General features: G+C 41.8%; 3 protein-coding genes across 14 annotated transcripts; 2 read left to right on the top strand and 1 right to left on the bottom strand.

Moving 5' to 3' along the window:
- The first annotated feature begins 23,586 nt into the window (after positions 1 to 23,586).
- eomesa (eomesodermin homolog a) lies at positions 23,587 to 28,329 on the top strand. 2 transcript variants are annotated; one of them, XM_047604144.1, is made up of 7 exons: positions 23,587 to 25,015; positions 25,455 to 25,609; positions 26,261 to 26,382; positions 26,625 to 26,783; positions 26,948 to 27,009; positions 27,158 to 27,876; positions 28,006 to 28,329. In XM_047604144.1, the coding sequence occupies exons 1-7, from the start codon at positions 24,306 to 24,308 to the stop codon at positions 28,017 to 28,019; spliced, it is 1,941 nt and encodes a 646-aa protein (XP_047460100.1). In that variant the 5' UTR covers positions 23,587 to 24,305; the 3' UTR covers positions 28,020 to 28,329. The 2 variants fall into 2 exon arrangements, with proteins under 2 accessions (XP_047460100.1, XP_047460099.1); XM_047604143.1 differs by having other exon boundaries at positions 23,588 to 25,015; positions 27,158 to 28,329.
- A 6,961-nt stretch (positions 28,330 to 35,290) lies between these two features.
- LOC125019391 (sodium bicarbonate cotransporter 3-like) lies at positions 35,291 to 70,869 on the top strand. 10 transcript variants are annotated; one of them, XM_047604135.1, is made up of 26 exons: positions 35,291 to 35,445; positions 46,129 to 46,210; positions 47,003 to 47,152; positions 48,929 to 49,067; positions 49,737 to 49,897; positions 50,026 to 50,175; positions 51,240 to 51,617; positions 55,077 to 55,192; positions 55,954 to 56,111; positions 56,653 to 56,740; positions 56,887 to 57,033; positions 57,382 to 57,488; positions 58,703 to 58,877; positions 59,737 to 59,870; positions 59,992 to 60,237; positions 61,060 to 61,165; positions 61,374 to 61,535; positions 61,983 to 62,096; positions 63,094 to 63,255; positions 63,942 to 64,193; positions 64,348 to 64,416; positions 64,673 to 64,846; positions 65,196 to 65,333; positions 65,859 to 65,959; positions 66,867 to 66,983; positions 68,652 to 70,869. In XM_047604135.1, the coding sequence occupies exons 1-26, from the start codon at positions 35,377 to 35,379 to the stop codon at positions 68,731 to 68,733; spliced, it is 3,777 nt and encodes a 1,258-aa protein (XP_047460091.1). In that variant the 5' UTR covers positions 35,291 to 35,376; the 3' UTR covers positions 68,734 to 70,869. The 10 variants fall into 10 exon arrangements, with proteins under 10 accessions (XP_047460091.1, XP_047460090.1, XP_047460098.1 ...); XM_047604134.1 differs by having other exon boundaries at positions 50,026 to 50,214; positions 55,077 to 55,156; XM_047604142.1 differs by lacking the exon at positions 66,867 to 66,983 and adding an exon at positions 66,330 to 66,378 and having other exon boundaries at positions 50,026 to 50,214; positions 55,077 to 55,156.
- Positions 70,870 to 73,012: 2,143 nt separating this feature from the next.
- On the bottom strand, positions 73,013 to 80,788 carry LOC125020451 (homocysteine-responsive endoplasmic reticulum-resident ubiquitin-like domain member 2 protein). 2 transcript variants are annotated; one of them, XM_047605790.1, is made up of 9 exons: positions 80,657 to 80,788; positions 79,972 to 80,241; positions 78,908 to 78,985; positions 77,328 to 77,441; positions 77,031 to 77,155; positions 76,060 to 76,173; positions 75,671 to 75,958; positions 74,865 to 74,979; positions 73,013 to 73,748 (listed from the first exon to the last, which is right to left on the bottom strand). In XM_047605790.1, exons 2-9 carry the CDS (start codon positions 80,116 to 80,118, stop codon positions 73,581 to 73,583), a joined length of 1,149 nt encoding a protein of 382 aa, XP_047461746.1. In that variant the 5' UTR covers positions 80,119 to 80,241; positions 80,657 to 80,788; the 3' UTR covers positions 73,013 to 73,580. The 2 variants fall into 2 exon arrangements, with proteins under 2 accessions (XP_047461746.1, XP_047461747.1); XM_047605791.1 differs by having other exon boundaries at positions 79,972 to 80,244; positions 80,661 to 80,713.
- Between the last annotated feature and the right edge of the window lie 63,391 nt (positions 80,789 to 144,179).

Raw genomic sequence — 144,179 nt, 5'->3', positions numbered from 1 at the left:
CCAGGGATCAATCCTGGGCCCTTTACTATTTTTAATCTACATAAATGATTTGGCTATGTCATGTACTAACCTTCTCCCAGTATTGTTCGCGGATGACACAAACCTCAATGCGTCTCATGAGGATTTCAATGCTCTAATTAGAATTGTTAATGATGAACTAGCTACTTTAGCGGAATGGTTTCAATTAAACAAGCTAGCCCTCAGTGTGCAAAAAAAGCAACTTCATGGATATATATAATATCCCACTCAAGCAGATATGCTCCGTCCACACCCCTCTTTAAAAAATATAAATGACTAACTATTGGCAAAGTACATGTGTATCAGACATGATTATTCGTACATACGATTTTTATTATAGGAAACGAGATCTTCCAGACACCTTTTAGAATTTATTCATCTCTCCCTCAGATTTATATATACATAACAAACGAGACACAGTAACAACAGTCTACTCTTACCACCAGTTCAATATTACCTTCACAGGTCCTAAGGTATGGAATGAATTAAATCCACCACTGAGATCTATGTCCTCTCATACTGCCTTTAAAAAGCATCTGAAAAAATATCTGTTATCTACCTGAACCCTCTCTCTTCCTTTTTTGATAGATGTTGGTGATTTTTTTCACCCTTCCTGCTGGTGATCAAAGTAACTTCACTTTCATTGCTTCTCTGTCTTTTGGAATCATATGTAGGGTTTTTTTATTTAGCCTATATATGTATTCTGTATGCCTAGGTGTGGAACTCTGTACAAGCCTGTAAAGGCTTCATTCCCACCTTGCGCAGATGTGTTACATAAACCAATAAACTAAACTTAAACTACCATCTTTGGCCACATAGACACATGCAATATACGTAGACACTTGCTTTCAGTTTATCTCCAGTTATGTGCTTTGTGAACAGCAAAGGGAGCACATTGCACTGTAGCTTTGGCCCTTTAAATAGAGAACCTTGCAACACACTGAGGTCCAGACAGTATGACTTGCACATGTGCATTATTTTAAGCCATGTGTTAAACGTCTGTGCAATACAAACTCATACTTACGTAAATGAAAGCGTCGGTGAAGCTTGGTGCAGTAAAAGCACGGCTGCATTATATCTGTGTGTCGATGTGTTTTGCATCAATGAGCGCCGACCACAAAAGAGCAGCGTGGATTGACAGCGTAGTGGGGCTGGCCTCTGGCCGACAGTGACCTTTGACAAGTCTCTGTCACTTCTCACCTCTGCAAGACAAGCTCTTGTCATACCAATGCACACAACATCACATGCTACCCACCCCTCCCCCCCGGTCCTACCGTCTCTTCAATTAAAAGCTTAATGGATGTTTTAGCACTCTGCCACTCTGATGACAGCATCCTAATCTGCCACTGTTGGATCACTGAGAAGCTGAAGGAAAGAAGGGAAAGGAGGAGGGAGAGGAGGAGGAGGGGTGAAGATGGCTTACAGGTTAGGAGGGGGGCACTGACAATATAATCATGGTGAGACACTGCAGCGTGAGGATTTTTTTTTGTATATTTTTTTCTATTTTCACACGAGGCAGACCCAAAGGGGTGGTCCTGGTGAGGGCATCTAGCCGGAGAGCCTAGTCTCACCTCACTGACATGGAAGCCACCCTGGCTGTCACTTTGCATCTCTGACGCCTAGAGAGGGAGACCATGACCAGCCTGACAGGGGCAGCGGAAGGTGAGGACCCAAAATGCTTGAGACACACTTGGCTCAGAGCCAAACTCCGCTCCTCCTTCAATTTCAACTGCGCCCCCCCCCTCATTCTTTCTGCTCCCCCCCCCTCTCCCTGTTCCTCCTGACACCTCGCAGTGTCTATGTGAACTTTTATACTTTATGATCTTTCTAACCTTTACATCAAAATCTGAAAGGATCCGAAAGAGCGATTACTTCGTATTCTGGGACCTAATCAGGATTTTTGACACCGTGACGAGAGAAAGCTTGATTAACGTTTGTGCCCAGAGGAAAAAAAAAAAAAAGTACAACCAGAGCTTCGTTTCGTGATCACGGTGGCAATTTAAAACTGCGACGTATCTCAGAGTGAAACCCAATGTAACAAGAGTGCATAATGGGCGACACATGACTTATCAGAAATCACATGAAAAAGCATAAACCTAGGTTACACTGCAGTAAAAAAAAAAAAAAAATTTTGAGCAACCCCCCAGGACTAACAGATGAGACGGTGACTAATGTTTTGATACCATGTGGGCGTTGTGAAGCGAACAAGGGATTCCACGGCCCCTGTTGAACAATCCGAAAGCTGTGGGTGCATCAGCACAGTGTTTCTGTGGTTTGTTTGGTTTGTAGTTTCTATTGTCTTCTGAATCAAACCCTGGACTGATCACTTTTTTTTTTCTTTATCCGTTGTCTAACCATAGAATATGTTGTACTGAAAAGATAAAATTATTAAATAAATAAACTGCAGTATTATAATGACCTGTTGAGAATTTTTTTTGTGCCCTGCCTGACCTAAAGCAGGAAATACGATGGCATAAAACCACCAGTCAGTGCCTTTCAGATGAATAATCTGAAATTTACTATTTTTTGAATTTGCAGAATTCTCCCTCAGATTTCCGTCCCCTTTCATTTCAGTTTTGATTACTCCCAAAGAAAGAGGCACAAACTGCTACATTTTCAGTTGTGGTTTTATGAGTGAGGGCCCCCCACGGTATAATAGTGCTGGTGGCATACTAATAGCAAGAACTACGTACTTGTTCCAGTCATTCAATTAACGGTAACAACGGGACGAGCTCTGATTTTTAGAGGGTTGAACGCATAGTTTTCAATATTGTGCCTCCAACTTTTTTTCTGCATCGTGTTAGGTTTGCCAGCCTCAGTCAAGTTCATTGTTACTTTCTTCCGTTTTTTTTCTGCTTTAAAACAATTATTTGTTGTTTGCGTTTCTTAAAAAAAAATGAAAAAAAAAAATAGCATTGCGGTTCATAACTTTCAACTCATTTCGGCCTGATTCAGTATTTGTGACATATGTACCAGCTTTGATTTGCGTAATATGACTAAAACTTAGTCATAGTACCATCGGCTGTGCCGTTACCTCAACGGTTGCAGAAACTAGTGAGTGGGAAACAGGAAACCAATAATAATTTAGTAAATTCTTCCGATGTTTTGTTGAGCCGTCCGGCCACCTGATCTGAACTAAGGATGGCAGGACTTCTTCCGTTGCTCCCGTCAGATAAAAGATTTCTTTCTAAAGCAACAAGACTAAACTTCAGCGTGGTGGACTGAAGCGGAATTAAAGCGTGAAAATAATAGTAATAATTAGTATTATTTGCGCATATAACATTGGCCCCAAGACACTGTGGCGGAGTGGTGGAGTTGTCCCCTCTCTTGCCCGTCCACGTGTCCACCGACACTTCCACACTTTACTGCACTCATTCATACGTCCGCACCCCTCCCCTCCCCTCGCCTCCCTGGTCCCGTCACTCCGCGGCGCACAGCTGAACTTGTGCCCCCCTGCCTTCTTGATGACCTCCCTGGTAGAGTGCCGTGAACCCACCGCTGCCCCCTCCATCCCTCCATCCACTAGCCCCCTCCTCCTCCTCCTCCTCTTCCTACTCCCCCCCACCTTGTTCCAGCTCTTTCAGGCAGATTGCTGATCCCGCCTGGCCGCCCCTTGCCGTCTCACAGAAGTGCGAAAATAAGATGGCATTGGATCTATTAACACATTGGGCTGAGTGTTAGTGAGGGGAGGGTGGTGGTGGTGGTGGCGGTGGTGGTGAGGGGGGGGGGGGGGGGGGGGGGGGGGGGGGCCAGCCGAGACCACTTTCTCCCAAGGTCCACCGACCGCCATTCTGGCTCTGCTCTGGCCGGGGGCAAGGTGGAAGGTTGTGGAGTGTCGGGAGAGGGGGTGTAGTCTGTAGGCAATTAGCGATATCTGAGAGCTATCGAAAGGGGGCTAACGAAGAGGCGGCAGTGGGGCTCGAGTGCACGGGGCATGCTGATACTTGTCCCCTTGATATTTCACCTGTTCATCCACAGCTCGCCGATTGATGGATTGATCAGAGCGACGATTGATTGGTACCTGTCGAGGCTTGCGTGGCCTCGATGACACTCTCAAAAAAACGGCTCCAGTGTTGTTAACGTTTGTAATAAAAAGTGTGATACTGTGACATTCATTTCTGGTTAGACTGCGCACAGGTTGTGTGTGTGTGCGAGTGTGTGTGTGTGTGAGGGTCTGTTCGCGAGCGTGCGCCTCGCACACATGTGCGCGCGAGTACGCATGTGCGCAAAAAAAAAAAAAAAAAAAAAAATCCTCCCAATCAGTCAGCATATTTTCTATTCATGAAGGTAAAACATAAACTGCCACATAAACTGCCATTTCTCAGATAACCTTGTTCCAATGTTATGATGACTTTACATGTGCTCGCATCCACAGGATTTCACTCCTGAACTTGTTGGCACGGCGAGATGTAATGTGTGTCTCTCTTTCGAGTGTCTCTACCTCGGTGCGATTACACGCCCACAGATCTACCAGCTCCATCTCAACAGCAACAAAAAAAAAAAAAAAAAAAAAAAAAAATATTAAATAAATAAATAAACCTCACAACTTTTTGTCACACTTCAATCACATAACATTACCCGACCGCATGTTAGGAATTAATAGACGGTGTTTGCTGCTATTTATTTGATTTTTTTCCTCTTTCCCTCCTCAGCAAACGATGAATGAACGCGATCCGCTTCGAACGGAGGCGAGACACGCGCGTTAAAACGCGCTTTCCGCACGCCGTCCTCCCGACGTCCTTTCTATAACTTGAGCATCACTATGTGCAACATTTATTGCCTCTTCTGTTCCTCGTCCTGGCAGCGGAGGCGAATTCCACCGTCGCCCCTCTGCTGTACAGCATGTGGCCCTCCTTCAGAGGGGCTGGTTACCAAGCAGATTAGACGAGATATTTACAGGTGTGAAAAGATGCATTTTTCTAATACAGTGTGAAATTCTTCTGTTAAGTGCGCTCCTTCCAATAAGCCTGTTCACAATGGGACGAGAGGAAGGGAGAGGGAGAGAGAATCCAAGACGCGAGTTGTCTTGTTTTTTGGCTCTGTATTTTAAAAGGAGCTGAGGCGTAGCTGAGCGCAAGTCTTAAGAAAAAAGTGATAAAATATACAGTGAGAAAAGCTTTCAAAGTGTCGGGAAATTAAAGCGGAGTGCAGCAGCAGGGCGGGGGATGCGGGTGGTGGTGGTGGTGGTGTTGGGGGGAGAGGAGGGGAGTGGGGGGAGGAGTGGGGGGGGTTGTCGGTGGGTGGTTGGTAGAGCAGTGATCAAGATGACTGCAATCTGCTTATCTGACTCCAGAGAGGAGCCGTCTTCCGTGGCCTCTCAGACTTCTCCCGCGTTCGTGACATCACGTCGTCTGGATAGTGAATCGCAGGTTAATAACCGCCTCTGAGCTTAGCAGGCAACGCGCGGTTCGTCCGACACAATCTGCAACTTTTTTCTTTTTTTTTTTAACGGTTAGCGAAAAGGAAGTCTTCGATTTTTTTGGCGCCTCGTTTGGCCCTGCAACTCTTACCTTCTGAAATGAAATTTTTTAAAAAAAAAAAAGGAGGAGGAGTAGGAGGAGGCCCAAAACACAAGCAGAAGGGAAGAGGATGGGAGGCTGGAGGAGTTGGGTTTGAATCCTGGGTGAAGGCAGCAGAGTTGGGTGGAAGAGGGTGGAGACGTGTGGGGGTGTGGGAGTGTTGTGACCACACGCCCTCACCCGTAGAGCGGTGGCTCGGAGCCCAGACGAGGCTGCGCCGGGTCTGCCCGCCTCGCCGCGGAGAGAGGGGGCATTCTGTACAGGAGTCAGGAACAGCAGCGCGGGGATCAAAGTGTCGCGGTGCCAACTCTCCACCCTGTGAAAAACAAACAAATTATCCTATCTGGTAAATTCCTATGACCGGCATTTACATTAATGAGTCTCAAGGTGGGTGGGTGGCGGGGGGGACGTTACCCGAATGGAAAGGGTTGAAATTAGTGACACGAAATCACGTATTAAACAGCAAACGGCAAAACCAGTTTGCATTTTTTTTTAAAATCTCGCTTTGTTTTTTTTTTTTTACATCCAAAAACACCTTGTTCTCGTCTCCGTTTCCTACCAACAACTGTGAGATTTTCCTAAAAACCAGAGTGCACTGGAGCTCGGGCTTCTTTTGATGCCTTGCTAAATAAATCTCTGGCTCCTCTTTTATCCATTTCTGCCAGCTGTATTAGCAGTTTGCGCGACCGGCAGGCCCCTCTCCCACCATTTCAAACGGTGACACACGGCTTGGCGGGCAGTGCTGTGGGGCAGAAAGACCCCCCTAATTAATGGAGGCAATCTTGCAGCTTTCAAGCAGCCTTACATTGCTTTCAATGAAAGGATTAACGCAGTGCATTAAGATGTATTTAACCTCCAGCACTAGCTCTGTTTCAATAAGTATTAAACAGGCCATTAAATGGAGTGGGACGGCGGGGCGGTGGGGGTGTGGGTGGGGCGCTCGGTTAAAGCAGACAAAGGCCAGAATGTGGAGTGGAGGGTGGATACGAGGACAGGGTACGCCGTTTGCATTTAGCATCTGTCTAAACGGTGAGCTGAAACATAAAGAGGAACGGCATCGGGAAGCTTGCAGACACGTAGACGCACGTTGCGTAAGGCGAGTCGGAAGCACGAAAGAATTCTAAAAACATATATCCTTAATCCGCGCGTCGCTTCTTTCTGTGGAAGCCGTACTTCGCTCCCTGCGTTTAGCTCGCGTGGTGAGGTGACATTGTTTTCAAAAAAGATGTATGCAGCCTCCCCACACTGGAAACCGGAGCCAGAAATCTCAGAAATCTATTTTCTAAGTTGTTGATTTTACAAAACAATCAACCGCCACCGTGTAAAGCCGTGCCAGATCCCCTGCTGAACAATGTTGGTATTGTTCACTTGGAGGAGAAAACTGGCGTGGGCTGCTGCATTTATCAATATTCCCTTTCTCGTTTCGCCCACCACTTGTTTGTCATGGCATGGCGAAGGCCCATTTTGGGCCCAGCAGGTTGTCCTATGCGCATGGCATCACCTAAAATTAGTTCAAGTCAGCGGTGGCCTTTTTTTGCAGCTTTTCCACTGCGGATGTTTGCGGATCGCAAAAAAAAAAAACAACAAAAAAAAACAGCTTTGTATCACTTCATGTTTGTGACGAGTCGTGTGGGGGAAAAAAAAGAAGAGATATAAGTTTTATGGTTTTTCTTTAAGCACCTTTTACATAAATTGTCATAAAGTCAATCACCTTATAGGGCATATGTGCAGACGTCAGATCAGAACCGAACTGTTAAACCCCACAACATAACACACATGACAGCCATGTCATGCACTAAAGTGTTAATTAGTTTTCGTATTTTTCTGCCTCCTCCCCGTCTATGTTCATCAGGAGCATATTGAGAGTGACTGGCCTCAGTAGTTAAATGCATTTCCTATCGCATGTCATTAGCCCCCTCCTACCGCAGGACGTGATGGAACAGCTTTTCTCAGGTTGTCTTCCATTGAGATGATTAGCCTGAAACTGCATTTCAGAAGTGTTTGTCAGGGTGACTGGCATGCCGCAGCGAACCTGAGTAACAGATGGATTTGCTCACGGAAGAACCGGGGGTGATCGTGGTGCGCTTTAAATGAGCAACCTTTAGTCCGCACTTTCCTAAAAATAAAAACAGCATTTATGGGGGCCTGCAGGTGTTCGTTATGGTGCCTTGTCTGAAGTTGGGGAAAAATGAGAATAACGACCAGCAGAATTTCAGAGGGTTACGACTGAACAAACACTGATTGGATTCCTCAGACTCCTTTTAAATGTCCAGTATGGTCGCTTTTTTTTTTTTTTTTTGTGCTGGTGAAAGAAAGAAAATAATAGGAACTTGTATAGCACATTCAAAGTTACTTTAAAAATGACTAATAGGTAGAGGAAATTCCAAAAGAAGGAATTACACTGCACCATCACCCAGTTGTGCTGTCACACATATTTCTTCCTAGAAGCAATGTCATCCAAAAAAGTCCCTAAGACCTCCAGTAATTACCTTTGTACTACGCATAAAAAGTCATTCCACAAGACAAGAAAAAAAACATTACCATTATAGAACAGACAGCTCACGTGCTACATGCTGTGTACTGCAGATACGTATAGTCTGTATAAAACCAGGCTGCAGCTCAGCACCATCAATAGCATAGTTGTACTACCACAGTAGAAAATAAATAAATAAATAAAAGCAGTATTTCTCTGAGGCCTTGTGTGTGTGCTGCAGCTAGAGATCTAATAACTTTCACACGAAATTCACTAACAAATTCTTTCTTTCTTTCCTTTTTCTTTTGGTGAAGTGGAGGTTATTTGACCGCTGTTGAGAGGATTTGGACTGTTCCTCTGCTAGCGTTAGCGGATGCCTTTTCAGATGAGTGTGCATCGCAGTAGTACTTTTCTCGGACTGACTTACATGTTTCAGGACTGTCTTATACAGTCAATTATTTTGCATTATTGTGCATGCACAGTAGTTCATCTTTATTAAAGTATTTCCACATACTTGATGAAGTTCGCTGCAATGACCCACTGAGCTCCAGGCCTGGGCGTATCGCTCTAAATAACAATATCAATCGACTTTATTTTCCATTGTGTTTCTGTTGTTTACACTGTTGTATTTATATTTTTGTTACATTGTTCCTTTTATCTTACTTTACACTTATTACCTCTTTTCTGAAACAACTGTGTGAAGTAAAAGGGCAATTATTTAATTTGCATACTGTAAAATTGTTTTATATTGTAATTAGTTAATGGAAACAGATTTATTTGGCTCAAATATTTATCCTGTGTTGTACGGTAATCATAATCAACTAACTAAAGGCAACGTTACGAAGTTATTCAATGATCATGATCAGGGGTCGGCAACCCTCAACACTCAAAGAGCCATTTGGATCCGTTTCCCACAGAAAAGAAAACACTGGGAGCCTCAAAACCCCTTTGACATCTAAAATGAAGATAACACTGCATATATCGTTTTTACCTCTATGCTAGGCCTATGGTATGTTGTATTTATGAAATGAAATAACTGCTACAGAGAAAACAAAATTTCATTTATGTAACATAACAGGGATTTATCCATGGTTGGCTTACCTGGGGTCGAAAAGTCCAATAAATAGCGGGCTGGACCTGCCGGCGGGTGTCGCACGTCGGCAGTTGTGACGTATATTTTGAGCGACAAAAAATTAAATACATTTTATTTTAATGTTAAAAGATCACCGTCAATTCAAATTTAGAATTATGTTTAAAAAACTAACGCACTAAAATAAAAATACATACTATACAAATACGGCTTTGATCAGTGTCCTTGCTCCGCACCGCTCGCCACAGAGAGCCGCAACAGAGGAACGAAAGAGCCGCATGCGGCTCCGGAAGCGTGATTTGCCGATCCCTGATCATGACATTTCAAGTAAAAAGTATCGGTATCGACTTCGGCGATACAATCCCTGTATTTACCTTGTATCGGATCGATACCAAAATTCCACCTACTGAGCTCCTCACCGTGCTGTTATTATCACGTGATCAGTGATGATGCTTAAGCGTCATGACACATAGCAGCGAGCCTACTAGTCGACCCCTAGCAAAAGAAACACTGTGTACTCTACGTGCAGTCATAAATTGTTTTTTTTCGTCACCATAAGAAAGACTCTACCTAGAATTTGTCAAGCAATTTTTTATATGTTATGTTTATTGTCTGATCAGATATTTGCTGCTCAGGTTGTCATTTATATTTTTGACATTTATAAATGCAACTCATTTCAGCTAGCTTTATCCTCGATAGGAATGGGAACGTTATTACATTCTCCTGAAGGTGTTTGTTCTCATTTAATGCAACTAGTAGTTAATTCATTAAATTAGAAGGATGCATGATAAGTCCAGTCATGGGTTCCTCAAAGAAGGAGCACTGCATTCACAACTGTGACATCTTTATACATATTTATATATATAGTGGCATGTCCACATGTCAGGAGCCATGAAAGTGTTTTTGGACTTAAAGTGGTTTTCAGAGGCACTTCAGAATGAGTATATTCAGGCTTTAATGGAGTTGGCTGGGAATGTGCCAAGACCAGCAAATACCACTCCTGCTGTGTTCTTTGCACCCCGGTCGCAGCTCTCAGAGGTATTCCCAGCCTGTTGAGCCTGTGAGGGAAAGAGCGAGGACCGAATGAGAGGAGAAGGAGGAGAGAGAGAGAACATATGATACGGGCGAGAGAGAGCGGGTAAGAGAAAGAGAGGGGAGGGGGAATGGAAGTGTAAAACAAAGAGATGAGTGATGAGGTGAGACACACCTTGTATGTTGCCCGCTGCAGCTTTAGCCCTTAGGTTTGATTTTTTTTTTTTTTTTTTTTTTAGCTCCTCTCTGCTGTTTCTCTCCTTCCCTGAGAACTGTCATTAAGTCATATGATAGTGTAAAGTGTAAAAAACCAAGTGACCCACACAGCCAGAGTGCCAACTATGTGTTTGTGTGTCTGTGTTTGTGTGGAAAGGGCCTCTTCTTCTGGTCACACGTGCATTAATAATGCCTGACACATTTGTGACATGATAATCGTCTGTGTTTTTTTTTTTTCTGTTATTACCTGCATTTCGATGGCACTTTTTCCCTATACATTGAATCTAAATTTTGTGCGGCCACGATTCCTCACTGGCTTCCTGACAGCGAACACCGGTAATAGTGATCCTGCCAAGACAGAGGTACTGCTAGCAAGAACTGAACCTTGCCGTTGGTGGCGGTGTGTGATAATTTATCCCAATCATGTGTGATATGCAGCACACATTTACCATATATACCATACTATATATATATATAGATAGATATATACTTGTTAACCAGCTTGCTATATCCATTTATTTATCCCTGGTTGTGGCTTAATGGCGACCATATTTACAAACCACACATAAATCAGAAGAGATGTAGTTAGAGATGAAGTTAGAGATATAATTAGTGCAACACTATTCACTGGAAACCATCAGCCATATCAGGAATTCTCCATTATTTTACATTACATTAGCAGTCAAAAGTTTGGGCACACTTTCTCATTGAATGACAACGGTAGTGCACATTTTCTGCCAATGTATCCCTGGATGAAATCAAATAACTCACCTTAAAGTACTACATTTGGAAATTATACACTCCATCACAAAGTTTTATGAACTCCGACAAAGCTTCCTGGCTTCCCATTGTGTCACTGTGCTGAACTGTAACAAAGTTGAAATGGCCCAAGCCAAGACTGGAGGCCTCAGCTGTGGCTGAGTGGAGCCAACGCATGGTGAAGGCCTTTGCTGGGGTGACAAGAGCAGGGTGCAGGGAGCCAGTGCATGTTAGCTAGCTAGAACGTTTGGTAAAAGTGCAGACAGCTTGGGAGGTGCTAATGAATGCCGGGCATTGCTAACTGTACTGTACCCAGGCTCCGGGCGCAGCCTGGCAGCCTCCTGTCCCTCCTGCCCGTGCAAAATGTGAAAGATCAACCGGTTGGAGGGAGCAGACGGGAGCAAAAACACACAATCACTCGAGCGCGCACACACTCGTTCGTCTGCACGCACACACGCAGAAAAAAAGTGTGTAGCATCCCTATGCATACACACGTATAGACGCGCACAGGCTCACACAGACAAACGCGCTCACACTCCGACACAAGCACACTCAGGCCTGGCTCACTATGGTATCACATCATGAGGGCTCCAGCCAGGCCAAGCCATGAGGCCTCAGCTGAGATGATTCAAGGCTCCCCGCTGGGTCCACACTCAATCAGCCAGGTGGAGCTCCACAGCAGAATGACAGCAGAACTCCAACACTCCGAGCTAAGCCGCTAAATGAGGAAATAAATTTGGGCTCATGAAATTATATGAGGGGAATATATTTAAGTTATAAGGAAAAGTTAATTTTCTGTTTTGCAGTTTGCTAGCATCAGATACACATTTCTTTTTTTTAGTTTCTCAAATAAATAGTAATATAAATTGTTCTTGTAAACATTGTTACTTCATTAAATTCTCTTTTTAAAGTCAGACTAAACATTCACCACACAAAAATAACAAATGACCTTGAATTCCTTATTAATTAAAGTAGCTGAAGGTGTCTGGATGATCTTGAATCACCATAATTTCCCCCCCAACTTCTTTGCAAATGAAACTGAATGTTTGTGAAAGAGCTGCAATTTTTCTTTTTCTTTTTTTTTTTTTTTGCTTGTTTGTCTTAAACTATTAGAATTTGTACAATGAAAATTAAGCGACAGAATACTTTTATTAACTTTAAAAATGCAACAGAAACAAACAGAAACAGAAACCATTACACTAAACACGGGTTCAAACAAGAGGCTAAAAATGGTGTCTACAGTTTATTTAATTACATCATCGTTGTTTCGGCAAATTATGACCTCACCTGTGTGATAACAGCTGGGTTGAACAGATTTTTGAGGTTCCATCCTGTTGTTATTTTTTTATTTATTTTTTTAAGTTTAAAGTGAAAAGCGTCGTGAGTTATGTGTCAAGTACGTTACGTGGTTACCCGCCTCCGAAAGGGATCACGGGGTGAGAGCTGTGAACTCTTATTAACAATACATCCTGATAATGGAGAGATCAGCAGCTCAAATATGTAAGTACATGCTGAGTCTTTTCCTTGTTCTAACAACCTGTCAGGAAGGCACGCTACACGTTGCCTCTGTGAATAATACCCAGCTGTATAAGATGAATCACATTTACCATTTTCTACTAATGAATATTCATTTTTTAATGTTTTGCATATGGCTTATCTAAATAGAAATGTCGGAGGAATTTCAAAATCGCAGTTATGATCTATATCCTGCCATCTGTAGTGCCTCTTCATACAAATGGATGGACCGATTTTTTATTTTTTTTTTTCAAAACTTCTTATTCAGCGTGAAAAGAAAAGCACACATTGTACAAGCAGCTCTGAATATGTATATAAACCCCCTCTAAAGCAGGTCATTGAATTTATTATGTTGTAAATGTTTTTGCATTAGCAAGTTTTAATATTCCACTCCCACCTGACTTTCAGGTACAAAATGTAATGCCTCCGATATTCTTCGCCGACTTTCTTCTTCACAGTAACAGGCATCCTTGAGTAAGTTGAGTCTCATTAAATGCTCTTTGTGAGTTGTCTGGAGATGTATCTATTCATTAGCTTCAAAAGGGTGTCATGTGTATGAATTATGCTAACAGGATCTAATTAGCAGATGCAAATGAGGTTAGTCAAAATTGTACTGAAAAGACAGAAGAAAAGCTCCATGGGATAGTTGGAGCTCGACAGCTCACCAACCGCCCCCACGCTGGGCACCAAATGTGATGGTTCGCCCCTGCTGCTGCTCTATACAGGAGACAGGACCGAACCATAAACACAGAAATGGGGAGGCCAGCTGTTCAGAGGTGTTCTCCTCAAAATCTGTTTCCAAATTTTTAATTGCAGTAGAAAGCTAGCTCCGCAATTGCTAAACGGTTCGTGCGCGTTCACTTAACATCGTGCCACTTCTCTTGACGAGTGTCCACTCACGCAGGCCCCGCTTAGAGCCAAAAGTTAGCCCCCGGCTCCTCACACCTCCCCTCCTCCCGTAGACGCAGAGCGAGGCGCACATGCATCCCCCTCCCCGTCCCACAAGAAACAAGTTACACAACCAGCTGATGGAACTCCAGAATCCGGCGTGAAGAGGACTCACTAATAGCAGCCGCCTACAAGCTCCTGCCATTCTGACATCAGTGGCCCCAGACTGTGGAGAAGCTGGCAGGACTTGGGGAGCATGCCTTCTGGCCTCGGCAGGGAGGGAGGCCAGCAGGCTGTAACATTACACACACAACACACACGCAAACACTCACACACTTCGTCCTGCAGTGGGAGTCATTACTAGATGACTTCCACGCAGGGTTAAAGGTGGGAGGTATCAACTAGTGACCCCGTCTGTGGTTGGAGTCAGAGCGCTACAAAGAATAGAGCATGGAGCGTTGACGTGGAGAATGTCAAACTGGGACGGGCTTCAGCTCAGGTTTTTATAAACAGGTTTGTTTAAATTATAGTACGTTATTTTATTCATCTAATATTAGATAAAGACAGATGGCAAGCAGCAGGCTCTTAAGATATACACAAGTGAAGGGTTCCCTGGTGGCCAAAGGTGCAAACACCAGCAACAACCCCAGTTTTTCTAATTTCATACTTTATTTACAGCTGGCATGGTAATAAAATCCCTAAAATGCCCAAGACATTTGCACTAATTCAGGGTGGCAGTGTTATTTCAGATTTAGCTTAATGCTTCGCGCTTTAACTTACTGTATCCCAATGATTGGAAGTCTGCCCATTTTCTGTACAACAAACTTTAACTATATATAATCTGATAAGGGTAGTATGTCCTGGGAAATTCTCTTCTAATGTCTCTGGTGACACTCGTTGCACAATAAACTTTCAGTGCTGCAGACTTCTGCGTAAAGCTCACAGGGCAGTAAGTGTTGTTGTCTTCTTTACTGCCACTAGCAAACAAGGGGCCAACCAATAAGTCAAACCGGCTGTCACACATTTAACTGACAGATAACATGTTATGCAAAATGTCTGAACTGAAGGGAGAATGTTGGCTATTAGATAAGATGTCCGATACGATGCGATACGATGCGATCCAATACGATACGATACGATACGATACGATACGATACGATACGATATGATACGATACGATACGATACGGTACGGTACGATATGATACGATACGATACAATACGGTAATCCTTTAATTTATCCACACATAGAATTAAGGACAGTACACACAAGACAAGAAGTAAATGTTAAATAAATACAAAAAAGAGTAAATTAAGTATAAGTAGTTCTACATATGTGGTCTACTGGGATCAGGCTTCAAGTGGATCAAGTGATCACAAGGTTATTATGTGCAAATATTCTCCTACTGTACATATTATGAAAGATTTTCACTGATCAGGGCAGTCTGGTCTGACTGAGGTGGTGTAGTTCTGTTTATACGAGTGTCTAACCATAAAATGAAAAAATAAAAATGAAGCTATTGCTGCTGTCACGTTGTCATGGTTTATCAGGAAAGGTGAAATATGTGCTGCCGTGCTGGAGACGTGGCCTGGGGATTAGAGTAGCAGCTAAGAGAAGACACTGAGGCCACATGTTCCATCGCTCTATGTCCACATCGTTGCCCACTCCCCCTGTTGATCTGATGAAATGATAATGGGAAAGCAAAAGGACTTTTAGCCTCAAATGACACTGATAATTTCAAATAAGACTAAAATTCTGCAAATATTTATGAAAAGATCTGCCATCATGATATATTTAAAAGACGAGGCTTGGCGCACTCAAAGTACTGAAAGTGAGAGTGGATGCACATCATAAGCAACATATAGGTAAAAATGTGAATAATTAGCAAATCATTATAGCAGAGTTTATTTGTTTTCTTTACCTTAATTCTAGGTTCTATTAGCAGGACGTCGGCCTTCCTCATAGCGCACGACATTAACACTAGAAGTATCTGATAAATCTGAAATCCACCTGCTACTGCACTGGTCTGCTACATTTTGGACGTTAAGGTACATAACCCTGTTGGTTCATTTGAGTTAGATTCAGTTAAATCCAGTTGAGAAAGTGAAAGAGAAAATGACTTCACGAGGGTGGGGGACTCACCCACTCACATCCTCTGCTGCTCCGGGTGAGTCACTGCCAGCCACCGCTAACCACACAGGTGAAATAAACCATAGTTCATCCCTGACACATACACCATTCGCTTAGATAAGATACATAAATTAAAAATGTTAAAGTTCATGTTTTTGACACTGATTTGTCCCAATATCTATTTCTTCACTAAATCCCTTTGATATTATGTCCTTTTTCAAAGTTTGTTTATGCAGTAACAAGAAGGCTGTTTAATGGTGTGCATTACAACCGTGGTTATTTTTTCCACGGTGATGAGCCCCCCTCCCCCTTCCCAATATATCTGATGTTTGACAGTTAGAAGCTCTGTAGGCACACGGTAGAACCAAAAAGCCTAACAATAAACATAATTAATTGCAGTTTCACAAAGCATGAAAATAATCCAAAATCATTTCTCTTCTTTGTTCATTTTGACTGCAGCAGATCCCCTGTCTTCACACCTCCCACATTGGTTTAACGTGTTGCATTGTCCCCCACACAGCTATTCACATACACACACACACACGCGCAGACCCACACACACGCACAAAAACACACAAACACACACACAAGTCAGAGCAGGAACGCATAGAAACCCACTCACACACCCCCAGTCACTCACACTTTAGATACGAAGACCACATCAGCCTGGGGCTCCCCTTTTGTTTGCCACTGCAGTGGAGGTGTGACTGCTCCTTGTGCTGGTGAGGAGGTGGGGGACATTCCTTAAACAGGGGTGGAAGATATTAGCCCCAGCGCGTCCTCCTCTGCCTTATTTTGAATCAAGGGTCCCTGTCTTTGGGGATCCCCTCGTCAGGGTCATCGTTTGAGTGATTCCCTGCACCGTCATGATCAGATGTCTGGTTAATCACCTCGGATCATCGTCTAACAACTCCAGTCAATGAGACAATAAAGCTACAGAAAAAAGGTCTTGAGCATAAATTTTGACTTTATTTACAATTAAACAAATTGGTAGCTGGTAGCAGCAGAGGCCTAGCTTAGCTTAGTTTCGCTTAATTTAGCTTAGCTTAGCTTAGCAGCAGAAATTTAGGCTATTGGAGAAAGCTATCCTGACTCAGGACTAAATGCATACAAAAGTTACAGTTTCTGGCACTAGTTCCAACTCCTTCTTTAGTTTTTAGTTGATTAAACAAATTAAATGTATCCCTGTGAATTTAGGAGCTGGATTTTCTGTTCCCCTACATAATTCTGCTTGTTGCCAGTTTTAATGCTGAGCTAAGCTTCGCGCATAAGCTACTGCATCTATGTGCATGTTTTCAGTACAGAAATGAATAAATTTCCTCGTCTACCTGGCAGTAAGAAAACAAACGAATGCATATGCCAAAATGTCAAGCTATTAGATATCAAACTTAAATATTACACATTTCCTTATGTCTTAAACCTTTTTTTCAGGTCATGGGCCCCTAAACTGACTGAGAGATTAAGTTAAGGACCCACTACTTACTATATGTGTCTAGTGCTATTTATGAATATACATTATTATTATAATTATCATAGATAGATAGATAGATAGATAGATAGATAGATAGATAGATAGATAGATAGATAGATAGGTTTCTGTTGCTTGAAAATGAATGGCAGGTGATGGTTGTTGGAGTCCTCCAGTCACCATTCATTACAGCATGCACATGTATGCCCATGAAAAGAAAGAGCTCCAAAGAAGTCAGACATTTCTACAGGCTCCGTTTACTCAACAGACACCAGATTTTTTGAAAATGAAGTCTGGACCATTAACGCTGGGGACGGGTCCAGCCTGTCTCGGCTGGTCTGTTCTATCAAGGTCTACAACCATCAGATGAACCTCGAAACAAGCTCTCCCCGTCAGACAGAATGTTTGGTCCATGTGTCTAGACCTCCACCGTATCTGACCCGCCAGCACAGAAGGACACACAAACACTCGACAGACGATCATAAGGAACAAATACAGGCAGGCTCCTTCCCACCACCATGTGACTTGGATATGCATGCTCACTGCTGTTCATAATTTCTTATCATTGACACCCACCCCTCCACATCCTCATATACACTTGTCAAATATGACACCTCTACCCACAAGGAGGAGACCAGGTTCTCGGTCCTCTTCTCGAAAACCTGACTAAACTAACCCTAGTCATTTTTTTTTTTTTTTTTTGCTAACCACACGAGTGGGCCTTCCATCTCGTGGCGGCTGCCTTGGTCTCTAGTTCGCAGGCAGGGAGGCCTTTTGCTTTCGTCCTTTGCATCTCCCCCTGCTCTCCTGTCAGAGAAGGAGATCAGTCCATGGACCACTTCCATGCTATGTGGGAGTCCCTGCTGTTTCAGTGGCTGCCAGGCAGGCAGCCTCTTCCCTCTCTCTTCGGAGCGCTTGGCTCCGTCGCGACGGGAGCCCATCTGATGTGGTCCCCCCATCTGACTAGCAGCTCTCTTCCCCAGGCCCAGACGGCTGGAGGGACGGAGCAGACGAGCGGGGCCGCAGATTGTTGTAGACCATTTACATGTAAATACAGAGACCAGGCCTGGGTCTGGGTTCAATATTGAAGGTGTCCGCTGCACTGGGGTCCCTCTGTGTGTGCATATATGAGCGTGTGTGCATACGCGCGGGCACGCGTATACGGTTGTGTGTGTGTTTCCATGTATGTGCATGGCATGATCCAGTACATCTAAATTATACAGCTGCCAAATTGCTGCAAATGTTTTAATACAAGACCATTCTGTGGTCTCTAATTATATCTAATGGCTGCTGGATGCATTTCTCCACAGCAAAAATGGGAGCGTTTGCAGTGAATAATTTGGCATTTCATCAATTAGTTTGTATAATAAAGCAACGCAGCAGTAAAAAAGGAGAGACGACGCTGACTTTAACGTGCTCGGCGTTCATATGAGTTGGCCTGAAACGGCAATTGTGCGATGGTTTTTGTTTTTCCGAAAGGCTGAAGACACTGAGGCAACATTCCCGCTTCGCTGTGGGGTCAACCTTAAACCATTATTCATGTCTAAATAACCACCCTCCCACTAGCATATGCCCCTGGTTGGTAGACAGTAAGTCAGTTAGGGCTTTCCTCTGTGTCGCTCTAGAAGCTTTCATACCGGGAGAGAGAAGTGTTAAAACTCTACATTCCCACTTCTGACTCACTGATTTAACCACATTGAGGCAGGAGCAACAGCAGAATACTCCTGTGGTGTAAATCTGTTTGTGTTCCCCGTCCAAAAAAAAAAAAAAAAAAAGAGAGAGAGAGAGGGAGAGAAAAAAAAGGCAAGACAAGAAAAAAAAAATACAGGGTCCTCTTGAAATGCAATTTCTGAGTCAGGGTTAGCGATGTGATAAAAGCCCAGCTTGTTTGGCAGTAATAGTGCTATGGGAAGAACCAGGGGTGAGCCGGGTAGGGTTGCTGCGCCTTGGTGGCCGCGGCCTGGTTGGTTGACGAGCCCGAGCGTGGGACAGTCCCTCCCCCCTCCCCCCGCCCCGGCTCTCCTCCGGGCAAGAGGGTATTGCTGTTAGAGACGGCGTGTTATCTTGGAGGCTTAATGCCGAGTCGATACAACTCCACCACCCTCCCTTACACCTCACGTTCCAGGGAACACATATATCCAGTCTACGCTGTCAAACTTTTAGCACCTGCTGGTTTGCTTTGGTCCCTCATGTCAATTCCTCTGGTGTTTCGGGAGGATGGGCTCGGAGAAGTGGGTCAGCAAAGGTTGACGCTAAAACGGGGGGGATGAAGGGTGAGACTCGGGCCAGCGGACCGGTCTCCACTTCTGGCCGCGCTGCTGGCTGCGTGTTCCACCCATGACGAGACGGCGGGCGAAAGTGAAAGAGCGGATGTGTCAAATTCAGTTCGGCAGCTTGTAGTCGTGTCGCTCTAGGAGGTGATTAGTTAATTACTCCGTGTTTGGAAAAGGAAAACTCCAAAGAAAGAAAGATTTTATAAACATTTTTGGACTCTTTCTGGTAGATTTTGAGATATCTCACTTTGTAGGCAGCTTCAGAACCTCTACAAATACGCTGATGTGATTTTATGTGAGGGACAAGATTGTAAAAAAACTCACATATGGAGATTCCTAAAACTCGACCTGCTCCCGTAATTGTACCTGCGGCTTTTCCCACAGGCCCCGGGTGACACTTTCTATAATGCAGTAATCCAAAAATCATGTTATCATGCCTTGGGGAATCAAATACAGCAGAGCAGCTTCAATCCTATTTCCTTGAATGCAACCGGTACACCTCATTCTTCCAGGATTCGTCTTAACACAGTGGATTATCAGTGCCCCCTGAAAACCTGTGCACCGCCAAAGTATCGGGCTCACATATCCCCAGATACATTTCTGCAGTAATCCACCAATCCTTCTGCGGGCCAGGCGCGCAAAAACAGGCGAACGCACACATACACGCGTGCATGCAGCGGCATGCTGACATCGAGACTTATCTGTTGATATGACGCAAAGCAGCATCCAGTGGTTTTATGCAATCTGCCGTGTTTTTTAATGTATTTTGACGAATTCCGATGCGCCGCGCCCGCGGAGAGAACTCCCGCGGGTCTCGCTCACTGACTGACTGGTTGCAGATGGAGAAAATTCCCATTTCGGGATAATTTGCTCTGCTGGAATGACATGTGAAATAGCCGCCGTGACATCAAGCATGAACGTACTTTACATATTCAATCCGATGTTCTTTGAGTACAGGCATCATTCCGTACAAATAAATGTTTCTCGGTCTTAAGGGGGGAAACCTCGTGCTGCTTAAATCACGATGGAAATGGCGGAGACAAGGGAATAAAGAAAGGACAAAGTAATTGATGAAAGCAATATGCAACTGGGAGGAAATTCATGAAGCTGTCACCTTTGTATCTTTGAAGACAGCAGCATGTCTGTAACATAAGCTGTCCTTGCGTAAAGACTACCGCTTTGATTAAATGTTAGCCATCCCCGCGCACTGGAAAATATACTGGGGGACATCTTTGATAAACTTGTGAAATAAATTCTTTCCAATAAAAATGTTCTTGAGGATGATGATTTGCGGAGGAGCGCAGCGCTGGCATGGTGCACATTGCACTCGGTTCTGTTCCCAGCACCCCTCCCTCCAGGGGTCTCAGTGGCGAGGATCTCTAATGAGACTTGCGTTATTAATCCTTGCAATGGGGTACATGAATTCACTCCCGAGCAAAGGCTTCAGCAGCCACCTCGGCCCATAAAACCTGGAATGTATTCCTTTCATGTGCTCTGTTGATGATCTATTCTGACAACAATATGGTAAGACTTCCCTTCCCCTGTCGCGCGGGCCCTGGCCCGGGGCCAAAGAGGGTCATCTCAGACACACTTGGACTTTTATAGGTGGTCAAGAAACATGCTGACAGGTCACAAGTGGGAGCTCCTTTATGAGTAGGGCCTACACATCCACCTCATTTGGAATTAGTTTATTTATAGGCGGCCTATAAATCATGTTTATTTTGTTTTCTAGTTTTCAAATGGCAAGCGAGTCTTCGGGGTCGCTTGGGACGTTTCAGGCCGCGGGCCGTTAAAACTCCTAACATTACAGTTGTTTTACCAGGATTCTCTCTCTTTCTCTCAGTGGGCTTGCAATCATAAGGCCGTAAAGCGCAATGATCAGCTGTGAAAGAATAATCCATACGAAGGGGAGTTGCACGCATCTTTCTGGCAGACTGTAAAGGATCGGGAGCGTGCAGGTGCCACAGGAACAATTTTTCCGCGGAAAAAAAACAGAGCTCCGCTTAACACCATTAACCAGTGATTTGCTGATCGAGCAAGGCCCCTTTAAATAAGGGAAGCTATACGAAGGGATCGCACTAATGAGGCGTTGACAGCTCAGGTGTGAAACGCTCGACTTCGGCTGGAATACAAATGCAGCTCCCTTTGAACTATAGGTGTGCTCACTGAGCTAGAATGAGCCCGTAGCGACGTCGAGTCAAGAGAAAAGGAGAAAGATTCCTTCAAAATGAAATACACCTCTCTGTGTTTCTGTTTCCTAACTTTCTTTTCTTTTTTTTTTTAAATATTGCCTTTTATCTCCCAACAATAAAATCATTTGGGATTCGTAGGAAAATAGGGGTCTGCAACTGCTCCTCATCTTTATTTCGCCAAAATGGAATTACAGTAACCCTATTTGACAAAAAAAATCCCTCAGCTTCACTGGCATCATTTTACATGTTTCTCAGAGGAATTGCATTTGTTGCAAAGCGCAGACATAAAAAAAAAAGAAAAAAAAGGGAAGTGATTGGTGAAAATCAGGATTTAGTTATGCTGTAGATAAGTGAGATCCTCTGTTGGGAAACAGGTCACCGCAAATAATAGAAGGGCCTCAGAATAATTTGGAGAAGAAAAAAGAAAAAGAAAAAAAATAGGCTATGTCAGTTGTCAAATGTCTGGTGTTTAAGTGTCCTTGCAGCAGTCTGGGAAGGGTCTCGGTTTTGATTGACAGACCGCGTGCTGTATGCATGTATGCTCTGGTCCCCTGATGGCCCGATCTCCAGCATCTCTGTCCCATTTATGACACCAGCCAATCTGCCTCCAGCCGAGATTCTCCCTCAGCTTTTCACAGATTTGTATCCCCATTTTCCCCAAATTCATCTCACCCCCTTTACCCTCCCTCCCCCAACACCCTCCCCCCTCCCAAGCCCCTCCAGCTTTCTTTAAGACTCACACGTGCACGAACTGCCCACACACAAGCACGGGCGCGCACACACACACGCACACACAGATGCAAACACAGAGTTGAGTTGAAGATGATGTAAAGTGAGAAACGAGTGGAAAAAGTGAGAGCTAACGGCCTGCTGTGTGCTGATCCCTTACAGTGTTAAGTTACTTTAATATAAGCGGCGACGGGGACGTTACCCAGTGTCCCGGTCGGTCACTAGAGAGCGCTGTCTGCTCGTCACCGCCGAGGAAGCCCTTTAACATTGGGCCTGGATGCACTGCAGCGATTGTTGCGCGACATGTTTCTCTGATTGTGTCTGGTTTCGGCAGCTTTTGATCTCTCTCTCTCTTGCTTTTTCGCAGGCATCATACGCTATATATTCAGATGCTGGGTTTTGCTTTGTGTTCGTTCGAAATTAACACCTCGCAAATGATAATCATATCGCTTCTTCTTCTTCTTTTTATTTTTTTTAATTTAGTCGTGCCTCCGTCGATGTTCTGCAGGTATGCGTGCAGAGTTTTGCAAAGCAGTGCGTTCTTCCTCTATATCTGACAACTGTAGCGTCCCTTTATTTAATTTGTAAGCTAAAATCAAACTGAAATGTCACATGCATGTATAAATAAAAGAAAAAAAATATTTATAGTTGGCTTTCAGGAATCTCTTTGCCTATCAAATAAGAATATAAGAATATTATATAGCATTTATATCCTATATTGTATATTATATACCTTCTAACAGCTTTCATTTTTATTTTATTTTTATGGTAAATTAAAATAGATTAAGAGATCTGAACTGTTTAGGATTTTATTGTAATCTCTCAGAAATAAATCATGTTTGTGTTATTTCCCAATTGCTCAAAAATGGAACGTTAATTTTTAAATTGTAAGAAAGAAAAAAAACTGATAAAAGAAACAAAAATATTAGCTGTTTTTATTATTATTTTTTGTTTGTTTGTGCTGCAAAGGGACTGGAAATGACACGATCGCAATAGAAACCAACTTTTTAGTTTTTTTAATTGAGAAAAAAACGTGGGAGAAAAAAAGAAGTAACTGTCTAACTAATTTTACGTTTATCTTTACGATCTGTGGGTTTGTTTTTTTAATCAACGCGAGACTCAAGAGGCCATGGAGTCCAATTATAGGAAATAAGGTGCACGTGTGATTTTTATTTCTTTATGCGTTCGCGCCGACGAGCTGGTCTTCGTGTGTGCAGTTATTCTTTTTCTTTTCTTTTCTTTTTTTTTTTTGTTGGGAGGATAAGTCTTGTGAGGTGAGAGCGTGCACGCTACAAGGCTACATATGAATGCGTATTTTGGTGCTGCTGTTGCTGTTGCTGTTGCTCGGTGGCTTGAAACCGAAGCGCAAAAAAGATTAGATGTGATTGTGCGTGCGCCATGAGAATTGCAGAACTTGTGAAACGCGACCACTTTTGATCATTTCCTGTTTAAAGTGCGAGGGAAATGTAAAGAATTTCTTCGTGTTGCTTTGGAATGTGATTCGTTTATTTTCTACAACAAGTTTCAAGTTAATTTAGTTTTTTCTTTTTTGGACAGAAGACATTAACTTATGGATGTAAACCGAGTGGCGATATTACCACGTTCGTCAAATCCACGTGTGGTATAAAAAAATAAAAAAAACAACAACCTTTCTCTCCGTATTATTACCACCACATACTTTTTAATTGAATTAGACTCTTGCGGTTATTGGCTGTGGAGAGGGCTGGTACCCCTGTGTTCTTCTTCAAAAGCTCCTCCCCCAAACGCTTACAATCTGCTGTGTGTGTGGAGCACTCGATCTTATAAGAGCCGTTGAACATCTCATGTCCAGCCCATAATCTGATCTGAAAATCTGTAGATGAGGACAAGGTTTTAACCTCCCATCATTCGTAAAGGAGGGAGGCTGCAGAGACAGAGACAACCCGGGCGCCGGTGGCAGCTCCTTAGCTGAGATTCACTCTCTGGACTCTTGAATTTCCTATTTATTGCACGATCTGAAAACAATGCAGTTAGAGAACATTCTTCCCAGCGCTAGCATCAATTTACCCAAGACCTTTTACAATCTGTCCTCGACGGACAGTGCCAACAACAGCCCGAGGCCGGCGTCGCAGCTCGACTACCAAGAAGTTGACCGGACGGAATCAGAGTCTAGCAGCGCGCCTAAGAAATATCTGAGCGGGGTGGGAAACGGGATGCTCGGAGAAGGAGAGGGGGACACTTTCACTAAAGCCGGGCCCGATGGGAGGAAAGGCTCCCCGGTGCTGGGCGAGGACGAGTTGACGAGCGGTCGGCGGTACAACATAGACGAACTTGGCTCTGACAGATACTTCATCTCGTCGTCCCAGGCGAGTTCCGACATGGCAAACCCCTGTTCCCTCTTTCCATACGCAGGACAGACCGGCTCGGTGTACACCGGGTCGAGCGGCACCAGGTATCCGGCTTCACTACATTACGGATCCGTCCTGCCTCCCACGGGCTTCTCCTCGTCCTCCGTGTGCTCCGGTCGGAGTCAGTTTAGCAGCGGAGGGTACCAGTTCAGCCAGGGCCCGGGCTGTTTGTACCCCTCCTATCCCGGGACTGGGACGGGTATCGGCTCCATGTCTTTGCCGGGGTCTGTCGCCGGAGCCAGAGCGCAGGTCTATCTGTGCAACCGACCCCTCTGGCTGAAATTTCATCGGCACCAGACTGAGATGATCATCACCAAACAGGGCAGGTAAGCAAATGCTGCCAGAGCTACTAAAAGGACCGATTTACATTTACGGAATGCTTAAAATTAAATTCATCTTTACATCTGCGTGTAGCTATTATCTATTTTTATTATTATTATTATTATTTCAAGATAGGCCTACGAATGAATCGGAAATATTTACGCATGAGTAAAAATTTACGAATGCGAGCCACATATTTCTTCGGGGCTTGAGAAGTTTAAATTACAAGTTTTCGTTTTGGATAATTTTAAAATTTACAATTTCACTGCAGAATAATTACGACGCCGATGACATTTAAATGTATTTGCAATTTAATGTTGATGAAGCATTCAGTCCAAGTTGATATTTAAATGCATCCATCGTGGACATTTTATTCTTGCGGTTTATATACTTTTACGCACAACTAATTAGTTCTTTCCGTTTTTCCCTTTCCCTCCCCTCCAGACGGATGTTCCCATTCCTCAGTTTCAACATCACTGGACTCAACCTCACGGCCCATTACAATGTCTTTGTAGAAATTGTTTTGGCTGACCCGAATCACTGGCGCTTTCAGGGCGGCAAGTGGGTCACTTGTGGAAAAGCAGACAATAATATGCAAGGTGAGTTTCAGAATTAACAAAGTCACCTTTGGCACCGATAGATGTGTCTTAATGCTTACATTAATCGAAAAAGAAAGAGGTTGTGTTTGGAAAGAAAAAAAAAGCTTCTGGGCTAAAACAGTCAGCTGTGAATCTATTCATATTTTTTGTTATTTCCAAACTAATAATTTAAAATTCTTCAGTCATTAGTAAATTATTTCTTTTTGACATGTTGCAGTTGTCTTATTTTATTTGAATGCAGTAATGGTTAAAAAAAAAATGTCAGGTCACCTCGGGAGCCAGCTAAAGTGTGAAATTACTGCTTAAATGTGTGTTTGAAATGACTGCGACGCTAAAGAGGAACAGCTCACATTTGACATTTTAAATATTATAAGCAAAATAAAGGGACATTTGTTAGATTTGTTTTCATTATATTATAATTGAAAGGGTATTTTAAAAAAAACTCTTGAACCACTATGAGATAAAAAAAAATAAAACAGAAAGAAACTTAAAATCAAATCAGTCATATTTTGTTTTTAATTAGTTAATTTATTTCTGAGCTGACATGATTAGAAGAATAATCTCTCTTGGACACGGTTTTATTATGTGCACATTTTTGCTTTCGTCTTTTTTTGTTTGTCACATCACTAATCTGACTCATTTTAATTTTAGGAAACAAAATGTACGTTCACCCTGAATCTCCAAACACTGGTGCTCACTGGATGAGGCAAGAGATCTCTTTCGGCAAATTGAAGCTGACCAACAATAAAGGGGCCAACAACAACAACACACAGGTTGGACACTGATTCTTGACGTGTTTTGTGTATGAATGGGCCAGTTTTTCCAACACTGCTTCATCAACCTGTTCAGTATATTTTTAAGCATTCATCCGAATATAAGGACCCAGAATACTTGCTTTAATTTCAACATTCGTCAACAATTTCCCATTTTAGCTGAGTGAGATAAGGCATGCAGCTGATGGCATGCAGTTTGACGTGTGCAGCCTTGTGCTTACCGACCATTTCCTGTTCTTCAGATGATAGTCTTGCAGTCGCTTCACAAATACCAACCACGGTTGCACATCGTGGAGGTGACAGAAGATGGAGTGGAGGACATGAGCAACGAGTCCAGAACTCAGACGTTCACCTTCCCAGAGAACCAGTTTATTGCCGTCACAGCTTATCAGAACACAGATGTAAGCTTTTTTTTTTATTATTTGTCCCTGTTGCATTTAGAATATTTGCATTTTAAGTTCAGGTTAACACGCATATTTAAATTTTATGTATCATTTCAGAGATAAGGCTTGTATTTAGATGCACCACATTCATTTGACTTTTTTTTTTTGTTTGTTTGTTTCAGATCACACAGCTGAAGATTGATCACAACCCATTTGCAAAAGGCTTCCGGGATAACTATGACTCGTAAGTGTCTTGCACTTTAAACAGTGTGAATGCGGCTTTTTCCTTTTTCCTGTGGCTAACTTTTTTTTTTTTTTTTGATGTTGTTGCATGCATGTGTTAGGCTTGGAGTTTAACATTTTCTTTTTTTTTTTTTCTTTTTCTTGAACAGAATGTACACGGCCCCAGAGAGCGACAGGCTGACCCCGTCCCCTACAGACTCCCCACGCTCCACTCAAATCGTGCCCGGGGCCCGATACGCCATGCAGCCTTTCTTTCAGGACCAGTTTGTCAACAACCTGCCTCAGAACCGATTCTACACAGGCGAGCGGGCCGTACCCCAGACCAACAGCCTCCTCTCCCCTCAGAGCGAGGACGCCAGCGCGGCTGCCTCTGCCCAGCGCTGGTTCGTCCCGCCAGTCCAGCAGCCGGGCTCCAACAAGCTGGACCTGTCATACGAGAACGACTATTCCACCAGCAGCCTGCTGTCGTACGGCATCAAACCCCTGTCCCTGCAGACGTCCCACGCCCTCGGCTACTACCCAGACTCGGCCTTCGCTTCCATGGCCGCGGGCTGGGGCACTAGAAGCTCTTACCAGCGCAAAATGACCACGGGCCTGCCCTGGTCCCCTCGCCCGAGCCCCCCAGCGTTCCCCGAGGACCAGCTGGGGGCCACTAAAGAAAAGCTGGCTGAGGAGAACGCGCCGCCGGCCTCAACTTGGATCGAGACGTCCCACTCACTGAAATCAGTGGACTCTTCTGATTCTGGTGTGTACTCCATGGTGTGCAAGAGACGCAGGATGTCCCCCGGGGCCTCAAGCACAGAGAACTCCCCAACCATCAAGTGTGAGGACTTGACAACGGAGGAGTACAACAAGGACAACCCAAAAGGCATGGGTTATTATGCATTCTACACAAGCCCCTAAGACTGTATTTATTTAAGCTAAATATAAATTCTTTTCTTTTATTATTGAGTGCTCTCCATTCCTTGTTAATGTCTTTTTTCTCTTTTCTCTAAAGGTGCCAAAGCTTAGTGTTCCCCCCAAGCAAGCTGCACAAGGTTATTTTCCCAGGCCAGCCCCTCTCACATACCTGAGCAGAAACATGCATAGTGATTGTTGTTTTTGACAAAAAAAAAAGAAAGAAAGCATGTCCCATTTAATTCCTTTTTATTTTTTAAAACTTTTTTTTTTCATTTTAACAAATGGGATTTTCTCCCCTCCCCCTGCGTATTTAAGTCCTTTTTGTTGTACAGTATTCGTGCACTTTAGAATGTGATGTATCTTGTACAAATTGTCTTCATGGAGGTGTTATTAAATGGATAATAAAACAGCTTTTCATAAAGCATTGTCCAAATGTCTTTCTGAGAATATTTCGTTTTGTATGTTTGTGTCATGTTAAGCCGGGCCAGTGGCAGTTCTTAGATGATGTTCAGCTGTGAATAAAACTGTAGAAAGGGATTTTACACTGGCAGAAAATGCAGGAAATAAAACAGTCGTTGCATTAGAGCCGTATCCTAAAGTCATTTGTTCTTAAGAGGTGAATAATAACTCTATTTTATTGCTTGTAGTGGAGGTGGTGAACTTTGGCCTTTAAAATAAATGGCCGTGTGTGGAGTGTTTTCAGCAGATATAAAGTATAAATTCCACCTTGCATCTAAATAAGATGCCTTTTATTTTATTTGCATTTTATTAGAGCTGTTATTATTTACACTGTTATTATGCAATGTGAACTTAAAATTAGGAGGAATACATATGACCATTCATTAAACTATGGCTGCTTTAAAACTCTCGGTCCGTCCCGCTAATAATTTTTTCATAATCATTTATATAGTGTCAAAATACACAGTATCATAGCAATAGCATAAAATAAAGAGGACATGGGGAGACGTGGTGTCAAAGCTGCTTTAAGAGTGTACTAAGAAAGCATTTTCATGTTGTTCGTTAAGTAGGAAGTAGAAATTCTCAGAACCCACTGCGGTTTGTGCATATAAAAGCTGAGCAATCCCTCATGCAACAAATAAGTGTTACAAGGCAGCACCGCCGCTCCCAATCCAAGTGAGCAAAGTGTGATTTAAATATGAGATTTACAAGTCGTACATGACATTATTCACAACACAGACCCAATTAGGTGAAAAGCACACAAAAGCAGATAGTCCTACTATTCCTTCTGTTGTTGCCATGGTGTTTTCACACCTTTTATCATTTAACGGAGTAATGCAACTGCAGGCGAGGCTTAAATACGTAGAAGATATGAAAACGGGCGGAATGGAAAGTGGTCCGTCAACCATCCATGTAAGGGCAATGTTCAGCTCAACACCTCTATTTATACTGTACATCTATGGCCTCTCCAAAAGCGGATTAGAGAAGATAAAATCCATGAAAAGAAAAGTCATAATATTCACACAGTGACTGCTTGGCTCATGTTCTCGGCACCTGTTTTTCTTCGCCGAAAATACTTCATCTCCTCCCCCATAAGGACCCCAATTTGAATTGATTTACATACTCGAATTCTAATTAATTCTGTTGTCAGACTCCTTGACAAAGTGAGGAGTCTGACTAACTCCAATTAACACCTCCTAACAAGGTAGAGTGCTTGATTGCCCCGGCCTCTCAGGAAAGCTGTAAGAAAAAGGCTCTTGGGGAGGAGGGGGGGGGGGGGTGGCGTTCGGGCCTGGAGAATAAAAATGTTTGCACTTGTGCATGTCAGCAAATTGTATTTCCAAGCATCTGACATTGTTTTTCTTCTCCGTTTCATGTTGTCTTGACCTTTGAATGCAAGCTGTTGTGAGGCGCAGAATAGCAGGAAAGATTATAACTGGGCAACCACAACAACCGTGCTCAGTAGAAAGGACGGTTGCACGAGTGTGTGATTAGCTGATACAAACGAAGAGAAAGATCATCTCTAACTTTCCGGCTTTCCAAAGCAACTTCTTGAGCTCGGCAAAGTTTGATGCTTTGCAGCGCTCGTTTGAGATATTCCTTGGGAATGACTGTGACTCTGGTTGTATGTGTGTGGTTGTTGCATATGCCCCAAATATGGCCTAAATGTCACTAATAATACAAATATGCATGTTTGTGCAATACTAATGTAATTTTGCTATCATCCTACCTGTGTATGACATCAAAGTCGTACACAGTGGCAAGTAGCTCTAACCCTAACCCTAACCCTAAACCAAGGAGGGTATTTTTCCTGTAATGGTCTCTGTTCACTTGTTCCCAACACATTTTAGAATTAATCTTAAGATTTTGCCTGACAATTACCAAACTGCTCTGTCTCCATTTTTATTTTTCTGATCGTCTACAACCACATCTCCCATTACGGTCACTCATGTCTGCCTTCTGAAGAATACTGAAGCCCATTCTTTGTCGTTAATTCGGTTCCAAAGCTGTCATTTTTTAGAGTGCGTCTTAATTTAGCACGTGGAATTTAAACTCCTTTTAAATTTGCTTTAAATTTGCTTAATGACTTCACTTGACATCACTTGTCTTCCCGTTGGAGCTCGTTAAAATATTCTCTTTTTTTAAAAAAAAATTTCCACAATTTCACAACTTAATAACAGGTGATTCTTGGCAGCGCCCGACAACTCCAAAGATCCTAGCAACAAGTCGATGGACTGTGTCTTCCTCAACCATTCATGCAAGAGGTGCAGCAATCAATAGACACCTCTACAGCATGCTTCTGGAAATTCAGCCCGTGTTAACTTAAAGGAGATATGCGCATTGGGATAAGACCTGAAGAATTGACTTCTGTGTTCCGCTCTTGTCAACATTGCTAACAATAACCTCAATAATCGACTGGACTTTGGCTGTTGCGTCAGTGAAACGAGGCCCAGCAGGCTGTGGAACGCGTCGGCGAAAGTTCTCTCTTTCTTGCCTCATGTGTACAAGTGAACCGTCGCATGTCTTTGCCCTTCCCTCAGGCCGTCTCTTGGCGACCACGTCGAGAGTTCATGTAAGGAAGGCTACGGAGATATTGTACCCAAGGAGGGCTGACATCTAAACACAGATGAAGGCCCGGGGCTGTTTCCTCACCTTCAGTCACACACTATTACTGCTCTCACTGACTAAATGCAGCCGGGGGCAAGCATCGTGTGTCTGGGTCAAGATATTTTGGACGCCCCCTTTTAGAAAGCAACAGTCAGGCACAACTGAGATAGAAGCAATTATGTTTCCTCTTCACACCATATTTCCTCTTTTGATGTGTTGATAAATGTCACCTCTGTTAAATGATTATCAAGCCAGTTAGAATTACTGTAGAGTCGTTCCTCGGGGACTGCTCGAGTCTCATATGGCCACTCTGCGGCTTTGTGATGCATTCACGCGTGATCTGGTTAATCACTTTTATTTTACCAAAACGGTTTGACTTCTTGAGGTTAATGTCATTATCCGTTTTTTTTTTTTTTTTTTTTAAACAACACACGCTGTTTCCTCTTTGGTTTCTCTTTGAACGCCGAGTTCCGCACCAGAACCAAGCTTAGTTTGCTAAAGATTTAGCACAACAAATTCTTTGGAGGCAGTTCCTGTCGTGGAGTATTTGGTTTTTATTTCTTATGAGCATGTGTTCTCCTTATTATTAAGTGGAGGTCACAGGCATCAACGGCCTAATGATGCTGACAAAGCCTCTATATTTAGCTCGCCCCAGGTGCTCGTGTACGCGACACAATGCTTAATTTGGTTCACCGCCTCCTTTGGAAGTGGCCCGTCAGCAGCGGACGGGGTGGGTGGGTCGACTACTGTACGGGTGTAATGCTCACAGGTCTGTTGGAGTGAAACCCTGGTGTGAGATGAGTCTCAAGTTAGCGGGGCCACAACTGTTTGGAGAAGGGTGCTGAGTGTTGGCAGGGAGCACGGAGGTGAAAGGAACTGGAGGCGCAGAGGGCCTCGTGTCGGTGCCCTCAGACGCCGTGTGCAGCACGCAGGCAGGGCCCTCGCTCACTGGTGCATGGATAATGCTGGAGAGAGTATCCTGCGGCTAAGCTGCACTTAACAGCACATTGATTTCAAACCCCTGTGTTCCCTCTGGAGGGCAGTGGAACGCACCTCAACAGGCCGGACCCCCACCCTCTCCTTCCCTCTTCCCACCTTCTTCGCCTGATCACGACCACCATTTACCATCCCCTACCCCTCCCACCATCTACCCATCCCTGTGTCGATTTGGGTACACCATGCTGGTCACTGGCCTCTACGCCCCCCCTTCTCCTCCTCCTCCTCCTCCTCCTCCTCCGAGAGTCCCAGAAGAGTTGAACACGATTCAGGGGCACTGAGGCTCCCACAAGACCCCGGCCTTGAGAGCAGTGTTCGGGGTAGCGCGTGCAGAGGCAGTCGAGCGGAAAAGATCTGTGGTCAAAATCAATGCATTGGCACTTTGACGGAGCGCTCCAACAGATTTGGGAATTTCACATTCTCTTCCTTCTCTCCTGGCACCCTCAGAAGGCCTCACCACTGGAGAAAAACAACATCCACTAAGCCTTCTGGGAAAGAGGGACTTTAAATTTCTGCAGCTTCCGGCACAAAACATAGCACAGTCAATATTCATTTTGTGTCTCGTGACTAACATGTTCCGCCTTCTGATCCATCACTTCTCACATGCTTCAACTAAAAATAACATCAGATGTAATGCAGTTGTGCGTTTAATATGAAATATCTCCGTTTTCTCTCCAGCAGTAAGTTAAACATGGATTCCTGTCTTTTTCTTTTCCGAAGCTCTGAGAGAGAAAACTTTCTTTCTCATCATCACCACACCTTGCACTCTGCATCTCTTTACATGAGTCCCAGCACAGGTGGATGCCAGTGTGGTGCTTCTTCCACTTGTCTAACTTCTGACTCATCTCCCAGCTGCATTATAGCATTGCATGTTTCAGGAGCAGTACACAGCACACTTCTTTGTGCGCTAATGGGCTCTCAGCATCTTTAAGACTCGGGGTACAATTAAGAGGTGATAGTTTGATCTCCCACCTCGCAGTTCTATTTCTGAGCTGCCGCGTGATTATGCCGGAGGTTGATGGGCGGGTGAGGAACGCGCTCTATTTAAAGGAAGACACCCATGAACTCTTCTGAAAGAGCCGACTTCTTCTGCAGTTTGCACCTGTCTGATTTTTATTCTGACTGTACTGTTTTACGTTATGGGCTCGTGACATGATCGCCAAGTGGTTATGTAATAATGCACATGACTGAGGAGTGTAATTGCTGCGTAAATTGGATTCAGTGTGTACTAAATGGATGTGGAACACTGTTTGAAATTGTCTGCCAGGGCCGGATCATAAAAGGTAGCTGTACAGGCCAAGATTGGTCTATCATTATCTAACTATTTTACAAAATACCTCTAGAATATTTTGATTTCACTTATATATAATATTTTATTTATGATTTAAATAAGAAGAATACAACGTAAGAGAACCACACGTATATCCTATAAAGACTGAATTAATGTTTGTTATATCTGGCAGCCAACTCCCGCCTTAAATTATGGAAGAGAATTGTTTGATACAGCAGTGCCATCTCCTGGTAAATACGAGTTATTACACATGAGCGCTATCAGATCAGAAAATAAATCATAATAGGATTAAAGGTGACTGCTCGCGCGCTTGAGCCAAGAGGTTGTGGGATTAGAAGGATTTAATGTCAACTTTGTGCAAATACTTTATATTGTATTACATCTTACGGAGCTAAAACTAAATCTCGTTGCACTGTTCAACTTCTGTACAGTTCTGCAATGGCAATAAAGATTATTCAATTCGATTCTGTTTTTACTGATCATACAAAGGTTGATTGATTATATTGCATTTCAAAGCAAACGTTTAGCTTTTACGGAACATCTAAAATGACTTATGTAGACTTATGTATTATAAAGTTAACATGTGAGGATCTGTTAGCATAGTCATCATTCTTTTTACCGTATGTATACTGACCACATACCGTCCTTGCAGTCATTGCAACTCGTGATCATGCATTAAACTGTTATGTTCTAATCATTTTGACGTGATTAATAATACGATGTGATACTTCTGTTGTTATATTGTTATACTGAAAAAAAAGAAAAGAAATCTGAAGTCCATAACGAAGAAACAGTGACCTCTGCAGGTGATTTAGGTTCCTTCAGGGCACAGCCACTTTTCCACATTCACATAGGTTTTCTGAGGACACAGCACAGGAGTTTTAAAAATCACACGTCTCAAACCTCGAACTTCCTCTGAGCTAATAACAAGCAGCCAGCTAACTGCATTTTAACAAGACTAAATTTGTCCAAATTCACACTGAATAGTACATTCTCTCCTATCACATTTACGGAAGAATGATGTTAAAATACAGATCTCCATGCAATACCTTATTGATGCTTTAGTCTGTTGAGGCTGAAACTTAATCTAACTATATTCTTAATGAATGCATTCATTTGGTTTGTCAGAAACGAGAATGCTAGTTTTATTTATTGCTGTGTTGATAGGTAAAATCTAAATGTTTTTTTTGTTAACCAGAAGAAACTTCCAGAGCAAATGTTGTTTTCTTGTAGGAACACCAGGAACAATTTTGCATTGCTTCTATTCGTGGATGCATTGGCCTTACTGATTTCTTATCTTATCATTACTGCAAAGTCCTCAGTGGAGTCTGATCCGTCATTGTCAAGTCATTGTTATTGAAAAGTTCAAGATACATAAACAGTAGGAGGTTTGTATGATTTAAATGGGAATCTGTTGAGATTAGGGTTCAGAAGAACTAAAAGTACCATATATAGTTAATGTCACTCATTTGTGACATATTTTCTTTCAACTTTATTCAAAACATTTGAACTATGCCAGATTGTCTTCATGTAAAACTTGCTGATATCGCTATTTCTTTGTGTTGTTATTTAATGTTTACTTCTCCATTTCTTACATGCACTGTCCTTAAACTATATGCTGTTCCAACACTGCAAATTTCCCCAGTGTGGGATAAGCAAAGTTATTATTTTGCCTTGTTTATAAATGCATTTTATTTCTCTTATCATTTTCAGTTTATGTACATGCATAAATAATTAATACATAATAATTATTTAGGGCCTCATTATATTGTGATAGTGATAGATAGTGATAATGATATTAGACTTTGTCCGTCATTCCTACAGTCTTCCTAATATGGTGCAAAACATAAAACAAAACACAAAAAGCCCGCTTGGGTCTTTATGGGAACAGGGAACCAGACTCCACCCACATCATGACGTAATTAATGTTGATTGGCTGAGAGCGCCAGGACTTGACAGCCTATTGGCAGTCAGTCGTGTCAATCATTTTTAGAGGCGTGTCTTTTGCCGCGTTGTTAGGAAAAGCACAGCCAGTCTCCCCCCCCTCCTCACTCTTAACATAAGTGTCATCCGGCCCGATCTTATCATCAGCCGGCAAAAGAAAAAGCGCTAACGATGAGGAGAACACCACCGGCAGGTGAAATGGACGAACCGTCAGAGCAAATGAGACCCCTTCTGAGAACAGTAAGTAACGCGTACCGACAAACAGCCGCTGTAGACTCACGTCTCCTTTGTCTGGGTTTTTCCCCTTGTTTGCCAAGCAACCGTACAAGTACAAGGGATGCTTGGGAGTCAGACTCTGTGAGACGCGACCCCGGCGACTTGCTATTGTTAGCTGGCTTTCTACTTTCGGACACGTGGCTTGGCTGTAAGTTGTTTTTCAAGCCCCCCTCGGTAAAGTCAGCGAAAGCGTTTATCCGAGTGTCCCTTCCAGACGAGCGTGTTTCCTTAACCGGCTTTCAGCTGCCTAGCTCGTCTTTATTTGTTTCCATGTAGCCATTGCTAATAAATTAGCCGGGCACGAGTCAGCCCTGTCACGTTAAACGGGTGTGTGTCCCCGTTAGTGAGTTTGGGAGGGTTGACCATTAGTCTGTGAACTTTAAAAAACAAAAACTTAAAACGTGCTCGTAAAGCAGATGTGAGAAGCCTTTTCGTGGGTCTGACAGAAGTTTATAAGTCTTATAGTTCAGGGGTGTCAAACTCATTTTAGTTTGGGGGCCACATACTTCCCATTTTGATCTCAAGGGGGCCTAACAGCATAATAACCTATAAATAACAACAACTCCAGACTCATTTGTTTTGGTGCCAAAAACAGGTAAGTTAGGGGAATGTTTACATTTGATAAATTGTCCTTCAAAAGAAATTTCTTACACACTTGCACATTGCTGTCTGCTGTTTAGTCCTGCAATGCACATTAATAAACGTTAACTTTAAAAGCCGGAGCTAAAAACAGTGGCTAAAAACAGTGGCTAAATTAGGGACGGCAGTTATCTTCATTTAGTCTTCTGTGTTATTTTTGCACATTGCATATTCGTGCTGTGTTAGCCAGATTAGACTGTGACTGCCTGTGCTTCTGGCTGTATGTTTGACACCTGCGGTACAGTCGATCTGTAGCCGACTTCACCATTTTTTATTCCCTCAGGTCCAACAGGTTATGTGTCCCAGCCAGACGGGCTGGCGTATTTAGAGAAATAAAAGTCTCATTTGCATATCAAATACCCCCGAAATAGAGCCCTAGACAGAGTTCTGTCTGCTGCATCATTTCCATGTCAGGAAGTGCGGTGAATTTTGCTGCGAAAACTTGTGCTCCGGGAGAGGAAAAATGACCGTGTAGCTGAAAGACTCAGTGTGAGTGTGTGTGCTCCTAGTATGAGTACAGTATTACTCAGTCACATGAGTTACAGGACCAGCTCTCCTCTATGTGACGCTTGAGCTAAGTTGTGGGTGAGAGTCCCCACATCCTGTCAGTTGGGTGTAGGTTTACTGTCACCGATAGGAAGGATGAGCATCAAACACACAGCACGGCTACCGAGCCCAAAAAAGAAACTGGCTGCAGAGCTAAGTTTAAAATGCACACCGACTGTTTTGACATTAGCGCCGGTGTAGGGTTGTCCACTACTAGGTTCTGTAAGAGTGCCAAAGTACATATGTGTGTGCATGAACTAGTGTACGCATGTGAGGAAACTCAACCCCCCAGAAGTCAGCTGGGAGTGGACTGCCGGTTCCCGGTTGTGTGCTTGTTAGACTTGTTAGACTTTGATGTCATCGGTGTGTTCACTGTGACACAGTTAGTCAGTAATTCTGCTGCTCGATGCCTAATAAAGTGTCTATGTTAACGCATTTAAATGAAAATCCCAGTGAACTGGCCAGTCATTCGAGTCAGACATTCGGCTTCATTGTGCATGTTTAAAAAAAAAACAAAACAAAAAACACACAACTCTAGTTTCAACATGCTACTCTTGTTATTTCCACGCTTGCTGGTTGACCGGTCCCATTGTTAGGTTTCAAAGATGTTGCCTTCAGCTCCATACATGTGGAGGATCTCATTTAAATGGTTAGCCACAATCAGTCAGCCAGTATTTATAATTTGGTGTTTTACAGAGACGGTACAAAGAGCGCACTCATGGTACGTACAGTAAAGACACTGAGTGGCCATTGTTCTCCTGACTTTATGGTTTTGATGGTAGTCTCGGGCGATGTTTGTGGCTTTTCATGTTTCAGTAGCCGGTGCGAGATAAGTTTATGACGACTCCGTCGCATGCACGCACGTGCTAGTTTGTTGGACACATTAATGAAAACAATCGCCTTGTGATAAAACACTCCCTCAGTCTCGGCTTGATTAAGGTTATGGCGCTCAATATTTGTTAAAAATTAATGAGAGAGCTGCTGATTCGACACTGTTATCATGATTTCTTACGCCGTTTCAGCATAAACGGAACATTATAAACTTAATCAGGCTACAAATGTTAATGACTGTTATATTAATGATCAATTTTTTTATGAGAACCCTAATAAACTGGCAAGCGAGTGTGTAATATAATGGGTTAAGTCTTCACCAGAATGCCATGATAATTTGTTTATAGTGAAAGATGGTTTTCTTTTTGCTGTGTAGTGTGCTTTATGACCTCGACGTTTATTGGCTCAGCGTTATAAATAGTAACTGCACTTAATGATGTCCCTCTGATGGACTTTGTTCAGTAAGATATGAAGAATATATTTAGACTTATAAGCACACTCAACATTTTGTAAGACTACATACACTTCAGAGAGTAGGGTTGGATGTAACCCACTTTAACAATGTTTATTGAGGGAGCAGTTTTATTTGCTCTAGTCAAGGGATTCAAAACAGCAACATTCGATCGCATGTTTCTTAAGCTTGTGTGTGTCACGACAATGTAATTGAACAGATAAAACCGAGCCAAATATTGTGTAGAGTATATAAAAGCTCAACCGAGACCAGGATAACATATCAACTCATTAAGGTGGTGATTGCGGCCTCAGTCTTTGGAGGTTGTTTATGTTTTTGTGGAGGGTACTGAAATAAACTGCGATAGGTAATGGAGCTAATAAACTGAGGATTTAACCTTTGTCCACTTTGCTTTCTCTCTCGTGTGTAAAAAATCAGGAGGTGCAAGTGAAAATCTGCGTCACAGAAATTGTTTCTGTGTACCTTATCAGAAGTGGCAATTATAGCGTGGCTGTATTAGATTAGATTCGATTGAACTTTATTGTCATTACACATGTTAAAGTACAAGACAATGAAATGCAGTTAGCATCCAACCAGAAGTGCAGAGTACGTTCATGTGAACAGATATACGTAATGGATAATTGATATGAAAACATACCAGGTTCCAGTGTGCGCGATATGCAGGATATGTTCAGATGGTACAGTATAGATAATATAAACTGTGGCAGCTGGAGCAGGATGTGTACGAACAATGCCTCACAGAAACTATATTACAGCAGGATGTATGCAAATGGTTCACGGTTCATGGTTCATGACTATAGATGTGGCGGTAGTGCAAGAGTAGCAGGATATTAGTTCTGGATAGGTTCAGCAGCGTAGTCGGGAAAATATGTGAAGGCTTTTTTCACATGTTTGACTTTTTATCTAATATCAGAAATATCAGAAAAAATGTTACTTGTATACCTAGTTCAAGCTTTAATATCTTGTGCAATTCTTGTCCACTAGAAGTCGGTTTTTGCTGCACAACACTAGTGTCTACTTAGTGTCTCCTCTAGTGATTCGTCTCAGTGTAGGTTTGGCCATTAGATGTCACTCTTTCTGTTTAATTTTATGCCCATTTCATTTGTACTATTATTAATTCTAGGTTTGATTTCACCTTTGCCTTTATGGTTTTTGGAAGCCGCGTCCACTGGGTATCTCTGACCTGGGCAGGGATACACAGTGTTTCTCTGAATTAGAAAATAGACCCTTTAATTACTGCTCGGGTTTCAGAAATATGTTCATTTGCCCTGCTCGCACAGAAGCTCTTTTTGTGGGCAGAGAACAAACAAGCCCCGGTTCTTTGTGAAATTACAGGTTGTTGAAAGACATGTTCAGCTCAGAAGCTATGACAGGGATTCTGAATGTCAAAGTCAAAGGCGTGGAGGCATTTGGAATTTTAATGAATAAACTGTGCTTTTTTTTCAATTCTTTGCGCCCTGCGAGGAATGACGAGCCCACACGTGTGCGCTTGTTTCTATTTATCCGTGTTGGGGGGGTGGCTCTTCTTTGTGACCTGAATACCTCAGCGGGTGAGCATTTGTACGTCCTCCAAATGTGTCTATGTGTGTCCTCCGTGCGGCGGCGGGTCTGCGTGTGTTTTTAAAGCTCTTGGCTGGGGCGAATAAAATATTCATGGTGGCATAGTGGGATTGGCTGCTGTGCAAAGAGCGGGCTGACGGGGTAGAGCCGAGCACTGTGTGTTCTGAAGCAGCTCTCCCCCACCTCTCTCTTCCTCCGTCTGTATAAAGAGATGAGCTGAGGAAGAGGGAACAGACCGAGTGCGACACTGTCTCTGTTAGCGCGCAGCTCACACACACACATTCTGCAACACAGATAACCAGCAGAGAGAAGGAACTGGTTAACGTAGCCTCCTGCCTTTGCTTTACGGATGTTTTAATCTAAATGGATGAACAGGGCGAAGGGGAACATGTGCTTTCGGTACGTCCGGTCTTGTGTGTGTTTTTTTGGGTGCCTAACTGTCATGATGTGAACAGACTCTGTGTGTGCATCATCAACGCCGTTGTGTTTGTGTTTCTGTCGGTTTGTCTGCTCGTGTTCTTCAGCGGGAGAGTGGAGTGGTGCCGATGAATGGGGCAGGTGGTCTGTGCATTTGACCAGAATGATAAAGGCAGAGTTGTCAGGATGGAGAGGGGATAAGGTGAAACTGGGGCTGAAGAGCTGTTGCCTTATTAGACATCCCTCTTGAAACAGAAATGTTTTCTTTCCGTCTTTTTTTTTTCTTTTTTTTTTTTTCCATGGCCGCGAGCAGCAGCAGCACGAAAAAGAGGAAACCATCACAGACACAGTTATGGCTGCTTGAAGGAGCGGGACAAGGAGAATAGGAAGGGAGAGAGGAGCTCTCCAAGAAAGGAGGAGGGGAGGGGGGGGGATTGGTCCGCCAAGGTAGCAGAATGCAAACAAGGAGCGATGTTTATTATCCAAAGTGAATTATACTCCCTACTTCCATTCAGACAACCTAAAACCAAAAATAGAGTAAGAGACAGCTAAAATCAGGTGCACATGAAGAGAACGGCAAATATTTGAGACGTGGAGGGGATATGTTTACCATTTTTGTGTATATGGGTGTGAAAGGTTGCCAGTTTGGGAGCAGTGATTACATCCACCTGTGTTATCAGTTTGTTCTTCCACTGTTTCTATCATGTGACGTTTCTTTCCAGCTCCTTAAAGTAGATGATTTAAATACAGGTATCAAGAAATGTGAGGTACAGGACACAAGTCGTGCCCTCTCCAGATATTGCAAGGCTCTTGGGTGGTAAATAATTTAATGACTAGTCAGCAATATACAGCTGCCTGCTCAAATTATGAAATGATTATCTGTGTGTGTACGCCAGTAACCCAGGATCTGCTGACACTGACGGATGTCAAGGTGTATTAAGTGAATGTTGTCAGTGTGTGTGTGATGCAGGAAGTGGGCAGGTGCAAAGATGGCAAGGTTTGTGAGGTGGAAACTGGTGAGCACTTACCGACAGGGGTTCAAACCATGAACCAGCAACTAAGAGTCGCAAGATGTGATGGAAAAAGTGTGATACGTGGAAGCTGCAGCATGTGGTACTTCATGCTAAGATCTTGGTTTCAGATGACACAGGGGGTCTTGCAGAACTCATACCTCAGTAGGTCAAGGATGTTTTGTGGCAGAACAACAAGTGACCACAGGCAATCAGTTAAAATGGAAAAAAGAAAAACAAAATGTGCAGCTGCTTTTTTGCGGAAGTAACATTTAAAACAATAAAGTACACTATAGTAGGATGTTGGATTTGGCTGGAAGATTACTGTGAACCATATAAAAATATGAATTGCACTTCATAAAGACATCCTTGCTCAAGCCCTTTTTCCATTAGGCATGGGATTTTAGCATCGTACGCAATCAGAATCTAGTATCAAATTTGTGCTCCAGTTGTTGAACGTGCACAGTAAAATGAAATACATTTCACACAGCGGCAAATATCAGCTTTTGTTTTTCTAAGTGTTCCACTTATTGGGTCTCTGTTTGAGCAATCAGACTCTTTTGGTAATTTTCAGCATGCTTGTCCACAGGAGCTGGCATAATTAGGGATCAATATAAACATCGTAATCAGCATGTAATCAATTTAGCAGTGAACCATAAACCAATCAACCAAAAGTATCTTAATATCTTATTTTTTGTTATTATATGCACAAAATATTGACATTTTTATTGACAAGATTCCTTCCTCTGTTAGAGCTGAACTACTCAAATACTCATATAGACTGATGCATCTTTACCTTATGATAATGACTTGGCTCAGATGCACGGCTGCATCATAATGTACATCTCTGCGTTAACGGCTATTTGATTGGCACTAAAATGTGTTAACGTTCTCATCCGCAGTGTGTAATTGTGCATTTGGCGATGCACGATGTAGAGATATTCAGTTATCTCAAGGGACGGGTCTCTCAGTGTGTAACACCTCTCTTACGTCAGTCCCTATTGATTGGACTAAATCCCAGTACAGCAAGGCTGGCAAAGAACTGAGATTACGGGGAACCAGGCCTGGTGCTTTGAATCACTGTCTGGCTAAAGATGCACTTGGCTCCTGTGCTGTTATTTCACTCCCATGCAAACACTCAAGTGAGGGTAACCTGCGCTAAAGTACTAAAATTACTTTTGCTGTAAACTGAAATGTTGAAATAGGGTAATTGATGAGTTGATGGGTCAAATAATTTAAATCATTTGAGCAGTTTGCCAGATAAAAGGGCTAAATATTATTATGGTTTCTAATGTTGCTACTTTAATTCTCAAAAATATCTTTGAGACAAATCGAGCAATTCAAACGTGTTGGCTTATTTTCTTGCTTGGACAATGGACGCATGGTAAAGCTTGTGTTCACTCTTAAAGGTTCATGTGAACGGCAAATCCCCACCAGTGTATCGAACCCTACACATAGTTGATCTTTACCACCTGAGCTGCTGTAAAACCCAGATCAAAGTTTCATATTCTGACACATTGACAACTGTGCCTTTTTATTGTTAATAGATATACCATAGAAAGATAGCGGAACATTTCATCCGTTGATTTATCGACGAATGTGTCCATGACGCCTGCCCTTTTACATTATATAAAAGGCAAACAATGTGTCAGCCTATCTTTATTAGCAGCTTTATTAATTATTGAGCAAGGCTTTCAGTGAGCTTTTCCATTAGTATGAGCCAGCTGTATGTAATGAATTCGAATTACTGACTGATCAATCTGGGGGCTGGGGTGGCAGGTTAAAGGCTGCTAGTGCTTTATTAAGATCCCGAGAATTCTCTTCTACCTGCAAAATTAAATCCTGTATTGCTATTTCAGGAGTGCAGCAGTTGAGTTTGACTTTTGTGCTGAGCCAGACGAGGCAGACTCGATGGGCGCTTTAGTATATTTTGTATCGTGCAGTAGATGTGGCGTACTTCTAAATGGGTTTTTTGACATAATTAAGACAAACATGAACTCACTGGACTCATATCTATTCACTGTGCAACGCACGGAAAACGAAAAAAGAACACAAGGCCACTTGACACATGGAGTGTGGCATTTTGTTGTTGCTTTTTTGTTTTTGTTTTTTTTTATACTGGGAAGATTCCACTAGAGACACATCTGTCTTCAGTCACCAGCGCTCTATTGATGTCATTATATGGAAGCTTTTCTTACTCAGCTGGCAATCCGTCTGTGCTCCGAGCCTTCCCCATTGACACTTTCCATTAAGCCCGCGACGCACAGCTGTGGCTGAGTTGCAGAAGTAGTGGTCCCCGAGGCCTGGGAACTGTGGCCGGCAGACGGGGGGTTTATTTTTGACAAAGCTATGTGACCGGTTGCATCACGCGTTTCTTAAACTGTACCAAGCGACGTCAGGTGGAGGGCACAACAGACTTTAACCCGTGCTTACATTTCACTAAAGCGTCACGACCGACACGCGTAGAATCTGTGATAGTGGACACAAACACGGCAAAATAAACAGATTTTCCTTTAGTGGTATTTTAAGAAGCTTAATAATAAGGCGATACTCACGAAGCGGGAATAGTTTCTCACCAGCTTTGTGTGCCTCGCTTGTAAACATTGGTCATGTGATTCCTACAGTATAGAGACATGAGAACTACAGCCACTAACCAAATTCCATTTTTAAACAAAGAGATGATCATTTCAGATATAAAATATGTCTGTAAATATCTTTGCATGCTGTTAATATCTGATGTTGACTCTGTAAAAACACTTTTGTTTTATGCCTTGAATGAAATTGGACATTTACCAGAATACTACTATGTACATTAGAGACTTTTATTGCCATCATTTTTTTCTACCTATATGGATTTATTTATTATCCGGTGTGACTGGTAGGCCTAAGTACTAGCTTTCCATCTGTTCTTGATTCCAGCTACACTTCCCAGGTCTTTTAGATCACAAATTTCCATGTAGAAATCGTTTCCGTTTTAGTCACCGTTGGTCAGTTTTACTCACTCTTGCTGCAGTGATGTCAGGGGAACAACTCCTACTGCTACTACTGACAGAGTCATTCCTTGTTGCTCTTCTCCCTGCGCTGAATTATTACTCCTCAGAGTGTTGTCAGAGTGCAGTATGGCTCATTATCATGTAAATCCACCGGCAACAGAGAAATCCTCACACACGCGTGCGGAACTCGCACAAACGCAATCACAAATGGCCTCATCCGTCGTACGTCGGGCACTAAGGACGATGGTTTTGGTAATGCATGTGCGGCAATTCTATCAAGTAACGCAACAGAGCAGAAGATGAACGCAGAGTACGTGCTTTCCATCAAAATGAAACTCGAGTGTGGTTAGGGGAGGTGACAGGTATATTTGGCCACGCAAGGCCCTGATATCATTCACGTATCGTGTATCCTTCCACCGTGTGACTAACATCATCACCTTTTGTTTCCACTATCTCCTGCTTGGCAGCAGTGCCGCTCTGCGATTGGCTGACGGGCTCGAACGGATCCTCCAATTGGGGGGTTGTGTTGCATCAAAGGGTTTGTCCGCTAAGCTTCAGGAAGGAGGATTTGTATTTGTTGAAATTCCGTCTCATTATGTATATCTTATATAAGACGCCAAACGTGGCAAATTTAAAAATTCACGGAAAAGTGGTCATAGATCCACAACTACTGTATGTTCTCCCATACACGCTTCAGTGTTGCAGTCACAAGACTAGCTCGCCCTCTTTGGTTTTCATACACCTTATGTGAATGTGTGTCTAAAATAAGCTTTTCCTTCTTGGTCACAATACTTTATGTTTAGTTGAAATGCACACTAATCAGACGAGCCTGTATCAGTGTGGTCTCTCTTTTAGGGGGGTTTAGAAATACAATAGATGTAGTAAGATTAACACCGCAGCTGCAAATCCCACTATTGTACCCCGCAGTGTTTCACAGGTGTCTCGGCTGACGTGAGCTGACACGCGAGCTTTGTTTTCTGATCTGGTTTTGTGGCGGCCGGCTCGTTTTACGGTGTGTGATATTACAAGATTGCGGGTTTTCTCTGTAACTATTATGGCTGTGGCCTCGAGTAACATCCGTATCATTTGCTGCGTTCCGTTCGAAGACAAACTGCGACCTCTCAAAACACACATCTTCGGTTTTCTGCCGCACGTACCGCAGTAATTGCGAGCTGCGTTTGTGTGGCAGCCTTAAGTGTGCTGTCTCTGAAGAAGCAGAGAATCACGGGAACAGTAACGACAGGGTTTCATATTTTGGGCTGAATCAGGTTCGGGTTAAGGAGATTTATGCGTGTGTGCATGTGTCTTTGATGAGGTTTAAATGTTAGAGTTATGAACTGTTAGTGCTAAAGCCCAGGGTTAGCGGATTGGTGTCATTACATGCATAGTGCTTTTAGATACTGTATTCGTTATTTCAGTCAGTGCACCACAATTTGACAAAAAATGTGGTTCGCCTTGACAGCATTACTTGTAATTGGATCATCATGGTCGATGTATCCGGGTGATAAGTAGCCAGTTATTTTTTTTATTTTTATGGGTGTATCCTACCTCTTGATGTTGCTATGAAATACAACCTTTATCGCACAGACCATAATGATGATGTTTTTTTCCAATACAGGCTAATTAGTTTGTGGGACCTGGCACAAAGATAAACCCTCATAAATTTCCAGATGATATCTTGATTCCTTATACAGTACTTGAGGTTGTTACGGTCGTAAATCTAAGTAAATTATTTTTTTCTGTGCTGTATTTCAAAAAGGAAATGAATCATCACATATTATTCAGCTCACGTGACGGCATTTTCGTCCAGATCAAAGGCTGATCTGTTTCTCTTGGCCACCACGGTCAAGTAATGTGGAAATTATCTGTTAGCTATGTGCAAAAATGCTTAATTTAAAAAAGCTTGAACACAGTGCATTGAGTCATTTAGTTGTAGGGTTAAAGTCTGAACAAAACACAAGCAGGACCGTTTATTTACCAAACCTGCAGGCAATTTTCTTGCATCTGTTGCATTTCTGTTTGGACACGTAATGAAGTGGAGCCCACGCAGCAAGATTTGTAATAATAAATCTCATTATAGCAACAAAAAGCACATCAAACATGAAAATTGAAATCAATTTGCATTTGTGAAATGAATTAATTTCTCTGCTCCTCTCTTCTCTTTTTCCACCGTTCCAAGGGTCTAGATGAGGAGGCATTAGTCGACCATGGAAAGACCAGCTTCACCACTCACACAGACTACGAAAAGGAAGACTTGGAAAGTATGTTTGAAGTCATCCAGGCTGAAATAATTTCCTCGTGCTCTTTCTGAGTGACTAAGCCTAAGATTTAAGAGAAAATTGTTCTTTCTTTCTTGTTGGTGCACGATGTCATATCCTCTTTTCAGTAATATCTCAATTTCTTGACACCGCCGAAGCCCTCTGCTTTCTGTCCAGCCAAGCTGTCTGTTTTTTTTTTTCTTTTTTCTGTCCAGTTTCATATCGTGTGTCTTGTCTCTCTCCTCTTCCCTTTCTGTCACTGCTTCTCTCCATCTGTTACACTCGCATGTATGTCACTGATGCCTTCCTCTGAGTGCCGCATCTTAGTCTAATTCCTCCTGGGTTCGTTCTCAAATCAAAGAGAGATGACTCATCTGCGAGAAATGAGTATTGGCAGAGAAGGCTGGGTGAAAATGGGGCATTTCCATTTGAGAACACTATGTGTTTGTGGCAGTCACTATAATGAGGGGAAGTAGATAATAACATTGAGTGGAAAAGTAGTGGGGTTAATAAGTTAAATGTTGTTCTCTGGTTTCCTTCAAGTAGGTAAAAGCACTCAAAAAAAAAAAAAAATGGAAAGAATTTCTTTGCCTTTAATGACGTCTGTTCCGGTAGCTGTTCTACTTATTTTATGTTTTAATTTGTCTTAAAATCTTACAATGGAGCTTTCACAGCATTTGATCTTTATTTTCTAATTCTGTTTTCCTTTCACTTTTTTTCTTTTTTCCTACTTTGAATAAAAGAATGTGCAGGTGGAAAGATGTTTGAATAGAATTTGCATCTGTCTCTTCCCAGGCCACAGAGCAGTATATGTAGGCGTTCACGTTCCTCTAGGACGGGAGAGCAAACGCAGGCATCGCCACAGAGGACACAGACATCACAGGAAGAAGAAAGAGAGAGACTCTGAAGAGGGGAAGGAAGATGGCAGGGAATCCCCCACTTATGGTAGGCCACAGTTTCCAACTTACAGCACCAAGCCTACATGCTGGAATGCCTCCAGTTTCTCAACATGTCCCTCAGTAATGTATCTTGCAGTTAGTTTGTACATTTTAACCCTTTCATACACTCATAAAACTCCCCTCAGACAAGAAACAATGTTGAACAGACTTGTGCTGTGTCCCTTTATAGCTCACTCAGTTGTTCACTCAGTAGCGTGTTACTAATCATCTTCATTTTGCATCATTGCTGTCAGCTGTTGAGTCATGCAGTGGTAATTTTGGCACTTGTAAATTGTGGCACATTGCATTGCATTGTATTGTGCCACTTGATACTACTTGTTCTGATAAATGGTAGAATTTGAATGCGCTATACTGTACAGCGACATGACAAGTGGGTCTCTGAGTCATACCTGTCCATACCTGCGTCCTTCATGCGTCTCCAAGGTGTCCAGCTGACTGCTGGCGTTCAGTTCAGTTCAGTTACCGACTACATCCGGCTAGATGGGCCCTAAAGGGACCATTCACATTTATTAAGCCAGTCTGATGGTAGACTTATTGCATCCATATTAGATATTTATTACCGAAACAAGTGAGCAATGCTTCTTGGTGGTTGTTTACTTTTACAATTGCTACCGACTGCTTGTGATCCCAATATAAACAGACTCCCAGATACGGGCGGCATTAAGTCGTAATTTGAAACCAAACCACCCTTTAACAATGCACAGATTTCAAGATTAGAGCACCCTTTTGCTGAAGCCCACTGCATTGAGTCAGACTTCAAACGTGTTTGAATAAAACATTCAGCTCTAAAAGGCATAAAAGGCCACTGTGAACCAGCCTGTGACAGACTGAAGGCTATGACATTTTAAGCGATGCGTGCGTGCTCTTTGTGCGAGAGGTTGCTCCATCACCGCAACTGAAAAAATCCAAACAATACTTTAAACAGTTTGAAGGATTAAGCTGTGCTTCCAGAAAAAGGCATCAACAAACTACCGATGACTATATATTATTGCATACAGAGGAGATCTCCACACAATGTTTCCTATGTGTTAACGGAAATTATTTCTCCATCTTTTGCTTTCATTCATCCTGTTTCTGCATCCCCGTGGTGTTATATATATACACCGTATCTAACTCGGTTTACTTTCTGGCTCCAGATGTCCCAATATCTGCACGCTATTTCAGTCAGACTCGAAACGAAAAATCGCTGAAAGCATTTGAGTTTTCATTATTCTGTCTTGCACTCAGAAGATCTGCCCGGCATCAAACATGCAAATGGATTCTTCCTCGTGCAGCAGCCTGAAAAGCAATGATGGTCTCACAGCGTGTCGCCCTCAAGATATGATGTCCTTAGCTTAAGTAGGCATCTAGCCACATACACAGAGACGCATCACAAAGAGTTCAGTTTCGTCATTCGACGCCCACTGTTATTTATGCTCAGATATAAACTATCTCTGTGGTATGTTCCCACGTTATTCTCTGTAGCTCAATTTAGAAAGAAGAATGCCACAACAGGGCAAACTAACCACTGCTGTAATATTTTCCTCTGTGGAGTTTTTAACACATGCATATTATACACGTATATTGTACTGTATGCAGTATTTATCCTATATTTACTAGCTTGCAGTCCTCCTCCCTGTGTTTACTGGCACAACACTGTGTTTCCTGCTGCTATAACATCACCTTTAACTCAGTGGAATTATGCAAAGTTATTGGCAATTACTGTATAGCAGCCCACAAATTAAAACCATGTGACGTTTGCCTTTGTCCGCTCTGCGTTTAGACACGCCGTCCCAGAGGGTCCAGTTCATCTTGGGTACAGAGGATGACGACCTCGAGCACGTCCCCCACGACCTCTTCACCGAGCTGGACGAGCTCTCCTTCAGAGATGGCAGTGCCACTGAGTGGAAAGAGACAGCCAGGTCAGAGGAGGAAACCGAAGGAGTGAACAGAAACGTCACCGTCACGCCACATCACCCATCTCTGATCTTTGTACAAATATGCATCTGTGTGGGGGATTAGTAGCCTGGAACTTCTGAGTAGACATTGTGCTCCTAATTGTGCTACTAATCTTATATATTATAGTCGCTACCTTTTTTTTTAGTGCATAAGCAAATTCATTAGTTATAAGTGTATTTTGCTCATAATATGAACAAGGCATAAGTTAATATGATTTTTGTTCCCCCCACCCCTCAAGATAATTGCTTTTTCTGAGGGAGAGTGTTGTTTAAATCAGTGTAGTTGGACTTTTTTCACAAGCTAATCTCCACTGGAAAGCTAAAGAAATATGAAGAGCTTAACAATGTTATTTTCCTAAGAACATGGGAGTTTAAAATTGTAATTGTGACTTAACAAGTCTGGCATTTCAGAAATCGTTCCCTCGCCAAAAGGCACAAATTCTGGTTATGAGTCATTCAGTTTGCAGTGCTTCAGTTACTGTATCCACTCAGGAAAAGGAGATTCGACCAAGGAAAATGTACTAAGAACAATGCACTCTTGAACTTTACTGCATCATTTTTTTATTTTTATAATATATAGTATTTTGTGGATTCCGGTAAAGCGTTTGTCTGCGTGTGTTTGTGTGTCTACAGATGGCTGAAATTTGAAGAGGATGTGGAAGATGGTGGGGAGAGGTGGAGTAAACCCTACGTGGCCACGTTGTCACTACACAGCTTGTTTGAGCTGCGTAGCTGCATACTAAACGGCACAGTCATGCTGGATATGAGGGCCAACAGTATCGAGGAGATTGCTGGTAAATTATACAAAAGGATTTCACCGAAATCCTTTTTTTAAGAAACGAAGCAAATGTATTTCTACATTTTATTGCATTTATTAAGCAGTTGACATGGAAGTAATTTGTATGTCGTGTTCGTGCTCCAGATATGCTGATAGACAGCATGGTGGCATCAGGTCAGCTGAAGGAGGACTTGCGTGCCAAGGTGCGGGAGGCGATGCTGAAGAAACACCACCATCAGAATGAGAGAAAGCTCAGCAATCGCATCCCTCTGGTGCGCTCCATTGCTGACATAGGCAAGAAACATTCTGAACCACTGTTGCTTGAAAGAAATGGTGAGATCCTACCGCGCACTCACATTTCTTTTTCCTCAACATTTTCCACAACTGGGAAACTTAAAAAGAAAGAAAGAAAGAAAAATAGAAATCTCCATTGTTGAAATCCCTCAATGCCAGCACAGAAGGAAGATGGTTTAAGTGAGTAAAATTAGAAAATGATCTTCTTAGCGAAAGAGAAATTTGAGTGCCAGTACGTGTATTTACTAACCTGTATGGCTGGCCTGGCTTCAGGGTTTTAATTAATGATTATTTCACTCTTCAGGGTAACATTCAGGAAATAATGATACACCCGCAGTTGGAGTGAGCACTGATTGTGTTTTGTTTTTTTGACTAGGCATGGCCACAGTTGTGTCAACGTATGTTGTGCTTTTTAAGATCTTGGGTGGGCATCCTGAGGTTTTAATAATGAATGAAATGTCACACTCTCCGCTTATGTGCGTGTGGCTCTTGTTGGGCTTGTATCGTAAAACACTGAAACGCAAACGTGAAAGGAGAAAGTGTTTTTACGTGTCACATTGACCACGTTGGTGGTAACGGTTGCTGTATGAAAGATGTATGTGTAGGATTTATGAGCGGCCTGTTTGTGGCAGAGCACATGTTTGCTTACAGTGCACTGACGTCGTGCTAACTCATCCTCTCCTGCATGCAGGCCTCTCTCAACTCAGAGTTTCGCCTCTAGTCAGTATCGGTGTGTGACTTTTGTTTGTTTGGAGTTGATTATAACGCATTGTTTGGTCCTTGCAGACCCCCCTACACGCCTCACTGAATCATTCTTAGTGTCTTCTGCTTTTGCTCACGTTTACGCAAGCACAAACCTCTCTAACTTCACCTCTGCCACGCCCTCGCTGCACACACTTTTCTCGCAGTGACTCCCTCAGGTACCATCTCTGTGATGTACTTTTACTTCATATGTTTTTCCTTTCTGCTCCATCCCTTATTTCTCTTCCTTTCCTCCTTGTCCTTACCCTCCTTCTATTTCTTCCTCCTCTTCTCCTTTTTTTTGCCATTGTCTCCTCTGTTAGGAGAGGGCCTGTCCTCTTCGCGTCTCTCTCTCCACAAGCCAGGGGCAGCCTCCTCTGTCTCCAACCTGTCACAGAGACGAGAGTCCAGAGTCTCCGTCCTGCTCAACCACCTCCTGCCCTCTTCCTCTTCCAACACGGGGCTGTCAACAGGCCCCTCTCCCCTCAGTACTCCTCAAAATACCCCTTCCTCTTTTCGACGGTCGAGCCCGCCCCAAACCCATGGCGCGGGCCCCGGCCCCCAAGGCATCCCCGAGGTGGTGGTGTCTCCCCCCGAGGACGACGACCCGGCCAACTCCGCAGGAGAAGAGGCAGTGTCGCCGCAGCTCAGCCGGCGAGCGTCCTCGGCGTCACAGAACCTTGAGCTGCTGCCCTTAGAAGGCAAATATCTGTGTAGCCTGCCAGTGTGAGTCACAGCTTGAACAGAGAACACTAGCACTAGCATGAAAGCTCTGCTTCCTGTTAACTTTCAACTTCGCAGCCATTTCATCAGTAATCCACAGCAAGGCTCACTCGCTTAGACACCGTGTTTTATCCACACAGTTTTTAACACTCCTGTCTTCTCTGCCTCATTTCTCTTGTTTCTGTCTAATGAGCTGACCCTTTCTGTTCTACTGTCTTACTCTCTTGCTTCCCCTTAACCCTCTATACACGTTTTCTTAAACAAGATCTATGCCTTGCTTGGCCACACCCCCCCACACCTCATTCATCGTGGCTGCGTGGCACCTTCCCGATATGTTCTGCCTTGTTTTTATCTCATACTGAATCACACGTCCTGTGGTCTTTTATTTTCACATTGCGCTTGCAATATGTCACATTTCTGTGAAGCTATTTTATTTTAAACCAGTTAGAGGGGATGATCAATGTCCTGATCAGGTTTATTTACCTTTTTGATCAGTCATTCATCCATCCCAGATCAATATGCAGCTGCACAGCATGAACTTATGATTAGAGAAGCGTTTATTCATATCCGTACAATGAGTCCAGGTAGTTTAAATACATTCATGAAGAAATGATAAGTTATGCAGTATCACTGCCTTCTCATTACAGTTTTATGTTGTATATGTTGTGGTACATCTGATATCTAGTTCCCTAGTTTTACACGCCTGTTTTTATCGTGGATATATTAATTAGAACTGTGTGACAGTTTTATGCTGTTCACTAACTCACAGCACTGATCAGGAAAAGGTTTCTTCCTTTTTTTTTGTTTTTTGAAAGGTTGCAAACCTTGTCAAAAACCTTGGTACATCATTACTTGTTGACTTTGGTATGGCGTAAGATCGAGAAAATGAGCAAACATCATCTCTAATCCTTTCAGCTGTGACGTCCCACCCCCGGATGACGGCTCCATTTTTAAACTCGCGCATATACGAATGTCAAGCAACTTTTCCCATTGCATCACTTGGCATCTCTCTCTTCCTCCTCATCAATTCCTAAGAATAAATTCTTTTACCCGATTGAGAGTGCGGCAGCAATGTGCGGCAGCATCATGTCCAAAAATAAGCCCGAGTCCAGAGCTGGTGTGTTGGTACTGTAAGAGCTAACACATTGACACCTGCAGTGACTTTTTGTTCTAGTCAAACCATCAAACAAGGCAGTTTATTTTTAGACTCTGTGTGCGTTTGTGTACGTACGTCTGTGTTTGTCTCGCTCTGGGAATGGCTCCATTTCAAAGTATGGGTCATCAGAAGCGGCGTTCATTTGCTGGGAGCTGAGTCTGAAAGGTTGGGGCGGTCTTATTATAGTGCCTGAGCCTCTGTAATTGTACCCTCTCCTTGGAAAATACACAGCATAAAGAGGCAAGCATCTTGACATCGGTGCGGGGGTTCTCCAGACCTTTAAAACCTTAAATAATTACAGTTCATAATGTGCTCTGGTGTTTATCGTTGCTAGCAGTGCGGCGCACTGTTGATTTAAAATACAGATTAACTTTCCGTTGAACGGCGGCGTGGTATCAGACAGCAGAAAGCTCTTTATGCGCCGGTTAGAAGAATTTGGCTGGATGCCGGTTATTGGCTCAAAGGTTGCAGATGCAGCCAGTGATGGATGCAGTGATACGGGGCGCTGAAATGGCATGGTACAGACCACATGCTATTTATAGTAAATATATTTATAATATATACATGCCGTACAGCAACCAAGTATAAAGTCATTTGAAATACCTTTACACAAGGCCTGTAGTTAATCACTGCTACACTTGCAACGTGTTATTATTAGTTCTGCTTGAGGTTTTCTCAAGTCTTAAGCATTTCTCTTTGTCATTTAGCTTCAAAAGGACGACCAGTGATTAATGCATCTGTATGCCATGTTACACTAATCTCATAACAAATGTGCTTGCTTGTAATCTTTAAATCTCTTTATAAATCATACAAAGCACTATAGATTATCAGGCCTTGACTAACTCAGTACATACATCCGTATAGCATCTATAGAATATACTATAAATCAGTGTAATCGTCTTTTCACCTTTTATTAGACAAGCACGTCCTATGAAAGAGTCAGAAATATGTATAATTAAATTCTTTTATAGAACTCTTTTGCATATGAATGAGGAAGGGCTGTGACGCACTCTGCAGGCTGGTATGGGAGAGCATTCCAGGGCTTAGCCTTCCTGAATGAAGTGTGTTGGTGGACGCAACCTAAGCTAATCCCTCCCATATTTCTAGAGGCTTTGTCGGGTATGTGAGCAATCACGCTCCTGTTCAGCAGTCATAGCTACCCAGCATCCACTGGGGTAACTTCAGGGTACAGTTCAAGGGTATGGATCAGTGGCCAAATCACATGTCGGTATAAATGGCACCTTTTGTTTGTAGATTTTAAATTGTAATTGAAAATGTGTCTTGCCGCTTAAGCGCGTTTCATTCGTGTTTGGTTGTTTATTTCTTGATGGCTAAAAGAGAGTGAAAAATGAGAAAAGAAAGAAAACCTGGTAAAAGAAGTGTTACTTGAGAATTTCAGAGGATGGTATACTATCCTCTGATGCATTTGTCCTTCATTTCATCGCTCTCTCATGTCACCCGAAGTGCTAGCGTTTCCTGTATCTGGTATGGCTCAAGTCAAATAAGCAATTTTTAAATGTGCAACGTGTAAGACGCAGAAATATTGTGTTTTCGCCACCTGACGGTTCTAAACTCAGAGAAAGATGTCAGAAATGTCAGTCACATCCACTCACGATTTGCTCAAAGCGGACGCAAATTCAAGCTAGGCAGGATTGACTTAAGTGCCAGAGAATTGAGCTCAACAGACGGGGAGCAATCAGGTAGAGTGCTCTGTGAAATGTACCATCTTCCCTGTGGAGAGGCATCATGGTGTTGCTGCTCTCTGTCAAATCATCCAGCAAGTGAAAGAGATCATTTTACTTGCAGCCGATAATGCAAAACGTTACACAGCAAATCCTACTATTTCAGCTTGACTGTTTAGTTTTTATTATTATTATTATGATTTAACATTGATCATTTGAGAGGAATTGTTTTAACTCTAATAACCTGTTAGCCAGAAGCACTGGCAGTTTTCTTTTTATTTTATTGAACTCAAACTTGAAACCGCTGGCGATGAGGTTATTTTTTCTATTAAAAATACAAAAATTAACGACCTTAACTTAAAATTGCCTCCCATTTGTTGAGCCCATGCTACAAAGCCTACAATAAAATCATCTGGAACTTTGTTTCTTTTAAGTGTTCATCTAAATAGAAAGAGAGAAGAGACAAACTTGTAATATTTGCATACATTACAAAAAGCATTTCATGGTGTCTCCTGGTCGTCCCCCACCCCTCAAGTACTCACACAGTGTCCATCACTGCTTTGTTTCTTTCCCTCCTCGTCTCCTCCTGTCTCTCCCAGGACCAATGGTGTCTCCCAACTCCCTCCCCAACAATCTGGATGGCAACAAAGCAGTGGAGAGGAGGCCATCTAAAGTAGGGGTCAGTAGAGAAGGCAGCAATGTCGACTTCAGCAAGGTAACCTAACCAAAGTACTGAGCACAGAAACAGTCGATAACGGCGGAACGGCCCATGATCAAGTCCATCATTTCTTCAGTGGCCTGTATTAAGTACAGCTTCCATGAGAGCCACCATCACATACCCATCAGCCCATTTACTTCTGGGCTCAGTCAGAGGCATCTTTCCACCACCTGTAATGGACTAATAAGTGACCATCCAAGTGCAAATCACACCTAACTGCTTTATATAACTGTTTAGTTTTCAAAATCTGCCTCCTTTGCATGGCTTCGGTCCATTCCAACATTTCGTAGTTCCTCGTCCATTAAATAAAATGGCGGGCCGCCAAAGTAGTTATCATTACAAGACCATCCATTACGACTGCCAGAAAATAAGGTGCAGTGTTTGTATGAGTCATAGGATACAGAAGAGGCTTGAAGGCAACTTCTTTTCCAAACAAGGATAAAAATATTCTTGCCAGGTTTAAATTTTTGTCGCAGGTGAAAGAGATCTTTTTTGATAAGAAAATCGATCACAAAACCTGGCGCTCTTTGCTCAGTACTATGTGTTTCTTAAACAACTGTGCCTGTGTTTCATACATTATCATAACACCCTAATGATTCGCTGCCACCCCTTCATCTTTTTACATTTGTGTATTGTGTTGTGCTTCCGGCAGCCTTGTCTCTTACTCTGAATCATCACAAATTCTTTGCCTATCCCTTTGTTTCCTAACTATTAGCATTAATCTGTATATGTAGTTAATGTAATTTTGTTGGTTTCAGGTGGACATGAATTTCATGAAAAAGATTCCCCCCGGTGCTGAAGCTTCCAATGTGCTGGTGGGAGAAGTGGACTTCCTGGAGAAGCCCATAATTGCGTTCGTGCGACTGTCGCCTGCGGTCCTTATCACAGGCCTCACTGAGGTGCCTGTGCCCACAAGGTACAATGATAACTCTATAATGCCATGATGTTGACTTTTATTCCAATAATTGGTTATTAATTAAGCCACCCACACACTGACGAAGTTATTAGCCTGTGGCAGCAGTTTAAAACAAGCTGAGAAAGTAATTTGCAAAATCCTTAATCACTTAGGATTAATGTGACCGTAGGACTCCGGCGGGCTTCAGACTGTGATTGTTTGTCCGCTGCCTTGTTTCCCACGCCTGCAGTCTATAATGTGATGTGGCTAACCTGTCTGCTGTAGCCACATGAGTAGTGTGTGAAGCTGTGATGTGGCCGAAAACAAAGCATTGGCTTCAAAAGAATTGAGACAGTTTTGATTTTCTTTTATACTCGCGTGTAAAACAGCTTGAGTGTGATTGTGGAAAATTAAATACACTCAACCTCACGTTGGTACACATTCTGTTCCACTGACCAGCACTTGGAGTTTACAAAACCAGTCTACTGAAATACAACAGTATATACTCATATTTGTCAGTATTTATATCAGTGAATTTAATAAATGTGTGACTTGTCCATAGGTTTCTTTTCCTGCTTTTGGGTCCTCATGGTAAAGGGCCTCAGTACCATGAAATAGGCAGATCTATGGCCACACTAATGACAGATGAGGTGAGAGTTTGGATTTTAGTCGCATATGCGTTGACCTGTCCTTCAGCACAAAGTTAATTTGACGTTGCTATAAACATGTCAATATATTATTACCGTGCAGTAAAGTAAATGATTAGCTTATCTTATGTCTTATTGTCATTATCTAGATTTTCCATGACGTGGCATACAAGGCCAAAGATCGAACTGACCTGCTCTCTGGAATAGACGAGTTCCTGGATCAGGTGACTGTCCTACCTCCGGGCGAGTGGGACCCCACAATCCGAATCGAGCCCCCAAAGAATGTCCCATCTCAGGTCAGTCAATGTTTCAATCAAGACTATCAAGAGAATAATGCATTAGCCCACATGTTGACGAAGTATCATTGCACAACCAATAAAGAAATTAAGCAGCGAACAGCCCAGTCATTAACTATTCTCTAAATATAGTACACACTTACCTTGAAGTGTGTAAAAGCTTGTACACAACGTCTGTGACATGTCTGTAGTGTGTTTTTGTCTACGATACCATACTTCACACCATTATAATAACAGTGAAAGTGCCCCCTATTGACTTAAAGCATCATGACAAGCAAAGGAAGTGAGCAACATAGAACTACATTATATTTATATCTGTATTTATGTGGATATGTTTTTGACCTATAGATGAAGAGAAAGAGACCATCCCAGCCCAATGGCACTGCATCCCCGGCTGGAGAGCTGGAAAAAGAGGAGGACCACAATGCAGGACCCGAGCTGCAGAGGACTGGGAGGTGAGTATTGACTTTAAACATTTACCAGACTTTACTTAGTCAAGTGTAATTAACATCACCTAAATTAACAAGAGTGTCGTAGCTGAAATATAATTTAAGTAGTGAGGGGACAAAGACACAGAATTTACCTTATGTTACACCTACAAGGAATTTGTTGATGTCTAGGTGCATTATAATAGCAGCAGTCACCTTAGAAGCATGTAAAATACAAACCTCACAGGATATTTGCGAGATATATATATATAAAAATTATTTGCGGTTATGTTCGACTGAAAATGCTCTAAAATAATTGTTCTTTAAACAGCAGATGTCACGTGTTCTTGCTCTATAAAAAAAAAGTATTCAGTCAATATTGGAATGAAAATGTGTGCAAAATGTATATTTTTGAGCACATATTTCTGCTGTATTCTGTCAGTCTCCTGACATTTCTGGCTAACTGATGCCGAATCTCTTGAGCCCCAGCCACACGGCAAAGAGAGCGTGTTTATTTGAAGCCTCGGGCAGACACACACACACACACACACACACACGCTCAGCACGCATACACATCTGTTGGGAGGCGCTGTATTATTTACAGATTCTTTCCCCTTTTCCCGCTACTATAAAAGGCTCGGGCTATGAGCGGGTGTAAGGGAGCTCAGCAAGCTAATGTAAAGAAAGCCATCAGAACCGAGGGCTCTATAAAGGAGACAGCAGGGGCTGTGGAGGCGGGCAATAGAGGTTATTCCAGAGGTGTGCGGGGAAGAGAAAATGAAAGAGAGCCTCGCGGCAGAGCTATTGGACAGGTGTCGGTGAAAAGAAAAGTGAGAAATGGCTTTCAAAAATAGACGCCCTTAAAATGATGCCGAAGTGGAGAGAAAAAGGGCTCAGTGAAAGGGAAGTAATGTTGTATAGGAAATGGCCCCTTTTATAATAATTTATACTTGGCAAAATGAGATAAAAGGAAAAGAAAAAACATCACATTAAATTAAGACATTGGAAGAGTGACTGTTCACAGGGTGACTGTGTTAAGACGCCAGCAGAAGCGCTTTGCTTTAATAATAATCAAATATAATAATCACATAGTGAATCAGAAAATAAATAAATCATTTCAGTTTACCCACATTTAATCTGGGCAAACCTTTGCTACCTTCTGATGTATCACAGAAGAATAATAGCTTTATATGAATTTAGTTAGTTATGTTCACATGTGATTAAAAAAATGTTCCTTCCAGGATTTTTGGAGGATTGATTCTGGATATCAAGAGGAAGGCACCCTTCTACTGGAGCGACATCAGGGACTCTCTCAGTCTGCAGTGTCTTGCCTCCGTCCTCTTCCTGTACTGCGCCTGCATGTCCCCCGTCATCACATTCGGAGGTCTGCTCGGGGAGGCGACCAAAGGCAACATAGTAAGTCAAATAGCTCTCCGCTTAAAGGGAATAAAACAGGAATAAAACTTTGTCATATTGTAGAGCACTATTTGGCAGTGGGGTGAGACTTATGTGCAGTTGAATGGATGTTGAGATGGTATTATGATTGGCTAGAATAGATTGGTTTATGTAAAATAACACAATGTAACCATCTATTGGTTTTTCCTCAACATGACCCTGTATAGTAGTTCTGACAGCATAGCTAAATAAAAAATCCTTGCCACTCACAGTTTCTAAGTGTACATCTTCAACAAAACAATAATAACACAATGGAGTAAGACTCAGATGGCAGATGGGACCAGATACATACACACCCACACACACACAAACGCATCCATCCTTCCACATCTAGCAACATGTAGATAAATAAACCCAGGAGAAGTAGGGAGAGATGAATAGATAGATGTACAATAGATGAACTATTCTTCTTACCAAATTATTAACCATTAATCAATCATGTATCAAAATGTATCTCTCTTTTTACTGCTCTCTCCCTTTTATCCAGTCCTTACTAGGCTATGGATTGTTGGCGTAGACGCCGCCTGTGTGCTGGTGTGTGTAATGTGTCTAAGTAAACCGAGCACGCAAGGGCTATGCAGAGACGTGGCTGTGGACGAGTCAGCAGGGTGGAAAACATTTGACAAGTTTATCTAGTCGCAGACGCAGCCCAGAATGTCTGTTTAATCAAAACTCTCCGTGTGCTGCTTGGGGGTCTCTCTTCCTCCTCTGTGTCTTCACTCCTTCAGCCTTTCCCTCTCGTTCCTCCTTCGTGGGGTTTGACTTCCCCCGTCGGCCCCTTCACATTCCCTCACTCCAGCCCTCTCGTCTGTTCCTGCAGAGTGCCATAGAGTCACTATTTGGGGCTTCACTGACAGGAGTGGCATACTCCCTCTTCGCAGGCCAGCCCCTCACTATTCTTGGCAGCACGGGGCCTGTTTTAGTGTTCGAGAAGATCCTCTTCAAGTTCTGCGTGTGAGTTCAGTCAAGATTCCTTGTTGTAAAACAGTTGCACGCAACATTATGCGCATTCATAAAGTCAAATGGGCTCTAATGTGCATGTGTTTACCTCCCTCCATTCTCTTTGTGTTCCCAGTGACTTTGACCTTTCCTACCTGTCGCTGCGGACCAGCATCGGCCTGTGGACGGCCTTCCTGTGTATCGTCCTGGTGGCCACGGATGCGAGCTCGCTGGTTTGCTACATCACCCGCTTCACAGAAGAGGCCTTCGCGGCGCTCATCTGCATCATCTTCATCTACGAGGCTCTAGAGAAGCTCTTTCACCTGGGAGAACACTACCCTGTGAACATGCACAACAGCCTGGACAACCTGACCATGTATTCGTGAGTACCCTGATTAAAGTTACTTTTATTTTACTTTTATTTTTACTTTTTTTACTTTTATTTCAAATTACATACTGTTCTCTTGCACAGCAACAACTGTGTCAGCTAACTGGTTTGCTTGCTAGATCAACAACAAAGAATCAAATATGACCATATCCAGAAAAACTTGAAACTTCTTGTTTATCTATATCTTTGTGGATTTAAATTTTATATAACATTTTAGTTTTTTTATTTTATTTTTGATAAATCCCTCCATCTGAACAAATATTCTTCATATTAAGACATCATATATTACCATTATTTCTCAGTGGGATATATGTAAGAATGATAATATGATAGCATGACTATGAAGTCATCTGGCTTTAAATAAACACTTAAACGTTTTTCTCAATGAACTGAAACTGGCAGCCAGTACTTTTCTGTAATCTCTCCGGACTAATAAATAAAATAACAGATGTCTGATAATTCATGTAATATAATTAGTTAATGTATTCCTCATTAATTATGTAGGATATTATTTCGCCCACCCTTAGTCCATCAGCTGTTACTCAGAGTGTTAATTGTCATGGCCCAGAACACGCTGCTCTTGTTGCTGAAAACTGTAGTTGTAGTGGCTTGACCCGTTCCCAGTAAATGCTGTGCCTAGAGCTGACGTGAAAATGTTCTCCTTTCCAAAGAACAGATTTAAAAACCAACTACAATCCGATTTTCTGCAGCCCGCATTTTTATTTTCACTTTAAATTATCCCTAAAATATTCTCTGCAGAATCAAAGTAAATTGTTGTAAATTGCTTTTAGTTAATGGTGATTATTTTCTCTGTAGGTGTCAATGTTCTCCACCTGCCAATGTCACGGACAAGATCATGGAGAAGTGGAACCGGACGGGATACAGCCCAGACTCTATTTCATGGAGCAGCCTCAACGTTTCGGTGAGATGAGCTCACAGTGACCTCTAGTGCAATAAACGGGCATTACAACCACAGTCATCTTAATAGGACGTGTGGATCTATGCCTGTGATCAATTATTCATGCAGATTCACTCAAAAAGAGAGAGTATACTAGAAATTCTTATACTACTACTACTACTACTACTTATGTAGATCCTTAAATAATAATTCTATACTTCTTTTTCTCCAGACGTGCAAATTGCTCCACGGGGAGTTTGTGGGTCCTGCGTGTGGTCACCACGGGCCCTATATCCCAGATGTCCTTTTTTGGTCCATTATCCTCTTCTTCACTACCTTCTTTTTGTCCGCATTCCTCAAGCAATTTAAGACCGAAAGATACTTCCCCACCAAGGTGAGATGCTGGGCTCGAATAGTTTCTGTTCTACCATTATTAAAAGCACAAAGGTGGCTGATAACTAAGAGGGAAGCATCTTTATTGTTCTATCTTGAATGCAAAATATTGATGCATCTGAAACGAATTGGATAAGAATAATGTGAGCACTGTGGGCAGCTCTAGCTAAAAGCCTCTCACACTATGTAAATGTTTACATTGCATTAGTCACTAATATGCAGGAGCAGTCTCATGTGCAGAAAGAAAAGATCTTCTAGCTTCCTCCCACACACAACCAGCTAGTCTGTTATCACTTGGCGTGGGCGGGTGTTGCTATTGTGTAAATGTTGCATTTTGCTGTTGACAGTAATCGCTTCTTTCTTTAGTGGGGCCTGACCTACAACAAGAATGTGTAGTCAAGCATCTTAATAAATGTAAAACAAAGTGATTTTGCTTGCGTGTGTTTAGGTGCGTTCCACCATCAGCGACTTTGCTGTGTTTATAACCATCATGGTCATGGTGCTGGTGGACTATCTCATGGGAATCCCCTCTCCTAAACTGAATGTTCCTGACCGCTTTGAGGTGAGCACATATTAAAGTTTGTCTGCCTTGATGCATGAATGTTCAAATGGCAGGGGGACATCCAGTACACTGACATACCATGTAATACTGGACACGGATGACAGGAGTTTGGAGTTTTGGGCCGGTTTTAACCCGATTTTTACCCTTTAAATGACAGTTTGATACACTAGATCTTGGAGGACTGGAGCATTTTTTCAGATCAGTCTTGGGTATGACTGTTATCTAAAATAAGATATTATCTAAAGATTATTTAAAATATTGACTTGATTGCAATATTAGTTTTTTTTTTTTGTTAAAAACAACAGTGACATCAAGTAATCAAACTGGCATTTAAAGGGTTAAAATTCCTCAAAGTGATTGAATTTTTGGTAGTTTTGTAAAGTGCTGAAGTGGTTTAAGATTTATGCTGAAAAAAACAGAAAAAAATATGAAACAGTTGAGTTTTTATAGCAGTTTTTGAACATGGACGTTTTTGTCTGCTAAGGTCAGATGCCTCAGGGTTAAGCGTGTTTCATAGGTGGGACGATTACACCTCTTCCACCACAATAACCACTGAAGGAAGTTTGTCTCCATAGACACGGTGCAACTGTTGAACAACAACAAACATGCTAGTCCTCAGGGCTAACGTTAGCCAGCATGCTGCTGCAAACACAAATGTTACAGTTAAAATCTCACCTCCAGTTACCTTTGAATAAATGTCACATCATGGTGTCACCCAACCGTCCAAACATACTTGTTTAGCCTTTTGCTTTGCTTTTTTTCACACTACAGAGTATTATTAAGTGACCGTGAGTTCTTCCTCTGTTATGTTTGTCACAACAAGCAAACCAGCTTGTAGGTTTATTACAGCTCCCATTAAATGCTTCTCAATGTGTAACTGTAATCAAATCTGTGAAGTTGCTCCTTAAGTGTGTGATGCATCCTGGCTGTAAAAGTCTTGTAGTCTGAGCCCGGCTTAAGAGGAGTATTCTCAGGAATGTTTTTATGCATTTTGCAGCCGACATCAAAGAACAGAGGCTGGCTGATGGACCCGTTAGGAGGGAATCCCTGGTGGACGCTGCTGGTGGCGGCACTTCCCGCCCTTCTCTGCACCATCCTCATCTTTATGGACCAGCAGATCACTGCAGTCATCATCAACCGCAAAGAGCACAAGCTGAAGGTCAGTCCTACCTCCGGAGATGAACTCGTGGTGTTTTTTTGTTTTTTTCTCAGAGCTATGCATAATTTCTGTTTGTGTTCGGTAGTAAGTACCCTGAGTGCTGTTAGTAAATTTTGCAAACAGTGCCCATCTCTTATATAATATCCAACGTTTCACAGTTTCAAAAGATTGTAAATGTAAAGTGCTTTGAAACATTTCACATTAAACTGATTCAGACTAGTTGTAATGGCCATGTGAAATGTTAACTGCCTCTCTAGATAGATTTTGATTTATAACGCAGAATATTCCAAGGATTAGCCTGGTTCCTGTCACCAGTCTGTCTTTGTTTGTTTCTCTCAGCTGTCTGCTAATATTTACCACCTCCATCTTCATATCTTTCTGTCTGTCTATTTGTTAACAAACCAACTTTGGTCTTTCTGCTCCTCTCTAATTCTCTGTAGCTCTCTCATCTTTTATCACTCCTCTCTCTCTCACCGTTTCTGTCATCTTTAATTATGTCTGAAGCCGACGTGTTCTTCATCTTGCAGAAATGCTTCCGATTTCCTTTTAGTTGCTTGTATTCCTCCCTGCTACTATTTTAAATTAGTTGGACCCACCTTCACATGAGACCCACAATCAATGTTTAAAAATATGATGCATTCTGAACTTTTGTTTTGTTTTTATTTGTGTCCCCGTGTCTCCTACAGAAAGGCTGTGGCTATCACCTGGACCTGCTGATAGTGGCGGTGATGCTGGGTGTGTGCTCCATCATGGGTTTGCCTTGGTTCGTGGCAGCGACCGTCCTCTCCATCTCCCACGTCAACAGCCTGAAGGTGGAGTCGGGGTGCTCCGCGCCAGGAGAACAGCCGAAGTTTCTGGGCATTCGAGAGCAGCGGGTCACTGGGTTCATGATCTTCGTCCTCATGGGTTGTTCTGTTTTCATGACATCAGCGCTCAAGGTGAGACTGGGACGATCACTGGAATAACATTAAATCTATTCATCATAAGCGCGATGTCAACTGTCAGGCATGTTTCAGTTTTGACATGTTCCTTTCATGCTGTAAAGTGAATAATTCATACTGTTATGTGCTGCTTCACTTCTGTTTTCGACAGTTCATCCCTATGCCCGTCCTGTATGGAGTCTTCCTCTACATGGGTGTCTCCTCCCTCAAGGGCATTCAAGTAAGACTCTGCTCTGTCCGTCTTTGAAGATAATAAGCTCTTTCACTGAAAACTTAACCGCAGTCGTGAGCTGTTAGTGAAAACATGTTTGCCCACCACAGCTCTAAACCTTTGATCGTAATTCGGCTTTTGTTAAATGTGCTTCCTCTTCTCAACAACGTCTGGAAAATTTCTCCCTGAGCCTTCACTCCTACTTCCCAGTGCTTTTTTATTAAAACTCTTTCACTTGGCCTCTTTGCTCTTGTACTCTCTGTAGTTCTTTGACAGGATCAAACTGTTTGGCATGCCGGCCAAGCACCAGCCGGATCTGATCTACCTGCGGTACGTGCCGCTGTGGAAGGTCCACATCTTCACCCTGGTTCAGCTCACCTGTTTGGTTCTGCTGTGGGTAATCAAGGCCTCGGCAGCTGCTGTGGTGTTTCCCATGATGGTAAGGACTTCACAGTTACAACATGAAAGATTAAAAGTATTATTGATAGTAACTATGCTGAAGTAATGTTTGTTCATTTTGTTCGTGATAGAAAGGTTAAGTATTTTACCTGTGACTCTGCCATAGTCTATAACTGAATAATTGCTCCACCGATGTGTGTGTTCACGGGGGCAGTGTATAAACAAAAAGTACCCTGCCTTTAAATGCCTGCAAACAAATAGAACCTCATTCATACACAAAACAACATTTAAGAATTTTTAAGCCTCGTCTGATTGTTATTCGCTTGATTTCATTTATACTTAGTGTTATGAAATCTGTCATTAAATTTTTTTTTTGTCTGCATCTCCAGGTTCTTGCTCTGGTCTTTGTGCGGAAGCTTCTAGACCTTTTCTTTACCAAGAGAGAGCTGAGCTGGCTGGATGACTTGATGCCGGAAAGCAAAAAGAAGAAAGAGGATGACAAGAAAAAGAAAGCGCGTGAAAAACTGGTAATGCATATTCTGTGATTTATTTGCTTTTTAATGTTAGTTTGTCTTTTCTCGTGGTGGTAAATGTTATTAGTCAGATAGAAACAGACAGATGAGGTTTGTAGTTGTTGTCCAAACAAGATCACTCCTCAGTAGCAGCTCCTCATTTGCGACACATTGATTCTCTCAACTTGCTGTCGTTTAATTACTGTGAGAGGCAGCTAGAAGAGGCAAGATGTCAGGATCTCACACACACACACACACACAAAAAAAAAATAAAGTGAGGACCAGTCTGCATGTTGTGAGAACCTACTGGCAGCTTTGGGTTTTACGTTACATTACGTTTTACGTCTTTTACATTTGTTGAAGGTCACTTGTACATAAGTTCATAAGTTTTACCCACGAAGCCCTTTCCAAAATGTCTCTAAGGACTCATATGCTTCTATAAAACTATATATATATATATGAATAAAACTATACCAGTGTTGGAGGATGTGTAGTAATTGGTTTATGATGTGTGCTGCTTTCAATGCTATTTCCATCCAGGAGGCAGCGTCCAGGCTGCATGAGGAAGAGGAGATTGCACTAAAGGTCGACTTTGAAGACTCAAACCGGCTCAGCATCCCTGTGAAAGCGCTCTCAGGGCGGTGAGTAGAGCGCACCACACGGCACTTTGATCTGGCATGAAAGCAGAATTTTAGTGAAAACACTCAGCGAGTATGTATCTCAATGTATCCAATGTTTTCTATTCAAATCCTCATCTACTGTGATATTATCTTATTATCCTGTGATCTGGCAGCTAAATACTTTCTTATAATGTCCTAAAATTCTTTAAATAAACGCCAAGAGGTTTTACCTCCACCTCGAGAAAACTGAGGTTAAAATGCAGCTGTAGTTCTCAGTAAAATAAATAAATAAATAAATAAAACTATAGTGTACCATGTTGTCATGTACAACCTTAAATTGTCAATTTGACACTGATAGTCAGCTGTGTGTTATTATGTCCATCTTGAACAGATCATACAGAATAGGACTAGTGACCCACAACCCCCCAATGGAAGAAGAGGTAGCAGGGCTGTGTGTCCGATGCAAAACATCCGACTCACATGGCTGCATATTAACTCTGCTCACAGATGCGCAGACAGTTAGTGCATGGCTGAAACTGGCAGTCCTTAGACACGTAAAGAAAAACACAAACGGTGGCTTAAAGACGCTGCTTTGTGTTTTCATGTTTATTTGGCCGATCTTTGACGAAGTATTTATTGAAACAGGTGTATCCTTGCCTAACTAACTAATGGTGTGCACTGTCACTTCTGAACTTTTGCCTTAAAATTGCCAGCACTTCCTAATACGTGTTAACATGGGTCGTTGTTTGTGGCCAGTCTGGTCAGCCATGTTGTGCTGTTGATTTGTTTTAATCTGTATTTCATGTGCATGCTTGTGTCTGCTTGTTTTGAACTGTCCAGCACTGAACCTCTCCCTCTGATTTGATGTCTACATGCCTGTTTTCTCTTTACATTTGTGTGTGTTTTTTTTTTGCATTTTGGCATGTAGTTCTGAATCTGACCCCTTGGTTGTAAATATCTCTGATGAAATGGCCAAAACCGCAGTGTGGAAAGCAGTGAACTCGAGTGCAGAGTCTTGTGTCCAACCTGTGAAGAGTAGTGGAAGGTAGCTATGCCATCTCCTGGAGTCTCCGAGAGCCTCTGCACCCGCCTGCATTACTTCAATTTGTTAATGTCATTTTCTCTATCTCGCCTACTACATGTTTTATGATTCTGCAAGATTATTTTCCTATCGTAGCTCAGAAGGAGGCTCATGCAAATTTAAATCAATATTTAAAACAAACCGAAATTGATACAGTGTTGAATGTGTTGAAGTCTTTAAATCATTCTGCAGCTTGCTGACATATAGAGAATATATTTATTGCAAAATGGAATCAAACATACTACATTGATTTTATAATGTACAGTTCTGTGCAAACGCTTTAGCCTCTTAAGATGTTTAGGATAGGAAATGCTATTTATAAATATACATTATCATCATTTTTCATTCAATATTACGCTATTGAAATAATACACAGGTTAAAATGTTCAATTTTTTTATTTTAAACTTTGTCATAACATAAACATACCTGACACAAACACCTGGGGACTGAATAGGCTCTCGGCCAATTGTGGAACCTGACAGTCAACGTGTAACATGTGGCCTTGTGATTGGCTCAGCAGCGATAGGGGCGGGGCTTACTGTGGACAGGGGGATTAGATTGACAGGTGTAGTGTGGCGCTGTTGAGACAGCTGCTGTATCACTGAATCTGCCTCCACTTATCCCTTCACTAAAATATGTTGGTTTCATGTTAAAGTGTATTTAAAGAAATTTAAACATGTGGGGGAAAATTTAAAAAAAAAAGTCTAAAGATTTTACGACCTCCCTGCAGTACCTCCACTGACCAACTAGGGGTCGCTGACCCCCTGTTGAAGACCCGTTTGCCTTATTTATCTCTGTCTCTCTAGATGCAGTCCATACTTGGAAACACAGACCGTAACAGTTTGTTATCTGTACTTTAGTAGCATTGTCAAACAGCAGAAATGTAGAAGGTCATAAAACTCTGAATAAAAACAACGTAGAACATCTGAAGCACTTTATTGTGGACATAAAAAGAAAAGCAGATGTTTAAAGAGTAAATTCTCTCTCTGTCTCGGTGCTCATCCTGTCAATCCACAGGTCCCATTTAAGATCGTGGTGGAAAACACTGCAAGATAGTTGTAATTTGTATTGGCTCTGCATTGATAAATGTAGTGTTACAGGGAATCAATAGACAAAAAAAAGAGTCTGAGATAAAATTGTGTCTCCGCCACAGAGACCTGATCAGTCTGGGATTACATGAAGAGACAGGAGCATCTTAGAAATCCTAAATTCTCAGAGGAACTGTGGCAAGTTCTCAAAAAGTTCTTCAACAACCTACCTACCGAGTAAAACTATGCATGTGAAAGACAAAGCGTGGCCACATTAGTGATGAAACACCTGTTGTTTACTGTACCGTGCTCTAGTGTTAATTGCTAGACAGAAAGAAAAAAAATGTTCATTGCATTAATTTAATTGCTTAAAACCTTTGCACAGTTCTGTACGTTCACAAATTTTGTGCATATTTTAACAGTCATCATATAAGCCCATCCTCACTCAGGTGCACTGTAGGTGGTATAATCTTATTCTCATCAGTAACTGAGCGCAACCACCAGCCAAAGATCACACATTTGAAGTCCCCCTCCACCCTTAACACCTCCGTCAAAGTCTGCACCGGTGCTAATCTTGTCTCCATTTCCTCCATCTCCGAACAGCCAGGAGAAGGTGGCCTGCGTTAGGGTAGACGTCAGCCCGGACACGCCTGGGGAAGACCCGGCCGCCGAGACCTTCCTGTGATGGAGAGGAGGAGCCTCCTCCCCTCCCGATAACCCTCCTCCCTCACAACACTCGACGGGCACCACCTTAGCTGCGAAAAAGGGGACACGGAATGGAGCGGCACGGCCTGTCTGCACAGCTACAAAATTTTCAGGGCAGTGGGCGAGCTCCCCCTGAAGGACGCCAGTCCTGAAGTCCCACATACACACACGGTCGCCGAGACGCGCCGTGGAGCATCCACCTCCACACAATGAAGGAATTCTGCTCTTACTGCCCACCAACACCTACTGTTTAGCAAATCTCTTAAGTCTAGTAATTTCTTTCCCGCCCGATATATAAACCACTGATGCCAAAGGAAGGGGCCTCGCTGATGGGGATGTTGGATGACACGAAATGAACTTTTTTTTCTTTTTTTAACCCGTTGTGTATTTTAATTTCAGTTTTTAAATGGTCGGTACCGTTCTTGGTTTAAACGCCATGGGTTTCCATGTATTTAAGGTCAAATTAAGACCTTCCACTAAAAGAAGAAACTACACCAGCTTCATTTGATTAAAGCCATTCAGGTACTGTCAGGTGATTCTATTTAATCCAGCACAGTCGAAGACAAACCAAAACATTCGTATAGATACTACTGCACCACACTACCATTACTACTGGATTTGTTTATCTCTCTTGTCTCCAGGGGAACACTCAGTATTTAAATTGCTGCTCTGAGTTTGTTTTTCACTGTTCATAGCGTATGTGTTCTTAAACTGTCTTCTGGGCTCTTTTCATTTTTAATATAGTTAAGAAAAAACCTTCTTCAGAGGCCATATGAAGTCTGTACTGTACAGAAAGCACTTTGCCAGTATAGTTTCTTACCTAAAACGGATTATAGCTTGTTAATAAAAACGGTTTCCTCTCTTCCCACAGTGTTGATAGAGCTGTCGTTCAAATTGTTGTCGTTCAAACAACTCAGGAATCTTGAGTGATTTCTGACTGTGGTCACTTGATTTTTTTGTGTGTTTTGTTTTTTTGGTTATTTTTTTGTCTCAAGGCAGCGATAATTACCTGTCCGCTGTATTCCTTTCATCGCTGGCATATTTTAATAAATCATAAAATATAGTGAGGTGCAAAAGAAAACAGAGAATATTTGTGACCCCAGTTAGACGCACCTATTTTATACTGTCTGTATTATTGTTAATAACATTGTGTGTGCGTGTGTGTGGTATAAAGATAATTTGTTCAGCAAATCATTTTATGCAAAATATTTCTACTGTATATGTAAAAGAACTATTATATTCAAGGAGTTTGTTCTTATTTTGCTACGTGCGGTCCTGTTTTAGCAATAAGTGTCCCGTACGCTGCGACGTACGGACTCCTGGCAAGGAATAATTTGTGAAACGATGTCTGTGTCTGTTTCATTCGCTCCCGTCTGTGTGTAGCTACAGTGACAATACGGACAATAGCTTACGTGCCTTGTCGAAGCTCTTTATGTGCACGTCTCGTACTGATTTAATTTAAATGTCGGGGGAACAGGTGTGCAGGCGCGCGCGAACGCCAAACGCGGACCGAGCAGCCGGTTGCGCGGCTCCTTTTCGGAGGCTCGTGTCTGTCGTAGTGTTAATCCGCGTAGCCTGACCCGCAGACTTCTCTTCCATTTACAAATGTAACTCTAAATACTCCCTGTGCGTGCGTGTGTGTGTGTGTGTGTTCTGCTGTCACAGCTCTAGTATTTGATGACAACATAACATCTCTGTAATCAATATTGAGGTACTTTTCCTTTTTTTTTTAAAAAAAAAATGAGCGGTGTGTGTCAAATTATCGTGCTGTCAACATCAAAAAAAATGGAATTAATTTATTAGTAAAGCAATGTGGTTATGTCCTGCACACATGGTGAATCAATATTGACATTTAAATGTGAGTTACCAGTCGAGTCATCACAGTGAAGTGAACCTCCGAATGTTCGTCTTGATTATAAAGACTCTATTTTACACGTCGTCGGCCTCACTTAAGACCTTGTCATCGCACCAACGCCACTTGGTAACAAATTGCATTCGTTTCTGATGCACGGACGACATCAGTGAAGCACATGGCATCCTGTTGTTAGCTTGAATGATGACTTCTCTGTCATGACCGATCGTTGCAAAGCAATAAAAGTGAATACATGGTGATGAACTTGTGTCCCGAGTGAATATTTCCAAAGGATGACGTCTGTTTTCTTTCGGTCACTAGAGGGTGGGATATATTGGGCAGTAAGTTAAAACCTTAAGTGAAACTTAAAGGTCCTGCAGCTAACGTCCTGGTGCCAGATGTCCCTGCACATGTTCAGTCTTCTATAATGAAGCCCAAGCCCTAGACAATATTAGGCATAATTTTATGGCTGATCAGTAGATATTGAAGGTTGTTTATGGATCAGTTAGGAGTTTGAGAGCAGTACAAGTTTTTATTTTAACAATCAATCACCATTCTGACAGTTCTTTGATCATATAGAAGTATGAGATCTTTAAACTCTTTATCTGTCCTGACCTATAAATTTGATAAAAGCTGATCAACCGTTATCATAGGTTGAAGGTTTTGGGATTTCACCGCAGGATCCTCCACAGCTTCTCATCAGAAGCTCTTGGAATCTGCCCTTTCTCTCCTCATTGAAACCAGCAGATAATCCTTCTTCTGCTTCACCGGTGTCTTGGAGCTAAATCACCATTAATAAAAATTTATTTTCACTCGTTCTTCGCTTGAAATCGTCTCCTCGCCGTCTGCTTTCTTCTTCTTGAGAAAATCAAAAGAAAGAAATGTTTGTATGGTTTGTCTGGGTGAGGACAAAAGGTGGCAGCAGAGATCTGTGGTACACACACACAGAGGCTCAGTTACAGATACCAGATAACATGAAAAACATTGTATGACTGAACATTATCTATAATATACACGTATGGGTGCATAATGGCAATGAGGTGTTCACCTTCGGTCCACAGTAAGAGGGGGGTTACAAACCTCTGCGTCCTCCACGCAGGGCAGGGAGGCCGGGGACCTGAGGGGAGCCGCTCAAGAGCTGGGTCCATACAGGGGTCCTGGATGATCCAGTTTGCTAACCTACATGATGAATGTCCACGTACCGAGGACAGATTTTTGAGCTTCGTCTTTTGTGCCTTTTTCCCAGAGCCGCCGCTGCACACCTGCGGTCCACAGGCTGAGCTGATTAAACCTCTCTGAAGGGTGCGTAGGTGTGTTCGACTCACATTTCAGCGGAAGCCCTTTAGTTCAGAGCAGCTTTACCTTTGTTTAACTAGAACAGGAACCTTGGTGGATTCATGGTGCAGTGTCAACCTGGACAAAAGCCGCACGGCACAAACCTGCATCAGCAGCCGCCGGAGGAAGGAAATATGCGAAGGAAGGACGGCTTTTGTTGAATGCTGTGAGAGCTGTGCTTTCAGACACGGGAAGGCCTCGGCCTGACGGCGAGGGCAACTCAAACAGTGGTTTGAGTTTTACCTTGTTTCACTTAAGAAAAGAAGAATCCAATTATCACCGTTTCTCCGGCAGTCGATTCCTGTTGTTTGTTCACTGTTTGTCTTCAATGTTTCGTTTCTGATTCTCCCTGATTGCTCCTTGTTTTTCGAGCAGCGTGAGCTCCAATCTAGATGCAGCACTGGCTTCCACCCCATGCAACCACACCGCACTCTCTCCTTCTCACTTCCAGGTTGTGTTTAATAAACAGCCGACCATCGAGCCGCACGCGGCACTGAGCACCGAGCACGAGGAAGCATCAGCCACACCTATTACAATGAATGTAGCTTTAATAACACCATCACTCGATCAAAACAAGTTAAATTTAACGGCAATAAACATTTTGACGAACCTGTTTTGATTAACCTACAGTGTTGGAGAAGATGCAGCATGATGTGCTTTTAATTTATCTCTTCCATTGTAAAGGTGCAGACTTTAAAGGCCCGGACTAACCGATGAGCAGACTGCGATGCCACCCGTGCCTGGACCAAAGAGCCGCACCTGAACACACCACAAAGACCGCCGCCATCAACCCAGCTGCATTAGCCCATTTCAGGGACGCCGTGCGGCTTCTGTCACAGTAGGGAGAGCACGGGTGTATGGATGAAGTGCCCCAGTTAGCGAGGACAGTGGTACGGTATGAAGCTAAGAGACATGTGCCTCCCAGACCGTGACAAGTCTTTTGTGGGGGAAAAAAAAAAAAAAGGTCTAAAATGGCAGTGCTTCTTTTGGCATATAACTAAAACGTTCCCCCGCCAAGTAGCAGCTTCAGTCTCAACCCTTAAAATCATTTGAAACCGTATGAAAGAATTAGTGGTACATTGGTTCACTTTAATAAAAAAAAAAAAAAAAAAAAAAAAAAATCTCAGTAGCCAGCATCACTCTGCGTTACACTTCAACACAGTACAAATGTGTTCGGACATGTTTTACAAAGACATGTAAATTAATAGTTTGGACACCGGCGGTCCTTTCTTTGTGATATAACCACTATTATTACAATTCGAACAAAACTATTTAAACAAATATTACAAAGAATACACTGATTCATGAGTGGCGCTGTAATTAGGTTCTGTTAGAAATCTTCCCGACAAGGCATCGCTACCAATCCTTGTGCATAGCAGTTAAACTAAGATTTTAAAATAAAATAAAATGAAAACAAATAATAAACTCAATATAAACAACATTTTTGTCACCCCCCTCCTTTCGGGTTAAGTCGGTCTTTTGTGTTTTCGGCTCAGAGTGTCATATATTAAGTAGACTTATCGAGAAACTGTAACACTGCATGGTGACACAAACAGTCTCCCTAAGCAGGCGGGATGGACACCACTTCGCCGCCCCCCCCCCCCCTAAAGAAACAAAACGCTCCGGTGGAGGGCGGCGGTTCAGTTAGCAGCGTTCGGGGGCCCCTCCGGGATGAGCGACATGAAGAAGGTGATGATGAACGACCACGTGGAGGAGAAGAAGCCGGCGTTCGGGGCGCTGTTGGGGTCCTCTGCTCCTTCCTCGCCGCTCTCCCCGTCGTCGTCTGAGCCGTCGTCCATCGCTCCGTCCTGCACAGTCAAATTAGAAGAGAGATATGATTGGCGTGAGCACGCAGTCGACTCGATTAGAGATTTGACTATAAAATGAGACGCGTGTGTTAACTACAACAGAGCAGCTACCTGACGAAGTTTCTCAGTAACAGTGAGAGCTCATGATCGTTTTAACAAGCAATATTCAAAGCAGTAACATGAATACATAAAATACATTTCTACACGGACACTAGTCCAATAAAAGTGTGAGTAATGGTCCAATCAGAATCAAAATGCTCACTCATAACAAACTGGCCCAGGTGAAATTAATTTTCAACCAGACAGAGACAGGTGGAGTGAACCTTTGGAAAATATTGATCCAAATGGAATAAATGACATGGCAGTAGTATCAAAACTGGAACCCAACAGACACAGCCACTTTGCACATGTCAGATAGGTATAGATATGCATATATCGCATATCACGTTCCTTGTCCAGCTGCAGCCGGAAGTAACAAGTTGAATATCTGATGGGATGCGATCGCTATCTACTGACGAGGTCAGAGGGCGGCGTGGCCTACTTCTCGGAGCTTGTGTGTTGCGGTCCTTGTGTTGCGATGCTGAGAGGATAAAACGGCTACATTCGCCATATATTCTCTAAATGGGTTAATGGAAATGATGCAGTCACTCAGTTGCGCAACTAATTGGACGACGGCTGGTGAATGTTTTGAGATAACCTGTTAATGGAGACTTTGGCTGCATCCCCCTGTTGCTACAGTTACACACTTTAGGAACAGGCTGTGTGAGGGCACATTAAATTAGGTCGGTAAACAGGCAGTTTACGGCCCGGACCTACTTTGCCAAGTGTCTTTTATCATCAAGAATAAATGAAGCACTGCTGCCAGTCACAATCGAGGATTCACTCAAACCATAAAGTGTTTTAGAAGGAGTCCGTTTGGTCCCTTAATGGAGACAGGCTTCATTAATAATATGCTCATTATTTTGCTCAATAAATCAGGTAACTGGTAGGTTAATTAATCAACTTTCAGAATAATTCTCCATTCATTTCCTTGCTCTCCTGTTCATATACTGTGTATGAACAGTCGATGGTTCCGATTAAAAGCAGCAGTAAAAATCCACGGACAGAGGCAGCTACCATTTCTTGTAAGTCGGGGTTTTGTAGCTCTCCATCCACGTCGTCCTGATTGGCTCTGTCTTCGGGAAGCTGGAGTTCGTTCTCCAGGTTAAAGGGAAACCAGCCGGCCTGGTGCCTGCAGACAAGAGGAAAACACAAGCATTTTAAACTTTCATGCATTTAGCAATCATTGTCAGTGCATTAGAAATGTGTGTGAAAATAAGTATGGATACATATCAGTCACGTCTTTAAAATGCCTGTTTTATTTTTCTGAACTTTCCATTAAAAAAAAGTAAACATTAAGATAAATTCATACAGAGTAACCTACAAACGTTTAGCCCTGAGTCAATGACCGACTATTGGTGCAGTTAAAAGTAATAAAAAAAAATAAAATAGACTTTTCAGAACTGCCTACAAGTAAGGACCTTGAACGCAGCGCTGCATGAAGAAAACCCTGCATGTGTGACGTCATTCACCCTTGTGGCTTTGAGTTAATAAATTATTGATCATTTAATGACATTTTCCTTCTAAACAAAGAGGTGAAGCAACTGTTAAGACTTTAGAGTTTAAGCGACTAATGTTGCTTTTACTCAACATTTGAAAAGTTTGGAAAAAATAATCTGAAAAACTCTAACATCCACGGGGGGTTACATTTCCACTGGACCCTGAAATTTGTTTACTTGTTTCCTAATTCCAATCTTGCGACCGATTGTGTTAAGAAACTTACATAAATCCTTTTGACAGCTGCTAAAAAATGCATCGCAGTAAAAACGACCCCCTTCCAATTAAAATGTGTCTTTGCGGAATCAACAGCAACAGTCACTCACAGGTAAAGCACCAGCATGGCCATCATCACCATGACGAAGCGGCTGAAGGATGAGTAGAAGTAGACTATGCTGAGCAAGATGGCGGCTCGTGAGAACGTGTACACCCAGTCCAGCCAGTCCCGGTTGAGCTCGTCCTCGTTCAGGATCTCCCCCCCCTGGGCGTTCATCTGGACCTCCTGGTTGCCGTGGCGAGCCGCTTGCGGCCGCTGGCTCAGAGGGTCGGGCCGGCTGGACTGGGCGGAGGCCTGGTCGTGCCGGAGCTGCTGGGAGGAGGCGGCCAGCAGCTGACTGGAGGAGAGAAGCGGATCATGAGAACGCGGTTTCCTGCTTAAACAATGCTCTACAAACAATCGACAGAAACGAAAAGACAAAAGACATGATGGGCTCACTAGTGCATGTAGTACTGCCTGGCGTAGAGCTGCTGCCACCACATTAGCGTCATGGGGTTGTAGTACGCGGGCATGTTCGTGGGAAGGGTGGGCTGTGCCGAGTACTGATTCCAGCTGGAAGAAAGACAAAGAATTACCAGAACGCAGACGTTAAATAACACAACCCTACTTCATGATTAGTTTATGGTGAATTATTAATAACAGCGATACATTCGCACTAGCTAACGACCTAAACATGAACCCGACAGAAGCTATGTGCCTGTTCATACAGACAATCTTTACTTTTGTTAATTATTAATGACGTACGCTCCCTCGGGCTTCATTTAGACTTTATAAGACCTTGTCTAGATGAGGGTTGAAATGCTTGAGTGATATTTGGCGCACGGTGCAGCACAGGAAGCAGTGAACTGAAAATAGTTTCCCGTTCTCTTACGGACCGCACCGCTGATTGATTGAACAAAACGTATTTTTCCATTAAGCCTTAATTAATAGCCCATCTATCAGCCCACTCCTCGCAGGGAATCTATAAATAAAAAAAATCGTTTAATGCTCCACATTAATTCGCTTAGTTCCCTTTTGCCCATATGATGCATGTGGCGTCTTCCAGCGGGCGAAAAGTTGAAAACGCAGTGGAAAAAAGGTGAGTGTGTTTTGCTTTTTCTCTGCAACACTAAGAAGAAGGATCCTTTTTGGTGTCTCATCTGGCACAAAGGGAAACAATCCCCTTTAATGTATAGCTGATTTTATTTTTATGAAGCCCTTGACATGAGAAATCTCTCTTGATGAAGCCTCTGAGTAATTGTGACGACACTTATTTTAGACAGGTTTGTGATTAAACTGTTGAAACCAGTAAGTCTGTACGTGCAGGTAAATGAAGGTTTCATTTTTTTCCTGTGTTATTAAAACCTGTCGTAGTGAGTCATCTTTATCTCTGCAGAGATTATCAAAGCTCCCTCAGCCCGACTGGTTACCTGTGCATTAATTGCGGATACATCTGATGGTAAGGGAAGGGCCCGGCTCGCTGTCTGAGTCCATCGCTGCTCTCTCCTGTAGACGACTGGCCACCTTGGGGAGGACTGTTAGAGTTCTGAAGTGCCTGTAACCAGAGAGATAAGTAAGTTATTAGAAAATTGTCCATCTTCAAAGAATTTTTTTTTTTTTTAAATCCTCACGGAGGTGCAGATTGCTGCAGTGAGGTGGATGATGAAAGAAAACGCAGCGATGATGAAATGAATTGCAAGGTGCGAGGGTTACGTCGGTCGACCCACCGTGGGACCGGCTGCGCTCTCCGGGGGCTTGTTAATGCGGCTGCGGGGGGGCTTCGGAGAGCTGGGAGGGGTTCGAGAAGCGCACACCAGATGGAGCATATGGTACTCGTCCTGCTGTGGAAGTCAATAGAACTCATTATCAAACTATCAAAGAACCGGATGTTCGGCCGGTTCTTATAGGGGAACTCAACTAACACGAAACTTTTTTCCACATTTTAAATAATAACTGAAAAGATTTAAAGATTAAAGCTACATAAAGTCAATCTGTGTAATACTTGTAAACGCTGTGCTGATAAACAGATAATATTATCCACCATTGATTTTTCCTCAACAGAAGATCAGCCGCTTTGAGCAAACCCTGATACATTCAGCCACAAGACCAGCAAAACAAAATCAATCACTTTGAAAGAAATTGGCAAATAAGAAACGAAAAACTAAGCTAAAACTAAGCTGGAATACACCTGTATACTGGTGTTTTGAACATCGAGCCATCTGGTTTCCATTCACACTCTAGCAGCCATCATCAGTTTTCCCGGGGCTTCCACACAGTCTAACAGCAGAGCCCAGTTTAAAGTGCAAATGTTGCAATGTTTAGTCTGCTGCTCTCAGCGAGTACCAAGTGTGACAATGTGTCACCGGAGTTGTGGCCTCCAAATACAAAAAAACGATTCGTAAAAATACTTTGATAAAAAAAAAATGTGAACAAAAGAATCATTATTAATGTCATTAGCATGACTGTTTGGACAACTTTACATTACATTGCAAGAATTTTAGCACTTTTCTGGAAAGTCTTTCAACAAATTTGACTTTGAAAGCCAAGAACACTTTAGTGAGCTGGACCACTAATATAAAAATAGATAAAACATCCTGGACATGTCTCATGGGAGCAGTTTTGAAGCTCAATGTGAGTGACAATGGCTGCTGCCATCTCCGCCTATCTAGTGCAAAGTGCTAAATGCTAAAGTGGGCAGGTGTTGCTTCAGCAGACAACCTGTAACAAAACTCACATGTCATTCAAAGTGGCGTTTAGTAAAGTTTTGAACTTTTAGGGTTGATACAAATTAACCAGCGTGAGTTAAATTCCTGTACAGTGGCCATGAAGGCAGAAATTAAGAGACTGCAGAGACCAAAACAAAAGTTTTGTGCATTGCTGTAATTCTGTTGGGCAGTGAATCGCTTTTGGAGTTTGGCTTTAAGTGGCCAATTCATATTTCTACGGTTTCATTTTTCAGTCCCAGAGGATGCACACGGGTTGGACATTTATTTTTGGTAATAATGCCTAACATTCTTTCAATTTATCACAGGGGAGTGGAAGTGGGTTGTTCTTCCGCACCATGCTCAGAATATTTCTTGTGTATCGGGACATTCTTATGCTAAAACAGATAAGGCCCTTTACAACCTGCTTGAAGCAAACACACTGACCTGAAACTAAAGGAGCACAAACGGTTTAAAGATGTCTACATAGTTACAGCCACATAGCACAAGCACCCTGTTAAAGCCGTGAATCAGACAGCTATAGTGCCTCTTTTTAGCTACAGACTTACCTAAAACCATCTGGATATACGGTACAGGAGGCTTACCTTTCTGAGCACATCTTTTAATGTAAAGTGATCCAAAAGCAGCTTCCCAGAATACACCAGCCTCTGGTCTTTGGAGCTCTAAAAATACACGAGCATAATAATAATGGGGTCAAAGAGGGGAGCTCCATATCAGGAGCAATGGCGCCAATATAGGTCGCGTAATTTAGTCCGACTTTCTTAAACTAATATCTGAAACAGAAACAAAGACGAGCATTCGACCAATAACACAGCAAATAGGTGAAACGCAGATGATCACCGCATCAGAAGGCACACATCTTATGTGAGTAACTAATCAGGATGGGATCATAGTGACCCCGGTGGAGATAAGTAGGTCTTAACATGAGATTTAGCTCCGAGAACAAGGTCAGAGTGCGTCCTCCTAAGAGCCCTCATTCACTGTATGTTCATTCAAGAATGTACATCTCCCTTTTTAAATCCCGGACAGCTTGCAAACTTGAAAGCTTGAAAATACTTAAATGCGCCATGATTAATGTCCACTAGCCCCTAGTCCAATTACTCTACAGCTTTACAAGGGAGTAGTTTGTCTCTGCGTGTTTACACTGATTGCATCAGAGCAAGCACAGAGCAGCCAAGTCAGATTAGCGGCACAATACAACTGGAATCTAAACTCCTTCCCCTCGTTGTGACGTTAAATCTACAAACTCACTTCAGCTCTAGAGACCCAAACTCCTTCCACTTCAGAGAACAGATCAAGGTTAATGGATTGTGCCGATGAATGATTATTCAATCATCACTGAGGAGGAAGCTTAGCAGAATGCGCACACACGAAAAGAACTGGAAAATATTGCTTAAAAAATGAAAAACAGCTAAGATAAAATCTAGTGGTGAGTGACACTGTGAAACCGACGCCTTGAGTTTGGGTTGGGCCTTGTTTTTGTTGCGTTACTTCATGGACTCACAGCAAACAAGCTGTAAATCCTCCTTGAGCTACAACATAAGCGATCAGGTTTACCCCAGAGCAAATGGTAATTATCAGAAGGCACTGGCACGTAATTCAGTTGCTCATCTTAACACTTTTGAGGGGTTCTGTGTGAAATACTCACCGGTTTACTTGGGTACACATCAGACAGGTGGGCTTTGAGTTTCTCCACCGTCCAGTCCTGGTAACAGTTGATTGTCTGGTCATCGTACTTCTGGTTGGGGGCCTTGATGACCAAGATAACGGGACCGTCCACAACAGCTGGATCCATCGCTCAAAATCATTTGTCTCCGAAGGAAAACAAAAGAAAAAGACGTGGACTACAGCTCCCGCGTACTGGCTCCAGTCTGGGTTGTTGTTAACGTGCCATTTACTTACAGACGGTGGCACACAGCTTCAGACAGATAAGAAAGATAAGAACGGGAGGTTAGTATGACTCCGCTGACATATTGTTTGTTTTACAGACGCGTATTTTTTGCTTCGATGGTGCTAACAGAAAAAATGCCACTGGATATAACGTTGTCATTCTTTTACCGCAACCAGACAACAGTTTAAAGGCAACCACATTGTTATAACGACTTTATATAGACAGAGTATATTGTAACGGCACGTACGGTATAAAGTAACGTTTTAAATCTAGTAACAACTGGCTAAGCTAGCGTTAGCCTCAGTACATTTTCTGCTTCAAATGTCAATCAGGTCGAGGAGAAAACGTTGTCATCTAGCATACACAGCTGGCCGAATTTAAACAATTTAATCCCGTAATGGTGTTCGTCTAAGATGAGACGTTAAATCAAAGGTTAACCTACCTTTTTTTTAGAGAAACGTTATCTACTTGTGACTAAACCTGAGCTGAAGCTAGCTGTTCTTCTTCGTTGGATGTCGGAAGGTCGTCGATATTGAATGTTATGATTTGTTACCGCCACCCGCTGGGCAACAGTGTTCATTACAATACAGACATAAAGGGACCTTTACTATCTCCTCTCATCCTCCACTACCGGGACCACAACTATATAAACTAATAATTCTTTAAGTAATTATGTGAATAAATACAGACTAGAGATGAGGTGGAAGCTAATTAGGCTGGGGAAACGCAAAACACTGACCCTAAAGTTGTATCGGCACCTCTTTAAAAACATTGATTGTGGGTGCATTGCATTAGGTCACTTCATTAAAAATGAACTAACCAAATAAACTGGCAATCAGTGTATTCCTGCAATTTTCTAAAGCTATCATATTAAAGTCAGTGAGCTGTTCAGAAAGTAATTTTCTCTTTATTCGCCCCTTGGTAGTATGAAACAGGAATTCATCATGTTTGTATTGTATTCATGTATTTTGCTATTTACCTGTACAACATTAAACCAAGACAAAGATAAGTCACAGGCAATAGAAACACAAGCTTAAACTGCTGCATATATGGATTCCTTAGTCAGACTTAGGATGTCTAATGATGGCCAAGGGCTACTGCAATGGAAAGGATTTAATGTGACTGCCATCTCCTGGTAGCATGGTTTAACATATCTACATTGTATTTTTTTCTTGTATTTCATAAAGTGGTTATTTGGTGTCCCTGGACTCACTACTCTGCATCAGTTTATTTTAAAAGTACTGAAACTGGTGCTTATGAGGGAGGTGATACCAATGAAAATGTGATATATCAGTGTATGTATATATACTGTTTCTGATTTACCACCTTTTGTACTATTTTGCATATACTTTGTGTCTGCACTGAAAAAGAGATGCTCTCAGATCTTGTTATACAATATAAAATGACAATAAAACGCATTCTGTTCTACACTAATTCCTTCCAACTTTAACTGCTGACCTTCAATGAAACTTAATATTACTGTCTTCTGAAAATAGGTCAGCCTATACTCAAGTGAGTCATACAACTCAAAAGGGCTTACATGCTCTTGCTGCCTGGAATTTATCCTCTATTAGAAAAGACAGGGGTGACTACATGTCGACTTGTTTCCCTATTGTCCTGCTTTAGGTGACCTAAAAAAGAAAAATGAATGTATTATTTTCTTTAGCTTTGGAATTCTGTGTAATTTCTCATACTCTTGTTCGTGCCATTTTTTTTCCAAATGTACTTTTTCTACATTGAATCTATATTCATTTTCTTGTGTAAAATTAGTCATGCACATAAATAATGCATCATTTCCAGTAGGAGGGCTGTTTGCCCATTCTTCAGGAGTTGCGCAACTAACAACTTCCTACAACGAAAACATCTCTCACCGTGACGTCCATCACTTGCTCTCAGAGGATGCAACATGTTGACAAGGTGAAGTGCAGCATAGCAGCGGCCTGCATGTCTCTTATAATGGGACTACATTAGAGACATCTAATATCCTTCATTTCCCTCTACCGGTGTGAGCGCCCATCTATTACCCTGCTTCACAAAGGACATGTTTTTCACGCCCCGTCTCAATTTAGCAGCTGATGATATTGTAATATGCTACACATCCCTCCTGCTACTGTTTTTCAAAAGCGGAAAGGGTTGAAATTAGGTCCATATTAACCCAAAATCTGATTTAGTTTTTTTTTTCCATCTCTTCCAAAATTATGTTTCAATTTTTTTATTTAGATGTCTTGCATCATTTGGTCCACTGATGTGCATCAGGAGCTTTTTTGAGAGAGTGCTTCTTTTCATCCCTTCTCACTGATTGCGCCACTGTTGGCCGTCATTGTGATTGTACTCACTCTCCCCGATGGGCCTTTGCTGAAGCCTCACGCCATTTATTGGATTCTAATAAAACCCTGAATTGAAGCGAGTTTTATGCACACGAGCGCACGAGTGGAGATTTGTTTGTGCGTTTGCATCAGCAAGGGGCATGGAGGAACATTGGTGATGCTTAATTACGCTTGATTTTATTTATTTAGAAACACTTTGTGGGAATGGAGCTTATTTGGCTATTTATTTCCTCGGAACAAAGTACCGGTTGCACGTTATTTCAACAGTGCTATTTAAGGTTCTTATGCGGATAAAAATAAGTAAATTATGAACGTCTATCGCCGTAAAGTCTGCACTGAAGCACCCCTAATCCTTTGCACATGGCCTATTTACTGAAAAAAACGTGCATGAAGCATGGTTGTGCGTGGCCATAATAATCTATCTTGAGCTGTGATGCGATACTGATGCAACACAAATTAGCCACAACAATGCTGCATCCATCTTAGTCGTAGTAGTCCATGGTGGTTTGAGTGAACATGCTGGGCTCTAGAACCATCAAAAAAGGCCCCAAGCTGTGTTTTAAAGAGACAATTTACAAGATTGATAATAAAGTTAAAACTCAAATGCTCAACTCAGTGGGACAAAATAATGCCCCGTACATGTGTCAGTGTCTTGTATCATCTTGTAAAACCACTTTCCATTGTGTGATAATGAGTGGATGCTGCATCCGCCTTTAGTCACGCATGAAAGGAAGAAGAAGGCCCAGAAAGTGTATTTCTCTCCATCTATTTAGAGACACTTTTGGCATTTTTATTCAAAAACACAGGAAATCACATGGTGAGAGGGCGGGTGTGACATTTACGTTTGTGACGTACCTCAGCACTGAAGGGACGTGTGCATCTTCGACTGCAGCAGGCCAGAACCAAGGAACTCCACTGGGTAAATGTGATGATTGCTGAATCTATTTGCAAGTGACCTTTGAAGAGCAGAATGGATGGAAGTTTTGGCCGGCTGCAGTTTTTCAGCCTCACAGCTGCTCCTTCGCTTGCCTTTGTAAGACACCTCTTTGCATGGCAACCACCTTCAGGGGAAGCCTGCAAGCTGGCATTGTTTGGCTTGTCCCGCGGATCATCATGCTCACTGGGCGTCGGGCAATTCCTGCGGCATAGCTGTGGGAGGCTTGAGCATGTGATGTCTGTATTCCAAAAAAAAATGAAACAATGTCAACAATGCTCCTTTACTTCTTTAACAGCAACGGCCTGGTCGTGGTGCAGAGATCAGCTGTGAAAGGTTTAATTGTCTTAACACAGTCAATGAATGGATGATGACAGAAGTGTAGCACAATCATTAAAATGTAAAAAATATTGAACATGCTTACTGATATTTATTTAATTCTTTGTACAAAAGCTTTTGTTGGTAATGACAGCTTCAAGACGCCTCCTGTTTGGAGAAACTAGTGGCATGCATTGCTCGGGTGTGGTTTTGCCCCATTCTCCCACACAAACAGTCTTTAAATCTTGAAGGTTAGTCAATGAACTCTGATATTTAGTTCTTTCCATAGATTGTCAATTTGATTCAAGTCAGGTGATTGGCTGATCCATTCTAGCAGCTTTATTTTCTTACTCTGAAGCCAGTTGAGAGTTTCCTTGGCTCTGTGTTTGGGACATTGACATTCATTGTCTTGCTGAAATGTCCACCCCCATTTCATCTTCATCATTCTGATAGATGGCAGCAGATTTTTCTCAAGAATGTCTCGGTACCATATGAAGGAAAACAGCCCCACACCATGATGTTCCCACCTCCAAACTCCACTGTCAGTATGATGGTTTTTTGATGTGTAGTGCATTTTGTCCTCCAAACACAGTGTGTGTTATGGCATCCACACGGTTCAATTTTGCTCTCATCTCTCCCAGTATTTTACAGGCTTGTCCAAATGTTTCGCAACAAACTTTAAACGAGCCTCAACATGCTTTTTCTTCAGAAATGGAGTCTTGCGTGGTGAGTGCACATACATGTGATCATGAGATGTTCCTTGTGCGACACCTTGGTAATGACACACCTTTTTATAGGGCATCAGTTTGGACTGAACCAGCTCATATTCATTTGCACTGACGAGGGGTAGTGATCTTTCTGATCACTGATACATTTCAGCCTTTTTCCATCTCCCTTTCTGCGTGTGTTCAATACTTTTTCCCTCTGTTATTTCACATTATTACACACAACTTAATTTCTGAACTTTGTTTTGGTTTCTTTCTATGTATGGATTAGTTGGGTTGTTAAATGTAAAAATTCGATGTCAGTAGCACCTTAAGAAATATGTTTACTATGAAAAATTGTGATTTGTTCAATACTTATTTTACTCGCTGTATATAACATGTCGAGGAGAGGAGACAACATTTTCCTGAGTCATCCAGAAATGTCTTTTTCAATCATTTTTTTGTTTCTCACATGCCTGAAAATGTCAGCCTGCTTTTAGAATCCTTCCAGTCCAAGCCCGGTTGATGCTAAAAGATCCCACTCTATGGAGGTTGCCCTACATGATGTCGCTGTTTTTAAAGGGGATTCCTCTTGCAGAGGGGGAAATGCATCATAATGGATAAACTCAGAAAAAATAAAAGTCAACTTTTTTTAAGGGGATGAGCCTGGAAGTCCTCTAAGCAAAAGGTTGAAAGCAGGATGTACAATAAAGGACAGTAGTAACAGCTGCATTACGCTTTCGACAAAAGTGCAATTACTTGTTAATACAAATAGCTAATCAGCCAATCACATGGCTGCAATTCAGTGCATTTAGGCATGTAGAGGTGATCAAGACAACTTGTTCAAAGTTCAAACCGAACATCAGAATGGAGAAGAAAGGGGATTTAAGTGACTTTTAATGTGGTATGGTTGTTGGCCTGAGTATTTCAGAAACTGCTGATCTACTGGGATTTTCACACACAACCATCTCTAGTGTTTACAGAGAATGGTCCAAAAAAGAGAAAATATCCAGTGAGTGGCAGCTGTGTGGATGAAAATGCATTGTTGATGTGAGAGGTCAGAGGAGAATGGGCAGACTGGTTGGAGATGATAGAAAGGCAACAGTAACTCAAATAACCACTGGTCACAACCAAGGAATCTAAAATACCATCTCTGAACGCACAACACCTCCAGCCTGGAAGAAGATGGGCTACAGCAGCAGAAGACCACACTGGGTGCCACTCCTGTCAGCTAAGAACAGGAAACTGAGACTACAGTTCACACAGGCTCACCAACACTGGACAATAGAAGATTGGAACAAAGTTGCCTGGTCTGATGAGTCTCGATTTCAGCTGCCACATTCAGATGGCAGGGTCAGAATTGTCCGTTAACAACATGAAAGCATGGATCCATCCTGACTTGTATCAACAGTAGATGTTGGTGTAATGGTTTAGGGGATATTTCCTTGGGCCCCTCAGTACCTGAGTATTGTTGCTGACCATGTCCATCCCTTTATGACCACAGTGTACCATCTTCTGACAGCTACTTCAAGCAGGATAATAATAATTATCTCAAACTGGCTTCTTGAGCATGACAGTGAGTTCACTGTACTCCAATGGCCTCCACAGTCACCAAATCTCAATCCAAAAGAGCACCTTTGGGATGTGGTGGAACGGGAGATTCTCATCATAGATGTGCAGCCGACAAATCTGCAGCAGCTGTGTGATGCTGTCATGTCAATATGGACCAAAATCTCTGAGGAATTTTTCCAACACGTTGTTGAAAGTATGACATGAAGAATTAAGGCAGCTCTGAAGGCAAAAGGGGGGGCGAACCTTTTACCAGCAAGGTGTACCTAATAAAGTGGCCAGTGAGTGCACATAATCACATGGGAAATTCTTCACAGGGAGTGTGAATTAAAATTAAAGGATAAAAAAAAGAATAAAAAAAATGCATATCTCATTCAAACTCCTGACTCCGATCTATTGGGTATTCTACTCTTTGTACTTAGGTGGGTGGCGTCATCATGAAAAGATCTGAAGAGCTTATCTAAAGTCCATCAGAAAAAAAGAACAGCCTGTGGGTCTATATGAGTCTGGCAAAGGATTTAAAAATCTCTAAATCCATTATAAGGAGAACCTGCAAGTGGCATACAATTCAAATGATTGACATTTTGGATTGGACTGACAGTATCAGCAAGATGATGCAAAAATATGTCTCTGAGAACAAGAAGATTTCATCACAGGGTCTATAATCAGAAAGAGACTGCAACATATTTAGACAACAAAATACCCCCATTTGTCCCAAAAGTCAGAAAAAGTACAGTATAAACATGCGCTGTGGACAAATTAATCAAAAATAGCATTTGTGTATCTTTTGGTGCAGAGCTAAGGTTATAATAATGTTTTAATGGAATAATGATCCCAAGCAAACAAATCCAAGGAATGGCTCAAGAGGAAGGAATGGGAGCTTTGGAAAGTCTACATTTTAATTCCCCATAGTGGAGAGACACGGGAAAAAGAAAATTCATGAAAAAAAAGAAAGAAAAAGTGGTCAATAACGTCAGCAAGCTGATGTCAGTGATCCTTGGATGACCTCACAAAACGCCCACAAGAAGTTATCGGACCATAAATCTGCACCTTGAGTCAGTCGGGCATAAATGTAAAGCTGCGAGGGTTGGAAACAAAGTGGACTCATGCACACGAAGAGCTTTTTACATCAGCTTTCATTCGCACGCTCAGAGTGGGTCTGAATGCCCCAGAGAAGCCATTAGGAGACATGACAGTGTCTATAGGCGGCACATCGATCCGAGGCATAAATGATGCGGTTGTGTGAAAGGTTGAAAAGCATTCTTTCACTGAAAGTTTTACTCAACATCGCGTTTGCTTTTGTGACACTTGCCCTTTGGTAAAACCTACACCGAACACGGACGAAAAGCTGCTATTTACCCAACAATGCAGGGAGTTTTCTTTTTCCCACTGAACTAAATTGATTCAGAGGCCCACACTGTTTATAATCAGCGCCTACGTTAATGAGTCACTGGTGTAAAAAGGTCACTGGCTGGAGGAGGTTTTAATCGGGTCGTAACGACGAGGGGCGGAACACATTGTGATTGTGAGGGTCAGGGCACAATTAAGTTGTCTTGTTGATTTTAATGTTAGAAAAAAAAATGTATCACGCGCTTCTCAATCGAGACCGGTGTGACACAAATTAAATTCCCCACTGCAGACGCGTTTCTATGACGTCGCCAAATGATCGAACTGTAACCTGGAGTGCTCTGTAACCTGAACACGTAGGAGCCGCTGGGGCTTTGGTTCTGCCTCTAATCACAAATATTTTAGATATGTCGGTAAAGAGAGAGAGAGCTGGACATTTGAGATGTTTCATTTCATTTCATGTACATGGTGTGTCCGTGTCAGTTCTTCTCAATGGTGCTTTGATAAGGTTGATGTGTAGTTTCCCACATGTTGATAATTTACTTGGTGATGGTGCTGCCTGGGACTGATGTGCATGCAATCAGATGAAAACTGAGGCAAACGCTGAAGCATTAATCATTGAGGCTGACTTCAGATACCAGTCAACGTTACAGCCAATTACAATTTTCTATCTCTATAAATAACTTCCCCGTTCATAACAGCTGTACATAAGAGGTGATTTTTATAACTCATCTGTTTTTATTTTATTTATTCATTTATTTTTTATTTTATTTTTCACCATAGGTCTTAACCGTGGCTTAAAGTTGTGCAAGGCTGCTTTGAACGACAGGTGGTCGCCGCCTCACATTGCTGGCTGTCTGCCTAGGCGTTAACCACCTTCTTCGGCTCCACGCACGCTCCACCTCCCTGCCCATTTATAAATAAGCCGTGACTTGGGGGAGTCAGGCGCAGTTAAGATGGTGGCGGCCTGCGCCTCCCACACTGAGCTTCAAAACAACTGTTTAGGAATCAAACGGGTTTTTCGTGGAGGAACTCATGAGATTTAGTGGCGGAAACGTACATTTGACCTGTTAACAGAATGCGGGTGGGAAACTCAAGCACGATTTGGTGGAACTTTTCCAAAAAAAAAGCATTAAAAAAGTTAACGTTATGTGCATAACTTACACACAATATCATTAAAAAAAGATCAAAGATCTGAAATTTCCATTTTAACTTCCATTTTAACAAACCCTCCAAATATTTCATTTGTCCCTGTCCTCTAGAAATACACCTGGGAACACGGAAGGATCATATTAATCGTATTTGTGTATTTCAAACCCCTGCCAAAAATACATTACAATACAATACAATACAATACAAGTTGTGGTTGAGGTTTTGTTAGACCGTAGGTTTTTGGAAATTTTAAGGGAGAGAACATGGTTTAGCTGATATATAAATAAAAAAAACTACACTGTTGGTATTCTACTTATGGCCTCAGACTACTCTTGGCATAAATTATTAAACAAGTCTGATGTGCGCACAAGCTTCGTCTTCTACTTGCTGTGTGAGTCTTAAGGTTAAGCATCTCAGTCATCCTTTGGCATTTGGTACGCGGACAGAAATCTTTATAGAGTGCCGTGAATGATGCACCGGGTAACTCGCTCGTGCGTCACTTCGAGTTCGGCAGATGTCAAGGTTTGCCTGTTCAGGACTTCCTGTATGCAGCTCACCTCTGGCGTAGGAATAAAAAAAGAATAGCATGCAGAGACTCACACTTTCTTACTGTTACATTGTGATTCATAATTTTTTTTTCCTGTTGAACCTTGAATTCACCTGCATATGCAGCGGATGTGTCATGAAAGCAAGTCTTATTGGATGTGTGCATATGTGGGTTATTTCAGTGATTTATGTGTCTCCACTGTACAATATGTTGAATTTTAGCCAGTTCCTCTATCAATGTACTGGTGACCTTGTCCGACACTGAACTGTTCCTGTGGATGAAAACATTGTGTCCGTAATACAAATGCTAGCAGCTTCATTGTTTTCTTGACATTTGAACTGAATGGATGTTGATGTCCCCGTATAGTCCCTCCGTGTTACTCACAATGGTGCCCACAATTAGTGACTCAATGTTGCGGACAAAGTCACAGTTGTGTGGGGCGGTGGAGTAGGTGGGGCTAAACTGAGTTCAAGGCTTTGACTGCAGTAAAGAGCATGTCAGGTCTGTTTAACCCTTAATTATGCCATAATAATAAGTAGTGCTCCCTCATTATTTGGGTCTACTTACACAATGCCCTGCAACCTAAATGCAAAAAATATTCATTTATTATGCAAACACAAAACATCCCCAAATTTTATTTATTTATTTATTTTGCTCCTCAAGTGTAATTTTACGAGTGCAGCTATGTGTGAGTCATCCGCTGACACCCTTCCCCAAACCTGTTGCTTACACTGGGTGGCAGTATGCATTCATTTTTACACTAATACAAATAAATAAGCTGCGGTGATCAGCACTGGTAGACTTCCCGTATATAAACACGCGTTAACATTTTAAAATAAATATATTTTTACCTTTTAAAACTTTTGAGACATGCAGCTTTTAATCTAATGCATCTTGCACAAAAAAAAAACGTAAAAAAATATTGGCTGAGTGGGAAAAACTCACCCAACTTTTGCAGCTTACTATTCCTCTGCACATTTTGTGCACACAGTTCCCATGCACGGTGGGACTGTACTTGCATTAATACAGGACATGAATGAATTAACTTGGGATGTGCATGCACTCACACATTCTTTAATCTTGAATGAATTCCCCGACAACTACTTGTGTTGCATCTGTAATTTAACCGCCACTTAACAACCTTGCAATTAGGCCTACCGCTTTAAATCAAACGATTCTGCTGTATGAGAGAGCAGTGGACAACTGATCCATTGGAGTGATTGCTCTCAGTAACTCGTCTTACGTCAAACAGCTAAGTAACTGAAAACTTTTCTTTTTCAGCTGTAGACTGTTTTACGCACACACACACACTTCTAGCCAGACTAAAAGACAGTCCCCATGGAAACAGGTTTCCTATCTGCAGGAGCACCATAAACAGATTTCCTGGTGGAGAGGGTGGGGAGAGAGGGAGGAGACAAAAAAAAAATAAACTAGAAAAATAGAGGACTCAGAATTTGAGCTGTGCAACTTTTATGCATATTCATCTATACCATAAATACAATCTATTATATGGAGATCTCCTTTTGTTGTGGGCAAAAGTATTGGACACACACAGAAAGGAGGTGGAAAAAAGCTGAAATCTATCAGTGATCAGTCCAAACTGACAGCCTATAAAAAGGTGCGTCATTACCAAGGGGTCACACAAGGAACATCTCATGATGGGTGAAAGCAAAGAACTCTCTCAAGACCTTTGCAACCTTATTGTTGCAAAACATTTGGATGGGTTACAGAATAACTTCTAAACATCTGAATGTTCCAGTGAGCGCTGTTGGGGCCATAATCTGGAAGTGGAAAGAACATTATTCAAACCATAAACCGGCCATGACCAGGTGCTCCTCACAAGATTTCTGACAGAGTAGTGAAACGAATTATCAGAAGAGTTGCCCAAGAGCCGAGGGCCACTTGTGGAGACCTTCAGAAAGACTTGGAATTAGCAGTTGCAATCGTTACAACGAAAACAATAAGCAATGAACTCAACGGCCATGGCCTGTATGCGCACTCACCACGCAAGACTCAGGCATTTCTGAAGAAAAAGCAAGTTGAAGCTTGTTTAAAGTTTGCTGCACAACATTTGGACAAACCTGTAAAATACTGGGAGAGATAAGAGCAAAATTGAACTGTTTGGATGCCATAACACACCATGTTTGGAGGACAAAATGCACTGCACATCAAAACAAAAACATCATACTGACAGTGGAGTGTGGAGGTTTGTCTGTTTCTCTGCATATGGTTCTGGCAACTTCATATAATTGGATGAATGGAAAAATGTACTGAGACATTCTTTAGAAAAATCTGCTTCCATCTACCAGAATGATGAAGATGATACGAGTGTGGACATTTCAGCAAGACAATGATCCCAAACACAGAGCCAAGGAAACTCTCAGCTGGCTTCAGAGATTTAAAGGCTGTTTGTGTGGTAAGTACAGTAATCCTTTGTCTGCTGTGATTTTTACAGTAGCATTCAAACTGCTGTGATTTTGTCTCGTGGACCAGGTTTTACTGTAAACATGTAAATATTTTTGCACATTCAATATATTTATTTATATATATATAACTTTAATATATTTTATATATTAAACTTCTGTGTCCAGAAACACAGAAGTTCAGAAACACGGAGGCATGTGGCGAGGTGAGGTAAGGAGGAGCATTGAAGGGAGGAGGTGGAGGTAAAACTGATGTGTAATTACTCCATTACTCTCTTAAATTAGAGGGAAGGATGACACTGTTCTACTTTGTCCTTTACTTCCTTCTTTACTTCCTTACTTGCTCCTTTACTTCTCTACTTCTTCCTTTATGTGCTACTTCCTCTTTTACTTCCTTCTTTCCTTCTTCCTTCACTTCCTTACTTCCTGCTTTAACTCCTTACTTCCTCCTTCACTCCCTTCTTCACTTCCTTACGTCCAGTTTACTTTCTTACTTCCTTGTTTACTTCCGGTTTTCCTCCTTTTCTTCCAGGTTTTCTTGATGAATTCCGGATTTATTTCCTTGCTTCTGGGTTTAATTTCTTACTTCCAGCTTTCCTTATTTACACCCACGTTTAATTTTTTTGCTACTTTACTTCCGGGTTTCCTTGTTTACTTCTGAGTTTGCTACCTTGCATCCAGGTTCGCTAAGTTACTTCTGGGTTTCCTTGTTTGCTTCCGGCTTGCTAGCTTGTTTCCGAGTTTAATTTGTTACTTCTGGGTTTGCTACATTAATTCCGGTTTTCCTTTTTTACTTCCAGGTTTTGTGGCTTACTTAAGGGTTTACATCTGGGTTTAATTTGTCACTTCCTGGTTTGACTTAGACTTAGACTTAGACTTAGACTTAGACAGACTTGAATGATCCATGAGGGAAATTACTGTCAGCATAATTTCGTTGCACATAAAAATAAACAACACAAAAAACCACAAGAAAGATAAAACAAATTAGATGAAATTAAATAAAAATAAAGAATGTAATCAAAAAATTTACAGAATTAGCATTAGGCCTATATAGAAGTTGGCAAAAACAGTGTCCGAGGTGTTCGGCCGTTTGCATAGCAACAGCGGCACCATGGCGTCTCATTGTACTTGTGAGGGAGGGATGTAAATTCAAAAGGAGCATGTTCGCCCGTAGAGTCCGAATCTGGGCACTGATGCACTGTGGTCCTATGAACCAGATCTCCAAAGCACCTCTCATGACACACTCCCTGGGGGTCCCATCAAGCACACAAAGTCCATCGATCCCGCTGCCGAAGATCTCACGATCCCCTTCAGGACAGATGGTACCACTGACCCGAAGATCCTTCTCCGCAGGGGACAATGACAGCGCTAGAAGCCAATAGCAGGAACACACCACCAGACACAATGGCCACTCCACAGAAGTCCACAGCCAACAGTCAACAACACAGCCAAAAAACAAAAAGTCCAGAAAAAACAAAATAAAAACAGCACAAAAAGACAAAAACGGCCCAAAACCATTTTGAGTAGAAAAAAAACAAGTCAGACAAAGAATAACCATGAACACAGTAAGAATAACCCAAAAAGGTTATTCTTCACAGAGCCACCGGCAACATGCAGCCACTCTTTCAGGCACATTTTTCAAACAAACAAACAAAAAAAACTTCTGGGTTTCCCTCTTTACTTCTGAATTTCCTACCATATTTCCAGGTCTCATTTGTTACTTCCGGGTCTGCTATCTTACTTCCGTTTTTCTGTATTTACTTCCAGGTTCTAACTTAATTCTGGGTTTGCTACCTTACTTACGGGTTTCATTTGTTACTTCGTGTTTTCCTTCTTTACTTCAGGGTTTTCTGTCTTACTTCAAGTTTTCTGTCTTAACTTCCAGGTTTCCTACCTTACTTCCGGGTTTAATTTGTTACTTCCAGGTTTGCTACCTTACTTCTGGTTTACTATTCAAACTACTGTCTTTTTGTCTTGTGGACAAGCAGCATTCTACTGTAAAAATCAAACACAGTAACATTACTGTGTCTATCACCCTACATAACTGTAGGTATATCTGTGAAGGTTCTCAGTCATCCAGGTCATGGTAATCCAAAAAGTGTTGAATAAAGGCAATTGGACTTGTAGAATTTCCTGGAGACGTGTGGCAACTCATCCAAGTAGCTTCTTCAGTTCTGAGAGACTAGTGAGAAGTTGAGGTAAACAGGAAACTCTGAGGTCGATTTAATTTTCCATCTATTTACAACAATTCAGTCTTGACTTCCATCCCCGAGAAGTTTCAACACCATTCATTTCTCAAGACTGGAGGCTCCCATGGACAATATCATCGTTGGAGCACCATTCATAGGATAAGTAGCCTAGGCACACAGTCCCCCCTCTTAAATACAGGTAAGAACCAAGCTTTCATCAAAATAGTAGCACCAGTTTCTGGTCAAGCAAGTCTCTGGTGGGTTTTACCCATAGAGTTTCCTATTTAAACTTCCCACTAGTCTTTCAGAACTGAAGAAGCTACTCAGATGAGTGGCCAAACGTCTTCAAGAAATTCTACAAGTCCAGTTGCCTTTATTCAACGCCTTTTGGAGATACATAACTGTAGATTTCACAGCCATTTGTTACAGTGTATTAACAAGTGCTTATGCCAGACCTGCCAACTTGACACAGGTATTTTCTCACCATTAGCTTTAAGGTTTCTTTGTGCACCACTGTGAATAAAAGATGGGAGGAAAGCAGCCAGCATGTTAGCTTTCTTCATGTACGGTAAGTGGTTGCCTGCCTGCAGGAAGAGAGTATGTGCAAATTAGGCGAGGTCAATTGCATGCTGTTTGGCCGAAGAAGGCCCTCCCACTAGTGCTGAAAATGGATGTGACGACTGAGGGGTGGGGGAAATGTCTGTGAAACTTTCATTTCACATCAGTTGTTTTTGTCTCCTGAATCATCTTGTGATGGGTCATTAGACTGCATCACAGGCAGCATGACCCCTGTGCCACGTCGCCACAAAGGGCCTATCAGGCTGCATGCACCACCTGTGGATCTGTTGCAACCCTGGCGTGTGGTAGATCTATTTCTGGCTGGCTCCTAATAGCTCTCTACTGCTGTACTCAGCAGACACTGGGCGTGCATTGTTCTGCCAAGTACATCCTGACAGAAGCATTGTGATCAAAAAAATGGTTCCTCACACTGGTAAATTATTAGTTCCACCAACTAAAAATAGTCCTTGGAATCCACTCCCAAGCATTAACAGTAATTACTGGTGGTGTTCAACCAGTGGCTCATTTTCCAAGACACGCATTTATAGGCCAGCAGGATCTAATAGGAGCGTATTAAATCGGGAAATAGTATTTTTGGAAGGTTTTGTTCCAAAAACAGACACACACACCATATTGATTTAAATTTAACTTGTGATCTGAAGCTAATAGAGGTCGGACTAATAAACCGAAAAGATTTTTGAAACCGTTCTTATCGTTCCACCAGCGGTTTCACCAGCTATAGATAGATAGATAGATAGATAGATAGATAGATAGATAGATAGATAGATAGATAGATAGATAGATAGATAGATAGATAGATAGATAGCACATATTTATACATATATATTGTTAATACACTGGACGTGAAGCTGGAAAACAATTGACGGCTCAGCCCACTCAAACAGAATTAACGTTCAGCCCTACTTGTCAGTGTTTGTTTTGCCGCCCACTTTAAAAGAAACCCACAACAGATCTCCAGTTTTGACAAACCTAATGATGGTATGTAACTTATGAGCCCTGTAATTTGTTAGCCAGTTCAAACTCACTCGTGTAGTTCATTAAGGCCGGGTTACATTGTTGCATGTTCTGAGAATGTGGCTGCTCTTGTCTAGAAAACAGTGTTATTTTTGGAGCATTTGTTTCTGGACTGTTTTATATGCATGCACACCTTTCTTGCCACAGCTTTGTTCTTCGATTAAGGGACAGTTTGACTCAAATGGTTCTCTTACAGCTCAGTCTTGGCAAATTAGGGGTTCTGACTGCAATCATAGCCACTGGCATGCTCAATTTAAAATAACTGTTCTTTTAAGGCCCTCATTAGTCTTAAGCTTGAAACGGATATGAACGGTTCCCCAGGCACCTGTGCAGGACTTGGAAACTTGGAACAAAGTGTAGGAACATAAGAAAGCAATAGGATAGGAAGCAAAGGAATGTGGGCTATAAATCCTGCAGCTCTAACTTCACCCACCTCATTATCACTTCAGTTCAATTCATATCTTCATTCAAAATCCATTTCACATGTGACAGGCGGCAGCATAAGTAAAGGTATTATATAAGACGCACCTCGAGTTTTCAAGGTTTGTCATGAATCATGTTTCTTTTGTATGTGTGTTCTGTGTCAAATCACATCCCATTCATGTCCTCCTACAGATTAATTAATGAATAATAAGATGCAGATAAATATGTTTACTGACATCCCACTAGAAGGCAAAAAATAAGACTCAGAGTGCGTTGGTAGTGTGAGCCATGACAACTAGTGAAACCTCCCACTTTTTCTCTCCGCGCTTCCTTTCCACAAGTCAAGAAACAAAACATGAATGGAAGCGCAGACATGTCTGCACTCTCAATGGGCTCGACTACTCATTCAGAAAAAAAAAAAAAAACGCCCTGCAGCGTATACAAAAAAAAAAAGACTCTGTGTCTATCATTTTATTGTCAATCAGCATTGGGATAATGGGTGCAAGGCCTCTGCAATAAACGAGTCAAGCGGAAAACTGCACTTAAGTGAAAGTGCCGTGCGGTGCTCAAAGTGTGTTGTATTGAACAAGTTTGCACTTGAGATTGAGTTTCCATAGTTACAGGTTTATCAGAATGCAGGACACGTAAAGTCTGACTCCACTTTAGATGTGAGAGAGGGGACTAGCGAGTTGAATTGATGCACTTTTGCAGAGTCACAAATGGTACCATTAAGTTCAATTAACAAGCATCCATCCAATAACCTGGGGCCTCTGTCCTTTCTTTCATACCATCAAATATCACTGTGTGGCTTTGTGCATCCAAAAGTTAACTCCAAGCTGCTAAATAAAGGCAATTTCCTTCCTCCAGATTATATTCATGTATAGTTATGAAATAAGCATCACATCTGCAATTGAACGAATTGCATTACTGCATTATTATATTTTCATAATATTAATAAAAAAAAGTCTGTGACAGGAAGCGCTCTGTGTGCAGACTCTGTGCTACTCTTTCGTTGCTGTGAAAGCAAAGTGCAGCATTTCAGCAGACCTGGGAATACCTGGAAGCGCCTTGTCACTTTATTGTCATAGTCATAACCTGTAACCATCCTGGAGAGTTTCACCTTGACATGCCCTCAGGCCCCCCCGTCCTTGCCTGTTTGTGAGTGTCGGCCCAGGCAGCGCGGCAGCGGTTCCAGACCCCCTCTCATGTCTAGGCAGAGGACATGAGCCACCTGACAGCAGCCACAAGAGCTTTCCAGTATCAGACCGATGTATTCAGCTCCATTCTCTCGTCTCCCCTCAAGGGCAGCCAACTTCCTGTTGCTGGGTTACACTAATTGTAGCATTAGTATTCTGCATTGAGCTGCCGCCGGAAGCTGAGGCTCCACCAGACACCGATGGCCAGTGCAAGCCATTGTAATTACAATACCGTGGAGACGCTGTATGCTCCTTATCTGCGGGTTTCTCAAAACCTGCGCAGCTTCCGCTTTGACCCTGTTTATTTTGCTTCTCTGACTTCTTAGCTCGAGCTTTCGCGTTTCCTAATCCCCGTCCTTTAGGTCATCCATGCAGGATTCATGCATTTTAAATGACGAACCTTTGTCAATCTCCTCGTGATAAAAATCGATCCTGCAAAATGATATTTGACTGCATAATGTAGCAGGGAGTAACCGTGTCAGGGAGCGGCATTTTAGATAATAAACAGAATCATGAATTAATTGGTGTGCACAGCAATGATATGAATTTACACCATGCTGTGTAAAACCTAAACCTGTTTGCAGTGACATTCTGTGAGTGAGTGCAAATTATCTTTTATTTGAATACCCCGCTGCCTTCACAGTTCGCGCTTCTCATGTCAGATTCGTTTAATTTATTCCGAGGAAAGACATCACCACAGCAACGCGGCTACCACGGGCTCAGGGTTCCTCCATATGTCAGGCTCGGTTACCGTGACAACATGCTTAGCGGAGAGGTTCCAGCGCGGAGCATCTCGCTGTGGCTGTGGAAGAATAAAAGAGCAATTACTTTCTGTTTGTAAGATGCCGTTCTCCGTTAGGCGTTAACTTCCGACTGTGATTCGCTTTGCCAAACGGAGCATGCATGTGCTCTTGCAGAGTCCACGTTTTTGTGCACACGCATGTGCTGATGAGAGGAAGCAGAGTATGCAGAGGTGTTTGTGGTCACTGGAAATATCAGAGGTGCTCGCTCAGTGACGCAGATGATCCTGTGCAGCCAATGTTTATCCCTGACCTGGCCAAAGGGAGACGGAGGATTTGTGTCATTCTGAGAGCAAGGGATTTATCAGACATAAACAAGTTATTGTTTTTGTTTTTTTGTGCAATACTTTTTAAATCACTCTACGTGCACAGAATATCTTAAAGTGTTGCGTAGAGAAACTTGCACCAAAATGCTCTGTTTTCGATCTTTTCACATGCCGACCATGATTTTCTCCTCCTTCACAGATGAGGAATGAGGACGGCTCCACTAATCCAGCATTGCAAGGCTCTCACATTCCTGCTGCTTGCCCGACTTTCTGCCTCACCGAGCATATGTTTTTTTCAGGATGATGTGCGTCATTAGACCTGTGTGAGACTAATCTCTCTGCACTAATCTTCTCCTCTATCAGGTGAAGTCATCAGGTTCTTATGACTAAGTTAAAAAGCATGCCAATGTGAACACTGACTCACATCGAACTTTTATAGGAGCAGGGCAGTTTCATTCATCATCTTCTGGTATGAACAAACCGGGACTGGGGATGACTGCATGAAAACATGATATCTCTTAAGTTGTGCGGCATGTTTGAGTTGTGTCTGACAGCCTGTTCAAAGTAAGCTGCTCTAGCTCTGTTTTGAATGGAGAACATTGCATAATACTGACTGACCTTTAAATTAATGAAAGTCAAATGTGGTTTTACAAAATCAGCTCATCAGGAATCAGCTTCTTTATTGCTGCACAGCATATCAAACTGGATTTACTAGATACCAATCTCTGCAATGTTTATTATTATCATTTTAAAATATTTGAATTTGACTTGAAAGTGGAAGTCAGAGAGAAAAAGAGAGAACGAGAATATGTCAACCCTGCAAACTGTTGATAGTTAGAGCAACGGCAAAATTGAAATTGGTCACAATTTCTTTAATAATATTAATAATGCATTGGTTTCATATTGCACTTTTCCATTTTAGATGCTCAAAGCGCTTACGATTGGATGCATTGTTCATTCGCAAACACAGTCACACCCCGATCACAGCTGCCCTGGGGCGGACTGATGGAAACGTGGCTGCGTATCTGCGCCTACGGCCTCTCTGAACATCAACATCACTCACTCGCAATCACACACCAGGGAGCGTCACCCTGGGGGCAAGTTGGGTAAGTGTCTTGCCCAAGGACACAACGAACAGACTGTGGATTGGCCATTCGGTTATTCGATGACCGTTCTACCTATAAACATTGCAGCAATTGTTGCAATGTTTATAATGCATGTCAAACCTGGCCCGGGGTGGCAGGTGTAACCTGTGGATACACTTGGTGTCTTTATTCTGCATTTAGTTTTTTGTTTTTTTTCCACGTGTCGGGTTCTGTTTCTACTGTTTCCACTGGCTGTTTATCATCAACCGTTCGTTTGTCTGTCGTTGCAGACTCGGCTATTCACAGAGCAAGGATGAACGGTCAAAGATGCTGCAGCAACGAGCTCATGAACATAGTTCAGAAAAGGATATTTGAAATGGAATATGTGGCGAGATCATTAAAGTGCCTCAGAACATGAAACAGGTTGAATCTTTAAAATACACTTTGGATGATCACAGGGCCTCGATGTTCACATCGCAGACTACTAACAGCTAACTATCTGCCCTGCGCCTCAGTCAAGAGCAGAGATGACAACAAGTATAAAGTTCCCCGACGCTAACATGCCAACTGTGCAAAGGTGCCGTGCCATTAACTGTAAATTGAAAATCCATCTGTTGCCTCGAGCGCACGATCATTACGCGGCCTGGCAGAGCTCCACATACACCTACGCATCCTTGCCCTCTGAAGTCTTTCTCCATCATCTGGACGGACACACTCCCTCTGGGTAAACACCATTTTCCTTGACTGCTTTCTCAGATCTTTGAAAGTCGCACGTCGCCAGCAAAAAGTGTGCTGCAGGACCAGGTGCCATTACATTACAGAAGGTACTTTCAGGTGAAACAGCTGCGCTAGCGATTCTTCATCACGCAGGTCGGCGCGTTCGGATGAAATTAATCATGCTCCTTGAGTAAAGCTTTTGTTGTGCGGAGGCAAGCCACAAGTTTCTACACAAACTCCTCGAGCATCAGTTAGATGTAGACAGGTGGCACAAATAAAATCAGACCAAATCACGCTGGGAGACTTGAGAGGAGTTTTACATTTTTTTTAGCGCTCAGTGTGCATTGCATGTTGTGATGTTGGATCTCCCTCCCTGTACTTTTTTTCCCCCTCATTCTCCTGTTGCTTCATGTCTTTTCACCATCAGTGTTCAATGACGTCCGATTCAGCTCAGGCTTTTGAAGCACTGTCATTCATATTTTCATTGTATTCAATAACTGCAATCAGCCCACTCACTGTGTGTGTGTGTTTGTGCGTGCATGTGTGATGTGTGTGCACGGCTAATTTGCGTCTGAATAGAAATGAAAAGGGTCTGTGAGAAATTGTTGAGGCTAGCTGTTTTTTTTGTTTTGTTTTTTTTTTTTTTTTTTACTCCAATGACGTCAATGACATTTAAAGAGAGGCAGCAACTACAGAAAATGAACACCTACAGCAATCACTTAGTTGGAAGTACCAACTCACTGGGGCAATTAGAATGAAGTGTTGAGTGCTTAGAACAGACCTCCAGAACAAAAAAAAAAAAGAGTAATAATAATACATTCTTTTCATTCAATAGTCAGGAGGGTTTTCCGGACATCCAGACCTTTGATGACTTTCCCACTGTTAAAGGGTTTTCTGTCTGCGGTCTACTCTGTGGTAATACCTTTAAGCATAGCAAGTAAGCAAGTTTATGCAATCCTGAAAGAAACCATGAGCTACAGAGCCACACAGTGAAAACCTGACGTTATTTCAGCTGAATAATATACACATTCAAAGCACCATTTGCAAGTAGGAGCTCTGTTTAATGCGACTTAAGACTTCCGACCTGTTTTTTTTTTCTTTTTCATCTTCATCTGTTGACATGCACACGGCAAACACTCCTTGAGCGGCTACATACAACACAGGAGGTATCTATTTATGGTGCAGTCAGTCTGATTACAAGCTGCACATGACATGAGCAGCTTCAGTGCACGCCTCCTCAGCTAACAGCTAACAGCTCCCTGCGGCTATGTCTTCTGGTTGTTTTCACGTCAGTGCAAAAAGTGCAAAGGTGCAAACTGTCGTCCCCTCGAGCTACGCCACTTTTTTTTTCATTTTTATTTCGGTGATGTGCCACATTCACAAGAAAACAAACATCATACGGTATGTGGACATTTCGTGTAAGGTCTGAGTTCCCGAGTTGTGACATTACACGGCTGTTAGCAGGCTAAACTGTTAGCTTCTGTGGTTTTTCAGACACCAACTCATGACTTTGGACTGATGCTATTATTTCAATGCCAGGCAGCATCGACGCAGCCTTGAGACGGCTTTCAGTGAGTAAGCAAATAAAAGGGAAGCTTGGGTCAAAATTGTAAAATTGTAAAAAAAAATTAAAAATGATTGGTATCCTTATTTACTGAAGGAAAGACTATCTCTAAAACATGACAACCATAAATGATAAACAAGGTTGGAGTTCATTAAAATCGAGTTTTTGCCCTCCAAATAAACACTAATGCTTGGGCTATGAAGGTGATGCTTGATCAATATTTGATTGATAAATTATGCCAAGCAGCAGATATTTTCTTGTACCATGAATAATGTAAAAGACATAGGCCACCATCATTCATCCTTTCTAGTTTGAACTATTCTAAAATGTCAGGTATTGGCTGAAAAGCAAGAACCTTGGACTTCGCTGGAAATAAAAGCTGTCTGGAAACTCATTGATTTCTTCCATTTATCAGCGAACACCCATAACTCAGCGCCAACACAAAAACCCTACTGAGATCATTTATTGCTTCATTTCTAAATAACCTTCGAAGTCCTTGCATCTACAGCAATAAATGTTACGTTGATATATTTCCAACTCAGATGTCAGAGGAATTTTCCGGAGTGAAATGGCTGAGACGTGCCGATTGTCATGCAAGGCTTTCTCCAGCGGAAGTGACCATTAGTGGCTCAAAGGAGCTGCACAGTCATGAGGACATGAGCCGCTTCCTGTAGGTTACACAAACAGGGCAGATCAAGGTGATTTGGACTGAATCCTTCACGCGGAGAGCTGTGCAGGAGTTAACCTGACTGTTTTGACCCGGAGCAATCTCGCCCAATGTGCACACGTTAAACCCATCTGACACTCAAGAGTTTTAATATTATCTGCTTGGTGAGGCTGTCTTGTTGTTGTGCAGCGGTTTTTCTGTTTAGACACTCGCAAACACTTTGCTGAAACGCTGTCGGTGTAGTTATTGCTTATGATTTCTTAATGAAATTAAATCTGGAAGACATGTTAATTGCGCCGTTAAAACAGAAGATCAGAGTTAAGGCTTTTAGTTTCGGCGTATTAAAAAACAACATAAAACGTGATAGATTTATACTTCATTAGCAACATCGAGGAAATGAATGCTATACACGTGAATGAGGCAACGGTACCGATGTGATCAAGAGGGTCAAAGTTTGTGTGTGTACTCCATGAATGCTGCATATTATCTAAATACTGTATTATACAGGTCACACTTGGTCAAGGTTTTAACGGTTGTTGGAGGCACTCGCCAAACAAAACACATGGTCTGGTCTGGGCAACATCCGAATTTGTTCAGCGCATTTCTTGTCAGGTAATTGTAGTGTTGATAGCAGCGGCTCTTAACTAATTTTGTAGTGTAATTACAATACACTATGATAATACGGCAATAATTCACCATTTTAATTCCGCAGTCTGTGCAGTTTGTTTGCCTTGCTGAGTATCGAGGGCAGTATCATGGTGAGATTGCAGACTCACTTCTGTTATGGAAAACCTGACATTGCTACTGACTTTATTTTCCATTGTTTTTATTTTTGTTACATTGTTCCTTTTTCATATTTTGCACTAATGACTTTTTTTCGTAAACAATTGTGTGTCGTAAAAAGGCAATTATTTAAATTGTATACCGCTAAATTGTTTTGTATTGTAATTAGTCAAGAGGTTTATTTGCCTGAATATTTGTCCTGTATGATATCATAGTCATGATCAAAGGGAAAATTTATTCAAAGTTATTCAATGATATGACGTTTCAAGAAAAACCTAGCCTTGTAGTTACTTCCCAGTATCGCCCTCCCCTTTTGCTGAGTGCCTCCAGTATAGCGACCTAGACCAAGCATGACCTGTATAATACAGTATATAATATGCATATAAATATGCAATATATATAATAATGCTACTATCTGTCATTAATATTGGGTGTCACCGTGAAAACCCTCTATATATTCAATTCAGAATTCAGGGTCTATAGGCATTGTATCTGCTTTTAGAGGGTGTCCTACAGTCCTTGAACTGAAGAAACCTGCTGAGATGCACACAGTGACATGATAACGTCATGTTGTCTATCAATAGAAAATCAGAGGATGACCGAAGCCATTACAGTTCCCCCAAATTGGACATAATGCCTGTTATACAAACACAATGACAGTTCATAAAATAGTACTCAAGACCTTTTTCTTAAAATCGCAAATGTCAGCTTCATGCTGTCACAGATGATGAGAATCATTGTGATTTATGTAATAACCAACGCTAACAGCCCTGTAATCAATGTTTCACTCAAGTAAACTAAAAAAAAGCCTTAAAATCCAGTCCAGCAAGATCCCATCAATGATTTTACCTAAACAAAAGAGTGGTGATTCACACAATAATGACTTGCCAATGTTCCATAATGATACAGAAGCCTTAAAATAGTTTAAGTCACCTTGACCTGAAGCTGTGATTTGTCAAATTCTGTTTGCAAAGTAAAGAAGATTTAGCTTAAGAAATGAAGATTGATTAAAATGTTTGAATGGGGCACACCGGTAGAGGCAGTAACTTGAAAGAAATTAAACTGCTGGGAGTCAAAATAAAAACACAGACATTTTAAGACGCTTTAATGCCTCCATATAGACTGTCATTATATTATAGCATCTAGCAAAGACAAATGGTGAACAAAAACAGTTATCCCTTGATATGCAAAATTACAGCTTGTTATGGAGATATCTCATGAGCCACTCTGAAGTTATTCTCCCTGCTCGGCTTGCTGCATTTAAAATTCTCACTCCTTTAATGCAGCGTCATAGCTGCAGCCTGAAGCCAATCATTACCACACGCACACACAAAAAAAATAAAAATAATAATGGACAGTCTAACAACACTACGCTGGTTCACTTTACAGAAACCTTGCTGATTCAATCAGCGTGTGCCTCCTGAACCCGGACATTGACGTCAGCACCTTTATTGGATTTCTATTTGGAATGATATCTGTTGCTGCCAGTTGTCGCCTTCCATGTGTGCCCTCACTTCCTGTGAAATATAGTCAAGTACACAGAAGAAAAACACACACACATATACACACACACACACACACACAAACTCAGTACAAAGAAACAAACCCACAAAGATGCTGTGCGCAATTCCAAGCCATACTTTAAGTTTTGAACAACTGATTTTATTCAAAGAGTAAGGAAAATTAACTACATTACACGGTAGGAATAGAAGCCTGTGGAACAAAAGCATGGCTGCAGGATAATGAATGATTTCATCGCATTTAACTTTATTAAATAGTTGTGACTTTATAATTTCCGCTTCAGAATTTCTCAGAGGAACTGAAAATACATATTCAAATCGTGACTGATTGCCTTAGCATGTTGATGTAAAATTTCCAATCTCTGTGCATGCGCCAATTAAAACTTAAATTATGCATTGACAGATCTCATAATGAATATGAATTAGGCTGTGTCGGGGAAGGCCCGTGCGTCATTATTTTCCTTATTCTGTTTGGGTTACATTGAGGACTTGTGAGCTCTGCACAAGCGCCCACCTGTTGATAACAACTGACTCATATTTAGTCGTAAGAGCATGAATTTGATGATGAAAAAGACAGCTATAAAAGCAGCGGTTAGTACAAACAGGAAAAAAAGGAAATTAGTATGATGCAGGGCATTTATTGGTACTGTACAAAACTATGACACATCTCATATTGTTTAAATCTTCAAGTTGCAATCAAAAATAGGCCATTGAGCTCAATGGTCCTACTGTGTATGAATCATGTAATATTTCCCCATTTTGTTAGCTCTAGGTGGAGCTCAGGACGGGGTATTCAGTCAACAGATGCTGTAATAGTGAGTCACAACCTTTTGACCATCAGTTAGATAGGTGGATGTTTGGAAGTTTGCAATAATATAACAGGCAAACCACGATGGTGGCATTTTCACAAGGATCAGAGTTATCTGCAGTCCCGAGATAGCTAGGAACATGTTTACTCACTGATCTTCCAAGCATCCATTGATCTTCATGCCTCCGCTTGAAGATGTGTCTTATCAGTGAACAGTGGTAAGCAGCACACAAAGCTTGATGTTGAATGGCGTGACAGCAAAAGGGATTCTTTACACAGCAGAAAAAAATACTGTAGGGGAAGGGAACAGGCTGCCATAAATAAAAAGGGGGAGCTCCCACTTTGCCGTTGACTTGTTTTGTTTGGATGTCTAATAACTTGAAGTGACAGTCTTCAATGGGGTTTTCTCCAGGAAGAAGATTATATTCAGTCAAGGTAGTTTAGGGATCTTTTATGTCTGAATCAGAGCAAAGACTATTGGACTTGACTCATGTGCCCTTCACCAGGGGAAATCCCCAGAATCTGGGCAAGACAGAGATTGATTTGATGATTCAATGTGGCTACCGCTGCTCGCCCTGGAGCTCTCCAAGGTGCTGATCTTGTTGTCGTCAGAAAGGAGATTGGCACTGATGGCATTTCCTACATGTCAAGCTGATTTTCCAGTCACACTTACTTCTGTTGTTAGTTTTAGAGACTGACTGATGCCAATTTACCAAAATGGTTTGGTTTGGATGTTTTTAGGGCTGTTAATGCAGATGAATCCATCATCATGATTAATATGATTAATATTTTTTACCCTATTAGAAGTGCACAATCATTGCCTTTGGCAAGTTGGATTTCTTCAGTTGCTACAGGAAGTATTTCCACTGCTGTGGTTTTTTGATTCTGATGTTCAGCTCCTGTTTGAAGTCCTGGGACGGACGGACGGACGGACGGACAGACAGATAGATAGATACTTTATTTATCCAGGGGGACTCTCAAAAACCAGTAATGTCGGTGGAATACCTTTAATGGAGCTGCTGTGAGTTATTAATTAAGGTCAGCTTGAACTGAGGCACAGCACCTGTCCAACATCCAGTTCTACAAATTAGTAGGTTAATGGAATTCCCATTGTACATCCAGCATCAGAGCGAGACAGTTCAACCTGTTCGGGCTGATGTTTGAAGTGCATTAAATTCCATGTATGTGAAACAAAAACATCCTTCACGAACAAAGATGAAAAGCTCACATTAATGAAAGACTGCAAATGGCTTTTAAGCATGAATTTCCTGGCAGTAATGACTTCAGTAGTTACTGCCTTTAACGAGTGCTTTTAACATGTTGGGCTGATGAGAGAGTCCGTTTATTAATTGTCAATTAAAGTGGATGTCCCTCACAGGTTCATTTAAATCAAACAGACTAATTTGCAGGATCATTAGTCCTATTATTTATTTAATTATTAGCAAGACAAGGCTAGATAACACGGAATACGCATATTAAAGCTAAAAAGAAATCATTAATTTCTGACATTATGGCCACGTATGTATTCACAGGGAATAAGTAGTTTTTCCTATAGTCCCGTCAGTGAAGTCCTCAAAATCGTTTATGTAATGATACCACTTTTCTGTATGAAGGACAATGACACCAATTTATCCCGCTTCCTCCTCTGTAATTTAATATTTAATGGGACATTGGTTGTCACTGAAAAGTTCAGCATGTAGCATGACTATCTTGGACTTTTTTTTTTTAACAAATAACTAAATTGTTCAGTCTCTTTCCGCTGTAATTTGTCACATATCTTAAGCATGATCATGAACCAAGAGTTATTTTACCTAGAATATTTTGGTTTGTGTTTTTCAGCTTCCTACAAATCCACTCACATACCTTCATATATGAAATAAAAAATGCACCCTTGCAAAAAAATATTTAAAAAAAAAACTTGAAAAGACTGAAGTTTGGGAGCTCAGTCAGCAGAGACTCAATTCAAAAAGGTTTTAAATGTGATTAAATTAACTTGAGCTACATGCGGCATGTACCCTAAGGAAAAGTTAAAGTACAATAATTTTTTAAGGGGGGCGAGCTCAGTGGAAAGAAGCTGGTTAATAAATATGATTACCTCACAGACTGAGGATGTGGAGAAATCTTTCTGCAGCAGATTTCTGTTTTTCCTCCCTATGTAGCCATGCAAAACAATGTAAGGATGTATTTAGCTTAAGAAGAAGAAGGAACCAATCAAGGCACACTTTATCCATGGGGATATATGAAAAATATGGCCACTTGGTTTCCTTGGATAGCACTGATATGATATGTGCTACAGGCGTGAATTTCGTTAATTACATCCGCGGTTCAGTCGCAGGTCATCCGAAACTTTGCATGTTTCGACAGCGCAATCACTCTTCGCTTAACAAGCAGCTGCTAGACACATGAAAAGGCCAATTTAATTATTCCTGTAAATTCTTATATAGCCTGACTGACCTCAGCCAAAGATATATTAAGCACACGCGCTGTCATTAAAGTTTTCTAATTTCCTGTTTCCTAATTTGGCTGCCGTAATGTGTATTTTAATAACGCAGGCTCAGAAATTTCGGTGTTTATTGTTGTTGCAAAGGTAATTCGGTGCGCCTAACACGGACCTGACGGCGGTTATAAAACAGCTACTTTCATTTATCCTTAATTATCCCCCAGATCTGATGGAAACACCGGCGTTTAGCATTAGCATCCTGTGGGTAGTCACACAGCGAAGGATCCATGCAGGTCCTACCCTCTGTTTCAACTTAAGCGACAGTAGCCACGCTGGCTTAGATTTTCTCAGTACAGTGGGGAATTTATCATGGCTGGTGGCACTTTGCTGCCACGTTAATTGGTTCCTTATTGCACTTCACAGAAACATTAATCAAAAGCTCCACCCGTGAGCTAACCATTGACCATATATAAAGTGAAATGAACCCTACAGGGTTTTGAAGTTCAGCGCGGTGAGTTAGGGAGTCACCACTTTGCCAGTGTCTTACTCTACTTAAAATGATAATTAAGGAATTCTCTCATCAACGATTGCTTTGTAGCACTTTCTGAGGGACATCCTAGGATGTGGTTGCATAGACTTACTGTCACCATTCTTTCTTTGAAGAGAAAATACTGTCAAAGAAAACACTGCTGCGTCACCCGGATTGACCCAAAGCTCCAGGAACCCAAACACTACGATGAATCTGGTGGTATGAACCATTACTAACATCACTGCCTCCACTAAATTCCTTCACAACGCTGAGATCAGTTCAACTTGGTACCTGCCTGTTTTACCACAACTCGTTGCATTTCATTAACATTTCGTGTTTTCTTAGTCGCAACATTGCCCCTCCTTCGTATGCTTAGACTTAGGCAGACTTTAATGATCCACAAGGGAAATTAACTGGTCAGAGTAGCTTAATTGAAAAGATGAGCTGTTATACAGCTGGATAGAGTAGGAAAGTCCTGTAACGTTCACTATGGGAGTGGAGCTGAATCATTCTGCTGGAGAATGACCTCCTCTGCCCCTCTAGTGCTTGGTGTGGTGGATGGGATGGATTGTCCATAATGGAGAGCAGTTTATCCGGTGTCCTCCTGTCCCTCACCAATCACATGTCCAACCTTTCGGATCAATTCGTTGATCCTGCCGATGTCTTTTTTGCTGGTATTACCCCCCAACAAACCAAAGCAAAGCACAGGGCACTCGCTACAAGAGACTGGTAGAAGGAGTAACTCACTGCACTCAGTGAAAGACCTGAGCTTCCTGAGAAAGTAGAGTCTACTAAGGACTATAACTGAAAACTTGTCGAAGAGGACAGGAGCTGAGACAGGCAAACCAGACAGCCAGCAGCCTGCGAGGTCGCCCACGTGTCCCTCACAGCGGCTGCTCCTTTAGCTATGTCTAACTTTAATATAATTTAAACAGATGGGGGGGAAATAGCTGGAGAGGCCCAAACTATTTTTGTGCCAAGATATAAACAGGTTTATTTCTGGTGCCGAGCTTGACATTTTAACACGGAGGCTGCTTTTGGAAGCCAGTCTTAAATGGCGTGAGAAGAACTGGATTTTCACACTGCAAACGATGTTGTATGAAATTACTTCAGAAGTCGTGTATATGTTCAAGTCAATGGCAAATTCAGAGCATATGATGTGTAATATAACTTGGATTGTTATTCATTTATTCATTCATTTTCGCAGGGGGGGGGGGGGGCCCGGAGCCTATCCCAGCTGTCATTCGGTGAGAAGTGGGAGGCGGGGTACACCCTGGACAGGTCGCCAGTCCATAGCAGGATTCAATCAAAATAGCGGAAAAAAATATAATTGATGCTGTGAGCCCCGATGACTTAATACAGTTTGATATGGAAAGACATTTTGTTTGTCTTATGTTGGATGTTGGAAAGTACATTTAGACTATTGCTCACATCACTCACGTGTATTAATAAAAGTAGAGCTCAGCAAGGCTTAAGAGTTATTATAAAAGTTATTATAATCATCCATGGTTGTCCTGTATATGTGTGAATCTGAAAGAGTAAATTTCTCACTTGCTTTTATTGCCTCTGGAGGTTCAGTATTGTGTTGTCCTGGTGCAGTAATCAAGAAATATATTCCCATTTTTGTTGCTGTGTTGTTGAGAGGGACAAAAGATTTTGAAATGAAAGAATGTGGGAGCTGGGATCAATGTTAAGTGGCTACAGCCTTGTGGGTGACTATCTCCAATAGAGAGTTTGAGTTTGTGAAGGTCTTTCCATTGAAATGTTCGCTTCCTGGAAATGCCTCACGCTGCTCTTGTGACTCGGATGTTACCAACATTTAGGGAATTAAAGCAGTTGTGACGTCGAGAGAAATATTCACTTTCTTGCCAAGTATTTCAAGATGAATAATTTTTTTTTTTAGTTTGAATTTAACAAAATGAGTAACACAATCCTCGGTTTCCATTCCACTTTACGCTCCTGGCTGTGGCGTCACACTTGGCACATGGGCATTTATGAGCTGATATCTTCAAACACTACAAGTTTTTGTTGTAGTTGATATTATTTCATGTTTTGTGAGGAGAGTATTTGAAGCAGAGTAAAAAGCAGGTAGCTGCTATTACAAGTTTTATCCACGAGTGGATACATACGAGAATTTAAACGTCTTCATGTACGCCCGAGGCTTACAGAGTTCAGCTCAGAGCAGTAATATCAAGTGCAGCCATAATGCCGAGGTGATTCAGGGTTTCATCGATTTAACAAACAATTCAGTTAACCATTTTAAGATGCTCTGTGCAGACTACTTTCACAGTATTTCTTTTTTTTTTTTTTTTACCACAATTCCACTTTGCATGAATATGTAGTGGAAAACATTTAACAGCAACAGGTGGATGAATGGAAACAATTATGTATCTCATGTTCTTCATTATGCGCTTGCACACAGACACACTGGCAGAGGATCACATGTTTTCCTCTGGGGTGACTGTGACTCAGGTGGTACAGCTGGCTCTCCAACTAATTTCAGGGGTTGGCAGATCGTCGCGTCCATGTGCGGAGGTTTTCCCGGACAAGACACTGAACCCCGAAGCTGCTCGTGGCAGCACCTCGCTTGCTTTGGTGTTAGAAGATAATAACGGACCTCAGCTCAGTTACGAAATCTTATAAAAACTGACATTTTGGAGTTTGCGTGTTCTCCCTGTGTCTGGTGTGCTGGTTTTCTCTGGGTTCTCTGGTTTCCTCCCACCTTCGAAGACATGCTTGTTAGGTTCATTGGTGACTTCAAATTGACCCTAGGAGTGTGAGTACAAATGGTTGATTGTCTCTGTGTTAGACCTGCGTTACACTGGTGACCTGTCCAGGTCCATGACAGCAACCACCGTGACCCTAGTGAGGATGAGCAGTACTGAAACCTTTTATTTGCTAATGAGGATGAAAATAAGTCTTCCGATCATGTACTGTAGGACTAAAGTGCACATCTGTACAAACAGACCTAGTGAATTAAGGACAATCACGCCTTAACCCGTGTAATTTAATTAAGGAATGTATTTATATACGGCGTGTGTACGTTTAGCTTAATTAACGCCCTTCCCATTAAAGCACTGTGATGTCAGAGTCGGTGTGAGACATACAGTATGATGCGAACTGGATTAAAAAAAGAAGTGAAATTATTCTAAGCTTACAGTCTACACTCAGGGAATCATTAATGAACCGTTTCATTTCCCACACCTCTTATGTTATGTTGCTGAGAGATAAAAAGCAATTATCCACTTTCCCTCCGCCTTTGGAAAGCCAAGCCAATAACAACAAACCACAGAGGAGAGTAGTGATTCACCGTCACCCCTGATCCTCTTCTACGACAGGGGGGAGCTCCTGTGTTGGTGGCCTCCAGTGAAACAGTCAGGGAAATACGTCACGCACTGAGAAAAGTGAACCCTGCGGCACAGCAGTCACTCCGTGCTGGCGTAGTTTGGAAAATGTGTTTCTGTCTAGTGCGTAGATGCCTCTGCAGTCTCCACAGCAGATGTTAATGCACGGTAAACCAAATGGTGTTTTAATTGTGTGCAGAGAGGACACGCTTTTCTGTGCCTCATAGCCTGCAAACCCACAGTCGTCTGTACGCATGTGGGTGAGTGCTCCATGGCTCGGCCCGCTATAGCTTTAACTGTACTGTATACATGGATTTGCATCAGTGCTTACGTAAGCAGCAACACTATGTCCAGCCAAGTGTTTCTGTACTGAATTACTCCCTCCCACGTAATCTAAATACAGCAATGTTTATAATTACTTCTATAGCAGAATGTCTTGCAATACATCTCTGCTTGTCTTCTTTTTTTTTTTTTTTTTTAAATTCTTTCTTTGATTTAACAAGATTTTCATCATCATTTCAGCCTTTATTCCTCTGTCTGTTCTGGAACAACAAACAGAAAGGAAGATAATTCAATGGATTGGCGGAAACGGACGTAAAAAGGTCTCATAGCATGAATCGATGTCCCTTTCAGTAGAGAGCTGATGACATTTGACAACTATTGCAGCTGTGGAAACAAAAATAAAACACCGTCTGCTGAAGAAGAAATCCGGCGTCTGGCCTCTTTGGGGTTCAAATATCACCTCACGAACGCTACAAAAGCCCTCCAATCAGCACGCTGTATCTCAATATGTAAGTCATTTGCCCAGCACTTGTTTATAATACAGAGTACAGCTGCAGGGCCATGCATATTTCAAAAAATGAAATCATTAGCATACGGATACGGATAGGCTGAGGGCACAGATACTGAACAAACACATCAACATTCGTCCTGTTACATAGTTAGCTTTCCAGCAAAATATGACACGGTGGAATGTTATTAGGACAGAGTTGAGCCCATGAAAGTATTTTTCTCATCCACTTGTTGGAATGTGGAAAAAGACAAAAATAATGTGGGGAGGAAAAAGTGCAAATCAGGGTTTCTAAATTTAATGCAGTGGCAGCACAATTGAGAAATAAATCATAGCATACAGGAAGCCCCTGCTGTAAGACAGATTCGTGCGTCTCCTGCGTCATGACAGGCTTCCACACGTCGCAGTGACGCACGCCAAAGAAGCTGCGATTGGTCCAAGATGCTGGTTTCCTCGTCCACGTCTCAGTGGCCAGACAGTCACAGGAAAAAAAAATGGATCTGTTGCAGAATAAACCAAAAAACGTCCTCGGCTCCGCTGGTCTCAACTGATTAACTTTTAGATTTATGGCAGCGGTGGGTTATTTGCATTTTCCTTAGCTGACTTTCAGGAAATATGTTAAAACATTGCTTTGAATCATGGCGTAGCGTCAGATTTATTGCAGTGACGCAGATGTGCTGGAAGAAAATGGGGTTCCTTTTATTATTATTTTTTTTAAAACTCCCAAAGAACTTAACTTTATTATATTTTTGCGAAGTAACAACGGCACAGACTGCTACGCAAAAGCCTTAATCTAAAAGTAATAAAACTAAATGGTAAAAACTTAAAAGAGGATAATTGCTGCACAGGACTGAAACATCATAGGTAGAGCTTTTATTGCATAGAGAAAAAAAACTATATTTGTACATACAAGGGATTTGCCTTGGGGAAAAAAAGGCCAGAGCAGGTTCAGATGAGGAAGACAGACAAAATAAATGCTGGCTCATCTGTAAAGCAACTGAGATTTGTAATGAATCTGTGGGGGAGTTTTAAGGTCATTCAATGTGTCACGTCCTCTTCTAGATGATTTTGGAGTGAATAAGAGGCAATAATCACCTAGGCTTTGCTTCTCCAGACACATCATTAGAGGAAATTTTGCAGGAAGTTTGACGCAGTTTCCGTTGCACACCTATGGTTTTGTTAATGCCGTGATATTACCGCGTGATTCACACCAAATTGCTCCGAAGTTTGTTAAAATGTTGGTCTCTAACTCTGAAACAGCAATGCCAGGGAAGTGAAAAAGGAGAGAAAACTGCGGCCATTGATCAAATTTCATCTGGTGACTACTAATCCATTCACCAAAGAGAATGCAATTGTCCTCAGCTACAGCTGGTAAAAAAGCCCTCGTTCTCATCGCCATCAAAAAGCAGAGGAAATTGATCCACGTCATGATTGTTCAGCTAGAGGCCATTTACCTCTGAGACGCTTCAGTTTTGACCTTAAAATCAATATATGTGTGGGGTGTAAGCGCCCTAATCGAGCTCAGCACAAAGAAGGAGGCTGACAAAAGAACGCTAATTTTTCTGATGGGAATTACACAAAGTGAGCCGATGCGTGTCAAAAGCTCAGGCCTAACAGGGGAAACTTGTGTGCACCTTGTGTATTATGCTGCATTAATTTCCACAGCTGAAAGACGCGACATCTCTGTTTCTTCCAAGGTGGCAATTACAAGAACAGCACAGGATTATGAGGACGCACAGAGGGGGAACTTGAAGATCTGGGCTCAGCTTGTACAGAGCGGCCTGATTCCTCCATGAATGAAAATCCATGAATGAATTCACATGCGATGCAAATGGAAACCAAAGCCGGTACAAAATACAAAAATCCGCTCAGACAGCAGAGGGATTAGACTGGGATTACAAAAAAAATAGTGTCATAGCATTGCAAAAATTAAGATAAAACACGAACTTCCATGATATAGGCTTACTTTCTGAATCAGGCTCTTGTGAGGTTACAAGATGACAACCCATTGAGCTAAGATTCAAGTAGGTGAGAAACTACTGGCCAGGTGTGTGAAGGTAAAGTGAATATCATGTCAAGGTTTGCTGGTGGCGTTGTAGGACCCAAGTGCAGGACGACAGGAGTTCAATCAAATGTATTTAATGGTATATACATGGCAGGAAAATCCAAAAACATAATGAAAAACTACAAGAGACACTGACAGATGAGAAAACAGCAGGATGACAAGAACAAAGGGAGAGGAAGGGCTGTATATACACAAGAGGGCAAAAGAGCAAGAAGGCAAACCAATAACCAATAAAGCGAACCAATCGAGAGGGAGCAAACACAGGGAGGAACAGACAGGAAGCTAAGGAAGAACTTAACAAAATAAAACAAGAAACACGTTATCACAGGAAATGAACAACACAGATCCAAGAAAATATGTGCTGTTATCCACAAATATTTAACATGTAATAATAATAACTGTACAATAACTATGGACATATGACTATACTTTTAATTTATTTTTTTAACTATCTTCACCTCTTTTTCTTTTCACTTGTGGCTCTGAAATGTGTTTTATGTGCAACTGAGCTTCTGTGACAGAACAGTTTCCCTTGTGCACGCGTAAAGTCTAAATCTAAGCGTAAGTTTAAAATATGTTTGTAATTTTTAAAAAGGATTCACGGTTTGCTTAACAGCAATAAATGAAGTGGAAGGGTTTACGTTATTAAACAAACTGTCAAATGAAAACTTTACTTTAATTGTTACAGTGTGACCATAATCATTTACTACATCACAAAGACAGACGTACGTGGCTGAAAGCAACACTTTACTGTTGCACTCCGGCCATCCCTTTATGCAATCAGCTGCTGTTTTCAGAGAGGTTGCATGCTCTAGCTCGAATGAGTCATGGAGCCGAAGAAGTGAGGATTCTCATTTTCAGCAGTTCACATTGGTGTATTAAGTATTTTTCAAATCTCTCTCTGTTAAGGAAATGACGAGTTATTTCAAAGTTTTACCAAGAATCTGTTTATCTGTAGAATCCACAGTTGTTAGCTTGGCTCGGATAGTTTTGCAGTTTTCTTTTCTTCTTGTCGTACTATGGACTTAATGGCTCATGTAGAGTTCTGCCCGTGCTAGTTTATGGCGACATTAAACTCCCACGACTCCATGTATCACGCTGTGTTCCAAATAAAATTAAAAAACGAATTCATCCCAGGTGATGCTGGGATTACGCACTCGCTGATGCATCTTCTAGGAAAAGGACGACAGTAGAAGCAGCATTGCAGGTTGTCTATTATTTATAGGTCTCTGGTTACCTCAGCCCTCTGGTTAAATCTAAATGAAGTACGCGGGACAGTTTTACATCGGTTGTGCCTTTGTTCATGCTTCACTTGGGAAAAAAGTTTTCTCATACTATACTGCACAAAAGTTAAAACTTTAAAAACTTATATTTTTTGAAATCACACTTTCACATGTTTGACGACGGGTTCGAAATCTTCCTGAAAAAGCTTTTTTCCCTGTATGTTGCACCACTGCACCACTGGGCTGCATCCTTATAGCCCTGACATCCTGATCCATTAAATGTAAGAATATCCAATGTATGTCTGTATAATTACATTAAATGCACTTAGTGCCTCTGACCTGCTGTTCTCTGCAGGGGCGTGCCATCAAACCAGCAACTGATGCACAAAAGAAAATTACATAATATGTCTACGACGGGCTCTTTATTCTTCTCTCAAGAAAATAGCGCAAAAATGTTTTGTAAAAAGTATTAGAATGATGTATTTCCGATTGGGAGCAGTGCACAAATCCACCAATTAGTGCAATTCACATACACATAAGAGCAATTTAAACTCCTGCAGTGCGTTTCATAAAATTTGTCTGGAAACTAGGACGAGCGGCTTGAGAGCCGAGCAAAGTTTTGAAGTTATGTCAGACGAGCTGGAGTCATTTTTTACTTTGTTGTGAATCACAGAGTGGGCATGTGTCACTTATTAACCAATAATATATTTTAAGTATATCTAAGGAAAGATCTTTCATCAGCCCACGGGAAAGCAACAAAAAGAACATTTCGTCCCCTACAGGCTTTAAATAGCTGCTCTGTGAATCATGGTTCATTGAATTCTGGATTGTGTCACTGTTTCTGAGACTGACATGGTGACAGCAGTAAACAAGTAGCTGACAAAATCGGGAAACGTAGGTGGTGACGGAATATTAATAAAGTAAATGTCTTCATTTTCTTCAAAGTTCATCACCGCTGATGTGTCCCAAAAAATTAAAATAAATAAATAAATGCTGCCTTAAATTTTTAACACTTTTAACCGCACTTTTATATATTTAATTTGAGGTTTTATTTATAGGGTTCTTATACTACAAGAAGATGACAACTGTCTTTAATAGAGTCTAAAGACAATCAGGGATTGGATGGATTTTATTGTGGGGAGGTGTTTCTTATAATACAGTTTAGTGTGGAATATAGTGTGTTGTAACCGTCCGGCTGAGCTGAACAGAGCAGGGTGCTGTTTCCATGGTGTCCACGATCAGTGAAATACTGGTGTGGCCGCTGACCTGTAATTCATTTTGCTGTGTCAGTAAAATATGATAAAAACATCTCGTCCCATTCTCCTCACAGCCTTCACCCTCACTCTGACACAAACACAGACAGCAAATCATTTTGCGGGCCAGACACAACACGCACCATAACCCACTCTGGAAAACAGCGATGCTGAAACTTTACACATCATACGCCTCTCTCACCTTGTTATGGTTGTGTTGCACTAACAATACTGAAGCCAGACAGAACTTGTTGTTTCCTCTTCCACAAAACGCCTATCAGCTGAAATGCCAACTGCTCCTGTGAGCTTCATTGACTTTTATGGTGATGACTCCGGCTCACGGTCCCGAGAGAGACCGCCGCTGACGATGCTCCTTCGATCTTCTTGACGGTCTGTGACGTCAGCGAGAGTCACACCGAGGTGCCATTAAAATGAGATGAAACGCAGTCAGTGACAAACTCATATGACGTAACTTTAAACCCTTTAACTTTAAACCGTATCATCCCTTTAACTCTTTTCATGCCTGCTCACTATTATTGGTTAAAGCCTCTAAAACAGTGCAAACTAAACTAAACTAATTTAAACTAACTAGGAAGGGAAGCCTCATTAATCGGAAAAAGAGTTTCAGCTATACTGCTACACTTTATGATGATAATTACAGGTTTGTATGCGCACAAGAACAAAGTATCCTCTCTGAAGAGCCTCTTCAGTAGCATCTGACAAAGTGAAAGGTTCAGCTTGTCTACTTCATGGTTGGACAGATGTTTGTGCCGCATCTACAGCATGTCGTCTCCACTGGCTGCTGTTAATGCATACGACCGAGGTGGCGATGTCCTCGTCGAGTGGAGTGAGAAACGGAGAGGTCTGACACAGGAGGACTGTTGTCTGGCTGCATCAACGGCCTGCTACCAGCAACCAGAACGAGCCCTGTGATCGAAAGTCTGAATTATACATCAATCTCCATGGCAGCACAACTACTACTTGATAGAATCAGTCAGACCTCTGGCGCTTGTAAACATTACGTCTCCTTATAGAAGATGCATGTTTAACATGTTTTTATTATAAATGTGTTGCTCTTAATTGCAATTTCCCCAGATATTTTCATCATTTTAAATGACCCCATATTAACGGAAAAGAAGCTAACAGTGCAGCTCTCTCCCATCAACATCCATTCATCCAAGGTTAGATCAGTTGTGCGCTTCTCCTCAGGGTCAGACATCTCATTAGTATAGGTGTATGTGTGTCATGACATGGCTTGGTGATTCACTGCCCCTACTACATATAGCCGTGTTTAAAGTTAAAGCTTTTATGTTTAAGGCGGGTGGACGGCCACTCTACTTTTGCATATGTTTGAAATAAAAAACAAATATTTGAACCTGTATATTATTTGATTAGTTTAATATTGAATGCTAAATGTTAATAATAATGTATATTTATAAATAGCACTAGGTCGAGTTTAATAAAGAACACATATAGTAGGTAGGGGGTCCCTACCTAACCTCTCCATCAGTTTGGGGGTCCTTGGCCTGAAAAACGTTGAAAACCCATGGTGTACAGGAATAGATGTTGTTCGTTATTCATTTTCCAGTGTTTTGTAACGTCTGTTTTGTACTATTTGTTGTTACCCTGCCTCTCGTCTTTGCACTGTTGGCACCTTTTGTTCTGTCTATATCGTTTGTATTGTCTGCATAAGCTTGCACCCAGTCCTTTGTTTTTATGTACCTCCATGGTGCTGGAGGAACGTCCACTCATCTCGTAACATACTGCACCTGCTACATACGCTGGAAACGACAGTAAAAAAACATTTTGACCTTTGACCTTTGAGAGAGACAGTCAAGGGAGCTGTACAGTAATGTCCCTTTCCATACTGATAAGTAAGTGTTCTATATGAAAGATGAAACTGAGCTCACGCCGCCATTGTTCGAATCTCCAAAGCGGGAGTTTTTATTAAAAAGACTTTAAGTAAAGCATAATTTTTTGTATTTGTATTAGAGGTGAATGAATAAAAAGAAAGAGGAAACACTAAATACCCACAATCTCTCTGTGTGTCACTTACATAAAGTATATTCAGACAACTTACAGTGAGCTGTTCCTTTTGACAATTCATGAAAAGTCCACTATGAAAACGAAATATTTGCTACTTTGAAGCACAATATGACACTGTTTACGGGTTCACGCAATTTACGGCTGAACGTTTGAACAAGCTTTATAGTCTTTGGTAAGATAGCTATTTGTTGTTTGCCATCTGGGTGACTTTTGTCACAGAGCCCCTTAATGCCTCATTTATCCTCGCACAGTCGAAACACATTAGTTGACTGAAGTGTAACTGATAAATTGGTTCGTCTGAAGGAAACAAATGCATTAATCAGAATTTACCTAGCAGGTGTCTTATTGCTGCTGGGAACGTTAGCGATGTAGCCTCTAACGTCACGATAAAATAGACGATAACATATATTAAATTCATATCAAAGATTTTTTTCCAGACATATAGCCTGATTAGATCAGACTTGGAACTTACACTTTATATTATCAACAGTATTCAAATGTAGTAATCCGCAACCCCAAAGCAAATTTTAACTTTGTTACAGCAGCCGTATGCATCTGGAATTTCATTATGTCTGTGCTGTTTGCAGTATCTCTGCAAGTTTTTTTTTTTTGTCCTGTCGTGTTACTTTAGTTCAATTCGATTTTTTTTTTCCTCCTGTGGACGGCAACACCATCCGCCCACTGATGTCACCTTTCATGTACGCTGTTCAGGCTTGAGATTCGTTTATTAAAGGCTATCATCGAGGGAGAGGAGGGAGGAGGAATGCTGTGGTCTCATGAATCACTTTGGCATGTGCCTCAAAGCGTCACGTGCAGCGTAGCACCCATTAGCCTAAGGAGCTCGGTGTAGATCCACCGACACAGCAAGACGTATTGAGGAGGTGGTTTCAAAGCAAGGGCCAGAAGCTCTGCACCAGGGGACGCACAGACGTAAGCAGGAAGGCTGACCGGAGGAATACTATATTTGATTTCAGAATAAAGTTTTATAATCCCCCTAGTGTGTGTTGCGCTTGCAGGCTTTTGCTTAGGATGCAGCATGAGAGTGAGGAAGGAGGGGCGGCTGCTCTTTTTTTTTTTCTGTGCTGTGTCTGGAAACTTCCACAGCACAGAATGAGAGGAGAGAATGAGAGTGGAAAGTAGACTCTACCTTAGAAAACACCTCCCGCCTGCTATGAAAGCCTGTTGTAGCTTTCAATCATCAGCTTCATTGGCCTCTAGGTGCAATATGCAGTGCCGGAAGCATTCCTTTATGTTGTGAAATAGTGCACCACTTCCTGTAAATATACCTCAGTATAAGGAGCCTGCAAATCATGAATGAATTACACCTTGTTTCTTGTGTTTCTTGCATAGCTAATTATTTAATCTACCATTTAATTTGATTGCATCTGCAGGTTTTCATTTGTGCACCTAAGTAGCCCTCTCACCTTCCTCCTCCTGTTGCTGCTGTACTTCATTGTTTTGCTTTCGTAATTCACCGGAGATGTCAGCAGCAACTTCTCTGACCTATCCAACCTCCATCTGATTTCCCAGCAGCACAAATCCTGGATGAAGAATAATGTTAGGTCACATCATTCATTCACCTCCATTTCCTCTTTGATATAACAGCCCCTTGGCCCTGAGAGCGCTGTAAAACATATAAGGTTCATGCGTCCGTGCACGACTTTACAACTTTGGTAATGTAGTGGGATTGCTGCCCCTTTTTTGCAAGAGTGCAGAAAATGTAAATCTGTGCACATGCATGAGTTTGAGCTTCGCAAGTTTCATCACACACACACAACATAATCAAGAACCTGAGTACCCATGTGTGCAAATGTCTCTTCAGTAAAACCCAGGAAAGCTGAGGGAGGGAGTGAGGGAGGGAGGGAGGGAGGGAGGACTGCGACACAGGAGGAATACAAAAGATGAGGACGACCGGAAGTGCTGCTACACCAGGGTCAGCCTGAGAGGGGCAGAAGAGAGCTGGAGATGCCCTCTCTGAGCCAGCAATCTCTATGCTGCCTGAGGAAAGCAGGCTGTGAGGTTACTAAGGGACATCTCTGCTGTTTAGTCATCCAGGTGCAATTCAAGTATTGATTCCAGTAGTTTCCCCAGGTTTCTCCAGCTCATATGACACGGGTGTCAGCCGGCCTATGAGACACACTGTGGAATGTACTGTGTCCTTTGATGTGATGCAGTAAAACTTTTGCATGCAATGTAAAATACACATAGTTTGCAAGTGCTTTGTCTTCACCTAGCGCACGTGCAGTGCACGCACATCTGCATGCACACACTTTACACCAGATGTTTCCGAGGAAAAATCACCTTCCCGTGACGCACATCGTTCTCCATATTGACGATGACATCAACACTTTCAACAAGTCAAGCAGCAGTCTGACGGTGATTCATCACATCAAGGTCTCCTCAACGATCGGGACAGAAACAGGTGAAAACTAGATTGAAGCTTACTTGGAGCCAGCCGCACAACTCGCGTCAGCCTGTATGATGTCCCCTTAATAACAGTTTGAGCAAATATATCGACTGAAGGGTTGCGGGCAGATGCATCTGTTGTAAGGGTCTGTAAATTAAGCAACATTGACTAACAATATTGAAGTTTTTATTACATCACTGTGGCTACCGCTGGCGTCTATCGTCAGCTCATCGTCACATTGTTTTGATTGCACTGGTGTCTTTTCACTGCGTATAAACAATGCTTGAGAGGGAGGAAACAGTGAGTGGGAGTGGGAGTGACTGTGTAATGGTGGCGAGTGCTAAGCGGTACAGTCTCTGTGCGTGGGAGTGCGGCAATTTTTGGAGGTTGGGCGGTAGGATGGAATAATTTTTAGCCCAGAAGCCTCGTGCTGCACGGCCTACACTGAGGGTGAGGTGGGAGTGGACTGCGAGTCAGTGGTTACTCATACTGAGGCCTGTGCTGTTGGATCAGTGATCAATAAAGACGTGATTTCTGGATACGTTTATACTAGGAAAGTATAAGGCATTCATTTAATAACAATTAATATGTGTATTTTACAGCACTTGAATGATTAATTGGATATTAAAGATATTCAGATATTCAAGTTCACATGTATGCGGCAAGAAAGAGCTCTAGTATCGGCATCTTCTTCAAGAGGACACTCTACACCCATGACGCTTACAATACTAAGAGGTCGTAATGTCATAATGGGCAGGTGGCATTTGCAATGTTTCTACAAAGTTTGCCAGTGAAGGATTTAAACTGAATAAAACTAGCCGAGTTAATTCAGTTCTCAGCGCTGTAGGTTAAGTGACGTTACGCCTCATAAAAGAAGGATGAACAACAACAGGAAGCAAATTTTGCTGTGAATTGGCTTCAAGGATACAGTTTTCTTTAATAACTGTTTATTTAAAAAAAAAAAAAAAAAAAAAAAAATGACACAACCACTGGCGGAGGCCAAGGAACAAACTGTGCACTTTCTCAGTCGATAAGGTCTCAGGACATATCGACACATGGAGTTGTCAAGCAACCGTACAAGTTCACATTTCCAGAGGACGCTAGACGTTCCTCCAAAGGTTTAGAGATCATTGTCATCACTAGTTCCATTCAGTAGCTCTTTTGAAATTATAAAGTACACAGTTGCAAGTTCTAGGGCAAAAAGCGATTTCAATAACGCACTATACATAACACTGTAACTCAGTCCCACAGTCTCAGTCACATTGTTGCGCGAGACACAGTAGATCGATGGACTGCCACTGTCATATCGCAAATACAGTGCATTGTGTCCTACTGCACACAATGGTTACAAGAGGCTTATAGAAACCAGCGCTTATAAGACTTGGATTTCGTGTTGGTTCTCTGTCAAGACGTAATGGGAGCTTTGCCTGAAGATCTTCTGTAGCTTCTCTGCATATTTATATTGAAATCGCAGTTAATCCCCAACGTTGGGGATTAGGGACAATAAAGAGGGATTGCCGCAGTACCCCTGTGCTACACGTCTTCCATTCATGGTGTCAGAACATGGGTACATCAGAAGGTGTCAACGTGTGCCAGGGGGACTGTTCTACATGGGCACAGATGGTGTACAACTCCTCCAAGACATCTGTTTTCTGTGTGTTACACCACCAGTGCCAGATGCAAAGCAAAATGGATGATCAACCCGTCAATGAAACACTTGGGCATTGATTTTAAGTACGTATGGAAAGATGAACAATTATTCGTTCAGTGGTTATTCATATGCAGTGATTTGACATTTAAAAAGGTAATTTCATGTTTGTTGTGTTGCTTGTACTGATAAACCACCATTAAATTATTAGCAAACTGAAGTTTGCTAATGAAGTGGAGTGAAGTGGAGTACTATACAGTGAAACAGTGCAACCTTAAACATGTGATAAAATGCTTAAAGACATAAAGGCAAATAAGTAGTACGATACAATACTGAATATTCATTTAATTTGTGTAACCGCTGACAGTCACAGGGGCGCTGGAGTCTATCCCAGCTGTCACTGGGCAAGGGGCCAGTTGCCAGTTTATCACAGGACTAACGCAGAGTTAATTATTTAGAATCACCACTTAACCTAGGGAGCACGTCTCTGGACAGTGGCAGGAAGCCGGACTACCTGGAGAGAAAGCACGAGGACACGGGGAGAACACACAAACTCCACCCAGAAAGGCCTCAGTTGGTTTGTTCTCCTATTACGCCTCCCGGGGGGCAAGAGGACAAAATGTTCACATCCAGGCTGAGTACCGTCCTTCGTGATGTTTGTACACTATGCTGAGAAACCAAGAGCTGGAAGTGTCCTGCAGTGAGGGCAGTGAAGGTAGTCGATGATTTCTTATTTACCCTAATTATTAAGATGAGGCTGGAAAAAAAGACATGTTATGATATCAGAAGGAAACAGAATAGAATTACAATACATTAATTTACCCTGCAGCATCCTCTATCATCATCTAGAACCGTGCTTTAAAAAGTAAGCGCGATAACTGTATGCCGTGCAAATATATATACTGTATATATATCTATATTATTTTATTTCTTTTACAGTAAAAACTGTGCAGGTTTGGGTTGAATAACAACAAAGTATCATGTGAGCAGAACACAAACAGAACAAATTACTCTGACAGAACCATGTTAGCATTGACATATTACATAAAGGAACAGAAACATAAATAAATCGCAATTTGAGTTCACAACATGCTGTTAAATATCTATTTACTGCAACTTTGAACTGTTGCAAATACTCCCCGTCTCCTTGTTTTTCCAGATTTGTGTTGAAAGGGCCAGTTGGGCAAAAATAGCTTTCAAATTATGGGCACCACTTTGTATTTCAATTTTCAGAGCACAATCAATTATGTTGCATTTGTCTTGCCCGAGATTGTCTTGATGCCAAATGAAAACAAATACAGATGTCAGTCAGGCTAGTGCTCTTATAAGTGGTCCAATCAATCTGTTTTTCAAAGTAAAATTGAAGGGATATAGGCAGACTATTTTTTCTATCAAAGATGAGGCCTTTGAAGAAAGGTAATTGAATGTCTTAAATTTGAAAACCCTCTCGCATAGCCGGGTTTAGCAAATGAACTCTATTTTTTGCTTCACTGTAGCATTACACGGACTAGAAGTTGATGAGTTGCCTCATCATGCAAGAGCCGTCAATTTCCATCCAAGAATAGAGTTTTAATGATGGCCAGTTTATTTCCAGAGTCAAATAATACACAGCATTTCCTGTGCAAGCATTCTACGGTTCTCATCAAAAGCTTAAAATAGGGTTTTCTCTACCAAAAAAATGTGACTCTGGATTTAGACTACATGCATCTATTATAGGTCCAAATTAGTCGTCAAATTTTCTGCAATTCTTTGAGAATCGAGTCAGGACCAAAGGACAAATTGCTGGTGGATATGTTGTAAAGAAGAAGCAGCTGTCGCCATGAGTCACTGAGACTTCCAGTTTGCTGCTGGATCACTGGTGGAGTACAGATGGGGCAAACCTATTGTTCGGAAGAGAAGGCCCTGACGGTCGGAGGAAGCGGATTCTTCGCTAATGGCAGCATCCCAAGAAACGCTTCAACATCTTCTTCCTCCTCTGCGAGAGAGAGAAGAGCGCATGAGAGGCAGATGGAGACACGAGGACCGGTGCGGGATTCTGCAGAGCTGGTGGTTCATTTGCATAAGTGTTTCTCGATCTTACTTTGATCAACGGGGCTCCTCAAACTTTCAGGGAGTTTGTTTGCGAGGAAACTAACAAAGGAAGTGGAATTATTACACGTGCATTTGACTGTTCCACCGCTACGGCTATCTCCATAGTGCAGCAGCTATTATCCTGCACTTTGAAATTTGAGAGCACTTTGATGTCGTTTCCAGCTACATAGGCTGATGGGCTAATCCCGTGCTTCGGCCAGTTGCAAAAACTACAGGAGCCAGACATTTACACAACACCGGAGCGCCCCAACAAGACGTCCCTTTCACGCGAACTCATGCTGCACACAACAAATACTCTATTGTAAGTCAGCGAGCGATACAAAAAAGCTGGACGCCTTGCGGGTAAATGTCGATACTTTCTCACAGCCAGTATTGGATTTGCTTTCACATATCGAGCGCTCAGCATTTTTCTTTGCAGGCTTCCAAACTATAAGCAGAATAAAAAAGAAATGAAGAGAGGACAACGTTCTCGTTCCAGCTTCGGTATTCTTGCCAAGTGTTTCTTTTGTGAGCATAGCTCTATGCCAATCAGACACCCCAGGTTTATGATCTTCTGGCCATGGTCAGCAACATTTTGCAAATATATATTTATTTAGTCATGCATGTTCCTTATTTTACATAAAACATTTACATTTTGCATAAAATATATTCCGTGCAAGACAATGGATAATGGAGAGACCACCTTCCACATTAAAGTCATTAGCATTACAATGGCTAATGCCATGCAGTCGCAGGCTATGTTCATTTACGAAATTCAGGCGTAGAAGCTGCAGAACTTTCCTTCAATTTCTCTCTGGTACTTTTGTCTCTTTTATTTCCTGTGAGAGCTGATTAACCTGTCGGAAGTGGAAAATCCACTGCTAATACAAGTCCTTGAGAATTCACCACCTGCTTACAGAATGATTCTCTGTCCCCATGGAAACCTAATCAGCTGAGAAAGAGAGTGACAGGAGCAGGCAAGGTGTGAGGCAGAGAGGATGTGAGGCAGACATAAAGAAGGGGAGAACGGGGATGGCGTTTCCGGATAATCACGGTTCTTACCCAAAGTGCTTTTACTTGCTCGTCCAGGCTGTTCAAGCATTCAGAAAAAGAAGCTCCGACGTTTTAGCGACTTTGTTATAACTCCAACTCCTCCATCTTTTGTTTGAATGAGATGTTAAAGGGAGTTAACATGTTAGCAAATAGCTGCAGCAGACCCATGAGACGTGACGTGGTCTTGGGATTTAATGCTTCGTTTCTCCAACATCAATGCTCCTTTTAGTCCTGCTTTCATGCACCGCCAAGTTCCGGGGGAAAATATCTGACTCTGAAGCTGCTAAATGCTCTAAATCTTTACCACTGTAGCAGGAAATATTAGTCAGTCTGCATGCAGTGTGGTGCTGAACAATGGGTTTATCAAAGGTCATGAAAACAGCAAGTGGATAAGCCTGGAAAGAAAACAGCCGCTAAAACCAAGCAACAGGCTAAACTGCAGGAGAAGGTGCAGAGATTTGAAAGAAACAGACATAACAAGTGGTCATTTGGGGTCCTATATAACTGTTGCATCACTGAAATCATCGATTAGTGCAGCTTTTGAGCACATCATTTTAGTCTTTATCGACAGACCAGTCAATGCACTGTTGAGTCAATTAATTGTGTCTGCAAAGCAGGTACACAGATGTATACCCTCGACCCAAAGACACTATCATAATTATGTCATCAAGCCTTGTGTAATTTTATGTAATTTTGCAAAAATCGAAACCCTATATTACAGTCTTCTGATTATCCTCGAGTGGATTTAGGCACATGAGCTCCCATGCCTGCAGAATATTTCATGCCCTCTCGATCTCTCCTTTATCCAGTTGATGCCCATGCATAATGTGTCTGTGGTAGAGGACGGCCTCTTGCTCTCTTGTCCTTGATGAGCTCATTGTTTTGATCCCCCGACACTGAATTCTCATCAACTCTTTCTCCATAGTTTATTCTCTCTGCACGGCTCTCCCTCCTCCTCTACAGCAGCTCTCCATCTCTCTTATCACTGCTTTTCGATCAGTCTTGCACAAACTCTACGTATTGTCTGCATCTGCCTCGCCCACCACTTCCGCTCGCTCTCGTTTACTCTCCCTCCCTCCCTCCCTCCCTCCCTCCCTGCATACCTCTCTCTGTTTTTCCTTTGGCTGTTGTCTCATATTCAGGTTCACGTCAGCATAATGCGAGGCCGCTGCGTTTCTGTCCACAGCTCAAAGCTGTTTCTCTCTCTCTTATAATGGCTTGTCTGTCACCTTTTTCTTTCTACGGTTTCCCTCTGTGCCGTCTCGGTGTCTTTGATGCTCACTCGCTTCATATTTGCAAATTTGTCGTCTGAGAAAATTACGACAAGAGCCAAGCCATTTTCAGATCATCATCATAACATTATATATATAATGTTATGTTAAAGGTATATTCTTTTATGTAAAGGGTGCTCTCACTTGCAAGCTGGTGGTGCTGAATGCATCAAAGAAGACACATAAGACAACAGGTGGAGCACTAGTTTTGAATCAGTAACAAGACAACACGTAAATTTTTTGTGCAGTTGCACACTTTGTATGTAGAATTTTGGTGGAATCTAGTGACACAGGTGAGTCCTTCAGCTTTTTGTTGCCTGGTGATTTTCAGAGGAACTTCCACACCTGGTGCACCACCGCACATGCAAGGAATGTGGCTCCGGTCACTTTGCTCGTTGGTGCAAGAAAAATAAAACCCCCACTTAAATAAGCACGCAAATAAAAGAAAAAAAAAAACATATGAAAAATAGGAAAACTGTACAACATAAATAAGACTTTCAGAATGAAATAGTAACAGAAGCAGACAGCGAACTTGAACTTGAACAGCGGTATACACAAACTGGAGAAAAAAGTCCAGCACTGGATGTGTGCAAGAGTTCTTCCCTACTAAATTGAATAGCAGAGGGAATACAGAAAAAACACTAAAATGTAAAAAAGCAACAGGTACCAGAGAGCACAGTACTGAGACGACCCTCTGCGGCGCCATCTTGGGTCACAAGGGCCTATGGCTGTTAATTATCCATTTTTATGAGGAGGTTATGCAAAGGTTTTTTCTTTGATTGCCTTTGGTTTCTTTTTTTGTTGTTGTTGTTGTTGTATTACACAAACACATGTACAAAGCAGCTAATGGTGCTTTTGTAACAGTTTGACAGTTAATTTTTTTGTCACCACCTTTTTGTATTATGTTGCATAATCCCGCAAAGGGTGCGTTCTGATCCCCATTTCTGCTAATTGTATGCATTATTGTTGAGTGCCATCCTTGCAGCAGAGTGCAAAATGTCTGAGTCTGAAAAATAACATAGGTAAAGGGCAGTCAGTGTTATTTGGTGTCAACAAACATTTTTGATATCATACGCTTCAAAATGTGTCTCTGTTGCTGTGGCCTGCACACTCAAAATCTGCAAAACCAAAAAACATGAGATCATTTGTAAGATACGCTGCACATAAACATAAATATGCTGAAAAGATTTTTGAGTGCAAATGCTCCACTTCTCACGGAATGTCAGGAAAAAAAGCATTTTTATGTAGATCACTGCAGGGGATCATTACCATCACATGAATATTAACCAAGCCACACAAATCATAACAGATCTCAAATGGCCTAGTAGTGGGTTACACAAGATATATATCTCATGATTTTCATCTACCTGCAAGGCCACTCCCTCGTATCTGCGCTCTGCACTATTTTCAGAAGTGCCATATTTTGATGCCTTAATGGATCTCAACAAGGTCTGTATTTACACTGCTGTACTTCCCTAACCACTCCTAGGCTACCAAATGGGGGTACGGTACAAGAGAAGAGTTCACATGACCTGAATAGGCATAATGGAGCTACAAGTTGGCCTGTTTTAGATGTGAATAGATACAGTAGGAACAGGATGCAGTGTAGGAGACGAGGGTGAATGGATGACATCGTCTTCCTTATTTCATTTATAGTTTTAGTCCTTACAATATGTGTGAGTGAGAGGGGTCTATCAATTTTGTGAAAGCATCCGAAGATGAGTCAGGTGTAAGTGGCGCCTCCTTATTGTTGTGTACTGTACACGTCTTCCTCTGCCGCTCCTCCCTTTCTCTCCAGGAACACACGTTCGTGTTTCCGCGAGTGTTTTCACAAGTGGAAAACTGAGCCGAGCTGACGTCACTAAGATTTACACCCCTAGTTCTGCCCAGCTGGCCCCAAGACTTATTATTACATTGATAAATAAATAAAGCATATTTTTCTTTCTTTTTTTTTTGCGCACGATGCTCCACTTTCACAAGTTTGATACAAAATGCAATCCATTGTAGAAACACTGCATCCAGTGCGGGTGTGAAATGGTGCATCATCGCGGAGGGAAAAAAAAAAAGAAAAAAGAGCTGACCCGCTAATGTGGTTGACACTCTCACGAAGCGGCGTGGCACTGAGAAAGTTCCCCGCTGTTATCCACTCCCAGAGTTATGTTTGTGTTTCCGGACTATATTTTTTCCAGGCGAGGGAGGTTATGTTGAGGGTTGTATTTTAGCAGGGCTCAAAAACTCTCTACCCACACTTCTGCAGCCCGCTGTCTGAGATCATTGCCATGTACAGACCAAAAAAGGCGCACATGTAATCCCAAATAGCTTCCCTCAAATACTCTGTAAGCAAAGCAACACAGCTGTGGTCAATTTCAGTGTCAGTAGAGCGATGCTAAAAACCTGTCTGCCAGTCTGTGAAATTAGATCACACAGCTGGTAAACAAACTTTATAAACATGTGTTTCATAACACAATCTAGTGTGTACTTTTAAGTCTATTAATGGGTATTTTAGCAAAAAAAAATATATATATATAAAAAAAAATGCTATAAAAAAATAAAAACACTGACATGACATAACATAGTATAGTATTTACTCCTTTAATCAACATTTAAACTGTCTGCATATCTGCACACACTACATTATACACTACCTGCCCAAACTTTAGTCCCAGCTATATCAGAGCTACCTCAGGATAAAAACACGATGGAAAGCTTGAAAACATGGAGTGGACCATGGCCCGGTCTCTAGACTTTAACCCCATGGAGCTGGTTTGTGATAAACTGGACAGAAGAGTGGAAGCAAAGCACCCGACAAGTGACACACATTTCTGGGAACTTCTGCAAAAAAAAAGTGTGAAGAACTCTCTGAAAGATATTTGATTTCCAATTTAGAAAGGAATTAACTTTAACTTTAATTAACTTTAGTTGCGTATTTGGTGTATGTTCTCATTTCAGAGTAAAATGAGACATTAAAGTGCACACATTTCAATACATTTTTTTCCTGGTATTGTATGTTTGAAATGTGACTGATAAGAGTTAATTATTTGTCTTAAAAGTCTGTTAAGATGAAAGCTACATTATACACTGTGGACTAAACATAGCAAAACAGGAAGCACAGTTTATTCTTGAACATGCATAGATCAACTGTATCTGTGAAACAGCGGCAAAAAATAAACACACTTAATGTAATTTTAAACCTGCTGAAAGGACAAATATAGACTGCAAGACAGAAATGGAGGTTTTATTGATTGCTAAAAGTGACTCCCTGATGAGCTACACGTACTGTACTGTACATATAACCCATATAAATAGCTGCTCTATTCAAGTTTTTTATTTCTACCGAGAACATTTACACGTTCTCTGTGAAATCACACAACCTGTATGCATTGTTCCTGCTAAAACTGCGAGGCTATTACAAAGGACCGTGCACAATTTAACACCTACAACTACTTCGCTCCTCTCTCTGTATATATATATATATTTTTTGCACCATTAACTATATCTGCTTTTGGTATAATCACGGGCCGCTATTTTTAAAATAGCTCGTCAAACTAATAATAAAGTGATTCTTTAAAGCCTCCCCACTCTCAGAACATCTTGCGCTTCCCATTCATAAGTTATTTGGGGCTGAGCTGATTGTGGGAAGTGTTGTTTTTAAAGGATAAAGTAGCGTGGGCCGCGAGAGAAAGTGGCATGTTTGTCTTTTGCCTGTCATTTACTTCTCTATAGACCAAATGATCATTTCTTTTTGTGCAGCAGGAAGATTAATTGTGAGATTCTTCTCAATAGAAATCACATACTCAGTCTGGCTGCAGTAAATTACATGACATGACAAAATAAGCTGATTGCAATGAGTGCATGTGTAGTAGTAAGAGTGACATGTCGTTCATTATGCTTTACAAAGCGAATGCAGTTTTTTTTTTTTGTAACACATGACTCATATGTTTGACAACTGACAAAGTATTCCAGCTCGGCGCTGACCTTTCGAGTCACAAAATCCGACCCTGATTTTGTTTGGCGGAGCTTTTCCGATTCCACAAACGCTGCGTGGAGTCCTTCTAGTGTGAGATGCGTTCATTTGCCGTCGCTGTAGTTTTGTTGTCACCGTGAAAAGAGGTGACGAACCGGTTCCTCTGTGCGAAAGGTCAGATGGGCCGTGTAAATAATGTCACCACAATGAGATGTTGATATGATGCCGGGTGACAACAGTTGAGCCGAGGACCGAGGGTTTGCTTGTTTAAATGTCAAAGATCTTTTTGTCTCTGTCAGACACCCACATGTAGAAAAGGCTGACAGTCTGACTAAATCCACCTTTGACAAGATGAGGCAGTTGCTAGGGATGACTAACCCGCTGATAAATAAGATGATGCTTACGTTACGTATTGCAATCTGAAGGATTTCTTAGCCTGTGTAATCATGGTACAGTATACACTGATCAGGCATTACATTATGACCACCGTCCTTATATTATTTCCTTCTCCTGTCAGTGGTTTTAATGTTGTGGCTGATCGGGGTATAGAAGTTTTATTGGGTCAATCACACGGACACTATTCAGCACAGGAGGCATAGTGAGCAGTGAAGATTTTTTTCACGTATGATCAGTTTGAACTTTTACAGATGGGGAGGGTAGAGTACAGCCCGAGAGCTGTCGGAGACTTACTCACTGGGAGCAGACCGAGTTAGAGGATAGTCTGCTTGTACATGTGTGTACGTGCTAGTCTCTGAACACATGCATGTCGACACATGAGAAGGATGTAAGTCACACTCGCTCTCACACCTTTCCGTCATAATTTCGCACATACATATAGACACCACTCCCCCAAGCTCCCTCGTATGTGCCCTTTGCATGCAGGGCTTATGGACGCCATCATTCACACTAGCCTCTGTCACACTTGGCAATATGTCAGACACACAGCAGGAGAGGAGGTGAACGTACTGTATATGGTATTCATGACTCTCTTTCAGTGTGTCTGCCACTGGTTATACATAAGGGTGAACAAACGTGGTGGAGCGCGTGTGGAGCTGGGGCGGGCAGGTGGCGCCTAGTCATAATACGTGGTCACATCCCAGACTGTTAGAATTTACAGTGAGGTGAAACTGTAACTGGGCTGCAGGCTAAGACATTTCTATGTCTGCCGTAGTCCAAAGACATGCAAGTTTGGCCGTAGTCGTGCAACAATCTGCAGGTACCCCCCTCGGTACTCAAAAAATTAAGGCATTTCTAAGATGCTACGCCACTGAATCCTACGAACCATGTTTCAAGGATGCATTCAACGGATCAAGGACCTTCAGACACAAGCTTACGTGTTCTCCGAAGGATGGGGTGTTTTCTCAATTGTTTTCAATATGTGATGGAAACTGAACGGGCAGAGGAAAAAGCTGCAGGTGGTCATCAGTTAAGTGTTGGGGTTGGTGTCTCATGGTGTCTCAAGGGACAGTTTGTCAACCAGTAAGGTGAGATGAACCGGTATCTTATATGAATTCAGTGTAAGAAGACATATAAGATGGGTGCAGCAAGTTTGTCAGACATAAATTTACAATCCATTTAGCTTATTTGCTCTCCACAACAACAACATTAACCAAAAAACATGGAAGCTTGACTCATTGAGAGTGGTGAATTTCTCAAATCCTTTAAAGAAATCTTCAAAACCCCACAGGCAATATGTTTGCTCCAGGGTGCATTTAAATCATAATAGAGTACTTGATTCATGGATCACTTCAAATTCACACAGATTTGTTAAAACGTCCGCTGTCATCGCTCAGCCCACCCCGGGACTGGAAGCTTCATTATGTAAAGTAGTTAAACATCCTCAAAAACGTTATTCTCCTTATCGCGCACTGCGGTCACGGGTACACTTGTTGTGCGTTGAAGTACAAATTTAACAAAATGTGCAAGGTAATGCATGTATTGTGAAAGCTTGTATCTGTGAAGCACTTTTCTACGTATGGGTTCTTTACAGTCACAGTGTCACATTTACCCACTTCACACACCAGTGCTCAAGGGTATAATGGCATCTGGCCCATATCTGATTTGTGGACAACCTGTTCTACCTACTGAGCCACAGGTGAATAGTAGTGTGTGTGGGATTTTGATCCAGAGTGAGATCATGTACGACTTATTTACACAGTGGAAATACATATATAAAATGATTAAATAAATAAAAATACAAAAAGAGAGAGGAAAGCAGAAAAACTGCAAGGAATAATGTTGCAGAGCCACTTGATGTGCATGAGGCTGCAAAGCATGCTCCATGCATCTACTTATAATATGCATTCATTCTCCAGGGAAGTAAAGAAATGGTCTTGCTGCAGGTAGCCGCTAGCAAGCTGATGAGCAGAATGCAAGGACCATGTCTTTTAGCAGTTGATTCAAATGCCTTCTATTATAACATAATATGTGGGAGAAAGTATGCTCGCAAAAGTATATCTTACCTCGAGGACAGATTGTGCTGTAATGAGTTGCATACCATCTCCGACTGTCACCTTCACAACCGCAGCCTCACATTTTAGGGTTTACACACCCAGATGGCTTCAGGAGCCGTAATCTCTTCATCAACTCCCAGAGTGCACCGACAAACGCGCCAAAGAGCATGTCTGGACGCTCTGCCAATTCTCTGTTGACACAAGTGGCCTTACCCGCATCAGAACACTCAATCCTGCACAGCAGTCCAAAACTTTGCACTGATTATACAACACATTAGTTTTTTTTTTTGTTTGTTCTTAGCAGTTTTGCTTATTCATGTAAAAAAATAATAAAAATGCCACGAGAAACATCTAAGAATTAGCATTTCTCACTAACAAATGAGATGAGACGTACGTTTCGTTTTCAAGGCTGTTCTGGGAAGGTGACATTTCACCGTGTTAGTGACATCCAGTCCCTTCCTATTTTATTTTAGAAGCTGTGACACTTTTGTGACACAAAAAAAATCGACCATATCCCACTCTCTTAGTGTTTAATGTTCTATGAGGGAGTAATCCCTTTAAACATGGTGGTATTGCTCCACGGAGGTCTATCATGAAACTATTAGCACTATCAGGCTCGTCAGTCATTACACCAGTGGTCAGAGATAACAATGCAAACAGTGTGGCGGTGTTGCTGATTGATTTGGTTCACAACTCAATTACAACTTTCTGCGTCACTGTGACTAGAACTGTAAGCACGTGTCTGCACAGAGAGCATTATATCCATCACAATTAACGACTTTAACTTCAAACTGCACTGTGTGTTATACACATATTCATATTATTCTCATCTCATCTCAGCATCTTCCATATCGCTTAATCCTGCACTAGGGTCGCGGGGGTTGCTGGAGCCTATCCCAGCTGGCATTCATATATATCATATATAAATATTCATGTATCCCTATAACATTCATCTCATGTATGCAGTAGATGTTGTTTGACTGAACTGAGTAGTGTGTCTGTATTTTAGGCAATTTTAAAACAATGAGGTTAAAGGAGATTTCTCTTTGTTTTTTTTTTATGTTTGCGTATGATCCACAGAGAGCTTATTTCGAGTTTGGACAGAGCAAAGATTGTCGGGAAAGTTGTTATTTTCAAGTTTAAAAGAGGAGGCAAAACACAGGAAGGAGCATGTCCTCAATGCAAGCTGCTCTATACAGCAGCTACCCTGACAGTGTCCTCAAGTGGCAAAGTAAAAGAGTAAGTGAGTTTATTGTTACACATCCTCAAGGTCCAAACAGGGAGGAAGTTGGGGTGGATGGATGTGTGTCAGGCGGGTTTTTGTTTGTAAAAAATCCACAGGCAGTCAGCTTTCTCACAACTTCAACCCCAACGCCTTTTATTTTTTTTATTATTATTATTATTTCATACTAAACAGTGTTGTGAAGTGATTCCTAATCTGTACACAATGGACTTTGATTAGTAAAGCATTGATGATGATGCATTAAGAATAAAAAAGGTCCATGACACACCACAAAGTGGTCTTCATTTTCAATACTGAGGAAGACATGGAAATTTGAAGGATTTAGTCAAAGAATGAGCACTTATTGTTTCTCTTGGCCTTCCCGTTAGACTATGCCTGCTCGCTAGATGCATGCCAGCGCTTGCAATGACGCATGTGAGCTCTATAGAGCAGCGGGGGGGCTGGCAGGCCGTTGTTTCCCAGACTGTAAGTGGTAGCCTGATTTTTTAAATTTAACACCAGCTATTTCCAGTCGCCAGCCCAGACAACGTGCGTATGTGTGAAGATTTAAGGGAGATGATGTAAAAATGTGGGCAACAATGTTACGTGCTGTTTTTGGATGAAGCCAGCCTCATCTTGGCTGGTAATTTAAAGAGGCACTAAATAGTAAATAGGATTGGTGTATGAGGGTGGTAGATGATGCACAAAATTACACGTGGAACATGCTGCCTGCATTTATCCATTTAACCAGTGTCTTAACCGGAACTGGAGGCGCTCCATAATGTTCTGTCAATTTGGTGTCTGACAGAAAGGGGCATGTTAAATTTACACTGGAGTTTGGAAGCATTTCGCTGACTCCTTCCTCCAGAATGACGTAAATGTGCGAAACAACAGGATATTATTACATTCTCAAATTAAGAAACTAACAGAGGTGGTCATGTCAGATTATGCCTTCGAAACATACCTTTAAGCAGACTTTTAATTATCAGTATCGTCATCCTCCTACCTTATCCCTCCCACTACCCAATCCCTCTTCTACCAGAGACCCTGACTCCTCCTCTCACCGATGCCAAAAAGCCAAGACAAGCGTGATCAGACAGCCTTCACAGTCGCACTCTCCGTCACTCCCATTATACTGTACATCCCTTGCTACTGAACGCTTCACTGCCTAAATGAAAACTAACTTAAGCCAAAGTTTCTCTTTGTCGTGCCATGTCCAACAATTAAAATAATAAAACAAAAAAATCTAATCATTCAATATAAAGTTCAGTTTAAAAAATAAATAAATAACACAGTGTGACAATAAAACACAAATACACTCAAACAATATAGTTCAATAATCAACGCAAACTTTCTTTTCAGCTGCGTGAGCCACATGGGGTTTAGAGCACGCCATACACTGAAGTGTTTTTTCTTAATTTTCTTTTTAGGAAAATACTTTTTCCAGGCAGCTGCTGCTTTCTATTCATTGCAGCACATTAGCATGAGGTGGTGAATGTGTGCCAGCCAGTTTCAAAACTTGAATGACAGTCTTCCCCATTCTCGAGAACAACTTTAAATCCCGTCTTTCGCACCACGACAAGCATAATTCTGAACATTCATTTGTAAATTTTTACAGGAAACCTGTAACTAAATCATTTTGGAGTTTAACACGGGCACTTTTGTTCTAGATGTCCTTGCTTTTGCAACTGTCAGCTACTTATGAAATACCTGCAAACAAAGTGATAAAAAGGATGATGTGTTCAGTTTGGGAGCTGCTTTGTGACAAAACACGTCTTTGTGTGTTTTTGGGAGTTAAGTCAAAATGTGTACGTAATTTTGCAGGTCGGTTCATGTCATGTGCTGTTTTTTTTAAAAAAATAATGGCTTGCATTTAAGCATAATAACATCACAACTGGGAAAACACCTCAGTACACGGTTAAGGATGCTTCCTGCTTATGTTGGAGAAAGGCTCACAGTTGAGTCATGTTTGTTTAAAGCCTAATTTTTTAATGCAACTGCACTTTACACTGAGGGAAGCTTTACAATAAATTACAGTTGAAACATTATTAGAGAGACAAATTAACAATTTGGGATCATCTGCCAGTCAGGCAGCTAGCCTTGGTTTCTAGTTTTGTTTTATTGCCCCTTTATTTAAACAGGAAGATCCGACTGAGATTAAGAACCTCTTTTTCAAAGCAGTCCTGGCCGTGATTAGCAGCAGCCAATAACAGACGTGAACAGTTAAAACACAGACAGAAGACAAAGAAGCAGCATTATGTATAAAAGTGCATATTGTGGAGTCGGCCTCGACTACTCTCATTTTGGATTTGAAAGTGCTCAATGAAATGCATTCAGTTAGTTTCCAGTCATTTTGCAACTGATTCCATGTAAAAGATGCAGAGCAGACAAAAGCTCTTTTACCCAATTCATTACAGGCATATGGAACAGAAAGCAAATTCCTAATAAATACCTCTTAAGGTCAATAACATATTTTGTTTGTTGACATGTAAACACGTGAATGTATTTCACTGACAGGATTCTATGACTCCTGCTGTCACCTGAAGTCTCATCAGGAAGAAGTGGGCAGAGATCTGCATGCCATACTCATGCACAATGATTGCACTCGAGTGCTCCATCACCTACAGGCGTGTTCCTTAACGCTAATGTGGAAATGATAACCGACCTATTTGGTCAACCCATTTCCTGCTCTGACTGAACCTTCCTCTCGATTCCTGCAGTTGATCTCGTAGTGCCTCTCCTCCCACCCGCCTCTCTGCACTTCACCCACATCGAGAGCACTGTATTTCCCCCGCTTCTGACTCATCACATGGCCTGGTGTGTGATTGTGTTGTGAGTATTGTGTGTGCATACGAGGTGACTGCAGCGAAGAGGATCAACGCGGCGCCCTCCCCTTAAGCTAATAAAACTGGTCTCTCGTTGACCCGGCAGCAACAAGAGACCGAGAGGCCGGCGACACCTGTGCGTCCCTATACGAGACGTTCGGACACTGAAAGCTGAGCAGCAGCCGATAATGAGATGGATGAGGCAGACTAAGGGACATTAGAATTGAGAGAACAAGAAAGAAAGCGATGGATGGTGAGATGAAGTATTAGTCACTCTGTGCCCCCTCTGTCACAATGATAATTAATCAGGAAAATGGCATAATGAATATAAATTACTGTAGAATACATTAAGGGAGCCCATGTATCCCACACACTGTGTATGCTAGCCAGGCACACAGACAATAATGACAAGAAAACAAAGGTGGTGATCTAGTGCTTTTTTTTTTTTTCTTCTTTGTCCAGGCCAGGGAGCATGTGCAGGGCGTGGGAGTTGTACATTCAAAAGCCCGGTCTTTTTGATCCACGTGTTATCTGAGTGTCCAAAATCTAACAGCCCTGAATTTGAATGCCATTTAATAGCCTCACCTCTGCAACCTGAATGGTGTTATATGTCAAATAAAAGCTGGTTAAGAGACAAATGTGGCACCGTTTTGCACTTAATGTCATGCATTTTGTGTCTACATTGAATCTTGACATGAATCACATTAACACTTTTTATTCATTTGGGGTTCCCTTTATCTGATTCAAAGTCTGATAGCTACATGCACATGCAATTAAAATCCATCACCTGGTTGATGGTGGCTCTTTTTACTTTTGCTAAGTGTCCTTAATTTACATTGCATTTACAGCCTGATGATATAACCTTCAAAACCTTTCATTCTAATACTCTGCCACATCCACCAAATTTCCAAAAAGTAGTGAAGTATGACTTAGACTTAGACTTAGACTAACTTTATTTTCATTTTGTATGCACATGGTGTATACAGAACGAAATTTTGTTGCATATGGCTCAGGACAATGCAATACAATTACAGACAGATAAGATAAGTATCACCATTCTCACAGTTTTAACATGATTGACATGATGATTTTATAGCTTTTTTTGGTATTTATTCAATGGTGAGGAGGGGAAAAACAATCAGAAACAATAGCATTATGGTGCAATAGTTTAGCCTTAAGTTTCACACCTCTAGAGATCTCCTCCCCTCACCTGTGCCAGTTTCCTGCCTCCGGTTTGGGTTTCTTTTGTGCTGCTAATGTCCCACCTTCCTGTGTGCACTTTATCAGAAGAGTAGTGTGTCTGATCTGACTGCCTTCCTCTGTAGACCAGTTTCCGTGACCTCTGAACTTCTTCAAAGAACCTCAGCATCTACAATGTCTGCGTTTTGGCACTCTTTTTTTTTCGGCTTGTAACTTTCACCCTGACAAAAGTAAGAACAAAATCAAGGAGCCAATTTTGTGGAGAAGTTTAGTAGACGGAAATTGTATGACAGTTTGTTCTTGTAGAAACTAACAGAGAAGCAATAAAAAAAATAAATAAATAATGCTTGGCTCAAACTTAGCAGACATATCTGAGCAAAATATCACTTCTGATGTTGTAAATTACAACTCCAAAAAAAGACTCAAGTAATACAACAATGATTTGCATCATTTAAACATTACAGGTGTCTGAAAATAGCAGAAAAAGAGCGTATCAGATGTGTAAATGTGATGGTTTTTACACTCAGTCTGAGCTTGATTTAAAAAAAACAGAATGGAAAAGGTTATTTAAAAAAATACATCAGTCAGAACCATGACTGCGTATAAAAAGAGCATCCAAGAAAGAGGAAAGTGAAATTGAAGGTTCACCACTCAGTTAATAATAGCATTTCTCAACGTAAAATTGCGTGCATGCACCAAAAATCCATTCTGAAGGGCAACAACATGGAGGTTTATACAGATGCATAACGACATTCTTCATGTTTACATCCTAAAGTGGATTAATGCTTTATGCAATAAAACTTCAAACACACGGGATACTTAAAATATTGTTAAATGCCTCAAGAAACGATGGGAGCGGAGTAAAATGTCAGCTTCATAAGATCGAAGAGTAACAAAGAGCTTTCTGCACCATACACCAGCAAATTGTATTCAAGAAAATGGAGAAATATGGCATCAGAGGAAGTACACTGAACTGGCTGAGAAGCTACTTAGACAATAGGTAACAGTTTGTCCAAATTCACAATCATATCTCCACTGGCTGGGAAATGAACTGCGGTGTACCCCATGGATCAATATGAGGCCCGATACTCTTTATACTGTTTATCAATAATATTTGTACGGTGTCAAAATTCTTGAAATTTGTTATTTTTGCTGACCATACAAATATATGCAGCTTTTCTTGGCGTGATAATTCACGAAACAATCTGATGGAAACCATAGGTTATGTATGCGCCAAGCTGGAAAAGAGTGTGTGAGTTACTTGGAGTATTAGATAGTGGCTTAACTATCAATCCTGACATATTTTGTACTATTCTTTTGAAATGTCATATTTGAGCTACTGTGTCAGAGTGTGGGGAAATGCCTACAAAACCAATTTGCACCCTCTGTGTATATTACAGAAAAGAGCCATAAGAATAAGTTTATTATATGAGTTACAATGATCAAACTAATCCCCCCCTTTCTTTTTGAAAGTATCTGCATTGATGTTTTAGGATCTGGTAAAACTGAAAACAGCACAAATAATCTGAAAAGCAAAAATCCTAATCAAAATCTTTTGCCCCACAACCTTTGAAAAAATATTTAGCAAGAGGGAAAGCTATAAAAATTATAATTTAAGAGGAAACTTTAACAGGAAACCCAAAACAATTTAAATGAACGTTTAGAAAAGGAGTCCTTGAAAAGAATTAGAAGGAGGAGAAGAAAAAGGGAAATGAGAATTTGAAAAAGGAGAGGTTTGAAAGAGACTAACTTAATGTGTATGCACGTTTATCATTTTGGTTTTGATGCTTTCGTTATGTATTTGTGGCGCCTGGGGTTGCAAATGGATAAACTCTGCTTCTTCCATCCTCATTTCAAACCGAGGTGGTTGTCTTGTTATGTGTGTTTTGTTTGTGTTGTAATGTCCATGTGATGTCCTTGTCTGTTTTTTTTTAATTTACATCCCTCCATTTCTCCAGACCAACCTTCACTTAGCAAGATATTAGTCATTCTGCATTTCCCAGGTGCTTATCTAACTTTTAAATACTGTACTCCGACTCCGCTTGTTTACCACTTTGCTTACCAAGCTCTCTCCGAAAGATTCTCATCTTCCCCTCGAGCCATCTGCTTTCTTTTCATCTCCACCAAGTCCTGACTGTCTCTCAGAAGGGTTTGCAATGAGCTTCTGTGATTAATACAGGTTGAAAAGTAAAGACGCGAACACCCAAGTGCAAAATAGAAAATCTCTGCTCAAAAGTGTTCATGTTTGATTGAGAAACACAGAGGTCAGGCGAATTAGCACATTAGATGACCACATGTGCAATCATCTTCAGTTCAGGCTAAGGGCAACCACGACTGTGACTTTAACGTGTCAATCTGAGGGTGGGAAGGGTGTGAGTTCTACAAGTGAGTGTGAAGGGTGAGTACACCGTATGTGCGGTAGTCACCAGGCCAAGTGTGAAGGCCTTGTGGGAGTGGCCAGATGTTACTGTGAGAGACTAGAGCCGTCTCCCCCTTGTGTTGACATTTTCTAGAAACTGTGTCTCAAAGGACATGGCATTCAAAAATTTAATGAGCACTTCTTGAAGGTGAAAAAGGGGTGACTTGTTTTATTTTTCATTAAAAGAATGAAAAACAAGACTTGTTTTCCTCTGACCTGCATTGATCCCTCTCCACCACAGTGTGATGTGTGCCCATTTAACGGCACCCCAGGCTCAGGCTTTCCTGTCTGCGACTGGACGTGGCAAGTGGAAACTTCCATCGAAATTTGTGGAACTATAGTTGGACGGTGTTGGAGAACAAAGAAGATAAGAGTGAAACAAAAGTATTCAAGAAATTGCTGTCCACAGACAGTCTGACACTCTGCTGTCAGAGACCACAACTCGCTGGAGAGCAAACAGCGCGGGCATGTCTGTGAATTAAAAAGAAAAGTTACAGATGCCTCCAGAGTCTGTCCACTCAAACCTTCACCTCATATCCCCTCGGCCCCTCTTATCCTTTCCCTTTGACCCCTTTCGGCTCTGAGATTCCCCATCCCTGAATCAGGTCAGTTATTAAACTTTCTTGCATCTATTAAAGCAGCGGGAGCACCGGCTTGAGAGATAATGAAGGAGACCTTGATGAGAGTGAAAACCAGTGATGGTGGAAATTTACTGTTAAGATGGAAATGTGAATCTGTAACATTCATCAGTTTATTTACTTCTGGGTCATTTCAGGTGTTAAGAATAAAGGGTTAAGAGAAATATGAGGGCTTTTCTCGGACTAATCCATAACTGATTATGACGACTCTGAAGATGACCTCATCGGCCAGTCAAAGTCTGTCCGAGTTATTTGCTATTGATTTGGATTGCATGCGTAGCTTGGAAAATGGCAGGCCACGCTCACATCTTGTCTGACGATAAGCGCCTCTAATCAGGGAACCAAAGACCCTGTTCCTGTCATATCCTGTCCCTGATACTACTATCGTAACATGACTCAAGCTGAAGGGCAAGCTTTCCTTATGATTTACAGTGGGAAAGTATTGCTGTGAGGCTCAGGGACTCGGTTGACGCCATTCCGACGCAGGTACATGCCGTTGCCGTGGCGATAAAGGGATTTCCTGTTCAGTGCTCTCAGCACAGCACATACTGCCGTATAATGAACTCTGCACCTCCGCAGGTGATCCCCTGAAAAAAAGGACATTTTGACACACAGTCAATGGACGTCAAATACCGTGAACTTGACGCCGCTACCAACAAACAGACATCTATTAGTGAGCATAACCGGGCCTCTTTCCACCGCAGTCTACTTAGAGTGAGTAACTGAACAATTTTTTCTTAGCTTTAACCACTTCCGATGAAAAAAACATTGCTTGCTGCACTTGCTTTTATATCCACGACTGCAAAGGAAGACAGTGACGCACTGGAACTGGGAGATAGGCAACACGTACAAGTCTACCTGCAACTGGACAAAAAAGAGGCTGCACAGCCAGGGGAGAAGGAACAAAGTTTGCTTACTTCAGTGACCTCACACTTACTAATGCACTTTTTGCTCCATTGCATTAATTTGACAACTATTTTGTGCAGATTAACAGAAATGCAATGAAGCTGAGCTGCTAGCATGTGTGCACTTTTACTTTTTACCCATCTACAAATACAGTGCATATGAAACATATGCAAGGCTATTAAAGAAAAGACAAAATTATGAAACTCAGACAACAAAATACATGCAACCTTTGATTTTACAGAACTATCTGTATTTAAATGAGAGTGTATTGGCTGGTTACACTGTTGATGACTCTTCATGGTATAGCTGATGCTTTGGGAATTTCTATTTTTTTTTTTTTTGTAGCTCCCAGCTGAGCTCCACCGCTCAACAGTGAGATCCCATCTATGCTTTTTTAAGCTAAGAAAGGCTCTTGCAGCAGTATGCAGCCCAGAAGATGTCAGATGAAAAATCCTACAAGAACATCTCTGATTTGTCTGGAGTTAATCCAAGGCACGTCAAGGGAAGACAGGTCGGTACTTTTTCACCGAGCGTGATGAGAATTTCTGAACACATATCCAGTTGTAAAAGAACGTGCAGACTTACGCACTTATGCTATTCTTACTTTATATATATATATATGTATATATATATATATATAATATATTATTATTATATATTATATATATATATGTATATGCATAATCTTTCTCTGAAATGTGTCTCTGGGATTTTTGGTTAAATAGGATTAAAATGCAAAACCTTTACATGTAACAGTGATTTTTTATATCTGCTAAGAAAAATGCCCTCAGATTCAAAGTAAAACATCTGTACTCACTGACCAGTCAACCAAGTTGTCAGTTAACTTAATTATCTAAAGTAGTTTCAAATTGTCCAACCAACACCATTTTTATAATTGTGGATGTGCTGTCTGTCTGCCATTGTAAAAACGTATCTTCTTTTCTGGGAAACATTTATGTCATTGTACTCTGGGTCGATGGTCATGCCTCAAAAAAGTAACAGGAAGTGAGTTATGCAGCTGGATGACACAAGCACATTTTCCCTCTATTTCTGAGGCCGTGAGCTTAGCAGCAGTCATTAATAAACATTCTGAATTCTCAAATTGGAAAATATGGCATTGAGTATTCAAATCCATCTGTTGGCCCGTGTCGGATTTGGTAACCAGCACTTACAATTAGCATGCCTGACTGTTAAGTCACATATTTCCCTCCGCTGCCCTCATTTTGTAACATGCAGTAATAATTATGGAAGAGGCATCTTGTGACAT

The sequence above is a fragment of the Mugil cephalus genome, chromosome 14, assembly GCF_022458985.1.
Source record: "Mugil cephalus isolate CIBA_MC_2020 chromosome 14, CIBA_Mcephalus_1.1, whole genome shotgun sequence".
Classification (NCBI taxonomy): domain Eukaryota; kingdom Metazoa; phylum Chordata; class Actinopteri; order Mugiliformes; family Mugilidae; genus Mugil; species Mugil cephalus.
Note: the sequence above shows the minus strand (reverse complement) of the source record. Positions and strands in the feature narration are given on the sequence as shown.

What these genes read in the sequence shown, in the direction of transcription:
- LOC125019391 (XM_047604132.1), top strand. Translation starts at nt 35,377, where the DNA reads ATGAGGAGAACACCACCGGCAGGTGAAATGGACGAACCGTCAGAGCAA. An exon ending in CGAAAAGGAAGACTTGGAAA is followed by an intron (nt 46,211 to 47,002) that starts GTATGTTTGAAG and finishes GTCTCTTCCCAG; the next exon opens with GCCACAGAGCAGTATATGTA. An exon ending in AGGCGACCAAAGGCAACATA is followed by an intron (nt 58,878 to 59,736) that starts GTAAGTCAAATA and finishes CTGTTCCTGCAG; the next exon opens with AGTGCCATAGAGTCACTATT.
- eomesa (XM_047604143.1), top strand. Translation starts at nt 24,306, where the DNA reads ATGCAGTTAGAGAACATTCTTCCCAGCGCTAGCATCAATTTACCCAAG. An exon ending in ATCATCACCAAACAGGGCAG is followed by an intron (nt 25,016 to 25,454) that starts GTAAGCAAATGC and finishes CCTCCCCTCCAG; the next exon opens with ACGGATGTTCCCATTCCTCA. An exon ending in CAGCTTATCAGAACACAGAT is followed by an intron (nt 26,784 to 26,947) that starts GTAAGCTTTTTT and finishes TGTTTGTTTCAG; the next exon opens with ATCACACAGCTGAAGATTGA.
- LOC125020451 (XM_047605790.1), bottom strand. Translation starts at nt 80,118, where the DNA reads ATGGATCCAGCTGTTGTGGACGGTCCCGTTATCTTGGTCATCAAGGCC. An exon ending in TAAAAGATGTGCTCAGAAAG is followed by an intron (nt 77,442 to 78,907) that starts GTAAGCCTCCTG and finishes TGACTTCCACAG; the next exon opens with CAGGACGAGTACCATATGCT. An exon ending in GCCATGCTGGTGCTTTACCT is followed by an intron (nt 74,980 to 75,670) that starts GTGAGTGACTGT and finishes TCTTGTCTGCAG; the next exon opens with GCACCAGGCCGGCTGGTTTC.